Source organism: Plecotus auritus (genome assembly GCF_963455305.1).
Source record: "Plecotus auritus genome assembly, chromosome: 7".
Lineage (NCBI taxonomy): Eukaryota > Metazoa > Chordata > Mammalia > Chiroptera > Vespertilionidae > Plecotus > Plecotus auritus.
In genome coordinates this window covers 69,958,800-70,074,674 of record NC_137774.1, presented here as the reverse complement: position 1 = coordinate 70,074,674, position 115,875 = coordinate 69,958,800, and the positions used below count along the sequence as shown (strand labels likewise).

The following is a 115,875-nucleotide window of genomic DNA, read 5'->3' as shown; positions in this document are numbered from 1 at the left end:
TCCTGCCCCAGGCAGTGACGTGCAGTCCTGCTGCGTTAGGATTTGGGAGGAAGGCTGGTGCCCGGCTTGGGTGGGTGCCTGCACCTGCAGGTTGGGGCCAGGACCCAGGAGAGCCTGGGAGCCTGAGGCGGCCTGTATTGTGGGTGAGGGGGCTCCATTCCCTGCAGCGGCAGGCTGGTCCCCAGTCTGATTCTAAAATGTGGTGGCGGCCTTCGAGTCCCTGCCCAGTGCCCAGGACCCCTGCCCCTGAGGCCAGGGTGGAGAAGCCCTCCTTCTCCTGTGACCTGGTCCTTCGGGGAGGGCTGCACTCCAGTTAGGGAGAGTGGAAGCTCCAGGGCGGGCGGAGCAGGAGCTGCGTCCCCCATGTGCCCTGGACTGAAGTCTGGGTTTCCTGGCAGCCAGGAGCTCTCCAGGAAATCCTTTTCTGAGACTCAGCTGGAAGGCACCACCTTGCAGATGGCCCCCCTTGGGGATCTGCTCCGCCCAGGGAGGGAGGAGGGGCTGACACAGCACAGCCTGGCGCTGTGCCCTCGCCCTTGGGTTCCAGCACACGTGCTGCCTAAGTGACTGCCCTGTCCACGGGCCCTGTGGATGGGCTCTGCCAGGGGGTCCACAGCCATCCAGGTCCCCCTAGGCCGCCAGAGGGGTGTGGGCTGCCTGCCTTGCCATGGGTTCTGGGGGACTGTGACTCTCTGTAGGGCTTCCTCCATGGGTGAGGGTGTAGTCAGGCCTTTAGTGTTCCAGGGTTAAGAATGAGGGTTGAGTGACTCAGAGGCCAGCGCTCCCAGGGAGGGAGAGGACGTGGGACTTGGTGTTGGAGGGAAGGTTGGAGTGAGACACACCTGGGCCTGGGGCCGTGTCTGCAGGCATGGCCACGGGGTGGACCGGCAGGGCTCTCTCTCAGGAGGATGGGCTCAGGGCTGCTGCCCACCCCCCGCCCCACTCCCCCCACTTGACTGGAATCATGGCCCTAGAACAGCTTCCTGAACTGATCAGTAAGGCAAGGTGGATGGAGCCAGATGCCTGGGCTGGAGATGGACAGGGGGCTTGTGGCCTCTGGTCACTGAAATCTGTTCTAACTGAGCCCTGAGCAGGCAGAGGTGGGGGCACTGAGCCAGCAGGGCTTTGTCCCCCCAAAAGAGACCCCTGCAGGTGAGGTCAGTGCCCATGGGAACCCTGGGGAGGGCGTTGGCCTCTTCCCCTTGTCTGAGGTGACAGGAAACACCCTCAGTGCTTGGAACGGAGATGCCATGCAGGTCCATGCCCTTCCAGGTGGAAGTCACACCTTAGTCACTACCAGGCTCGCCCACCTGTGGTGTCCTGGGGTGGCAGTGAAAGCCCAGGACTGGGGGATGGTGTGTGTGTGTGTGTGTGTGTGTGTGTGTGTGTGTGTGTGCGCTTAAACAACACAAATTCATTCTCTTACCGGCTGGAGGCCAGAAGTCCCCAATCAAGTTGTTCTGGGGCCACACCTCCTCCCAGGCTCCTGCCTCCTCCACTTCTGGTGGTGCTGGGGCCCTTGGCTTGCAGAGGAACCACTGGACCTCCACCCCGTCCCCCCCACCCCTCTGTGTCTCTCCACATCCTCCCCTCTTCTCACAAGGACACCCATCCCTGGATTTAGGCCTCCCCTACTCCACTCTGACCTCATCTGACCTAGTTCCATCTGCATTTGTTTCTCAGTCAGGTCAGGTTCTGAGGGACCGCACTGGTCCACACTGACCTACCTCATTGGTGAGATTCCAGGCCACCAGGCTGTGTGGTCCTGAGACGGGGAGCGCCCCTGAGGAGGCCAGGGGCTGGCACATGAAAGCTTTAGGATCCCACGGCCCAGCACCCAGAGGCACCCCCATCAAAACCACAGGCCAGTGCAGGCCTCTGCACCTCTCAGGCGAAGCAGCAAGCTCCACACCTCACAGTGCCCTGCAGCCCAGGACGCTGGCGACACAAAAGCTGCTGGCTCTGAGCGCTCCCCAGTGCTACACAGGGCTCCGCTGCAGGTCCAGGCTGCACTGGCGTCACAGGACGCAGACACGATGGTGTTAAAGGTATTGGTGATGGGCCAGCCCCCCGGGGGCATGACAGCGCAGGCCATGCAGCCGGCACTGAGGAATGTTCCTGAGATGGAATTACAGCTGGTGTCTGGGTACATGGAGCTCCTTGTGTCTGGAGGCCAGGGAGCAAGACGTGCAGCCATCTTGGTGGGGACAATGACACTGACCACCAGCCAGAGGCAGGGCTGCTGTGTCACAATGGGGGGCAGGGGAGGGGAGGGCCCTGGGTGTCCCTTGGTGGCCCCTCGTCCATGTGATGGCAGGTGGACACGTGCAGTTACCCGGCCTGAGAAGTCCCTGTGCCCAGAGCTCAGCCCCTCAGGGATGGGGGTCTGGGTCCTGCTACCAGGTGAGCCCAAGAGTCCCAGTTGGGAGCAAAGGGTGGGGGTCTAGGTGGACAGTGAGGGGCCCTGTCGGCCTCAGTTGTACCCTGAGCCTCTCCTTCCCAGTTTCCTGGGCAGGGACTCCTCAGCGGTCCTGCAGCCGCCTCCTCAGCACACGAGGCAGAAGGCGGTGGACGCTGCCTACAGAGGCGGGCCCGGTCCCCCTCAGGGCGGGACTTGATGGCAGCGTCTGGGAGGCCTGGCAGCTCCTCTGGCTGCCTCGCCCCGTCAGGTCCCTCTTGGCTGTGCAGGAAGAGGCAGGGGCTGGCCTTGTGTCCCGGGGGGGCCGCGGACTGGGTCTCCCGTGGGTGGTCAAGGGGTCATCAGCCTGCATTGTGCTCCAGCCTCTCCCTCTGCCCAGCTGGGCTCCGTCCACCTGCCTCCCAGGTGCCTCCCCTGATTTGTACCCATGAAAGCCCGTCTTGGTGCAGCTCCCAGAGAGCCCCCTGCAGAGGGCAGTGTGCGTGGCCTCAGCTGGTGGCAGTGAGGGTGGCCACAGGCCACGTGCCAGGCAGATGGCATGCTCTCGTCAGCTGGTGGCGTGCTCCACGCTGCCTCACAGGGTTCAGCGGATTCCAGGGCTGCCCCGTGGCTCGAGGGCCCAGCAGCAGCTCTGGGTCTCTGCCTGCCTGGGCCCAGCGCTCCGGGGCTTCTGCCAGCAAACCTGCACCTCTTGGCATGCTCTCCTTGCTCATGCCGCGTCCTGGCTGGGTTTTGTGGCTGAGATCCCTGCAGCTAGAGGGGGCTGTTGCCCAGTGACAGCCAGGTGGCAGGTCCGGGGGAGGCAGCGCCAGGGCCCAGCAGCAGCTCCTCAATGCCTGCTGACTGACCCCCCGACCTGAGGTGGGCCTGAGAGGAGAAGCTCTCTCTGCCCATGGCCCAGCCAGGGGGTCCCCCGCCTGCCTCTTCCTGTGCCAGGGGATGAAGGGGTGCAGAGAGGGTCCCAAGGAGGGTCCCTCAAGGTAAGGATGCCCTTGCCCAGACCCCGGCTTCTCCATCCCCACACGGGGACCCAGCCCCTGGTGGTCTCACCCAGGCCCCTGCCATCCCCGCAGATGCTGTGGCTGCTGCTCCTGAGCCTCCCAGGCCTGGGGGACTCCATGCCCTTGTTCCCTGGTGAGTCCTGACTCCCTGTCCCCATCTTCTGCTCAGGCTGCCCAGGCCCCTCAGCATCAACTCAGGGTGGGACTCCTTGGGTCATCCTGGGAGAGACTGAGTGCGAGGGGCCCTGCTGGGGTCTATGATGGCGTCCCCTTTGTTCCCAGGTCCCGGCTCAGGGAGGCAGCAGGGTGGCACCGTGGGGGAGCACAATGCCCCCGCTGGGAGATGGCCTTGGCTGGTCAGCATCCGACGGTACAATAAGGAGCTGGAGCTGTGGCAGCACCTGTGTGGGGGCTCCCTCATCCACCACCAGTGGGTGCTGACCGCAGCCCACTGCATCCAGCGGTGAGCCACGCATCCCAGGCCCCTGGCAGGGGTGGGGTGGGAAACACACGGAGGGGTGATGGGAGGTGGGCTGTGGGCAGGGCCCTGGGTGTCAGGGAAAGCCACTGTTAGTGAGCCCCCCCCCTGCTGCTGTGCCCAGACTGGCCCTGCCCCAGAGGCTCCTCTGAGAGGCTCCTGGTCCCTCCCCCAGGGAGGACGTGGAGGCTTATGGCCTCAGGGTTCAAGTTGGGCGGCTGAGACTCTATGACCATGACACACTGACAAATGTGACTAAGATCGTCCGCCACCCCAAGTTCAACCAGAGCCTGTCTGCAGAGGGGGGCGCGGACGTCGCCCTGCTGAAACTGGAGGCCCCTGTGACACTCTCCGAGCACATCAGCCTGGTCCCCCTCCCACCTGCCTCGCTGAAGGTCCCTGAGAGGAAGATGTGCTGGGTGAGCGGCTGGGGTTACAGCAGCCTCGGAGGTAAGGCTCAGGGAGACCTGCTGGGTGTGGGAGACACAGGGCAGCCGCTGGAGGTGTGGTTGTGGCTTACGTGTGTTTGTCTTCTTTCACCTAGCATGACGCCTTCCAGGCCCAGCTATACTGTAACCTGTGTCAGACCTACATTTCTCTTTGTGGCAGAGTAACATCCGCTGGGTGGAGGGAGCGTTTTGTTGTCCGTTCTTGAATGAGAGACTGCTTCCTCCTTCCGGCTGTTGTCTATCATGCTGCTGTGAGCCTGTGTGTTCAAGAACTGCCAGAGCACCTGTTCTCCAGTCGTTTAAAACATTTTTCAATTGCAGTTTATATTCAATATTATTTTGTATTAGTTTCAGGTGTACAGCACAATGGTTAGACAATCATATACTTTACGAAGTGTCCCCCCTACCCCCGATATATCCATACCTACCTGGCACCATACATAGCTGTTACAATATTATTGACTCTATTCCCTAATCTGTAGTTCACATTCCCTGTGACTGTTTTGTAGCTACCCATTTGTATTTTTTTAACCCTCTCCCCTTTTTCACCCAGGGCCCCAACCCCCCACCCCTCTGACAACCACCAGTCTGTTCCCTGATCTATGAGCGTTTTTCTCTTTTGTTTGTTTATTTTATTCTTTAGATTCCACACGGAGGTGAAATCATATGGTATTTGTCTTTCTCTGACTTATTTCACTTAGCATAATGGCAAGATTTCTTATTTAATGGCTGAGTAATATTTCATTGTACATACAGGGTGGGGCAAAAGTAGGTTTATAGTTGTTCATATGGAAAATAATATAATAATTAATAAATAATAATACAAGAAGAAGTTGTGTATTTCGCCTACTCATAACAGTAAGCCTACTTTGCCCCACCCTCTGTGTACCACTGTGTTTTTATCACTTTTCTAATGATGGACATTTGGGCTGCTTCCATATGTTGGCTATTGTACATAAAGCTGCAATGAACATAGGGGTGCATATAGTCTTTCCAATTATGTTTTGGGTTTCTTCAGATGTATATCCAGAAGTGGAATTGTTCGGTCATAAGGCGGTTCCATTTTTAATTTTTTGAGGAACCTCCATGCTGTCTCCCACAGGGCTGCACCAGTCTGCATTCCCACCCACAGCACATGAGGGCTCCCCCTTCTCCACATCTTCACCAAAACTTGTTGCTTATTGATCTATTGATGACAGCCATTCTGACAGGTGGGAGGTGATATCTCATTGTGGTTTTAATTTGCATTTCTTTAATGATTAGTGACATTGGGTATCTTTTCATATGTCTGTTGGCCATCTGTATGTCCTCTTTTTGCTATTTATATCTTATTTTCTAAAATTTAATTTATTGTGCTGACATTGGTTAACAAGATTATAGAGGTTTTAAGTTCGCAGTTCTATGGTACATCATCTGTATTTTGCATTGTGTGCCCATCATCCAAAGTAACACCTTCTGTCACCGTATATTGACCCCTTTACCCTTTATCCCACCCCCTTTCCTCTGGTAACCACCACACTGTTATCTGTATCTATGAGTTTTTGTTTGTTTCTTTTTCTTGTTTGTTCATTTGTTGCTTTCAGTTTTATATTCCACACGTGAGTGAAACCATATGGTTTTTTACTTTTTCTGTCTGACTTATTTTATTTGCATGATATTCTGAAGCTCCATCCATGTTGTCCTAAATGGCTGTATTTCATGTTTTCTTACGGCTGAGTAGTATTCCATTGTACATATGTATCACATTTTTATCCAGTCATCTAGCAAAGAACACTGCCATTGTTTCCGTCTTGGCCACCGTAAACAATGCTGGAGTGAACATAAGCGTGTATATATATTTTTTAAAAATATATTTTTATTGATTTCAAGAGGAAGGGAGAGGGATAAAGAGATAGAAACATCAATGATGAGAGGGAATCATTGATGGGCTGCCTCCTGCATGCCCCGTACTGGGGATCGAGTCTGCAACTCAGGCATGTATCCTTGACAGGAATTGAACTCGGGATCCTTCAGTCCGCACGCGGACACTCTATCCACTGAGCCAACCCAGCTAGGACAAAGATAGCCTTGCTGGGTAAAGTAGTCTTGGTTGTAGATTCTTGCTCTTTATCACTTTAAATATTTCATGTCAATCTCTTCTGCCTGAAATGTTTCTGTTGAGAAATTGGTCTTATGGGACCTCACTTGTCAGTAACTGTCTTTCTCGTACTGATTTTAAGAGTCTCTCTTTGTCTTTAACCTTTGCCATTTTAATTATAATGTGTCTTGGTGTGGGCCTCTTTGGGTTCATCTTGTTTGGGACTCTGTACTTCCTGGGTTTGTATATCTTTTTCTTCACCAGGTTGGGGAAGTTTTAAATCATTAATTCTTCAAATAGGTTCTCAACTCCTTGCTCTTCTCTTCTCCTTCTGGTACCTCTATGATGCACATGTTATGCCTCATGTTGTCCCAGAGCAGCGGTTGCCAACCTTTCGGACCTCACAGACAACCACTGGCCCACGGACCACCGGTTGGCGACTGCTGTCCCAGAGGTCCCTTAAACTATCCTCATTTAAAAAATTCTTGTTTCTTTTCACTGCTCTGATTAGGTATTTTCTGCCAGCTTGTCCTTTAAATTGCTGATTTGCTTTTGTGCTTCATCTAATCTGCTATTGATTCCTTCTAGTGTAGTCATTTCAGATCTCATATTTTTCATTTCTGACTGTTTTCTCTTATGGTTTCTATGTCCTTTTTTTTTTTTTTAATATATTTTATTGATATTTCACAGAGAGGAAGGGAGAGGGATAGAGAGCTAGAAACATCGATGAGAGAGAAACATCGATCAGCTGCCTCCTGCACACCTCCCACTGGGGATGTGCCCGCAACCAAGGTACATGCCCTTGACCGGAATCGAACCCGGGACCCTCCAGTCCGCAGGCCGACGCTCTATCCACTGAGCCAAACCGGTTTCGGCTCTATGTCCTTTTTTATGCTTACTGTCTCTTTATTACAGTCCTCAGTGAGTTCATCAACCCTTCCCCTACGTTCCTTGAGCATTCTTAGAACCTTTGTTTTGAACTCTGTGTCTGGTACATTGCTTGTCTCTATTTAATTTAGTTCTTTTCCTGGGGATTTCTCCTGTTCTTTCATTTGGGGCATGTTTCTTTGTCTCCCCATTTTCTCTACATCTCTGTATGTGCTTCTCAGTGTTAGGTAGATCTGCTATGTCCCCCAGTCTTCGTAGGGTGGCTTTTTGGGGTACACGTCCTGTGGAGCTCAGTGGCCCAGTCTCTGATTCCCTAAGCTAGGTGCCCCAGGAATGTCCCTGGTGTGGGTTGTGTGAACCCTGCTGTTGTAGTTGAGTCTTGATTGTTGTTGGCCTGTTGTAGGTAGGGTTGACACACAAGCTGACTGACTGTATTGACCCTGATCACACTGTATGAGCTGCTGCGAGTAGGCTGACCCCATGAAGCAGAATGTGCCCCAGCAGGGTCTGGTGCCTGCGGAGATCTCCCTTTGAGTGTGCTGCTTGTGGAGCTAATTGGGTTGTACTCTGATGTGGGCTGGTTCTGGGGCCGCTAGGGAGGCACTCGGGTGCAGGTCAATGGCAGACCCTGCCTGCGACCGATCCTGGGATACCTGTTGGAAGCTACAAAGTGCTCCACAGTTGGTGGCTCCCTCTGCTAGGCCTGGGTGCACATGGGAGGGGCCAAGCTGCAAGCTGCATACTGAGGCTGATTCCCAGCAATACCAGACCTGCATCAGGACACAAAAGGCCCAAAGCACCCCAACATCTGCCTCTGCCTCCACTGAAAGAGCCTCCAGCTAAGCTAAGTGCCCCAGGAATGTCCCTTGTGTGGGTGAGGTGAGCCCTGCTGTTGTAGTTGAGTTGCATGAGGTAGTTTCTCAATGAGTCATTGGGTTGGAGTGAGTGGTGTACATTAGGTTGATACAGATTCAAACTTAGCGCCAGTGCTGGGTCTGACACCACTCAACAAAAGTCTCAGGGTTCACCAAGGCCAGCCACCACCACCACTCACCCCCCATCCCCCTCCCCCCACCACGCACCCCCCAATACCAAGCTGGGGTCTTCAAATCTTTGCAGTGGGGTTGGGTCTCAGGGAGTCAGCAGGATGAGGCCAGTAGAGTTCATCAGGCTCACACACATTACGATTTGGCAGTGAGGAGGGAGGGCTCTGCAAAGTGGAGCTAGTCGGGGGGGGGGGGGGGGAGGCCTGGGGAAAATGGCCCTCACCTCAGAGACACACAACTCAGTCTCTCCCTGTGTGTCTCCAACAGCCCTGGAGTCTGCTCAGACCTCCTCGAGAGCCTTCTGAGAAAGACTGTATGGGCCCAGGCCAGTTGCAGCCAGCAGAGTCCTCTGCAGGGCATGAGCTTGGTAGGGTGGGACCAGTGGAGCCTGGAGTGGGGGGGAGGGGAGTACATTTTCCCAGGCTGATGCCCTATGGAGGGGAGTGTTCAACTCAGGAAAGATGGCATCTGTGGGCATGTGGGAGAGGGACTCAGCACTGGATAATGGAGACTGCCTCTCCAGCCCTCTCCCCAAAGCCATAAAACCCAATCTCTCCCTCTGTGACTCCTGTCCATTCTGAGCCACTGTGGCTCTGCTGGAGCCCAGGTTGAGTACCTGCAAATGAGATATTTGTGCACTGGCCCTTTAAAAAGGCGTCTGGGTTCCTAGCAGTCTCCTGTCTCACTCTGGCAAGTGCAGTCCCCACTGATGTTCACAGCCAGATGTTGAGTAGCTCCTCTTCCAGGCACTGGTGTTCCAGGCTGGGCAGCTCAGGAGGGGGTGGAGACCCCTCCCTTCTCAGAGGGGTCCTTTGCAGCTGCGGTGTAACTCCTAACTCTCAATGCCAGCCCTTTCTGTGTCTCTACCCTCCCTACCCGTCTCCATGTGGCTTCTTCTATGTGTCCTTAATGAAAAGACTTCTTTTCAGCCAGTCTTCAGGTGGTTATTCAGGTTGGTTGTCTATAATGTAGCTGTGATTCTGATTTGATCCTGGGAGGAGGTGAGTGTACCTTCCACCTACTCTGTCACCATCTTGGATCCCTGTTTTCAATTCTTTGGGATATAGACTAGGAGTAGAATTTCTGGGCATGTGCTAATTCTACATTTGGTTATTAGAGGGGGGATTTCCTGTTGAGCCTTAATGTGTGCAGAGCTGGGGTTTCATGATCAGATTCATGGACACTGAGGACACAGGTGTTAATGTGCCAGGCCAACAGGCCCTCCCGTGGCTCTGCCGGATTCCTCCCCATGCTCCTTGTGGGTGTTTAGACCTTGATGGTCCTCCTGAAGATGAGTCAGTCTGGGAGCTGGAGGCAGGGCTTGTGGTGATGTCACAGTGCCCAGGTCCCTAAATCAGAAGAACACCCAACCCATCAGCACAGAAGTCTTTCCTTCCAATTGTGATGCATTTCGTTGGCATGAGCCCTTGATCCATTCCTTTTCAAGGAGAAAAATCCTGGGATAACACTCTCTCCTCAGTGCCTATCCTCAGGCATGTAGAGACCAGACTCTGGCTGATGAAGTGCTGCGTCCTAGAACTGAATGGGCTTGCAGGGGTGGGCAAACTTTTTGACTCGAGGGCCACAATGGGTTCTTAAACTGGACCGGAGGGCCGGAACAAAAGCATGGATGGAGGGTTTGTGTGAACTAATATAAATTCAAAGTAAAGGAGCGGAGGGGAGAGCAAGAGAACCGGATAGAACAGCTGGATCTGGCCCGCGGGCCGTAGTTTGCCCACGGCTGGCTTAGTGGCTGCTGGGAAGCTAAGTCCCTGGACCAGGTGTAGCTGCTTCTAGACCCGAGCGTCAGGGCCCACAGAGGGACTCCATGTGCTTTCCGCTAATGGCCAGGGTGGCCCAGAAGAAGTGAAAGGAGTACCTGGTTGTTGGGAAGGAGCAGAAGCCTGGACCAGCCCTGGTTCTCAGCCAGCCCCTCCCCACAGCTCCGCTGCCCTGGCCCTACCAGCTGCAGGAGGTGATGGTTCCCATTGTGGGGAACAGGGACTGTAACCAGCGCTACCAGAACTCTTCCAACAACACTGGCCAGATCATCAAGGAGGACATGCTGTGTGCTGGGAGTGAGGGCCAGGACTCCTGCCAGGTGAGACCCCACTTGTCCCTGTCTTCTGTCCTCCGTCCCCTCCTGGCCCTGTGGAATCGGGACTCAGAAGCTCCATGCAGAGGCCCGTGTGGAGATGTTCACTGAGTCTTGCCTCTCCCCACAGGGTGACTCTGGGGGCCCCCTGGTGTGCAGCTGGAAATGCACCTGGGTCCAGGTAGGGATTGTGAGCTGGGGATACATCTGTGGTCATCGCGACTTTCCTGGGGTGTATGCCCGGGTGATGAGCTACATTTCTTGGATCCGGAAGTATGTTCCTCCGCCCCCTGGATCCTAGATGAGGCCAGGCTGGGTTCCCATGACGAGGAGACACTCAGTCTTCCTTGTTGACCCCTCCGCTTCTTTTCCAATTCCACCCTCTTCCTTCCACCTCCTCACCCTTTGTCTCACCCTCCACAGTGTCAAGAGCCTCCTGCCCTCTTGGTCCCCACCTTTCCTGACTTTAGGGTGGCAGACACAGGAAGATGCTCCACAATGGCTTGTGCCTCTCACAGGAGGGTGGGCCAGGGTAAGGGGTCTGGGCCCATGGCCTCCCGCTCACCCTCTGATTCCTATTAAACTTGGAAAATCCAGCTCTAATCCGTGGCTTGAGATGGTGGCATGGACTCATCATGGCGTTGACTGAGGGCGCAGTGGGGGCCTCCCTGAGAGGTCCCCGGGTCCCAGGTCTCCGTGTTTGGGTGTGAGGAGGTTTTCCAGGGTACAGTCCCATGTGATGGCAATTCTGGGAGCTCATGCATTTCTGCTTGTCCCAGTGTTCCTCCCTCCATCCCTCCACTTTCCTCTTCCTTTCTTCCTTCCCTTCCTCCTTTCCCCTGCTTTTTATTTTCTCTTTCTGCTCTTCTATGTTCTTCTCTATCTTTTATTTCCTACTTGTCTCTTCCCTCCTTCCAGCCCTACCTCACTTAATTATCCTTTGTGAAGTCATGGCCTGGGTGGCTTCGGGGTCAAAGACTTGGAGAAAGGCTGAAATGCAAATTAACCACACAAGACAATAAATATAAATTTGGAAATTATGGGGGAAACCAGTTGTGATCTTGGTACAAGGGACCAATTTCCCATCTGCTTTTTTTTACTAGAACACACAATTGCCTTTTAGGAATGCAAACAGACATATCAAAGGTGATGTTTGGTAAACAGTTAGATTATCAGGTTGGGGGAGTTTGCTTTAGGCCATTGAGTCAGCAGTAGGTAATACCATGCAGATACTCATCCCTGTGAATATCAAAAAGCCCCATTCAGCCTTCTGACAGGACTTTTCCCATTTATATTAATTACTGTTGATCTTGGTTCCCAGCAATCCTTGATCAAATGTTCCCAGCAATCCTTGATCAAATGTTCCCAGCATGGACAAGGTCTCTGGGGAAAGGAGTTCACTGAGTGGGTTCCTGGGCTCCTGGAACCCACAGGGAGGTGAGGACAGACATAAACACAGCACTGCAGTGAGTGTGGGACATGGTGTGAAGGTGAAGGCTGAAGACCGAGCTGGAGTGATACAGGGCGTGATCCAGCCTGGACCTGCTGGGAGGGTTTGACAGGGCTGGGCTGCCAGGCCCAGCTCATGAAGCTTGAGCAAGGGTGGGCATTAGGGGGAAGGGGCTGAGGGCAGAGGGACAGAGGTGGTGGAGACAGAGGTGGTGGGGACAGAGGCATGAGCTTAGAAGGGATTTGAGGGGCCGGAGGGCCATTCTCTGAGTGTGCTTGAATGTCAGCTTGTTTGGTTTTCAACATCAGCATATCAGAAACAGAGGAATCTTTTTTTTAAAAAATAAATATGTTTTCATTGATTTCAGAGAGGAAGAGAGAGGGAGAGAGAGACAGAATCATCAATGATGAGAGAATCTTTGATCAACTGCCTCCTGCACGAAAAACACTGGGGATCAAGCCCACAACCTGGGCATGTGCCCTGACTGGGAATCGAACCTGGGACCCTTCAGTCTGCAGGCCAATACTCTATCCACTGAGCCAAAGTAGTCAGGGCAGAAACAGAGGAATCTTAAGAAACCCCATAATATATGAAAGAGCATCTTGGTAGATGGTTTGAGAGCCTCCAACTTCAGAAGCTTATTAGAGATTCAGAACCGCTTATTAGGAACTTAAAAAAACTGTCTGGAAAAACTAAAATGTGGTATTGGTACAAAAATATCTGAGAATTTTCTAGAATCAACGAAAAATGGTGAACCTTCAGTGGAAAGTACCCCGTGAAAATTCAGCAGAATAAATATAAATAAATTCTCACCTAAACCCATTTTAGTAAAACTGCACAATGTCAACATTAAAAGCCCGCAGAGACAAGTGAGAGTTTAACCTAAAGAGAAATGACTCTCAGTCTCAGGGGATTTCTGATCAGCAATAGGAGGTGGAAGGAGAACCCGGAGCAATTCCTTTGAAGTGGTGAGGAAAAATCACCATCAACATAAAATTTTATTCCCAGATAAACTGTCACACAATATTGAGGTAAAAATAGTGATATTACAAAACAGAAGACATGAAGAGTGTCTTATCACCTGCAGGCACTCATGAAAAGAACTATTTAAGGATTTATTCCAGGAAGAAGAAATACTAATTCAGAGGAATGGTGTGGGACAAAGAAAACAAAGCATTAATGGAAAGAAACACACTGCATGCCATTCTCAAAAGACACACCTGAGTGGCCATAAGCATTGACTGGCCTCCTTCATAATCAGAGGAATAACCAGGGAAATAAAAGGACATACAGTTTCACACTCATCATATTGGAGAAAATAAAAAAGTACAATAAAACCACATGTTTGCAAAGATGTTGAGAAATGAGCAACTCATATGTGGAATCTAAAACAAAACAAAACAAATAAACAAAGAAAAGAGAAACAGAACCATAGATATAGAGAACAAGTGGGTGGTGGCCCAAGGGGAGGGGGTTAAGGGGTGGGGACAAAATTAAAAAGGAAAATAACAAAGCTGTCCTATCTTTATATTTACATGGTGTATTTCTGCAAGTAATTTTAAAAAAATTTGGTTTGGCTCAGTGGTTGGAGTGTCAGACCACAGAGCGAAGAGGCCTGGGTTTGATTCCCAGTCAAGATCATGTGCTTGGTTGCAGGTTTGATCCCCAGCCCTGTGTCGGGGTGCCTGCAGGAGGCAACCAATTGATATGTCTCTCACATTGAAGCTTTTCTCTCTCCTCTCTCCCCCCACTTCCCTTCCACTCTCTCTAAAAATCAATGGAAAAAAATACCCTTGGGTGAGGATTAATAAAAAAAGATGAGAAGAGGGATGCTGAGATAAAGTGCACATGGGCATTCAGGCCAGCAGCTGTGTGTGTGTGTGGGGGGGGTCATCAGTGCCCTGCACTCCTGCTCTGCGCAGGAGTCCTTCTGGCCTCAGGCCGCCATTGGGGGTCCCAGGGTGCTGGGTCTGAGTGAGAGGAATGGATGCCCATCGTGAGGGTGGGGCAGCAGGGACAGGATCAAAGTCAGGCTGTGATGAGGATGTCCCAGCCCTGATAGGGGAAGGCTGAGGGCAGGTGGGCAAACGGCACAGCTTCTGTTACCTAACAGCCCCATTTTGCAACACTGCAGTGGAAGCTGGACCAGCGAGGGCGGGAGGGGTGCTGTGGTGGCAGCACTGTGCCAGCGTCCACGGGTCCTCACGTGTCACAATGGAGGTCTTGGGGCCCGGGGCAGGGAGGGCTCGTGGAGGCCCTCATTCATGTCACTGGCTGTCCCATTCAGGCCCCACCAAACCTCAGGACAACTGTGACCACACTGACAATGACACTGAATCTCACTTCCTCTGCCCTAGTGCTCAGAGGGACACAGGCCACAGCACAGCTTTGTGTCCACAGGACAGCTTTGCTCCTCACCGAGGGCAGCGCCTGTGACCGGCTTCCAGGCAGCACCCCACTCCGCAGTGCCTGCCTGGGCTCTGACCAAGGCCCCCGAGATTTGTGTGCTGCTCCCTAGCACCTCTCCTGGGGGCTGTCCTCCCACAGCCAGGCCTCTGTCCTGGACGTGGGGTGCCAGCCTGTGACACCCAGGCTGCCAGGGCTCCACCTCCACCGTCCCCTCCTTCCTCCTGCTGGGTCTCCACTCTCCACTCTCCCTCCTCCGGGAGGCCCAGGCACCCTGGTACCCACCGTGTGCTAATGGGTAGGAGTCTTGACTAGCATCACCTGGGCTCCCTAGGGTCTGCCTGCTGGGCTCCTACTACACAGGCCCCGCTGCTGGAGGTTCCCACAGCCTCTCTGTGGGACGTTCCCAGCGTCTTGGTTGGTAGTTGGATTGGGTTCCCCTGAGGTGATCAGTTTTGCCAGAAGAGGCGCCAGGTGCAGTGGCCTGGCTGCTTCCCCTGGCTCCAGGGCAGGCTGGGAGAGAAGGCTGGAAGTCCAGGGCCCCGCAGGCAGACTGTCACCCATGACTGAGATTTCCTCCCCAGGCTGGTTACCTGCACCCGGAGCCTCCTAGGGCCTCCCTCCACGTGTGCCCATGCATCATCTTCTGCATGTGTGTGGGCATATGTGCATGTATGTGTGTGTGTGTGTGTTCAGTTGCATAGATTGGGAAGGACCGATACTTGCAGTTATATGGTCACATATAACTTTGATAGACGTTGATCAGGAGCAGATCACAGCGGAACACCATGCGACAAGGCCACTTGCCAACAAGTTCACTGTCTGAATTTAGGAGGGGTGTCCTGTAACCCATCTTTTGTTACTGACGCTGGACATTTTATTTCACTGCCTTGTTTACATCCTCAGTAAATACTGAGCCTGAATTTCTGTTGTCAGTGGTCACTTCCAGTTGCCTTGTATTGGAAAACAACAGGCTACATTGTTATTTTAAGCTTTCTCACACTTATATTAAATATGGGCACAAGCCCTCCTACATTTGGAAATTTAAAACTATACTTCTAAAGAAATGTCAGAATGAAAATTAAAAAGTATATATGACTCACAATGGTGAAAATACCACCTCCTAATATTCACAGGGACATGGTGGCTTGTACCTGGAGGGAAATGACCAGTCCTTTCTGGATTTAGTCCTGTTTAAGTCAAGAAGTGAGAAAAATGATGTCAGAGCAAACCGAGAGAGAGCATAAGGAAGACAATAAAAGGCTAACTAAGGGAAGAAAGTCAGGGGTAATTAAAAACAAATAGAGGAAGCACCTGGACTAGATAATAAATTACAGGGTTGCAAAGCCAAAAGTGAGTTCCTTAAATCTAACGAAATAGGCAAACCTCTGGCTAGATCGGTCAGGCAGAAAAACTGATGCACAGATAATATTAGTAATAAAGAGGTGAACAGAAACATGGACAGGGCAGAGATTTTTAAAAATCGGAAGAGGTTAGTATGAACAACTACATTAAACAAATTTGCCATCAGGTGAAATGGACCATTTTTAGGCAAGTATAACTCCTGAGAACTGACTTTAGGAGAAAGGGAAGAGGGACCTGATTTATAATCATGAAAGGCCTGCTTCTGGGTGGTGAACATCTACCCAGAAGTAAAATAGAAAGTACAACACGGGAGAGTTACACCACAGCATGGCTTCCTGGGGAATTACACTGAGACGTCAAGGCCCGAGCGATCTTCCAGGGAACAGAAAAAGAGGCGAGCTCCCTGGCACACTTTCTGGAGAACAAAAGCTGCACAGAATAAAGGAAAATATCAGGCAATTCCATTATGAACATAGATTGAAAAAATCCAAAGTAAAACATTATCAAACCAGCTCCCAATGTGTAAAATAATTACCAAAAAACCCAGGAAGGTCTAAACCACCCTGGTTTAACACCAATTAGTGCAATATACCACATTAACGGAGCAGAAATAGATGATAAAAACCATGTGATAATCTCAGTAGATATGGAAAAATACTTTTTTTTAAAATTTGGTTGATAAATTCAACCACAGTTTGTGATAAAACTCTTAGCAAACTTGGGCCAAAGGTGACTTCCTAAATTTGATCAGGGTGGCTTTCCCAGAGCCCACAGCAAACATCCTGCTTACCGGGGATGCTGGCAGCCCTGCCCCTGAATGAGGGATGATGGACAGGGAGGCCCAGACAGTGCAGGTGACTCCAGGCAGCCCACAGCGATCAGAAATACACAAAAGGTGTGAGGGTCAGGAGGAGAAGCAAGATGGCGGCATAGGCAATCACATATACTTGCTGCCTCTCACAACCACATTAAAACCACAACTAAACGGGAGAACAACTACCACCCAGAACCGTGGGGAAGCTGGCTGAGTGGAAGTTCCACAACTAGAGAGGTGAAGAAGGCGCATTGAGACTGGTAGGAGGTAGGGAGGTGCGGAAAGTGCTGGCACCTGGATGTGCTGCTCTTTAACAGGGAGGGAGATACAAGCTCCGTCTTGCTCTGAGCTCCAGTTCCCGGCGAGACTCTGGGGGACCCAGGCTCCGTTTTCTCTGACTTCCCACGAGCTAGGGCAGCTCAGCCTAGGCTCTCCTGTTGCTTCTACGCTAAGCCCTTTCTGGTTTCACTGTCCCCAGCTTTAATAAGTGTCCCCCCATAGTCACCTAGACTCGTGTGGTGAAATGTTTCCTGCACGAAGTCAGGAACCTACATGCTACCAGCTGTCCTGGGCAGACTCGCCATCTGCCAAGGCTCCCTTCCCACTAACAAAAAAAAAAAGGATGAAGCATCTTATCACACAGAGCTGGATTTTTTTTTAAGTATTTTTTTATTGATTTCAGAGAGGAAGGGAGAGGGAGAGAGAGATAGAAACATCAATGATGAGAGAGAATCATTGATCGGCTGTCTCCTGCACGCTCCCTGCTGGGGACCAAGCCCGAAACCCTGGCATGTGCCCTTCACTGGAATTGAAACTGGGACCTTTCAGTCTGTAGGCCGACACTCTATCCACCGAGCCAAACCAGCTAGGGCCAGAGCTGGATTTTTACACTCAATCTGGCCAGGGAGGAAGTGTAAAAAGTGTAAAAATGCCTGGATCTGACTCAGTGGGCCAGGGCTGAGCGGAGGGTCCTTGTGGGACTGAATGAAGCACCCAATCCCACTGCCCTTCTCTCAAGAGCCCACACCACCAGACTCACTGTCCTCACAGCCTATCGTGTCCCCTCCTGCTTCTCGCACAGCTCCGTGTCCCTCCTGCACACCAATCCCTGGGCGCCCTCCCTCTGGCCCTGGCAGGTGTCACCCGGCACCCCTCCTTCCATGGAATGCACTGCACTGCAGGGTGTGGCCCTGCTGAAGTGGCACGCCCCGCGCCTTTCTCCTGCACCGACAGGCTGTCCCTCTGGCCTTGCTCAGCTCCTCCTCCCCTGAGGGCAGCCTCTGCTGGGTGACTGGCTACGGGGACATCAGGCCGAATGGTGGGTGAGACGCTGGGGTCTAAGGCTAGAGGAAGCTGCCCAAGGAGGAGCAAAGGCACTGCCAGGTGCACGAGGCACCCCAGCCTTTTCTCTGCCTCTGACTCATCCCCGCAGGCCCGGTCCCGGCCTCATCCTGACCACCCAGGCCTGCTTTGGACCAGCATCTGCCTCGTTGCCCACACATATGAACCGCCCTGCCCTGGGGACAGAACCCGTCAGGCACTGCCGCTCCTGGCTGTTTCCCAGAGAACAGGCACTGAATGAAGCACCCAAACCCACCGCACCTGCTGCCTAGCAGTCTCTGAGGACCCTAAGCCACCCTCCCTTCTCCCACCCTCACCGTCCATTCTGCCCCGCAGTGGCCCTGCCTGATCCACAGAGGCTGTCACAGGTTCTAGGCCCCGAAGCCCATCACTAAGGAGACGCTGTGTGCTGGCTACGTCCAGGGCCACAGGGCTTCTGCAAGGTTAGTCTCCTGTGGCCTGCGCTGCCCCTGCTGCCCTGGGGGAGCTGGGAGAGTCACTAGACTGGCTCCTCGGGACCTCAGTTCCCCATTCAGTACGTGGGGATGAGGAAGCAGAGCCCCCATTCACAGGGACTCTGTGATGTGCCTCCTCCGTGCTTAGCAAAAGGCTTCCCAAGTCACCCCTCTAATCCTAAGTGACCCCGTTAGGCAGGCTGGGTCCTGGGCTGGGAGCTGAGGGTAAGGGCAGCAGCTTATGATCCAGCCCCATGAGGATGGGGACTCTGTCTCATCCCAATAACACCATGTGCAACAGTGAGTGTCTCAGGGCTGGTGCTCAAGACTCTGGCTGTCCCAGGGATGTGAGCAGGTGCCACAGGGGCAGAGGGACAGGGTCCAGGCGCAAAAATGCGCTGTGGCTTATAAGGGAGGCAGCAGGCATCAGAGGAAGCACTCAGACTTGGAATAATAAAGTGATTGAATCTGAGCTCTGCGCAGTAAGAGGCTCCGCCCCTGGCCCCAAGTTGCGCAGCAGCAGAGACACTGCGCTGGGCCGTTGAGGGAGGGCGCTGTGCACAGTCGCCAACCCCGCCTTGGGCGCTGGGAGTCCCCAGGACCCCAGACGCAGACTGTTGATCCCACAGGCCAGGCTGCCAAAGGAGGGGGAGTTTGAACTCCATGCATCTGGGGGTATAGGCACACCTCTTCTGGGGATCCCGGCTGCAGTAGCCCAAGGGCCCAGCTGGGGCTCTCGTCATCTCCCCACTTCTTTCCTCTCCTCCCGCCAGGCGCAGACTAGGAGTCCGAGGTGCCCGGCTGGCCCTGCCCCGGAATGGTCTGGGGCCTTCAGACCTTAGACACAGGCTGGGAGGAATTCAAGAAAGAGTCCGAGTGAGAGGGAAAGCAGGTTTTATTCAGGAGGAGACAGGCTAGGACGCGGGTCCTGGAGATGACCAGGGTTGGACGGTGGCGCTTGTGCGGGGCTCTGCGGGGGCGGGGGGGGGGGGGGTGGAAAGAAGCGCAGGTGCACGCGCGAGTGCGCTCAGGCCCAGCTGGCGAGGCTGCGACCAGTCAGCGCCTGGGATTTTCCATGTTCCCAGTCTTTGAACTTTGTGGTGCCAGATTCTGCCTCTGCCTTTGGGTCGGGAGGGTGATCTTGTGATCTTGTGCCTAACGTGGTCCGTTCCGGAAGTGTCCTGGCCTTTGTCACCTCACCTTCTACTTAGTGGAGTCAGTTTCTCCTCCGCCCTGGATTGATCTGTTTTTATAGTCCTTGTTGTTGACTTTGAGATCACAGCAGGGGTTTCCTGCCATGTACTCTTTCCCTTTGGTCGTGCGTGTGTGTGTGTGTGTGTGTGTGTGTGTGTGTGTGTGGCGGGGGGAGGGGGGGAGATGGGGGGCGGTCTGGTGAGAGAACCTGGGGGCTTATTGGCCTGTGATGTCTGCTCCTACTTCCTCATTCCACTTGTAGGGAGTTTTCCCGAACTATCCTCATTCCCTCCATTCCTGAATTCTTTCAGGGGTGCTGAGGGAGGAGGGGCCTGCTTCTGGCTGACAAGGTCCCAGCCTGCGCAGTGTGGAAGAGAAGGGGCCACGTACTAACCCTACAAGCTCAGGGGAGGCCTGTGTGCAGCCTCACAAACTCAGAGACCTAAAGGAACCCCCTAGGACAGTGGCCGGCAAACTCATTAGTCAACAGAGCCGCAGTTTGCCGACCACTGCCCTAGGATGGTCTGAATGAAAACTTTTTTTCTTTTGGTTAATTCTCACCTGAGGATAGTTTTCCCATCATTTTTCTTAGAGACAGTGGAAGGGAAGGCGGGGGAGGGGGGAGAAACATGCATATGAGAGAGACACAGCCATAGGATGCCTCCCCCATGAGCCCCAGTCGGGGCAGGGATCCTGCAACCCAGGAATCAAACCCCATGACTCCTTGGTCCATGGGCCGATGTTCTAACCACTGAGCAACCGGCGAGGGCTGAAATTAAAACTTTTTAATTAAAAGCAGTTCGTGGTGGGTAGTCAATTTCTAACGTTATGGTCATAACTAGTTAATATTAGAATTGTATCCTAGAAGTGACAGATTTGACAAGAAGGTTAAAGAGGCATGGGCCCATGCCTGCTGCCTCCCTTATAAACCACATCGCATTTTTGCGCCTGAACCCTGTCCCTCTGCCCTGTGGCACCTGCTCACATCCCTGGGACAGCCAGAGTCTTGAGCACCAGCCCTGAGACACACACTGTTGTATAAGGGTGTTTCTTGGGATGAGACAGAGTCCCCAGCCTCATGGGGCTGGATCATAAGCTGCTGCCTTACCCTCAGCTCAGGACCCAGACTGCCTAATGGGGCCACTTAAGATTAGAGGGGTGACTTGGGAATCCTTTTGCTAATGAGAATTGTGGCAACTAAAGATCTGAGGTGAGGTAAGAACCAACTTACAGCGTCTCCGATTAAGCTGGCGGAGGATTTCCCTGGGCGAAGGGGTGTAGCCCTTTTGCCTGATCATAAATCTGTTTTATCCTCTTCAGCCTCTCCAGTGGTGTTAATGTAGGTGCAACAGGTTTTATCAGTGACAGCACAGACTCGCCCTCTGGTGGCCCCTGGCGTGTACTACTGCTACCTCCCTGCGGTGTTATGGCTGTCAGGAGTCCTAAAATCTCCCCATGGGGTTTAATGGAGGATTTTTAACTGTTAGGAGCTCTCTTGTTTCCCTAGATCTAAGGGGATCCTAAGATCTCCTTCCTGAAGCAGGTTTCTCTGGCTTTCTTAGGCGGGAAGGGGAAAGGGTCAAAGGTTCCCTCTGAGTCTTTTCTTTCCTAATAAACAGTCCCAAATCAATATCCCAAAAAAGCAGCTTCAGGGTGGCAGAATCTTGGTCCCTTCAGTCCCACCTTTGAAACTTTAAATAATAAAGTTTCACATTCTGGAAGCTAAATTAGTAGATCGCTACATGTTTCGTTTACTCAATCATTCCGTTCGAATAAGTCATTTCAATTACATTGATGAGTCTCCTTTAAGGAGGCAGTGATCAGCTGGGCTCCCCAAGTGAGGCCTGTGTTGTGTAAGCAAGCAATCAGGCATTTAATAAGGGGTGTGTCTATGAAAACAGAAGGAAGAAGGGTTAATGATGAGAGCAAATTATAAACCAGTTTCTGAGTCTGGAAGGCTGCCAGTCAAGAAGATTTCTAGATGTAAGGCTCCAAGTTTATTTTGCTGGAATGAAGGCAGGTAGTAACCATTGATAGATTCTCCTGGTTGCAGTTTGAATGTCTCTGGTGATGTCATTGAGTGCTCGGGAAAATTCTGCATGGCTTGTACAGCATCTGTCACTGGGACTGCTTAAGTGTGAGCTGTTGTGGTGATTTCTCAAGTTTATGTCATGTCCTTTAGCTTAGTCTGCAATTGCAAGGCTCAAGTTTTAGTTCTCAATAATTTCAAGTCACAGGATGGGAGAAAAAAATAAAACAATTCTTGTTTATCCTGATTATTTGCAAGTATTTTATGAATCCAGTTAAATTCCTTAGAGTTCTATAAATCTTCATCCAGTTCAAAGGTATGATATGAAAATTTATTCTCAGAAACCTATATTTTAGAATAAGCCTCTTAAAATTCAAATCCTTTCCATGGATCTTCTGAAGATGTAACATATTTGCAAAAGCATCAGAGTAAAACATGACAAAAAACAAACAAAACAACAACTTAAAATGTCATGGCTATAGATCTGATTATAATGCAACTGAAAAAGGAAATTGCTTCTCTGTGACATTTAAAAATAACTATTAGACTTACAAATGACGTTATATCAGAACTTTGTAGACCTTTGGAGATTTTTATATAATCTCTAGAACATCCACTTTAATAATAAAAACATATGTAGAAAGGCCTTGGACAAGTTGCTCAGTTGGCTAGATCAGCGGTCGCCAACTGGTGGTCTGTGAGTTCCGAAAGGTTGGAGACCACTGGGCTAGAGCATTGTCCCAATACACCAAGGTTGCGGGTTTGATCTCAGGTCAGAGCACATACAAAAAGCAATCAAAAGCGTAAATAAGTGGGACAACAAATTGATGTCTGTTTCTCTCTCTCGCTCTCTCTCTCTCTCTCTCAAAAGCAATAAATAAAAATTTAAAAATATATGTATACAAATAGAGCATAGTTTTTAGTTACGTATTTGACAAAGCTTCCCATGTACTTTAAGCATATCAAATAGACCTAATTAGTTTTAAATTTCTCTCTTAAAAGGAGAGAGAACAATTCCTTGAGGTATTCCAGGGGCCCATAGGAATCATCCAAAGCCATTCCTAGGTTAAGAAAAAGTCTCTTAACATTTAAACCCTGGAGAGTTTATCAAACATACTTGACCAAAAGATCATGTGTCATTGTGAAATACTATTAAATTATTCACCCAAAGTGACAATAAAAGATATCAAACATAAATGCAGGCTAGCAAAACTTTAGTTCTTGGGATTGAAAGGATAGATTTCTTAAGTAATCAATTACCTGATTAACACAATATAGCTCTTTTAATAAAATAGAATCTTTCTTTCTAGACAGATACAGGAAAAAAAATTTCCCCTTAAAAGACTGAAAAAGAACTAAACCACTTCTGTATTAGCTTACTTTTGATATTTAAATTCATTTACTTATTTAAGTTTATTCCAATATTATTTAGCTTAACCTTATATACAATTTCCTTTCAAGATTTCTCTTCACAAACCTTCTACAACTTTCCTAGTCCCTTTTAGTTTGCCTTTTCTTAACTCATTCAGAAATAACCAACTTTAGCACAAGCCATTTTCTTCCTGTTTTCTTAAAAAGTACCTCCTATTACCAAAACCATACATTTTCTTTCCAATTTAATGCGAATTCTTAACTCTTAGAAACCTTAATCTCTAGTGACAACTAAATAGTAAATATTCTTTAGATTGGCAACTTTATGAATACATTTCATAACTTATAGAAAAAAACAGGTTCTTTAATTGGCAAATACATTCACATTTTCAAGAGACATACTTCAAACAAATTATAATATATTCATTAACATTTAAATCTATTTTCTAGTTTCTGTGTAATAGGTAAACTTAGATCAATCAATGTTTTTAGTATTCCATGTTATCTCAAAATGTCCAGATATTCAGTAATTTTTTTCATTTAACTTAACTTACTAAAACTCTAAAATTTCAAGTTACCAAAGACTTTGGAAAACTGTGCTTAGTAATAATTACTGAAAAGCTTTATAAAAAACTCTTTAGTTATAACTATTTATTAGTTCTTAGCAATTCTATGACATTTCAAAGTCAATTATTATCCAAGCCATTTTCTTGACAAATTTTGTAACAGAGATAAATAGCATGAACTTAGTTTTGTAAACCCAGGAAAAGCAAACATATATTTTATGTTAATAACTCTAAAAGAATCAAATTTAAGCCAGCTTTAATATAAAATATTTTCCCAGATCATATGATCCTGAAAAACATTTGGGATAGTTTCTATTTCTTTTTTTTAAATATATTTTATTGATATTTCACAGAGAGGAAGAGAGAGGGAGGGAGAGGGATAGAGAGTTAGAAACATCGATGAGAGTGAAACATCGATCAGCTGCCTCCTGCACACCTCCCACTGGGGATGTGCCCGAAATCAAGGTACATGCCCTGGACCGGAATCAAACCCAGGACCCTGCAGTTCGCAGGCCAACGCTCTATCCACTGAGCCAAACTGGTTTCGGCTAGTTTCTATTTCTTAATTTATATAAGCATTTAATTCATTTAAGCCAATAAAATATTACAACCTAGTAATTGCAATCCAGAGGCAGACAACACATCAGATACAATATACAAACATAGCTATCACAAATTAAAACATAAAGAGAATCAATCCCTGCTGGGATTCTTGTCCCAGCATTAACAAAGGGTTCTGCAATCTGGAGAAAGGAGCTGATGTGTAGATGATTAAGAAGGAGCCCAAAGACGAAAGATAATTTTGAAAGGCATTGGGGGGTCAGAGGATCTTCAGCTAAAGGAGCTGAAAGACTACCTCCTTGTCTAGGACCCCGTGCTATTTATTAACACAATTTGTCCTAAGCCAAGGTGGAGACATACATTTCAAAGGGTACGGTTTCAAAGGGTAGATTTACAGAAGCATTGTCAGTTTGGGGAATAGCCTACAGCTGTTCAGGTGTTTGGCCAACAGGAGGCAATAAAATGCCCTGAGCTGTCTGGCAGCAGACAATCTTATTCAGGTTTGAGGGAGGTGCTGTTTAACCGTTTCAACAGGTAAACTACATTTGACTCAACCCTTGTTGAGCTCCCAAGCTTCACCAACCTTTTGATGAAACTCTTGTAATTATATGAAATATTGGAATTGGTTCCCGGCAAATCCCTTGACAACTTTTAGGGCGACTGAAGAAGAGGGAGGGAAGATATCAGGCAGGGACAACTTTAGCTGTTCGTGTTTTTTATTTTATTTTATTTAAACAATTGCCTTTTTCTTTTAAAAAAATATATTTCTATTTATTTTAGAGAGGAAGGAAGTGAGAGAGAGAAACATCAGTGAGTGAGAGAGAATCAATGATCAGCTGTTTCCTGCACTAGGGATTGAGCCCACAACCTGGGCATGTGCCCTGACTTGGAATAGAACAATGACATCCTGGTTCCTAGGTGGACACTCAACCACTGAGCCATGCCGGCTGGACTGCTCGTGGGTTTTTTTTTGTTTTTTTTTAAATATATTTTTATTGATTTCAGAGGAAGAGAAAAGGAGATATAGAAACATCAATGATGAGAATCATTGATTGGCTGCCTCCTGCACCCCGACTGGGGACTGAGCCTGCAACTCAGGCATGTGCCCTTGACCGGAATCGAACCCGGGACTTTTTGGTCCTCTGGCTGACTCTCTGTCCACTGAGCCAAACCGGCTAGGACTGTTTTCCTTTTGTTGGGTCCAAGTTCCTCAGCCAGGGACCTGACCTCTTTGGATGTGGGAATTGGAAGAAAATACGAGTGGCCGTAGGAAGGTGAGTCATGCTTTATTGCAAACAAAGCAGCCACAACCGGCTGGTCAGTGGCACCTTATATACTCACTGAAACAAAAGCGGCCTCGTGCCAGTTAGTGACACCTGTGCTCCATTAATGTAAGTAGGTTATGTAAGAGCGCACCTGCACAGTACCTATAGCGCTACTGCTGAGTCATTGCCCTTGCGCATGCGGATGGCAAAGGGGCCTCAACAGTAATAATGCTGTGTCATTGTCTTCATGCATGCACATGGCGGGTGGGCCCCACACCTTTGATCATGTGTGGAGGGGGTGTGAGGACCTGGAAGCTTATTGGCCTGTGATGTCTGCTCCTACTTCTTCATCCCACCTGTAGGGAGTTTCCCCTGAATTCTTTCTATTCTGCCTCATGACTTTCCTAAATCCTGGGGCGGGGGATGAGGGGAGGCAGGTGAGGTCACCAGTTCTTGGGTCCAGGCAAGGCTGAAAGGTCCTGAAGTGGGGAAAAGTGGACTTGAATCGCCTTTTGGAACGGGAGGCCTTATCTTCCCACCATGGCCCTGACCCCTCCACAGAGGGCAGGCACCAAACCAGCGGCCTGTTGTGGCATGGGAAGTTACTCGCCCCTCGCTAGAAGAATCCAGGATCTTTACTGAAGGCTCCCTGGGACCCCATTGTCCTCTGACCCCACACCTATAAGTTGTGGTGGAGAGGCAGGAGGCATGTGCCTGAACAGCAGGCCTGACCTTGGTGTCACAGAGGAAGGGCCCCAAGGAGGAGGGTCCTGCACATAATTCGCTGATTGTCTGTGAGAATGGGGGCTCTGAAAGGAGGGACTGTATAAATCCGGAGAACCCCCACCCCCAGCTTCCCCTGTCATCTGTGTGGCCTCAGGAAGGTACCTTCCCCCACTCCACCCCACCGCCCATCCCCCATCCTGTTGCCCATTAATGCCAGCATTACCAGACCACAGGGGCTCATCATGCTGTGTTCTCCTCAAGAAGGAGGCGTGGGTGCACTTAGGTAGTTTTATTTACTTGCAACAAGTAAAGGAGACAGGATTCACATTCAAAGGCCCGCTTCCCCGAAGGGAGGCTTAGCTGTTGTTTATATACAATATGTGGTTGACTATACCTTGATTTCAACTATGCAGTTGGCTACACTTACCTAGTTGGTTCCTGTCAAGCTGATCCTGTTTATAGCAGTTAGGTCCCCTCTCATGACTGGGGTGCCCGTTTAAGCACTGAATGGAGGCTTGGGGCACATGAGTTGTCTCCTGGGGTCTTAGCCACATCATCCTTGGGAGCAAATTGCTATTGTGAGCTGGGCAAGGGCTGGAAGGAAGGGGAGATGAGAAGGGCTGGTGGCGGTGGGCTGGGAGAGACCCAGGAACAATCCAGAGGGGACGATGGGGATGGCTTAGGCCCCCTGGAGGATTTCTCCTGGGTTTGGCCAAGGTTGCAGAAGGCCAGCCCAGGAGTAAAAGTCCAGAAATGAGGAAGGAGGAAGGGACACCCACTATCTGAAGGTGTCCCACCACTCAGACCCTATGTATGCAGACAGCCATCGGCCACACTCCCAAGGAGGAACTGGTGTATAGATGCAACCTGCTGTGCGGTTTAGGGAGATTTTGCTCCCAGGCCTGGGATCCCACAGTGGGAATAATAACCACAGGCTTCGTTATATTCATTAGCTAAAGATCTGTGTGCTCCAAAGGTTGGCCACAGTGAATTACTGTTTTTCTGGCAGAAAAATGGGTTGCTGCTCAGATCTTTCAAGACAAGTATCTTTAAGAAAAGACTTCTAGCCCTTGCCAGTGTGGCTCAGTTGGTTGGAGCATTGTCCTGTATACCGAAAGGTTGTGGGTTTAATTCCTGGTCTTTGCATGTACAGAAGGCAACCGATGATCTCTCTCACATCGATGTCTCTCTCTCCCTTCCCTTCTCTCTAAAATCAATAAGCATATCAACGGGTGAGGATGAAAAACAAAAAAGACTTCCATGATGAAAAATTTTAAATTAGCTTTATCTTGCATGCGCACATAATTAAATTTAGCTAATTTTAAGCCCACAGTTTGAGTTGGACCAATGCATACAGTCACATAAGCACCACCATAGTCCAATTATACAACATTCCACCATCCTTTTGCAATCAGACCCCACGTGACAGCTGGGAAGGGGGCAGGAAAGACCCAGGAGTGAGGGAGGATGGAGGAGGAGCTGAGGTCTGGCCCCAGCTGTTCCTTGTGTACACCCTGAAGGAGGGCTTATCACCTCCATTTGCCCCACATGAACCCTGTAGTCCAGGAGTGGCTGTCTCAGGGGCGCACAGTCAGACTGAAACCGGACACAATGGGTCCGAGGCTGCCTGTTACTACTTGAGCCAAATTCAGCAGAGACACGGTTGAATCGTTAGAGTGTTTATTCCAATAATGCTGGCAGTGTGGGGAGAGCAGTCAGTCACCCTGTGAATTCTGCTCTGACCCCCTCGCCAGTTGGCTGGTTATAGACACACTAGGGAGAAGCTAGCTATGTGCAGCTGCAAGTGTAACAGGGAAAGCGGGGGGAGGGTCTGCAGTCCATCTTTCAGGAGCTCAAAGTCCCATAACAAGGTGGCCAACCTTCTATGATGTACAAACAGCTCAGTCTGTTCCTGGGGCCGGAGAATGGTCAGTGTTCCTGAGGTAAACTCCCGGAGGGGTCAGGGTCTGGGCACAGCCACCAAATCAAAGCGTGCCCTGTCCTTGGTCTGTTCTCAAAATGTATTTCTTTTCTGAGTAACTGACCCACTGAGGCATCTGATCTTTTTACAGCCTTGTTTCCTCCTCCAGTTCCCCAGGGTTTGTAAGGAAACTTCTTATCTATAGTTAGGTGAATAATCATTAAACAATTGTGACTCTATTCTTCTTACCTACTATCAAGACCACAGCAGGCCTGGCCGGCGTGGCTCAGGGGTCAAGCATCGACCTATGAACAAAGAGGTCAAGGTTCAATTCCCTGTCAGGGCACATGCCTGGGTTGTTGCCTCGATCTCCAGTGGAGAGCATGCAGGAGGCAGCCAATCTATTATTCTTTCTCATCATTGATGTTTCTATCTCTCTCTCCCTTCCTCTTTGAAATCAATAAAAAAAAAAAAACCTTTTGGGGAAAAAAAGACCACAGCAGGACCAATCATCACCCCAGACATCCTGGCTGCAAACCTGCGCCTTTTCTCCTCACCTTGGCAAAGGTGATGTCAGTGCTGCCCCCTCCTGGAAGTTCTCCACAGTTCCCGTGGGCACATTGGCTCCTCTGTCCTCCTGGAGCCTGGTCTTGGGTGTTCCTCACAAGGGTCCCAGCTCAAGGCCCAGCTTGAACCCAGCAAAGACAGCTCAGGCCCTGTGACCAGACTCTCCCCGCTCTGCCCTCCCCCGTGTCCCTGACCCCATCCTCATCCTCAGGTCGTTTGGTGAAGTCTACCAAAGATCAGCCGGACACAGCACCAGCTGCCCAGCTAGGGGCATCCCTCCCAAACAGTCCTCTGTCTGGCAGGGCCTGATGACCAAGCTGATTAGGGGCCTCTGGGAAGGGCTATGACATTCTGGTCCCAACCCCCAACTCCCTGCCTAGCTCCAAATCACGGACCCGATGGGAGAGTCCTCTCTGAGATGTGTGGAAACTGAGGCACGGGGGCAGGCTGCCTGATGACCCACCAGGACCGAGCTGCTCTGGGAACAGACTGGACTCCTTCCTGCCAGCACCCGGCCCAGAGCCTCAGCTTAGAAGTGCGTGAGCCACATTTGCTCTGATGAACACGGATTCGAGTGCCACCTCCTTTGGGTGCAGGGCCTGTGTGAACAGGTGACAGCCACACACATAGGAGGTGACCTCGGGAAAGGGGAAACTGCCCTTCTGTCCAGCTAAGGGAGTGGGGCTGCAGCCCAGGCTGGCCCTCCCAGGCCCCGGGGGCTGGAAGCTGCCCAGCGTGGGGTGGGGCAGGTCAGGAGGGACCGAGTCCTCTGCCTCCTGGACCCCCAGGGTCTTCCCTGGTCCCCACACGATGGGCCTTCAGGGCCTTCACCTGTTTTAGCTCATTTGCCTCCAGCATTGAGACCCCTCTTATTCCACCAGCACCCCATACATGGTTTCCTGCAGGACCCCCGACACCCCCAGGATTGCAGGCCTGCTCTCAAACAAGAAACTGCAAACTTCATGGGTGTGGTCCCCTCGATGACTCTGATGGGACTCGTTTCTGTGCCCATTTTCCAGGAGAGCTCGGCGGGGGGGGGCGGGGGTGGCGTACCCCAGAGTGCCACCCTCGCCTGGACCTGAGGTGAGGGTCAACAGCAGCCAGTGAACGTGGGCCTGCATGGATCCCCCTCAGGAGGACCCATGTGGGCACAGAGGAAGGGCTGTCCCCCTCGCAACCCCCCAGGTCCAGCGGAAGGCCTGCTTGACCCTCCCTGATAAGCCAACACAAACTTTATCTGTCACTGCCACTGGCTGAGCTGGCTGAGTGCCTCGAGATCCCAGGGCCAGACAAGGGGAAGCGGGGTGCCCGGCCTCCTCCCTGCTCCCCCAGTGTGGGGGTCTCAGCCCCAGTCCCCGCCCATGTACCTTTCCTTCCTTGCACCCCCACCGGAGGAGCCCTTGTCCCTCAGTGTCCCCAGCACAGCCTGCACTGGGAAATGTGTAAATGTGCTTGTGCAAGGTGAGCAATCCAGGGAGCTCAGCCCACCAACCACAGTGGCAGCCCCAAGAGTGTGGGGCGGAGAGAGGGAGGGAGGAGGGTGGAGGCCGGCCCATCTCTGCTTTCACATCGAGGAAGGACAGTATTCTGGCTGCAATAAGATGATTAAGGATGAAAGGGAATGAGGAGGGTTAGCTCCCCCCACCATGGTGTCCACAGCAGGGAGGCTCGGGTGAGTGGGCAGAGGCCCTCCCACGCAGACCTGCCAAGTCTGCACCGCGGGCAGCGGAGCTCTGTCATGGGACGCTGTGCCCAGGAGACAACCTGCACGCACAGCAGCCGGATGCACAAAACCAGCGGCCCAGGGACCTGAGCGGTGACAGGAAGCTCACTTGGCAACCGCACATCCAAAAGGTGGACGCATTGGACGAGGGCTTGGGGCCCTCTCAGTGTTGCAGGTGGACACCTGTCCCCTCTCCTGCCAAGGGGGCCCCAATTGTGAAAGGCATTCCCACACCAAACCCCCAAAAATGCTAATTAAAACTCAATGAGATGCCACCCGTCTACCAGAATGGGGGGTTGGAGGGTGACAGGCATGGCCCCCATTGCTGTGGGGGGACATCTGGCTCCCAGGAAACTGAGGTGCTCGGACCTCAGGCCCAGCTCCCTCGCTGGCACAGGGCAGACATGTGGGGGTGCGCACAGGAACCTGTCCTGAGACCCTGACTGGGGACAGTTCTGTCCCCTGTAGCAGCCTGGACACAGGCTCCGTGTGGGAGCTGACACGCTGACGGTGAGAAACGGTGTCCCCCCTGCACGCAGCCGCGGGGGGACAGCACCACGTGGTGCTCGGTATGATGGGAGGCTCCAGCCTCCCGCCCCATCCATCTGCAGATGTGACACCTAGGCAGCCGCACGATGTCCACCTGTGCGTGCGCAGTGCTGCCTGAGGGCTGAGGACAGTGCGGGGGGGAGGGCGGGCACTGCGTGGTCGGAGGGTCCCAGGGTGTGGGGCCAAGGATCTATATTGTGACCCTGTTGCTGGGTACCTGGGTGCCCCTAGAATTACCTTTTTAAAAATGTTTTTATTGATTTCAGGGAGGAGAGAGAGAAACATCCATGATAAAGGAGAATCATTGATCACTGCCTCCCGCACACCTCCTTCTGGGAACTGAGCCCACAGCCTGGGGATGTGCCCTGACCAGGAATCAAACTGTGACCTCCTGGTTCATACGTCAATGCTCAACCCCTGAGCCACTCTGGCTGGGCTAGAGTCATCTTTTAAATGTTCTGTGTTCTGAATTCACATGACCGCTTTCCGAGGAGACACAACCCCAGGCACCAGGGGCTGGGGAGGGGGTGTCCCCACAGCCATGCCCAGTGCTCAGGGCCAGGTCCCCACAGTGACACACAGTGGCCGTGTGGCTGCCCCTGGAGCCCTCCCTCCCCCTCAGTGACACCCACAGCAGGACACACGGCCACAACCACATGTGCTCTTCACACACTTTAATGAGGGGCAGTGCACACCACCCACTCCCTGGGCTGAGGACAGGTTGGCTGGGGGAGCTCAGGGCAGGGAGCAGGGGAGGTGGAAAGGGCAGACACCTGGGCAGGAAGCAGTGGTCGGGGACAGGAGGGGGCTGGATTCTCCTTGGCCCCAGGTGGCAGCCGGCGGGATGGGCTCAAGATTCCTTGGGGACATACTGGTGGATCCAGTCCAGATAGTAGGTGACGCGGGTGTAGATGCCAGGCCTGTTTGGCTGGGCACAGCCTTCACCCCAGCTGACCACACCAGCCTGCATCCAGGTGCCGTTGACCTTGCAGACCAGGGGCCCTCCAGAGTCGCCCTGGGGAGGAGAGGGGTCAGTAAGTGGCTGGAGAGGCTGAGGGGTGGGGACTTGGGGGAGGACATGGGCCCACCTGGCAGGAGTCACTCTCCTCGTCCCCGGCACAGATCACGTTGTCCTTGACAATCCGGACGTTGTCCCCCGTGTACAGGCCAGTGTGGTATTCCGCGTCACACTCGCTGTTTTCCACAATGGGGACCTCCACCTCCTTCAGGGGGTACGGAGGTGGGAGGGACACTGTGGGGTGAGAGGAGGAGGACAAAGCAGGCTGGGCTGGCGCAGGGGCGGGGGATGGCAGCAGGGGGTTGCCACTGCCTCCTTGGTGCCAGGCCTGATCCCAGGCACACGCAGGGCTGACTGCTACAGACCCGCAACCTTCTCCCCCAAGGCGGGGCCTCGTCCTTGACCTCATTTATGCCCCTTTTGGGAAGGAAAGGGGTGGGAGCCAGGCCTGGGTTCCTCCCAGCTCTGCCTCCAGGCCAGCCCTCGTCCTAGGACTCAGATTTCGGGGCTGGATGGCTGGGTGTTGTGTCTCCATGGGTGGCTGGGCGATGACACAATCAGGTCCCTTGTGGGAGGCCCAGAGGACGTGCCTCATGCAGGGCACCTGCTTATGCTCAGCGTCCCTAAGGCTTTGCTCTGGATTGTGGGTCAAGGGAGACAAGACGATGTACTGGAGGGTCAGACTGAGCTCATCCAGCTGCCCCCTGGCGCCTGCTTCGGGCTCCTTGTTGGGGCACAGGGAGAAGATCAGGCCAACCTGCGGAAGCGGGCACTGTTCACTTTCCCTTATTAATAATGACACATTGTGTGTATTTTCTCTCCTTCCTATATCCCATCCATGAAATACCAGCTGTGACGATGCCCTTCCATGCCAGGGGAAACTGAGGCATGGAGGCGCTAAGTGACTTGGTTGCCCAGGCTCCCAGTCCCTCCTCTTGGTACACCCTGCCTCTGCCAGCCCTCTCCTGCCAGAGACCAAACTCCCACTCCCTGAGCTGGCCTATTGGCACCCCACGTTGGGTGCCATTAATGTTGGGGCCCCATGTTGGGTGCCATTAATATGGGAGGCCCTTGGTTGGCGTCCATTAATGTCAGGGTTCTTGTCCCAGTTATTACGAAGGGCTGAGCAATCTGGAGAAAAAAGCTGCACATAGATTCAGTAAGGAGTCGAAGAACCCCCTCCACCCCTCCCCTGCCCCGTGCCTAAGCCCTCCAATTATCCCTGACTCTCACCTCCATTGTCCACATCACCCCAGCCTGTCACCCAGCAGGGGGTCCCTGGGGGGAAGGTCTCCGAGGCAGGGGGCAGAGCGACCAGCTGGACATTGCAGGAGATATTCACAGGGTCCTCCAGCTCCATCAGGGCGATGTCAAACCCCTCCTGGACGACATAGTACTTGGGGTGCACGATGACCCGGTTGATGGGCAGCAGCTTGTCCCGGTAATAGAGGTGCTGCTCCCGCAGCTGCACCCTCAGGTCTGCGGGGTCTTTGATGTCCCTGGAGGGAGGGGCACCTACTCAGGGGACTGAGCAGCCTCCTGTCCACCCAGGAGGGAGTGCAGATGCAGTCCCAGGCCCAGCCCCCACCATCAGGCCCCATGGACACTCACGGTCCCAGGCAGTGCGCGGCGGTCAGCACCCACTGCGGGTGGATGAGGGAGCCCCCGCAGAAGTGTATCCAGTATTGGTGTTTGAGTCTCAGGCTCACCTGCCAGGGCCATTTGCTTCCAGGGGCCTCCTGCCCCCCCACGATGCCCACTCTCTGCAGGTCCTGGCTCAGGGCTGGGGCAGGAAACACCCTCAGGGCAGGACAGGACAGAGCCCGGCCCCTGTGCCCACACAAACCTGGGCTTCTGTGAGCCCACCACCCGTTGTGGAGCCTGTGGGGGGAGGGGCAGGGACAGGGCTGAGCAGGGTCAGGACTCACCAGGGGCCGCGTGGCTTAGGCTCAGCAGGAGGGGCAGTGCCAGCACCAGCAGACTCAGCATCTGGAAGAAGCCAGGAGGGGCTGCTTGACCCAGGGGGGCTGAGCCCGGCGGGGGTCTGCAGGGTGTGGGTGCAGATGGAGTTGAGGACCCCGGGATGGGGGGTCAGTTCAGACCCGGAGTCTGAGGTCCTGCTGCTCCAGATGTGAGGCTCAGCTACTCAGTGCACTAACCCCAGATGGTGGTGTCTGGTGGGGTTGCTTACCTTGACGTGTCGCTGCTGCTATTGCCCTAGCCCACTCTCCCCTCCTCATTTATCCTTCCAGATGGGGTGGGGGGTCAGAGGAGGGGTTGCTCGATCCTCCAATCCAAGGTGGAGGAAGTGGATGATTCAGACCCAGGGCCTGCTCCCTCACCCAGGATTCCTTGGGTATCTGACAATGTCCATGTCCGGGTGTTATCTGAGCAGTTCTGCTGATCACCATGGTACCTTGTTATCATGGGATCTTAGTATCATCAGTGAGGGACATGGAGATCGAGGTGACAGTTAGATAACAAGCAGCTAGTGCCAGTTCCCCTTGGACACTCCCCAGCCAGGCCCCACTACGCCTGGCCCCTGACCTCCACAACCAGGGCTAACCACTATCCCTGCCTGTTCATCCACCCAGCTCCTCAGTCCCCTGGGCTTGCTGGTTACCAGAGCCTCCAGCCCACCTCCCCCACCACCCAGCATTCTGATCCTTTTGTGTCACCCACTGCCATCCAGATGGCCCCTCCTGTGGCCTAGGGGAGCCTTGGCCTGCCTCCTACCCTGACCAGACACCAGCCTGGCTTTGGGTCCCACCTGTCCCTGGATGGCTCCTGCAGAATCTGTCCCAGGTGACCAAGTGCTTGGTCCCGTTCCTCTCCAGATGTTGGGTCAGCTCTTTGCCCTGTGACCTCAGTTCTTTGATAGGGTCCAGAAATGTATTGATTTGAAGTTTGTGAGTGATGTTCTTCCCAGCCGTCCACAACCTGAGCTGACCCAGGCCTTGGATATGATGTGAGGTTGGGCCCAGGCTCTTATTTTTCCAAGGAAGTGTAAGTCATTCCTGGAATGCAAAGTTGGTTTAACATGTGAAAATCAATCCATGTAATTCATCATATTGACAAACTATAAAAGAATAGCTATTGTCTTATGCTTAGAGGCAGAATTTTTTTTTACACAATTCAACACCCATTTCAATTCAACAGAAATAACTATAGCACACTGTCTTGATTAATTTGCTGAGAATTTCTGGTGAATTGAAATGGGTGTTGAATTGTGTAAAAAAAAATTCTGCCTGTAAACATAAGACAATAGCTGTTCTTTTATATTTGTCAATATGATGAATTACATGGATTGATTTTCACATGTTAAACCAACTTTGCATTCCTGGAATGAATTATACTTGACCATGATGTGTTAGCCTCTCCATATTTTGAGGAATTCAATTCACCAAAGTTGGATTAAGGATTTTGGTGGCTCTTTCTAGGAGGGTCACTGGTCTGTAGTTTTCTTTTATTATAATATCTTTGGCTTTCTTATGCAAACTTCTCTGGGTCATGATGTGTTATGTAGGTCCCATATTTATAGCTCTAGATTCAATTTGCTAATATCTTGTTGATGATTCTTGTGTCTATGCTGATGTGGGTATTGGTCTGTAGTTACCTTTCTATGTTATGCCTTTGACTAATTTTGGTATCAGGGTAATCCTGATCTTATAAAAAGGAGTTGGGCAGTGTTCTCTCCAACTGGGATAGATTATGTAGGTTTGGTATTATTTCTTTCTTAAATGTTGGATAAATTTTCCAGGGAAATCTGGGTTTGGAATTACCACAAACTCGGTGCTGTAATGACACATTTATTTTCTCATGATTCTTAGGTCACAGGTATGTCTTGGGTCTCACGGGGCTAAAGTCCAGGTGTGGGCAGGGCTGCATTCCTCCTGGAGGCTCCAGGGGAGAATCAGTTCCTGGCTTTTTTCAGCTTCTAGAGGCCCCCCCAAGTTCTTCAGCTCCTGGTCTGTCCTCCATCTTCAAAGGCTGCCAGGAGCATCTCTCCGACACCCTCACATCTCCTGCCCACAGCTGGGAAGATTCTGTGATTTTAAGGACTCACCTGAGGAGACTGGGTGCATTCGGATGGCGTAGGAAACTCTCCTATCTTGAGGCCATCACCTTAGTCATGTACACAAAAGCCTCTGTCCCATGAGCCCACAGTCACAGGTACAGGGGCTAGGATGAGGACATCTTGGAAGGGCCATCCTTCTGCCTCCCAAGCATAATGGGCCAGTGGGGAGAGAGGGTCCCAACGCTGGAAGCTAATTGAAGTGCGATAGGTGAGGGCCCCATCTCCCTTCCTGTGGGGGCCTAGATAGCACTGGTTGGTCCAGGAGGCAGATGACCTGTGTTCCTGCAGACCCACCCTCACCCCCTAAACTGGGTCACATCAGGCCCCTGGAGGCCCAGATTGGTGGTGCCATGCCACCCTTATTCATCATCAGGGTCAATGTGGAACACCCACTTTTGAGCTGAAGCTCTTGGCAGGTGTTGGTGGGAAGGAGACAGGTCTGTACCCCGAGAAGACTGGTCCTGGATCATCAAGCAAACCCCTCCTCATGTCTCAGTTCTCCCAGATCTAAGAGGAGTTCACTGACCTAGAGGGACCTCCCACTCAGCCTGTGATTGGGAGCTAGAAGAGCAGAAAAGTCTTGGCCCCTCCCAGGGTCCCCTAATCAGCTCAGTGATCAGGTTCTGGCAGGACAGGGGACGGTTAGGAAGGGCTTCCCCAGGCTGGGCAGCTGGTAATGTATCTGTCTGATCTGTGGTGTAGACCATGGGACCTGGGGGCGGGTGAGGCAATACTCTGCACAGGGCTTGAGCTGTCTCTGCCAGGCTCATTTGGGCCTGGAACTCTAGGTCTGTATTTCTTTTTTAGAAATACACTTTTAAATTTTAGAACAGGTTTAGATTTATACACTGCACCCAATTTCCTCTATTATTAACATCTTATAATAATATGATTTATTTGTTACAATTAACCAGAGGCCTGGTGCATGAAATTCGTGCATGGTGGGGTTTCCTCAGCCCAATCTTCACCCTCTCACAATCCAGGACTGCTGGCCCCTAACCACTCACCTGCCTGCCTGCCTTATCGCCCCTAACCACTCTGCCTGCCTGCCTGATCACCCCTAACCACTTGCCTGCCTGATTGCCCCTAACCACTCTGCCTGCCTGCCTGCCTGATCGCCCCTAACCGCCTCTGCCTCAGCCCCAGCTGCTGCAGCTTTGTCTGGGGGACGTCAGGAATGACATCCAAAACGTGGTTCGGCTGTCCAGTCTAATTAGCATATTATGCTTTTATTTTTATAGATGACCCAATATGATACACTATACTAACTATAATCCCTCTTTTATTCGGATGCCCTTACTTTTCCCCCAATGGCCTGTTTCTGTCCCAGGATTCCATCCAGGCCCCACCTGACTTCTAATCATCTTGTCTCCTTAGGGTCCTCTGGGCTGTGACAGCTTCTCAGACACCTGGCTCATCATGAACATTTGTTGCCTCAGTCCTAGAATCAGCCATTTCTCCAAGGACCCTGGCTCCTTGTTTTGGAGATGCTGTTAGAAACCCGAGTCTGGGCCCTGGTGTGCTGGTTGCTCTGGGGTGTCCTTGCGTCTAGGCCCTCAGCTGAGAGAACAAGGAAATGTGTGTGCACTGACATATGAATAAATATCTTCTTATGTATCTTTATTAAGCTAATCGACTTCAAACTTGTATCTCCAGTTCTAGCCCATCACCAAGGGATCACACTCGCCTCCTCCATGCTTGCCCCAACCTCCCACCCCAATAGGGAGGACCCAGCTCCCAACACCCTCTGTCCAGTCACTTCACTGCTCACTGCCAGCGTAGCAGTACCGGATTGTCACCCTGCACCCCTGTGGGAATTAACTTTGTCAACCAGAGCACCGTGCTGCGTGTAGTCCCTGTGCTTGTAGTCTTACAGTCGCCACTCGTTCCCAAGTGGCTCAGGTCAGCCACACGCCCTCCAGTGGGCTTGTTTCATGCATTTGTAATACAGGTGGATGCTCTGTCACCTTCTGCATCTGTGTTTCTTGTTATTGCCAGGTGGTATCCCATCGCCGGAACATACCGCAGTGTGTTTCTCCTTTCAACTGTTGATGAACTTCTGCTTGCTTCCTGTCTGGGCTGCTGCAGATAAAGGTGCGGGCACATGACTGTTGACGTGTTTCTGTGGAGTCTCTCTCCGTCTCTCCTTGAGTATGTCCTTGCACAAGCTTATTCCTGGCCCCTCTACTTTGCCACTCCAGTCACCTCTACGGTGGCCAAGCTCCTATCAGGGGCAAATGGTACTCAGATCCAAGAGGCTGCTGATTGCTCTGGGACCGAGCCAGAGAATGTGTGTATGTGCACACATGTACTCACCCATGTGCATGCTCATGCACACACTCACACACGTGCACATGCATTTGGCAGACACGATCACACATACATGTGCACACATGTACATGCCCTCACACTTTTATAGTTCTATATCTATATTGAAATGTGAGCCTTCCTCAATGCCAAACCAGTTTATTCCAGTTGTTTCCTCTTCATATTGGCCTGCCTTCTCCGGCATGTGAGACCTGGTTTCTGTCCTTAATGCATTGTCTTTTTTGGTCAATTCCCCCCAGTGGACTCTGACCCCACTTGGGCCAGCTCAGTCCCCAGCACCAACCCAACCAGACACCTACCTGCCCTGCCCTATGCCAGGCTTTGGACTGCTCCATTCAGAAGGAAAGAGAGTGCCGGGGTTCTTGTCCCAGCATTAGGAAGGGTTTCAGCAATCTGGAGAAAGGCTGTGCGTAGATTAAGTAGGAGTCCAAAGACAAAAGATAGTTTTGAAAGGCATTGGGGGTCAGAGGAGCTTCAGCTAAAGGAGCTATAGGTTTCTCCTTGACTCAGGACCCTTCCTTTTTATTAACACAATTTGTCCTAAGGCCAGGTGGAGATAATACACTTCAAAGGGTAGGGTACAGAAGCATTATCAGATTGGGGAATAGCCTACAGCTGTTCAGGTGTTTGGCCAACAGGAGGCAATAACATGTAGATTAAGATGCCCTGAGCTGTCTGACAGCAAACAATCATCCTATTCAGGTTTGGGGGAGATGCCCTTTAGCCACTCCAACAGGTAATTACTTATGTGACTCAGCCCTTGTTGAGCCCCCAAGTTTCATCAACCTTTTGATAAAACTCTTGTAATTATGACATGCTGGAATTGGCTCCCAGCAGGGAGGGAGAGGAAGAAGAGTGGGGATAGACTAAAACATTCTAGCCATTGTGGGGAGTGTGTAGCAGTGACCATCTAGTCTGCAGTTTCCTGATGAGTTAGCAGGATGAACCTCTTGTCATGTGCCTCTGGGTCATTTGAACAGCCTCTTTGATAAACGATCAGCACAAGCCTGTGCCCCCTTTTTAATGGGGTTGGGTGTCTTAGTGAGCTGTAAGAGTTCATTTTCTTTTCTTCTCTCCCTCTATCCTTCCATTTCTTCCTTCAGAAATTTGGATACAAGTCATTTGCCAGATACATGTATTACAAATCTTTTTCTCCTGGTAGTGGATTGTATTTTTATTATCTTAGCAGTGTTACTCAGAGGGAAGTTTTAAATTTTGATGAAGTCCCATTTATCAATTTTTTCTTTTTTTGAGTCCCCTCTGCCTTCCTCCAGGTTGTGATGATTTTCTGCTATGGCTTCTCCTAGATGTTTTATAGTTTAAACTAGAGGCCTGGTGTATGAAATTCGTGAACAGGGGGTGGGGGTGTCCCTCAGCCCGGACTGCACCCTCTCCAATCTGGAATCCCTTGGGGGGTGTCCGACTGCCAGTATAGGCCCGATCCCACAGGCCTAAACCGCAGTTAGACATCCCTCTTGCAATCCAGGACCACTGGCTCCTAACCACTCACCTGCCTGCCTAATGCCCCCAACTGCCTTCCCCTGCTGGCCTGGTCACCCCCAACTGCCCTCCCCTGCCAGCCTGGTTGCCCCCAACTGCCCTCCCCTGCCTGCCAGATTGCCCCTAACCCCCTGCCAGCCTCATCTCACCCCTAACCCCATGCCAGCCTCATCTCAGCCCTAACCTCCTGCCAGCCTGATCTAGCCCCTAACTCCCTATCAGCCTGATCTCACCCCGAACTGCCTCTGCCTCAGCCCCCACAACCATGGCTTTGTATGGAAAGAAGTCAGACATCTGGAAGATGGTCGGTTGACCTGCTCTAATTAGCATATTACCCTATTATTAGTATAGATGTCTACAATTAAATCTATGATCCATGTTGAATTAAATTATGTATGTTAGGAGTTTTAGAAATAAGGCGAGCCCCCCAAGTCAGGGGTCCTTGTAGAACACAAAACACACTCGGGAGCAGGCAGCAAGGCAAACATCTTTACTTCTATGTAGAAGGGTGCTCACACATGGTCTGGAAGCATGCGCACACCTAGCGGGTGGGCTGCTCAGGTTTATAATCCTTGACACACATGACCTGTCATTTGCTCTTGATTGGAGCTCAGGAGCACAGTCTTTCGTGATTGGCTAATTCAAAGGGAGGGGCTGGCCTTTGCCATTTCAAGATGGCGGCCCCCAGGGGAGCTGCAAGCCATGAGGCCAACATGGCGGCTGTCAAGTTACTCAGTCCAAAATGGCGGCTGTCTAAACTGTTCTTTGACTGAAAAGATGATTTGTTTATTCTCACAGGAGGCAAGTGCCAAGGCTCATGCCCCCTCCCCATCATCCACCCCCCACAGATTACACAATCATTCCAGAAATATTTGTAAAGGAAGCCATCCCTTCCCTGGCTTGAAAATAATTGATCATTTATGTGTGGGTCTCTATCGAGACTATTGCTTCATTGATCTAAACATCACCCTATTCTGTTACTGCTCTCTCTGACTGCTGCCGCTTTCTATCACGTCACCAGGTCTCAGCGTGTGACCTACAAGTGTCGATGCCAGGCACATCATGTGCAGGTTTGTTTCTGGAGCCTTCCACAGAGCAGTGCTGGTGCCCCCCCTTCTCTTGTGGCTTGTCCCCCCAGAGTATCTGCAATCCCTGTAGTTGGCAGGAGGTCAACGTCCCAGTTGTGGACACAGAGACCTGCAGTCAGGACTATCCTGGCCCAGGGGCCGTGAGAATGCCTGCCATGTGAGCCCAGGGTGGGGTGGGGGGCAAGGCAGACAATGGGGGCTCCCCAACTTCCTGGCTACTTGTCCCACTCTGCTCCCAGGATGACTCCAGAGGGCCTCAGGCCTGGCAGGTGGACAGTATTTTGCTGCAGCCTAGTCCCTGCCTCTGCACAGACCCTGGGTGTCTCTCTCCCCAAACCTCTGACCCTTGACCTTTGACCCCTCACTCCTCCTGGAAGAGCACCTGGGGAAAGAGGGCACGGGCTACAAGCCGGGACTGGAGGAACAATAATTGCAGCCGCCCTGGCTTAGGTCCAGTCCAGTGTCTTCTTCTGATGGGAAATTGAGGCTGAGGGTGCAATCACCTGCCAAGGTCACACACAGGAGTCTGCTGACTCTGCGTTCCCCATCCACTCCACACTCCCCAAGCACTCTCACACACCCAATCCTGATTGCCTCTCAGAGAGTCACAGCCTTGGGCCTGCCCCCAACCCCACCCCGGCTTTGTGTTGGTGGGCAGGTAGGATGGGTGGGGCAGCCAGTCTCCTCCGCATCCCTCCCAGCAGGTGCTAAAGGGAGCGTCCGGGCTCCCCCTGGTGGAGACATGGGGAACTGCGGGACTCAGGAGGGAGCAGGCTTGTGGCAGAAATAAGCCCGCTTTATTTGTGGGTGACGTGATTAGTACACAGAAAGCCAAAGTATTCTACAAACACAAGAATCAGTGAATTTAGCAAGGGTGTGAGATAGAAAATCAATATGCAAAAATATTGTACTTCTAAATATCTACCAGTGATCAGAAAATAAACATGATACTATTTGCCATAGAATACAAACATCCAAACACTAGGGGTAACTGCAGTGAAAGGTGTGCAAGGTTTCTACACCAAAAACTAGCACATTTATGAAAAAAATTAAAAAGCTCTAAATATGTAGAGTCGTGTCGTGTGTCTGGATTAAGTTATCAGGTCTCCCTATATTGATTTATAGAAATCATGCAATTCACACTGACATCCCAGCAGCCTTAGTTTTTTCGGAAATTGACACTCTGATTCTAAAGTTAATAGAAAAAGGTAAAGAACCTGGAATAGCCAAGACCATCTGGAGGAAAAAGAACAATTATGAAGAACTCATCCTTTCCCATTTTAATAATTAAGACAATGCAGTAGTGGGGCAGGATATACACAGAGATAAAAGGGATGAATCAGAGCCTAGATATGAATCCAGAAATTACAGGATCATTTGTATTATGACAATAATGCCACCGACATTGAACGGGTAACTGGTGGCCTTTCCAATAAATGGCGCCTGGTGGATAAACGTATGGGGAAAAGTGAAACTTGGGCCTTACTCACATCATATACACAAATTAACTCGAGATGGATGTATGTGAAATGTGGGTGCTAGCACTATTAAGTTTCTAGAACAAAACAGGAGAACATCTTCATTATGGCGGGATGCTTCTCGGCAGTAAAAAGGGAATGAAGTACAAACCAGAGAACAACCTGGATGAATCTCAAAATTGTTACAGCAAGCCAAAGAACTAAGGTGCAGCATATATGACCCCTTTCGTGTGAAGTTCTGGAACCACAAAACTAACCGATGGTGATAAAAATCGCAGCAGTGGCTGCCTTTGGGAAGGAGGGTAAAATCTTGACTTGAAGAAGACATGAGGGAACTATTTCAGATAATGAAAACGTTATATATCTTGTTTGGGGTGGTGGTTATACAGATTTTACAATATTCAAAACTAGTCAAATTGGACTCTAAAGTCCTGTGAAATCCGTGTATGTTAATTTTATCTCAATTAAAAAACATGTAGCCCTAGCCAATTTGGCTCAGTGGACAGAGCGTCGGCCTATGGACTAAAGGGTCCTGGGTTTGATTCTGGTCAAGGGCACGTAGCTTGGTTGCAGGTTCCCTGGCCCTGGTCGGGGTGCATGCAGGAAGCAACCAATTGATGTGTCTCACATCGATGTTTCTCTCTGTCACTCTGCCCCCCTCCCCTAAAAATCAATGGAAAAATATCCTTGGGTGAGGATTAACAAAAACAAAACAAACAAACAAAAAACATGTAATTACACACAGGGGTGCACAAAAGTAGATTTACAGTTGTAAATACACAAAACACAGTTTATTCTTATATTCTTATTTATTTTTTATTGTATTATTTATTTGTATTATGTAAACCAACATTTGCCCACCTCTCTCTCTGCTCCCCCCCCACTCTTTCTGCTCTGACATGTAGAGCTTGTAAGTTGTTACTCCTACCCTCACAACAAGAAAAATGCAGCCCTGCCGGTGTGGCTCATTGGTTGAGGGCCGACCTATGAACCAGGAGGTCAGGGCACATGTCCAGGTTTTGGGCTCAATTCCCAGTAGGGGGCGTGCAGGAGGCAGCTGATCCATGATACTCTCTCATCATTGATGTTTCCATCTCTCTCTCCCTCTCCCTCTCCCTTCCTCTCTAAAATCAATTAAAAAAAAGTATATTTAAAAAAATGCAGAACAAACTGAAAGTCAAGTGAAGACCCATCAGAGAATCTAGGTCAAAGGGCAAGCCAGTTCCCCAGACTGGAGAGACGGGACAGAGAACCACTGCTCATGCACAGAAGCTGCAGCAGAGCCTGATCAGAACACATACAGGCTAATTGGCTAACTGCTGGGCACTGATCATGGGGAGCTTGAGAGTTAAAAATTCTGGGGTCCCAGGCTTGGTGGGGGAGACCCATACTACCATGACTTTTTCCTCCAGGGGCCACTCTAGGGGCCACACCAGGCTCTCAGATGTGAGAAAAACTTCTCCCTTCAGGCAAGGGGGGAGGAAAAGAACCAATGTGAAATGCACCCAGATCCTTCTATTCTCTGGAACAAAGCCTAGCCTCAAGGAAAACCACTCTGTCAGACTGCAGGGGAAGAACAAGTAAGCCACTCCCCCCCGCCAAAGCCTTCATGTCAGCCAGGGACTGAAGCCACCAAAAGTGGAGGTTTGCTCATAGGATTTCAGAATACAGTACCTCCCACCAGATCACAGGGCTTCAGCATCATCCCTGGGTTACACTGAGAGAGCAGACATCTATTGGAGAAGGAGCTTCTAGGAAAACCAAAGACAGCAGGAGAGACAAAACCAGTCGCCAGAGGAAATTGAAGTCTCACAAACAGGAAACACAGCCCAACTCCAGCCAGATGAACATAAATCCTAGTTATCTCAATCCTATTACCCAATACATTATATCAGTTTCCACACACATGCACACACAAAAGCACAAGGCATGCTAAGAGGCAAGGAAAACACAGTCCGAGGAGACAACGCAAGCAACAGAATCAGACTCAGATATGGCAGAGATTTGGGGACTATCAGACAGAGAATTTATACTGACTATGATAACATGCTAAGGGCTCTAATGGGAACATGAACATCATGCAAAACAGAGGGGTAATGTGGTCAGAGAGATGAAAACTCTAAGGAGGAATAAAAAGGGTATGCTTGAGATAAAAAAACATTATAATAGAAATAATGTTATAATGTAAATTATAACAGAAAAACTCCCATTCAACATCTTGCTGGAGTGCTGGATAATGCAATTAGACCAAAAAAACAAAAAATTTACTGACTGGGAAGGAAGACATAAAATTGTCTCTGTTTTGAAGATGCCATAATTATCCACTTAGAAAAATCCCAAAGAACAAACACCAAACAAATTTCTGGAACTAGTAAGGAGCTATATAGCAAGGTTGCAGGATATAAAGTTAATATTAATTCAACTTGAGAACCGGTGCACGAAATTCGTGTGGGGGGGGTCCCCCTCAGCCCAGCCTTCACCCTCTCCAATCCAGGACCTCTCGGGGGTGTCCGACTACCGGTTTAGGCCTGATCCTGCCTGCCTGCCTGATCACCCCTAACTGCCCCCCTTGCCGGCCTGGTCGCCCCCAACTACCCCCTCTGCTGGCCTGGTCACCCCAAACTGCCCCCCTGCTGGGCTGGTCACCCCCAACTGCACCCCCCACCGGCCTAGTCTCCCCAACTGCCATCCCCTGCAGGCCTGGTTTCCCCTAACTGCTCCCCCACCTGCCTGGTCTCCCCCAACTTGCCCCCTGCTGGCTTGGTCACCCCCGACTGCCCCCCCTGTCAGCCTGGTTGCCCCACGCAGCCTGCTATTCAGTTGTTTGGTCGCGCCTCACTGCCCCTCTGCCGGCCTGGTCACCCCACGCAGCCTGCTGTTCAGTCGTTTGGTCGTCCCTCACTGACCCACCTGCCAGCCTGGTCACCCTGGTCGCCCCATGCAGCCTGCTGTTCAGTTGTTTGGTCGTCCCTCACTGACCCCCCCTGCCGGCCTGATTGCCCCATGCAGCCTGCTGTTCGGTTGTTACTGTGAGGGTGTCCTGACCAATGTATATTTTTTTTAGCTTGTTCATCATCCTCTTTTTTTTTAAAAATTTCTTTATTGATTAAGGTATTACATATGTGTCCTTATTCCCCCATTACTCCCCACCCCCCACCTCTTATTCATGCCCCCACTCCCCTGTTGTCTGTGTCCATTGATTAGGCTTATATGCATGCATATAAGTCCTTTGGTTGATCTCTCCCCCTGACCAATTTGCATATTACTCTTTTATTAGTATAGGTTGTTATACACTGCTATATACCTATAATGGAGAATTGAAATTTGAAATTAAAAGCAATACCCTTCACTTTAGCATCCCCAAAATGAAGTACTTAAGAATAATTTAACAAAATATGTACAAGATATACCTACATAACTCTGATGAAAGAAATCAAAGAGCTAAATGAATGGAGAAATATCCATATTCATAGATACAAAGACAATATTATTAAGATATCATATATATCAGGATATAAAATTAATATTAATTCAACTGATCAGAGATTCAATACAACCCCAATCAAAACCCTGGCAAGTTATTTTGTAGATGTCAACAAGCTGATTCTAAAGTTTATGTAGAAGGGCAAAGGACACAGAAAAGGCAACATGATATATAATTTTTAATCCTCATTTGAGATATGTTTTTGTTGATTTTATTTTTTAGAGAGAGGAAGAAGGGAGAGAGAGAAACATTGATGTGAGAGAGAAACATCGATCAGTTATCCCCCATACGGGCCCTGACTGGGGATCAAACCCAAAACATAGGTATGTGCCCTGATCCGAATCAAACCTGCCACCTTTTTGTGTATGGGACAATGCTCCAACCAATTGAACCACCTGCTTGGGCAAAGCCAACTTGATATTGAAGAAAAAGAACAAAATTGGAGGACTAACTTCAAGACTTACTATAGAGCTATAATAATATTGACGAAAGAAGAGACACATAAATCAATAGACTAGAATGGAGAGCCCAGAAATAGACCCATACAAATAGTCAACTGACCTTTGACAAAGAAGCAAAGGCAATTCAATGGGAAAAAGATAGTCTTTTCAACAAAGAGTAACCAACAACTAAATATCCACCTGCCAAAGTGAATCTTGACACAGACCTTTCACAAAGATTAATACAAAATGGACCATAAACCTGAGTGTAAAATGCAAAACTGTAACACTTCTAGAATATAACAAAAGAACACCTAGATGTCCTTGGGTTTGGTGATGAGTGTTAGTATATGTGCTGCCAAAGCCAGTACGTGACGATAAATTTTAGATACACCACCCAAGGCATAATCCATGAAAGAAAAAATCATTAAGTTGCACTTCATAAAAATAAGAAAACTTCTGCTTTGTAAGAGATACTGTTAATAGAATGAAAAGACAAGCCAGAGTGGGAGAAATTCTTTGCAAAACACATATCCGATAAAGGACTGTTATCCAAATACAAAAAGAACTCTTACACCTCCACAATAAGAAAGCAGGCAACTCAAATAAACATTGGCTGGGAGAAACACGAAGTAGCCCATGCCCTGTGTGAGCTCTGGGAACCCCTCTGCCTGCTTCAGTTGATGGTTCTTGTTACTATCTCTTCCCTGATGATGACCTGGATGGAGTGGGGAATGCAGGCGGTTCAGGAATGCCATGAGCGGGGAGGCTGGCTGGGGCCCCGTGACCAGTAGGCCGAGGGGAGAGTGAGGAGGTGGGATGGATGAACCGGGGACCAGGAGTAGTGGGGCCTGGTTGGGGGAGTGGCCAAGGGGAACTGGCATAAGAGCTTGTTATCTCACTGTCACTTCCCTCTGCCTGTCCCAGGATAATGGCACTCAGATCCCAAATAACAAGCTCCATTGTGATCAGCAGAACTGCTCAGATGACATCCGGACATGGATGTTGGAATCGAATCTGCCATCCTGGGGCCTGGGGGGCAGCAGGGTGAGGACATGGGCTGTTCCCTCCCAAAGCTCGCAAGGAGTCTGCCAGACCCTCCCTGGAAGTGAGGTGGGAGGGCTGAGCCCTGTGAATACAGAGATGTGGAGAGGAGTGACCATGGTAAGTGCCACTGTCCCATGGGCACCTCCCTGCTTCTTTGAGGGTGGCCCTCAGACACAATTCCTCTTGGGAAACAGGCGGGGTGGGAGCGGCTGGTTGCAGAGCCCAGACAGCAGCATCATCCGTGGGTGCAGCTGTGTCTGGAGGCCTCTTGGGGGCCTTCTCACTGCACCTGGCCGAGAAGAGGAGTCTAACCCCAGCAGCTAGAAGGGGAGCTATTTCCGTGCCAGGGCTCAGCCGGCTGACAGAGAGGTACGCTCAAATGTCCAGCTCCAAGTCCATGGCAGGATCAGGGAGCCCCAATACACAGAGGGGCTGGCGGACACAGCATGGATGCTGGAGCTCCCCCCGCCGACCCCCCACCACCCTAATCCAACTGGACTAGGCATCTCAGCTGCCAGAGTTCAAGAAGGCAGGACCCACTTCAGGGTGGAATGATGGTGACTTGGCCTCTACTTGGATGCATGCCCTATCCATGTGACCCGTCGGTACCCAGATGGGTGCCTGGTGGTGGGGGTATAGGTCACATGGAAGCTTTCGCCTGAATCATCCACTTCCTCCACCCTGGATTGGAGGATCGAGCAACCCCTCCTCTGACCCCCCACCCCATCTGGAAGGATAAATGAGGAGGGGAGAGTGGGCTGGGGCAATAGCAGCAGCGACACGTCAAGGTAAGCAACCCCACCAGACCCCACCATCTGGGGTTAGTGCACTGAGTAGCTGAGCCTCACATCTGGAGCAGCAGGACCTCAGACTCTGGGTCTGAACTGACCCCCCATCCCGGGGTCCTCGACTCCATCTGCACCCACACCCTGCAGACCCCCGCCAGGCTCAGCTCCCCTGGGTCAAGCAGCCCCTCCTGGCTCCTTCCAGATGCTGATTCTGCTGGTGCTGGCACTGCCCCTCCTGCTGAGCTTGGGCCATGCGGCCCCTGGTGAGTCCTGACCCTGCTCAGCCCTGTCCCTGCCCCTCCCCCCACAGGCTCCACAATGGGTGGTGGGCTCACAGAAGCCCAGGTTTGTGTGGGCACAGGGGCCGGGCTGTGTCCTGTCCTGCCCTGAGGGTGTTTCCTGCCCCAGCCCTGAGCCAGGACCTGCAGAGAGTGGGCATCGTTGGGGGGCAGGAGGCCCCTGGAAGCAAGTGGCCCTGGCAGGTGAGCCTGAGACTCAAACACCAATACTGGATACACTTCTGCGGGGGCTCCCTCATCCACCCGCAGTGGGTGCTGACTGCCGCGCACTGCCTGGGACCGTGAGTGTCCATGGGGCCTGATGGTGGGGGCTGGGCCTGGGACTGCATCCGCACTCCCTCCTGGGTGGACAGGAGGCTGCTCAGTCCCCTGAGTAGGTGCTCCTCTCTCCAGGGACATCAAAGACCCCGCAGACCTGAGGGTGCAGCTGCGGGAGCAGCACCTCTATTACCGGGACAAGCTGCTGCCCATCAACCGGGTCATCGTGCACCCCAACTACTTTGCATACGAGAACGGGGCAGACATCGCTCTGCTGGAGCTGGAGGACTCCGTGAGCACTAGGCACATCGCCCAGCTGGCGGCTCTGCCCCCTGCCTCAGAGACCTTCCCCCCGGGGACCCCCTGCTGGGTGACAGGCTGGGGTGATGTGCGGGAAGGAGGTGTCAGGCACAGTTGGAGGGATTGGGGGAGTGGGGACCAGTCACATCCACGACCCAGCTCTGGGGTTCCGTTGGGGGAGGGATCCCGACAGCAGGCTCGGGGCAGTGATGGCCTCCTCACTGGTGTTGATGCTCTCCTCTCACCTCCAGTGTCCCTCCCACCACCGTACCCCCTGAAGCAGGTGAAGGTCCCTATCGTGGAAAACAGCTTTGTGACACGGAATACCACACTGGCCTGTACACGGGGGACAACGTGCAGATCGTCCGTAACGACATGATCTGTGCCGGGGACGAGGAGAGTGACTCCTGCCAGGTGGGCCCATGTCCTCCCCCAAGTCCCCACCCCTCAGCCTCTCCAGCCACTTACTGACCCCTCTCCTCCCCAGGGCGACTCTGGAGGGCCCCTGGTCTGCAAGGTCAATGGCACCTGGATGCAGGCGGGTGTGGTCAGCTGGGGTGACGGCTGTGCCCAGCCAAACAGGCCCGGCATCTATACCCGCGTCACCTACTATCTGGACTGGATCCACCAGTATGTCCCTGAGGAGCCCTGAGCCCGTCCCTTGGGCTGCCACCTGGGGCCGAGGAGAATCCAGCCCCCTCCTGTCCCCGACCACTGCTTCCTGCCCAGGTGTCTGCCCTTTCCACCTCCCCTGCCCCCTGCCCTGAGCTCCCCCAGCCAACCTGTCCTCAGCCCAGGGAGTGGGTGGTGTGCACTGCCCCTCATTAAAGTGTGTGAAGAGCACATGTGGTTGTGGCCGTGTGTCCCGCTATGGATGTCACTGAGGGGGAGGGAGGGCTCCAGGGGCAGCCACACGGCCACTGTGGGGACCTGGCCCTGAGCACTGGGCATGGCTGTGGGGACACCCCCTCCCCAGCCCCTGGTGCCTGGGGTTGTGTCTCCTCAGGGAGTGGTCATGTGAATTCAGGACACATAAAGCAACACAGAACATTTAAAAGATGACTCTAGCCCAGCCAGAGTGGCTGAATGGTTGAGCATTGACCTATGAACCAGGATAATTCTAGGGGCACCCAGGTACCCAGCAAAGGGGTCACAATATAGATCCTTGGCCCCACACCCTGGGGCCCTCCGACCACGCAGTGCCCGCCCTCCCCCCGCACTGTCCTCAGCCCTCAGGCAGCACTGCGCACGCACAGGTGGACGTCCAGCGAATGCCTAGGTGTCACATCTGCAGATGGATGGAGGGGAGGCTGAAGCCTCCCGTCACACCGAGCACCACGTGGTGCTGTCCCCCCGCGGCTGCGTGCAGGGGGGACACCGTTTCTCACCGTCAGCGTGTCAGCTCCCACGCGGAGCCTGTGTCCAGGCTGCTACAGGGGACAGAGCTGTCCCCAGTCGGGGTCTCAGGACCAGGGGGCGCCTGTTCCCGTGCACACACCCCACGTCTGCCCTGTGCCAATCAGGGAGCTGGGTCTGAGGTCTGACCACCTCTATTTTCTGGGAGCCAGATGTCCCCCCACAGCAATGGGGTCTATGCCTGTCACCCTCCAACCTCCCATTCTGGTAGGGGGGGTGGCATATCATTGAGTTTTAATTAGCATTTTATGGGTTTTGGTGTGGGAACCCCTTTCACAATTGGGGCCCCCTCGGCAGGAGAGGGGACAGGTGTCCACCTGCAACACTGAGAGGGCCCTAAGCCCTCGTCCAATGCGTCCACCTTTTGGATGTGCGGTTGCCAAGTGAGCTTCCTGTCACCGCCCTGGGCCGCTGGTGTTGTGCATCCGGCAGCTGTGCGTGCAGGTTGTCTCCTGGGCACAGCGTCCCATGACAGAGCTCCGCTGCCCGCGGTGCAGACTTGGCAGGTCTGCGTTGGAGGGCCTCTGCCCACTCACCCGAGCCTCCCTGCTGTGGACACCATGGTGGGGGGAGCTAACCCTCCTCATTCCCTTTCATCCTTAATCATCTTATTGCAGCCAGAATACTGTCCTTCCTCGATGTGAAAGCAGAGATGGGCCGGCCTCCACCCTCCTCCCTCCCTCCCTCTCTCCGCCCCACACTCTTGGGGCTGCCACTGTGGTTGGTGGGCTGAGCTCCCTGGATTGCTCACCTTGCACAAGCGCATTTACACGTTTCCCAGTGCAGGCTGTGCTGGGGACACTGAGGGACAAGGGCTCCTCCGGTGGGGGTGCAAGGAAGGAAAGGTACATGGGCGGGGACTGGGGCTGAGACCCCCACACTGGGGGAGCAGGGAGGATGCTGGGCACCCCACTTCACCTTGTCTGGCCCTGGGATCTTTAGAAGCTCAGCCAGCAGCAGTGACAGATAAAGTTTGTGTTGGCTTATCAGGGAGGGTCAAGTGGGCCTTCCACTGTGCCAAGGGGGCTGCGAGGGGGACAGCACTTCCTCTGTGCCCACATGGGTCCTCCTCTGGGGGCTCCGTGCAGGCCCACGTTCACTGACTGCTGGTGACCCACACCCCAGGTCCAGGCAAGGGTGGCACTCTGGGGTACGCCATCCCTCCTGGAAAATGGGCACAGAAATGAGTCCCGTCAGTCAAGGGGACCACACCCATGGAGTTTGGAGTTTTTTGCTGGAGAGCAGGCCTGGAATCCTGGGGGTGTGCAGGAAACCATGTATGGGGTGCTGGTGGAATGAGAGGGTTCTCAATGCTGGAGGCAAATGAGCTAAAATAGATGAATGCCCTGAAGGCCCATCATGTGGGGACCAGGGAAGTCACTGGGGGTCCAGGAAGCACAGAGAACCTGGGATCTTCTAGGCCTAGCTCCCAACCCACACACTGGGTGACATCAGGCCTTCAGAGCCTGGGAGTGCTGGCCAGGGCTGCACGGCCCTCCCTGAGTTGGACAGAAGGGCAGTTCCCCCTTCCTCAAAGTGCACCCTTCCAGGTATGTTCCTGTGACGGGTTCAACGCAGTCCTCAGAGATGGTGCCACTGCCATCCCTGTCCATTGTCAAGGCAATGTGGCACAGGCACCTTCGAGCCACATCTCCAGGCCAGGTGCTGTAAGGAGACAAGTCTGTGGCCTGAGAAGCCACGTCCTCACTCTCACCCTCCATGTACCTTGGTTTCCCCCACACCTACAAGGGGATCAGCGACACAGAGGCACCTACAACCCAGGCCTATGACTTGGAGCTGGGCAGGGGGCTGGGAGTGGGAAAGTGCAGTCCCTCCCAGAGGCCCCTCATCAGCCCAGTCATCAGGCCCTGGCCAGACAAGATGGTCAGATAGGGGTGCCCCAAGCTGGGCAGCTATGCTGTGTCCGTTAGATCAGTGGTGACCATGGGACTGCAAGACTGATGTGGGACAGGGACAGTGGGGAGGGTGGGTTGGTGACTCCGGTCATGGGGTTTCAGATGTTTCTGCCACACTGGGCCTTGAGCTGGGACATCCTGAGAGATCCCCAAGATCAGGCTTTGAGAACAAGGGGCCATGGGGCTGCAGACAAGCCCTGGTCCCTGAGAAGCAAGCAGGACATGGGGCAAGGTCAAGGGTCAAAGCTAGGGGTCAAGGACTCCAGGCCAGGGAGATAGCAAGAATGGGATGCCTTCTGGAGCCCTAAGCTGACTGCCCCACTGGAAAGTTCTCCCCGTGGGGACCCCCACCCCCCCAGCACCCTTCCCCGTCAGCAGCTCTGGCAACTACTTCTCCCTACGTTGTCAGGTGCAGCTTCTCCACTGTGAATGCTGTGTGCTCAGTTGCTATGATGAACTCAGTTTCCGGAACTTCCCGACTGTGGATCTGCCCGAGTGGGGGGAGCATAGGACATCGGCAGGCAGGTGCTCAGGAGAGGACTCTGCCACTCTGCTGGGGACCCATCCAACTGTCCGCCCTCTCAGGCGAGACTGAGATTCTGAGGGCCACCCACTTGTTCCTTAAATAAGTTAATGTTTATTCTGTTTGCTCTGCCCCCCATTCCTTCAACTTCAGAAGCTGAATTTTCTGCATCAGATTATTGCAACTTTAACCTGAATTGGTAAGAAACAAAATGAAACAAAGGGGACCCGTGGGAATGGCTCTGCTCGGACCCCAGGATGGCCGTTGGAGGGGCTGGACTCGGGGTCTTGTCTCCCATCCCCTGGTGATTCGGCATTTCACAGAGACCAGAGTCCACGGGCGTTTTCTGGACAGAATGGCGGGGAGGGGTCCAAGTAGAGGAGATGGAGAGACAGCAATGGCAGAGGTCAGGACAAATGGATGGGAGCTCAGACTGTGAGGGATGGTGAGGCACGGCTGCGGGGGCCTTGGTGACTGAGCGGCCACCCGTGAGGGCACAAGTGGCCCCAAGCGTGAGTTCCCTATGGAAATAAGTGGATGTGAGGACGGGACTCTGCCGGCAGCCTCTACCTTCTCCTTTTGGTTGCTTTCTGGTCCTTGTCCCTGGTCCTCTCTCGTGAAGGGACTGCTTGCTGACCAGGCTGCCAGCAGTCTGACCACAGCGGCCAAACTCGTAAAAACCAAACCTGAACCGGCAGGCTCCCAGTCTGAGGAGCCAGCCTTATTCCTTTCACCCAGAACAGCGTCTGCCTCCCTCTCCCTGGGCAGACGTCCTCCTGGCTCCTCTGCCCAACGTAGGGCCTGAGCTGGGGTCCATGCATGGCCCTGCCTGGGGCCACCACCCCACTGGATACACCCCAACCCCAGTGCCAAGCCTGCGAGGCATCGTGTCTCCAGCTACACAGGCTCATCTGCACTGCCACCAGGTGTGGGACTGGCTGGGGGGGACCCTGCTTTCTTTGGAGGGCTCTCGGGGACTTTGAGGTACAGCCCCCAACCCTTCTCTGGGGGGTCGCTGGAGGGCATGGGAGACTCTGTTTTGTGGGGTTCGGCAGGTGCTGTGACCCCTGAGGAAGCTCTGGGTTCTGGGGCCACCCTGTGACCACTGTCCAAGAACAGGTCCCCGCTGGGGCCCCCCACGTCCAACGGCTCGAAGGCAAAGCTGGGGATGGTCAGGTGCTCTGCACGGCAGGGAACCTGGCCCCAGCGCTCCCCCTTGCTGGTAGGGTCCACCCCCAAGCCCTCCATGGGCTCACAGGACGGGGTTCTCCGCCGCAGAGTGGTACTGCCACCCTCTGCTGCAGGGGGCCAGGCTGCGCCCTCGTCCTCCACGGGGGGGTCTATGGAGATGCACGGGGGGCTCATCTTCTTCTTCCTGCGTGACCCCAGTGCTGGCTCAGCCTCCAGGGCCTGGGCCTTAACCTCTCCGGTCTCTGAGCGGCTGTCCCCTCCACCCTGCTCCACTGAGGGCCGCCGGTGCTGGTCTGCCCGGCCGGGCTGGTCCAGAAGGCCCTGAGCGTCCACACCATAGAGCCTGCACAGGTCCGGCTTGCCAGCCACCACCCTGTGGGCTTCGGGCGAGGGGCTTCGGGCTGAGCTGGTGATGTGGCTGACCTCCTCGTCGGCTGGGTCTGGGGCCTCCGCCACTTCCCCGCCTGGGGCCTGCAGCTGGCTGGAGATGCAGGTCTGTCCGAAAGTGTGCTTTCGGGCTCGGACACTGGCGGGCCTCGGGGAGCAGGGAGGGGACCGCAGGGAGTCCCCCAGGGACGCCTGTCTTGTGGGGGTCTTCCCATCAGGCTCCCCCAAGTCCAGGCCGCAGTCCGCAGGGCCATCAGCCTGTGCTTCCAGGGAGTTGGTGTGCAGGGCCTCCTGCAAGGGCATGGGGTCAGGTGAGGCCAGGCAGAGCCCAGCCAGTAGCCGGGGCCCAGACTCCTCCCCACCTGGGCCAGAGGGGGCTCGGACACCCCCGAGGTGGGGATCCAGGGTGAGATGGGGCCGAGAGCTCCTGGTGTGGGTGTCACTGTCCTCCAGCCTCACCCATGCCACCCTGGAGACCACTCTATATGCGGGTGCCAAGCACTCGTGCCTGTCACGATGGGAGGGGCCGTGAGGAGCAGAGGGCTGCAGCCTGAGTAGGGAGAGCCTGTCATGGGCCCCTGAAACCCTGCTGGGCACAGAGCTAGGCCGAGGCAACCTTGTGCACCACCAGCCCAGCGTGGTACCCTGAGGCTGGGAAGGGTGGTCTGTGGGTTCCTGAGGCCCACAGGAACCACTGCGGGGTATGGTGGGGCACTGAGGCTGCTGCCCAAGTGGGGGGTGTGGTCTTGGTGGCTGGGACCTCTGTCATCACGAGCTCTAGGGATGAAGCACCCCCTTCCCCAATGCCCCCGTCACTCATCCTTTAATGGGGAGAGGGACCCCCCTCAGGCTGTGTAGGAGTTGGGGGGGGGCTCCTCCTACCTGTCTACAGAGTAGGCGGCTAATGCTGGGGGAGCGGGCCATGCCCCGAGGGGGCAGGGTGAGGAGGGTGCTGTTGCCCCTGGCTGGGGAGGACGAAGTTGATAAGGCCTGGAGGGAGGCGCAGGACTCCACAGGTGGCACGTGCTCCACGGTGGTCAAGCCTGGGGCAGGAAGGTGTCTAAAGCAGGCAGCTGTCACCAGCCCCGAGCCCCCCGACACGCCCGAGTCCAGCTGCCTATGTCCTCCCACCTGCCCAGTTTCTCCAGCTGTCCCTGGGCGTCATACCAGAGGAGGTGGTGCCCACGTAGGTCTCCATTTCCACCTCCTGCAGCGGGTGGGGGTGAGGGGCTGAGGCGGGTGCTACGGGCCGGAACATGTAGCTGTCATTGGGCAGAGAGAGCATCCTGGACACAGACACCTTTCGAGCAACCGGGAGGTTGGGGACCTCGGGGCTGGAGCCCGGGCTCTGTGGGGCTGCGGGCCTGGGCCCCGCAGGCGGCCCCTGCGCCATCTCCAGCTCGAGCTCTGCGTCCATCTCGGCGTCCTCACGGGCTTCCTTGTTGCTCTCCTCCAGGTGCTTCATGAGCACAGCCACCACCACGTTGACCAGCACGAACTGGGCCACCAGCACGAAGGTCACGAAGTAGATGGGCGAGATGGCCGGCAGGTAGGTGAGGCAGTGCTTGTCTTCCCGGACGCACTCCCGCAGCGTGTCCTGTGGGCGAAGGGCAGCTGCAGGAAGGCGCAGGCCGACCCCACCTCTCCGCCGGCCTGGCTCAGGCTGGTACCTTCATGATCCCGTTCCAGTTGTCCCCCGTGGACACACGGAACAGCGTGAGGAAGGCCATGCCGAAGTTGGAGAAGGTGGCGTGCCGGCTCAGGCCCTCACAGGGGTTGTCCTCACTGCACTCTGCAGGGTGAGATCCGCCAGGTCACACACGCTGGGGTCAGCCACATACTGGCGTCAGGCACACACTCTGGAGTCAGGCACACACTCTGGGGTCAGGCACACACGCTGGGGTCAGGCACACACTCTGGGGTCAGGCACACACTCTGGGGTCAGGCACACACTCTGGGGTCAGGCACACACGCTGGGGTCAGGCACACATGCCGGGGTCAGGCACACACTCTGGGGTCAGGCACACACTCTGGGGTCAGGCACACACTCTGGGGTCAGGCACACACGCTCGGGTCAGGCACACATGCCGGGGTCAGGCATACGCTGGGGTCAGCCACACGCTGGCGTCAGGCACACATGCTGGTGTCAGCCACACACTCTGGGGCCAGGCACACACTGGCTGGGCGCCTGAGACCCGCCAGGAAGAAGGTCATGCTCCTCTGAGGCACAGAGTGATTGCCTAGCTTGGGGGTCCCTGGCAGGTGGGCACCCAAAGGAGGCACCTGGGGGGCATGTCTCTTCAAAACAGGGCGGGGTGTCTCCTCGGCCTGGGAGCTGCCCGAAGCCCTGCTTGTTCTAGATCGAGGGCTTTCTGGGTGGACAAGCCACGGCCTGGGGGCCAGCACGCTCTGGCTCAGCCCGAGCACTGCTTGCTTCCCAGGCCCCTACTTGGGTCAGGACACTCCCAGGCCTCAGTGGAGTACTGGGGCCACCCTGGAGCCTGAGGCGGGGCCAGGGGCCCGGAATGAGGCCTGGGGCCTGGGGCACTAGCTGCCAGGTCCCAGGAGCTCTGTCTGGGCAGAACCCAAACTGACAGCCACCTCACGCAGGCCCCCTGGTGGCTCCTGTAAGCCACTGCGTGTTCCGTCACTGACTATTCAGAAGACCCTGGCAGGAAGGGGAGAGGACCCTATCGGAAGTGGGCTGCCAGAGAGGGTCCCCACCTGCCCCCTGCCCAGACGGGGTTTAAGAAAATCCTTGGTGACAATTACGGACATGCTGCAGCGTTTGTTCCCGGGGGACCAGTGCAGATTAGGGCGACATGTGCGCGTGTTTGCATGTGGATGCTTGCTCGGGTTCATGTGTGGCTCTGCCTTCCTTGCTGGGCTATAAATACACTGGGTGTGTATGTGTACGTGTGTGTCATGGGTCTGCGTGTGCGTAGATGCTCCTGCGTGTGTCGCTGTCATGCTCGCCTTGTGCAGTGAAGGGCTGGGGGAGCAGGGGGCCCTGCCTTGGTCTGGTCAGTGGCCCGAGCTATCTGCCAGACATATGTGTGTGGGTGAGGCTGCGCCTGCCTAGACCGCAACTCACCAAGCCTCCCGAACAGCTCCACTCCCAGGGCAGCATAGATAAAAAACAGGAGCATGAAAAGTAGGCCGAGGTTCCCTACCTACACAGGAGAGAAGCAGAACCAGGTCAGGCCTCAAACCACCTGCTGTGCAATCAGTGCCTGGCTCCCACCAGCCACCCTCACCCTCTGTTCTTGCCAGGCAGGAGGTCAAGTTCCCAGGTTGGTGTGAAGCCTCACTCTTAACCCACCCCCCTTGGCCCTGGCTCCCATGCCCCCTAGGGGCTCCCTGTCCTGCCTGGTGCTCAAGGCCCCTCCTTGACCTTCCATGCCCACCCTGCACCCAGGACCACCCTGCCTCGAATACCTCTGCTCCCCAGGACCTAGGAGGTCTCCCAAGGCTCTGGCAGATTCTGTGTAGGGTCTGCCTCCAATCTTGGGGGCCCCATGGGGAGGCCAAGGCCGAGGTTCTACCATGAATCTCACCAACACACCCTCCCAGCACTTACGCTGCCCTCCAGGCAGGGTGCCCTGCCTTCACATACCTCCAGTGCCCCTGATGCTGGGGCATGGCCAGGCCCAGGCTTCCCTCCCCTCCCGTCACTCCCACAGGCACAAAGGACCTTGGGGACTGTCACTCAGACAGTGCTGAGGAATGCTGCTAAGGGGATGAGTGGGGGCTGGCTGAGGGAGGGAGCACATGTAGGGCTGGTGGGCGCATGTTTGGATGGGTGTGGACAGACAGGCATGTGGGTGAGTAGGTGATTGAGAGAGAAGGTGCTAGATGGATACGCAGCTGGGGGGTGAGTGGCTGGCTGGGTACAGACAGAGGGACACATGGGTGGTTAGGTGGACGGATGGCTGGCCGAAAGAGAACCATGGACAGATGGACACATGGCTGAACAGGCTGGGCTGGCGGAAGGACTGGATACTGCACAGATGGGGCAAAGGGTTTCTTTCTGTTCAAGAGATCACAAGGGATCAGCGTGGGGACTATGGACACAGGAAGTGAGGACACGGGGCCTGAGTTAGCTCCAAAAGAGGAGAGAGGCCTTCAGCCAACACCCGATCTTTGGGTTTCTTGGAACTCAGAAGACCACCTTGGCCATGTCCTCTGCCCTCATCCCACTGTGCCCAGTGCTGGACTGGGGAAGGCAGGCACTGGCTGTCCATCTTCCCCAGAGGGACTGAGGCCCAGAAGGCAGACAGCCATCTCCCTCCCAGCATAGCTACCAGTTCCTGCACACATAGGGGTGATAAATGTGATTATCACAAGTGCAGATGACTGACTGAATGAATGACATGAGCAGGGCTTGTCTTCTTGGGGGTGTCTGGAGTGCCCACCCCTGAGGCAGCTATGCACCTACCTGGGGCAGGGCTTGAACCACCGTGTCCAGCAGGGCCCGCATGCCTGTGGCCATCTTGAGCAGCTTCAGCACTAGGGCCAAGAGCCGAGTGTCAGGGACTGGTTGGGGCCGGGCCAGTCTGATCCTCCCCAGCTGGCCAGGCCCCAGGACCACCCAGCCCTGACATTCCTGTTGCCAACATCAGCCCCCTGCTGAGGCCTTGGAGCATGGTGAGGAGGGAGGTTGGGGCAGCCCTGGGCCCCCAGAGTGCCTACCGCGGGCGATGCGGAGCACACGCATGATGCGGATGAGGGTGGGGTTGATGGGCAGTGCCGCGCTCATCTCGATCTCCTCCAGTGTGATGCCCATGATGGACAGCAGCACGATGGCCAGGTCCAGCTGGTTCCACCTGGGCGCCAACTGGGCTCAGTGTCATGCTGCTTCCCCCCCCCCCCGCCCCCGCAGCCCTTTAGAGCAGGAGTTCCCTCCCTATCACCTTGGAAGCGTCCTGCTGTCACCCATGGGGTGTGTCCTGCTGTCACTCTGGGGCTTACCCTGGTATCACTCTGGAGACATCCTATTGTCACCCACAGGCATGCCTTGGTGTCACCCCTGGGGTGCATCGCACACCTCTGCTCAGCCCCGTCACCTTTGCAGACAGAAGGCTGGGACCACCGGAAGGGAGGGCTGTGGCTCTCACCTGCTCCCTCCCCCAAGAGCACCATGGGTCCTTCAGGGTACCAGGTGGCCCCACCCCACATACCTGTCCTTGAAGAATCTCCGGAACCCAAATGCCACCAGTTTCAGCACAGCCTCAATGACAAAGACAATGGTGAACACGTAGTTGCAGTACTTGAGGGCCTCGTCCAGCGACTGTGGACAGAGTGTCAGGCTGTGGAGGTCACCCTGCCTGGGCTGCCCCTCCTCCTCCTCCTCCACCACCCCACCGTGGCACTAGGCACCCAGTGCCTGGGTCCTGGTCACCCTACCCCATCTCTCTCCTGTACCCATCTGGGTGCCCCCAGGCAGAGGACAGGTCTGAGGCCCAGCTACTGAGCGCTTACTATATGCAGCCTGTGCCAGGTCTGGAAGGCATCACCTGGACTGACCCTTGCAGCATTTTGAGGTCAACTCTCAGGTGGGGGGAACCTGCCCCTCTGAGCCCAGACTCCTGGCCCCGCCCTGCCCAGGCCCCACCCACAGACTGGGGCAAGGGCCAGCCCTTGCCAGCCCGAGCTCAGCTTCCTGAAGAGCTGAGTAGGTTCCGACTCAAAGGCTGTGATACCCTGAGACTCCTCCCTTCCCATGGAGGGGGGCGGGAGAGGGGGTGTCCTTTCTTTAATGAAATGATGGTGATGCAGATGTAATTGGAGTGAAATAACAAGCTGACCACTTATGCCCGCCTGTCTCCTGCCAGCTCTGTCTGGCTTTTTCCTGGACTGTGAAATCTACAGCCTGGGAAGCTGGACTTGGACATTTCAACAGCCAGAGTTTCGAGATGGAACCACTCGTGGCGGGGGGGGGGGGGGGCTCTCTAGGGCAGGTGGCCCTGGGAGTTTCAATTGATGTTAAAAGGAGGACCTTCTGTTCAAACCACAATTCATAAACCTAAGTGAGGGCTGGCTCACCCAGGGCTGCAGACCTAAGACCTCCCACCTCCTGACCAGGTCACCCACTGGGTGCCGGACCCCCCTGTCCCCGTGGCACCCTGGGGCTCATCTCCCACACTGGTCCTGGGCAGGGTGGGCAGGGTCTTGCACCCTGAGCCCCACCTTGGGCTGGTCGTAGTGCTCCATGGACATGGTGATGACGTTGACCCCGATGATGAAGGTGATGAAAAGGTCGAGGTAGTGGCTGGTGCACAGCGAGTGGATGGAGCGGCGGGTGGGCGAGTAGTCAGCGTAGTAGGGCCGGCGCTGGGCCTCTGCAGGGAGAGGGCGCCTGTGACCAGGGCTAGATGGTGGGAGTGGGGGCGTTTCTCTCAAGAAAGGGGGCCCATTTAGATAAGAGGTAGCTCCCTGTGAATCTGGATCCTGTTGTCTGATGGACAACCCAGGGTGGGAGGCCTGGGCATGAGTGGGCCTCAGGGCAGCCCCAGGAGTGGCCCTGGAAGCTGAGACTCGACCTGGCCCTGCCTTGGGGCCCTGCCCAGGGCTCCCAAGTTGGGGCCTTCATGGTATGCTCCTGGGCTGGCATTGGGGTTCTGAGACACTTAGCAGATGGGAGCTTTCTTAGGGGGCAGGTCCCCTCACCCCCTGTCTGGGCATGAGCTGTCTTCTGGCCACCAGGCCCAGAGTCCCTCCCCTGCTAGTCTTCCAAGTGGCCAGTGGCCACTGCCTCCTGTCTGGGGTCTGCCCGGCTGCTGGTCCATCTGATGGCCATCACCTGGGGAGTCATGCATTCACCAGCTGGCCTGTCTGCACTAAACGCTCTCCCTGCAGTAACCCCTTCAGAGCATAGCAGTGCCCACTGAGCTCCTACTGGGCGAGGAGATAGCTGCCACCACTACACGTGAGGACCTGCCTCAGCCACAGAACCATGCAAGTATGGGGGCCAGGGGGGACCAACTGTCCCGGAGCCTGGGAGAGCAGGGCCAGTGGACTGAGCCCGACCTGAGACCCTCATTCTCCTAGGTCTGGCATGCGGTTACTGAAGAGGTCGGCTCAGCTCGAGCAGCCAAAGGGGCCGGCAGCCAGCAGGGCCAGGCCAGCGCTGAAAACATGGAGCAGCCACGAGCTGGCAGGATCCCAGAGCACGGCAGGGAAGCAGCCAGGCATGCAGGCCGGGCAGAGGGGCACACGCAAGCTTTCAGGCAGCGGCCGGGACACCAGGCAGGGAGTGGACGCCCCTTCCCCCCACTGACGCCTGGCGCCCAACCCTGGCCGTCCCATGCCCACCCTGCAGCAGACCCCAGCAGGCCTGGCACCCGCCTGCGATGTCTGCCCTTCCACATGGCAGTGGCTGAAGGACGGAGGCCAGGCCTGCAGCCCCGTGCAGGGGCTGGCAGAAGCAAGGGGCTTAGGCATGCGGGGTGGGGGGCAGATACCTGGGTTGGGCAAAGTGCCTGGAAAGACAAGGAGATGGTCTGAGCTGGCTGCGGTGGGCGGGACACTCAGCGGCCCCCTCCTGCAGGAAGCCCTCCTTGCTCCCAAGCTGGGTAGGGCCTCCCTAAGACCCTCTCTCTCTGTCTTGGACAACTTTGCTAGTTTCCCCACCCCCGTGGCATGACTCATGGGTGTGAACCCTTTTCAGTAGTGATGGTGGGTGAGAATTGGGGTCTCATTCATCTCCTGTGCCACTTGAGTGGGGACCCCTGCCTCCTGCTGCAGCTGCCCTCCTCTGCCTGGCTCCCCTTGAGGGCCCAGCCACCATGCAGGCCCAGGCAAGGCGGGCAGCGTGCAGAGCCATTTGGCGAGGCTGGGGCTGGGAGGGCGAGGGGAGCAGGGCCAGGCAGGGCGCTCCAGGTACCCAGCCTCAAAGCCTGTCCCTCGGCTCGTCCCTGCTGCCCCTGCTGCCCCTGCTGGCCACCACCTTCCCACAGGTGCACAGGTACCGACCCACCACCGCCACTGGGAGTGCCTTACTCCTGCGCTTCCTCTCCAGGCGCCGTTGCCGCTTCTCCTCGCGCCGCCGTGCCTCCTCGGCCTCCTGGTGCTGCCGACACTTGTGGAAGTTCTCCACCACGACACCCACAAACATGTTGAGCACAAAGAAGCTGACAATGAGCAGGAAGGAGATGAAGTAGAGCAGCATCCAGGGGTTGTGGTTGGGCACCGGCTGTAACACATGAGGATGCGTAGGCGCCCGCTGCCCGAGGGTCCTGCCCAGGAACAGCCACGCCCAGGGCCCCGCAGTGCTGCAGCCTGCAGGGCCAGAGAAGGGGCCCCAGGACACGAAACTCTCCAGAAGTTTTCAGAGGTGGTTTCCCGAGAGGACCCAGAGGATACCCAAAGGGTCCACTTGAAGGGCCAGGGCTGCCCACTGCCTGCCCGCACCTGCTGGTCTATGCCCACCGCGTCCAGCCCGTCATACATGATGTTCACCCAGCCGTCCTTGGAGGAGAGCACGAACAGGGACATCAGTGCCTGTGGGACCACAGCAGGGTGGTCACTGCTTCCTGTTGGCCCTGCATCCTACCCTGGAGATCCCACAGGCCTCCCACACAGCAGACCCGCCCACAGCTCTAGAGTCCTGTGGTCCTGCCATTTCTTCTTCCAGAAGACCAGGGTGAGGCCATCCAGGATCACCTGGGTGTGGACCTCAGGGGACTCCAGGTCTGGCCCTGCCCCCAACCAGCCCCTTCGCCCCTCCCCTCCCGGCCCCACCCTCCCGCTGCCCACCTGGCCCAGGTTGTCGAAGTTGTATTTGCGCCGCACCCAGCGGTAGTGGGCAGCCCGGCACTCTGCCCTGGTGGATATGTTCCTGGTATCAGTGCCCTCGCAGTAGTAGAACTTGCCCTTGAAGAGCTGACAGGGCAGGTGGTCACCCAGAGGGCCAACCCAGTGCCCCCTGGGCCACCAGCCCCGACAAAGGACCTCCTGGGACAGCAGAGTGAGGGGCAAGGCTGAGCCTTCCTGGGGCTGCCCAATGGCTACTGACCACCAGACCACCATCTCTCAGACGGGACACCCACGGACAAGCGGGGCCGCCCACCTGCACCCCTAGAATGCCGAAGATGATGAAGAAGGCGCAGCAGATGAGGACGATGTTGCCGATGGGCCTGAGGGACGATATCAGGGTCTCCACCACCAGCTTGAGGCCAGGAGCACGACTGATGACCCTGCACAGGGCAGAAGGGGCCGGCTGCTGGGCATACCGAGGGAGTGGCCACCGTGCAGAAGGCGCAGGTCATGCAAAGACCCCCTCCCCTTCCAGCCCCACCCCCACCCCGTCTGTCCTTGTCCCCTCACCTGGCCAGCCCCACCCCCACCCCGTCTGTCCTTGTCCCCTCACCTGGCCAGCCCCACCCCCACCCCATCTGTCCTTGTCCCCTCACCTGGCCAGCCCCACCCCCACCCCGTCTGTCCTTGTCCCCTCACCTGGCCAGCCCCACCCCCACCCACCCGCCCACCTCAGAGGCCGGAGTGTCCGCAGCAGGCGCAGCACACGCAGGATGCCCAGGATTTTGGCACCACCAGCGGAGGCCAAGGCCACGATGATGTCGACCAGGGACACCAGGACCAGCAGCCCGTCCAGCACATTCCAGCTGCTCTGCAGGTAGGCGTGCTCACCCGACACCAGGCCAAGGGCCACCACCTGTCCAGGCACAGAGGAGGAGGGTTCAGGCCTGAGATGCGGCAGCAGATGGGGTGGGGGCAGGGGTGCAGCAGCGGGGAGCTGCTGGGCAGGAGTGGGTATGAGGCCAGAGGACAGACCCCAGAGCTCTCCTGAGGGGCAGGTACCTTCATCGTCATCTCAGCCACGAAGATTGCCGTGAAGATGTAGTTGGAGACGCTGAGGAAGACGCGCTCCTGCAGGAACAGGGCGGTGAGAGGGGCTGGCTGCACCCAAGAGACCCACCCCTCCCCAGGAGAAGGGGGCCTCACAGTGCTTCCTGGGTCGATGTCCGGCCTCTCCAGGGCAATGGTGATACAGTTGAGGAAGATGAAAACCAAGACGACGTGATCAAACATCTTATGAGCAATGATTTTCTGGCAGGAGGCACGGAACCTGGGGGGACGGGGGCACTGGGTGAGGGGTCCGGGGAGAGCCCTGCGACCCTGAGGCCCAGGGAGCTAACTGCCGGGAAACTTGGGGTCCCAAAAGGGCGCTGTCTCTCCCACCCAGGGCCCCTTTACCTGTTCTGTGGGGAGAAAAGGTACAGCGACCAGGGCTCACGGCTCCGACACCACTCGGGCTTATAGGGCTCCAGCACCTTGCGCAGGCGTGAGCAGCAGCTCTGGGAGAGGGTGCAGGTCCTGAGGAGGGTCCCAGCCTCTCCCAGCCAGCCCTCCACCCTGGGGTCCCAGCTCATCCTCCCACACAGGCAGGCGCAGGGTGAGTGACCCATGCTGGGAGCCCATGGGGCCAGGTAAACAGATGTTCTCAGACCTGCCCGCCCCCCCTGCCCCCCGCAGCTACCCCCTGCCTGTGGAACTGGCCTGGGCAATGGAGTGAATGCCTCACTGAAAAGGTGGCCCTGTTCTCTCCCCTCCACCCTGGAAGGCCCACCAGCGGCTGCTAACTCAGGGCTCAAAATGGCCCTCAGCTGGAGATGGGGTTGACCCTGGGGCCAGTCCCGCCCCAGAGCTCTTGAGGATCAACTGAGGCCCATTAGCTGGGGCAAGCCCAGCTCAGCTTGCCCACGTTCTCACCTTTCCTCTGAGGACCCTCCCCCACCTCCGCCACAAATGATGTTCAGGCTCTGCTCTGGGAACCAGCCCATGACAGGAGGGAGGCATGTGCCCCGACGCCCACTCACATCCTCCATGTCATCGTCAAACTCGGCTGGGTCCTCCTTGTGACTGTCTATGCGCAGGAAGAACTCGCTGGGCAGGGCCAGCATCTGCCCGTTGCAGTCATGGAGCTTGGTGGGCAGCAGGGAGGCTGGCCGCAGAGGCTGCATGTCTAGCGTGCCGCGGGGGTCCAGGGACTCAGTACGCCGCAGCGGGGTGGCACGTGTGCAGGGCGAGGCTCCCACCCTGGGCCTGCCATCCTCAGCCTCCTCGTCTGTGCTGCCCTTGCCCTCGCCAGACAGCAGGGACTCCCGCTCCCCACACTGGCTCCGGCGCTTGAGGCTGGGCGCGCGACCCAGGCTGTTCCAGCTTGAGCGCCGGCTGCTCCAGGCGCTGTTGGGGCCCCAGGGGGCACAGGGCGAGCTGCGGAGGCTGGACTGCAGGGGAGGGGAAAGAAGGGAGGAGGGCCAGTCATCAAGTACCCCTAAACATCCCAGGCTCCAGGGCCCCCAGCCAAAGGAGCCTTTCCCCACCCAGTCGCTCCATGGGTGGGATTTGTGCGTGCATCACCATCATCACTATTAACACCTGTGAGTGGGATTATATGCGTAGACCGTCCTGTTAGGGAGAGGCTAGCAATGCCACTATTCCAGGGGCTGCCTGAGCACAGAGCCGTTAACAAAGAGCTGGAGATGCAGCCAGCAAGTGTTAGGGCTGAGCAGGCCTCCTGCTGGGCTGGGCTGGCCGCTGTGCCTGCTGGAGGACGGACGGGCAGGCGCAGGTCATCAATGGGCCTGGGACCAGCCCTTGACCATCCTCAGACAGCCTCGCAGCTGACCTCGATCTCAGGGGTGGGGCCCCAAATCAGTTACTAACCGGCAGACTCTGGCCTTGTAAAAAGAAGTTCGGCTGATGTCTTATGAGATAAACAAACCTCGATTCAGGGACTTACTTGCTGCGCCCATCCTCCATCCTCTCTGCTACACTCATGTCACCTCCTGGGTCTAGCATGGCTGAGATTTAATTCCTGCCCACCTCCCTCAGGGCTGCAATGCTCTTGTAGCTGAATCACCTGGCCCACCTGGGTTCCCTTCCTGCCACCCACAGGAAGGTGTCCTCTGGTCCATACACCACGCCCCTTCTGCTGTTAGCTTGTCCTGCTCTGCCCACCCCACCCGGGCCTTCCGAAAAGCCATTCTGGCTGAGTCCTTGGGGACAGCATTTCCTGGTTTGTCTGAAAAGCCCTCATGGGACACTCGATTCTGACACAGAGAACCCTCCCCCTGGCCACATCATGGTTTGTGTGCTGTTTTTATACGTTTTTGCAGCCTCTTTCCTGTTTTTCCTTCTGAACTACGCTCTGCCAGCTTTCCTTTTATTGCGATTTGGAAGATAAACTTCCTGCCTGACATTTTACCAGAGAAAAAGGATCAAATATGCATTTCCACGTCTGGCCTCTCTGCTCCTCCCGTAAGCACAGCAACTCCTGCTCCGTTTACAGAAATCAAAGCACTCGGGGCCAGAGGCTCAGGAGGCAATAACGGGGGAGTGGAGGTGGAGGTGGGGTGGGGGCAGGTATGTGGGACCCACACTCATTTTTGGGGTAGACCATGAGGAGCTGGGTGCACGGAGCCTGAAGGCGCCCTGAGGCCGGGGCAGGGGACGGTCCCTACCAGAGACTTCTGGTCCGCCAGCTGAGGGTCCATGGAGCTGCTGCTGCCACGCCGAGAGTCCAGGAGGCCATGGGCCGTGTCCAAGTTTGGGGAGCTCTTGGGGGTGGGCATGGGTGTGGCAGCTGTGCGCATGATGACTGGAGGGGGCAGGCTGCCCCGGCCCTCCAGGTGCCCGTTGGGGGTCATGGCCAGGGAGTACATCTTCATCTCTGGAAGGGGAGGGGACTCGGGAAGGGGACTCTGCCCACTGGGACTCACCCCTGGGAGCTCCATCTCTGCCAGGTCAGGACAGGCACTGACTGCCCCGCCCCCTCCATCCCTGCCCCCATCACCCCTCCACATACCTGTGGCCCTGAGGTCTCTGAACTTGTCGAAATCCTCTTCCAAGTGAGTGGACGTCTTGTCTTCGTCTGTGTCAGACCTGTTGGCATCGCCCTGTGCCCCCCAGAGCAGAGGCGTGTGTGAGGTACCCCTTGGGTGGGAGCCATCTGTGCCACGCACCCCTGTGGAGCTCCCCACAGGGAGGGAGGGCTGGGGTGGCAGTGGGTGTGAGGAAAGGCCCATGAGACGAGGGGAGAGAACGGAGGCCTCTCCGTGTCAGTCTGTGCTGGGCTCCCACCTCCTGGAAGCCCCCTCACCTCCGCCTGGAAGCCCTCCACCAGGATGGCCACCAGCAGGTTGAAGAGCACGTAGTTGCCGAAGGTCATCAGGGCCACGAAGTAGAGGGCGGCCCAGGAGGAGGTGGAGGCCATGCCGTTGTAGAGGACGACGTTCCAGTCCTCCTGGGTGAGGATCTGGGGGAGAAGGGCAGGGAGGCAGAGGGGGGAGCAGACCAGAAGAGGGGCCGACGCGGTCGGGAGAGGGGACACTGGGGGTTAACCCCCTTTGGACATGTTGGCAACTCCTCAGAACCAGGAGCTCTGCACCAGCGAGAACACATGCCACCACCCCAGGGGACGGCATCGCTGCCCCTACTGTTCACAGCTCAGCTGCTCTAGCCTCGCACAGGCCGTGCATGCACTGGGCTGCTGTGAGCAGGGCTGAGGCTCTCCTGGGGCCACGATGACATCAGGGGACAGCCCCACCCAGGCCGTACCTGGAACACTGTGACGATGGCCCAAAGCAGGGAGTCAAAGTTCTTTCTGTCAGGGACCGTGTCTCCAGTGTCTGTCTTCAGGCTAAACTTACAGCCAAAGAGGTGCATACCCAGGATGCTGAGGGTGGGAGGCAGGAGTGAGGTGGGTGGGGAGAGAAGGGGCGTAGGGGGTGAGGCCACTCTGCCTGCTCACCTTCAAACCCAGCAGCTGCTCCTCTAGGCCTCCCTCCCTCCACTGGGCCCCCTGCTTTCTGGTTCATGGTGGGAAGACCAAGGCCAGGGGAAGGAAGGACAACCAGAGACCACTCTGGCTCCAGGCAGGGGCTGGGACCTGGGTTGCCTGCCTCGCTCGGCCTGCCTGGGCTGCCCTCCGCCCCAGCCTTTCCCTGAGTCCCGGCCGGGCTGGCACGGCAGGTGCTCACAAATGATGACCTCCAGCCTGGCTGCCCTCTCCCCTTCTCCGGTCCCCTTGTTCTCTGCTCAGTCCCCAATCTGTCCATCCAGAGGTCCATCCTGTCCCCACATTCAGCTGTGAGCCCACGAGAACAGAGCCCAGCCGGGTCTCATGTGACTCACACCTGCACATGGAAGGCATCCAGCAACTGAGCTTCTGCAGAACCTTTGAGGCTTCTGCTGCCCCAAAGCCAGGAGCACAAGGCCAGTGCAGCAGGGAGGGCTCCTCCTCGGGGGGGGGGGGGGGGGGAACCCACCTGAAGATGAAGATGAAGAGCATGAGCAGCATGCAGAAGGTGGCCACGTTGTCCATGGTCTTCATGAGCACCACCAGCTGGCGCCGCAGCGCCGGCATGAAGCGCACCAGCTTCAGCACCCGCAGCAGCCGGAAGGTCCGCAGCACCGACAGGCCACCGTCCGCCTGCCCGATGATCTCCCAGACGCTGTGGGCCAGGCCAAGGGTCAGGAGGTGCCATTCTCTGACTGCAGATCCCTGCACCCACCCTGACTCGCAACTTCCTCTTCCCGGAAGCAGGAATGCCGGGGAGCCACCATGGCCTGCACTCAACCCCACGTTGAATAGCAGGTCTGGCTGCATCAAGGTGCCCAGAGGGGCTGAGGGACCGTGGCAACATCTCTGAAGACAATGAACTAGCTGCCATCCCTGGCTCTGGCCCTGACAGAAGCTGCTCAACCGAGGGCTTTCCCATCCTGCACCTTCCACAGCCATGCCTGGCTCGTCTGTTCTTGCTCAACCCCCGCCCCCCCCTCCTAAAGTGGGGACCCCTTGACTCCCGAGGGCCTCATTTCCTCCTGGGGAGAAACTTTCCCCAGAGTCTCCCGCTCCTTTCTGTGTGGACTTTGCTGCAGCAGACAATGCAGAGGAGGCTGGCTTTCTCGCAGGCTGAGCCCTAACAGAGGCCAGGCAGGAGGCCGAAGAACCCTGAGCACTCACTCTATCCCTGAAAGGAATAGCGCCAATAGATTCTAGAAACACAAGTCTGACATGCAGCTGACCTAAGTGTGTGTACCCCACAGTACCTGCAGGAAGGGACTCTACTGAGCGTCCCCGTGGCCCACCAGAGCGTCCCTGTGGCCCGTCAGTGTCCCTGTGGCCTGCCAGAGCATCCCCGTAGCCCGCCAGAAAACACTGCCAGCAGTGCCTCTCCCTTTGACTGGGGCTCTGCTCTGACACTGGAGCCTCCAGAAACCCTGTGGCCTCAGTGGGAAATGGGGACCCACCTGATGACCACGATGATGCCGTCGAAGATGTTGTAGGGGTTCTGGATATAGCCCAGCGGGCCACAGGCCAGCAGCTTCAGCAGCATCTCCAGGGCGAACATGCTGGTGAACACGATGTTGCTGATCTCCAGGGCGTTGGTCAGCTCATCCGGCTGTGGGCAGCAGCAGGACCATCAGGGAAGGGTCACTGCCCCCAAGACGGGGAGCAGTTAAGGCTACATCAAGGGGCCACAGGCCCAGACGCTACAGCAGGCATCTTAGGAACCTATCGGCTGCTGTCTGAAGGAGGCAGCTGGGCCCCAGGGATAGCCTCTCCAGCTGGACCCTGGCCCATCCGGCCTTCCCTCTGTCACTGTCTCTGGCTTGGCCCCCTGGCCCTTCCTGACCTTCCCACCAGATTGTCTGTGCATTAGGGCTCTGAAGACTCCCAGGGAACAGGGCCTGGAGTGCCTGTGCCAGGGTTCAGGGTGGGTGTGGGGGTGTTTGGGGCATAGACAGTAAAAGTAAGGGTGCTTGTGAAAGCTGGCCCGGTCTCTGGAGCCCTTACAAACCCTTACTTGTTGGCAGAGGCCCCAGAGGCCCACTGTACTGGGGACATTCTATCCTGTGTGTGTACACCAGCATGTGTGTACACCTGTGCTAGTGTAAATGCTTACATGTGTGTGCATGTATCTGTACATGTGCCTGTGCATGTACCAGTGACCTGCTTGTGTCTGAATGCCTGAAAATGTGCTACATGTGTGGTAGATGTGCACATGGTTACACGTCTGTATACATGTTCACATCTGTATGCGTAAGCCTTGCATATGTGTATCTGTGGACCTGTAGGATTATGTACCTGTGTGTGTATTGTGTGCACATGTGGCGGAGGCTCCTCCATGCAGGGGTCCCTCAAAGCCCACTGCTACCCCTGGCCTGGATCTCACCCTCACAAAAAGTGCCTCCCGCCTGGGCCTGCTTACAGCTGACACCTCTAGGATTTCCCCTAAATTGCTCCAGGATGAAAGAATATGGCTTACGTGACTTGAAGGGACCAATGGGTAGGAGATGAGGAAGTCGATTTGGTCATTAAAAGTAAACGGACCTTGGTCCTGAGAGGACACCATCTCCTGCCAAACCTGCTTCCGCCCCCCGCCCGTCCGGTGTGGCCCTGTCCTGGGCCAGTGTGCAGGGTCAACTGGGGGGCTGGGCACCCCACAATTCCTCCTCCTGGGGCCATTCCACATCCCCACCTATTCTGGTCACCAAGAGGCACCCCATTGGGTGCTGCCGGTGGGTCTGGCTCAGGTAAGGGGGGCCTCTCTGCAAGAACTGGGCCAGGGGTACCTTCCTGAGAAGAGCCACCAGATGACCTGGTAAGCACCCTCAGCTCCCTCTGCCTCTGGGTCTGGCTGGTCTCCACCCCCACCCCAGATGAGAGTGACTCCAGGCAGGAGCCACGGTGTCTGTGTGCACCACTCAGCAGAGACCCAGCCCAAGGAGGAGAGGTGGGCATTTGTTGAGTAACTGATAAACATCATCTGTCCCCCAACCTCCACAGCCCTAATGTGGGTCCCCAAGAGGCTAAGATCTCGAGACACACAAGGAACGTGCTCCCCAGGGGTCATGACAACAGTCGCGACTCACCGAGGGCAGGTATCCCTGCACCCACCCACCTGCTCGTGGTACTCAATGCCCATGCTCAGGGTGTTGGTGAGGATGGCCATCATGATGCCGCGGTTGAAGTACTTGCTGTCCACAATCCTGCGCAGTTTGCCACTGACGGTAGCCCACACGTGGCCAAGCCCACCAGGCTTGTCAGAGGCCACCCGCTGCTGTGTTCGCCTCCGCACACCGCCCTGGGCTGGTGTGTCTGCCCCTGGGGCCGGCTGCATGGGGTCGCGGTGGTCCCCATGCCGCACATCCTGTGTGAACTCATAGACCACGTTGCCATCTGAGTCTCCACTCTCGGAGTCGCTGAACTCAAACTCTGGGTCTCCCAGGGCACTAGCGCAGTACGGACAGTCCTTCAGCTCGCAGGTCAGCGTGCCCGCCTGGGGGCTGGGCAGGGGGCAGGGCACACTCAGGCCTGACAGGCGGCTGGGGGCCTGGCCCAGTCCTGAGGGGTGAAGGGCATAGGCAGGGTCAGGTCACTCAGTGGTGACACCTGGGGTGGGCTCACACCCACACCGAGGCTGTTGTAGGGTGAACGTGCACACCTGGGCAGACTCATACTCAGGAACACACACTTCCCTGGAACACTCAGGTGCACACCTGGGAACACACACATACACCTGGGCACATTCATGCACACCCTGGACAGGTGTGCTCTGCTCTCACACAGGGGCAGGGACACAGAGGGGCAGAGAAGCTCAGCTGTCCTACAGCCACATCATCCAGAAATGTAACGTGAGCTTTTTAGCAGCCATGTTAAAGGTGAAATTAACTTCAACGTTGCATGTCATCTAACACATCGGCCATCATCGCTCCCACACAAGCCAGACGTGAGAATGACGGGAGAGCACTGAGCACCGTTTCCTCATGCTCAGCTCCCAGGACCCAGGTACACTCCGCACCCAAAGCTGTGGCCTGGACTCATTACTACTCGGGCCCACGAGGCCGGGGCCACCTGATGGGTAGTGCAGGGCTAGAAGCATGGGCGCTGCGACATGCTGGCTCTCACAGCCCGGGCACCGCGCACGAGGGCACACACAATGATCCCACCCTCACCCCTCCCTGCTCCAGGTGCACTGTGGTCTACACACTTGCATGCACCACATGGGAGGTCCTTATCATCTGCATGGGACCCCGCGTCTCTCCTTCGACCACCCATCCGAGGTGGGGAGGTGGGTGAAGCAGAGGTGCCAGGTGGGCATCTGCCCCCCCAACTCTTAGGGGCACTGTAACCTGCACTCCTCCTCACCCCCCTGCCTGTCTCCCTACCCGGAAGTGGGGCTGACCACTCCTCAGGAGAAGCTGCCAAGCTGTGAACATGGGTAGACGGTCCCTCTTGGGGCGAGGTGGAGGCAATACTCTGCCACCTTCAGAATTCTCATCCCTATGGTAAATGCTCATGGTCCACTGAGCCACTGGCTGCTTGGGGATACCACGGGTGGACAAAGGGGGTGCCCTCTCTCCCCTCCTCGCTATGTCAGGATGTGAGGTGCCAAAGCCCCTCCCCTCTTTCAGGGCGTGCACACACACAAAGCAGGGCTCATGAGGATGCCCAGGGCCTCCCTGGAGGGCACAGAGGTGGGGACCACATCCCTGGGCCCCATTCACTCTCATCAGGGCGAGGGTGAGGTCCTTACCATGTTCCCCAACCAAATGCTGGATCTTCTCATAGGGGTCGTGGCTGCTCAGGCTGAGGGAGCTGTGCCCTCCGGCTCCTGGTGGCCTGCTGGCCCGCTTCCCTTTGGCCCTGGGGCTGGTGCCTCCTTTGCCACTACCAGGTGCTGAGGGCAGGATGGTGGGGTAATTCATGGTGCCCAGCCCCATGGCCAGCTTGAGGCTGGTGGCGGTGGCCGCAGCTTGTACCACCTGGGCCCTCTCCTGCGGCCCTTCCACGTGGCAGTCTGCATGGTACACGCTGTGCACTGACTCGGCATCTAGTGGCCCGGGGCTGGGCGAGGGTGGTGAGGGCAGCGCTCTAGCCCGTACCAGACTGGTGTCTCTGGTGCCCTGCTCAGGGCTGGGCCGGCGTGGGCTGCTGTGGCTGAAGTGGTAGTGGTGGTGGTGGTGGTGGTGGTGGTGGTAGACCAGATGGTGAATGGAGGCTGCACGCCTGCTTGCCCGCCGCGGCTGGTGCCCGAGGCCCTGGCCGTGTAGGGCGCTGCTGGGGTCCACCTTCTTGCACCAGCGGCTCTGCCAGCGCGCACAGAGGCGCAGGCTGCGCCGCTTGACCTTGCGGCAGATGTGGCCCACGTACTTGAGCAGCTCCTCGTAGCAGCTGCCTGGCTCCGAGAAGCTGGCCAGCGTGCTGTCGTCCGACAGGTAGCGGGCGCGCTGCTCCCGCATCAGCTGGTTCTCCCGCTGCTTCGTCTCTGAGAACTGCGTAGCGATCACCACCAGGCACAAGTTGATCATGAAGAAGGAGCCCACCTGTGGCGGGCGGGCGGTGTTGAGCCTTCCGACAGCCCGTCCAGAGCCTCGCTCACCAGGCTGTGTGCCCCAGGGAACTGGGGAAGAGGGGACACGGACACCCATCTGCCCCGGAGGCCAGGCAGTGGCTGTGGTTTCTATATAACAGTGAGTCGCCGATGAGAGACATGCTGAGGCCTACTGTGTGTCACCCATTCCAGGGGCCAGGAGTGTGGCCAGTGGGGCGCCCCACGATGGGTGGGGTCCCTCTGACTCGATGCTGCGCCAGCATCTGGAACAGGCGGTTCACAGTAGGTGCTTCTCATCTCTTTGTGGACAGATGGAGGACACATGGGAGACCCTCCTCCTCAGGTCTGTCCCACCCTGCCCTTTCCAGCGGGCCGTCCTCTGTGACATGGTCACCGTGTGAAACTCTCCCCTGCTCATGACAATTATCGGAGACATCTGCCTATTGTGTTCACCACTGGGTCCTCGCAGACCCCGCCCGGATCACGTGAGGGACACACCTGGGGCCACGCGCACTGCGGAAGGCCCTGCCTGGGAGCTCGTGTACACGGGGCAGAGGCCCGATTCTTCTGCAACCTTCAGACAGAACCTGACCGTGGAGAGCCTGGGGCACTACCTGAGGGCTCCTGGAGGTGGGCTCTCCCTCCCACCCACACTGGCTTCTGTCCTCCCGCACCTCCACTTCCTCCCACTGGGGACTGCGCAGAAGCCCTGGGTCTCTGCTGCCCCACCTTATACCTCCGCCAATGCCGGGCCCCACGAGGGACAGCAAAGGCTGGATGGTGTATGCTGGCGGCATACGGAGGCTCACGAATGGACCCTGGGGCCAGGACGACACCCACTAAGGAGCTCTGGATATGAGATTAGCTGTCACCACCCAGAGGCACCTCTACCCTCTGACACCCACAGCTGTGAAAGTCCTGCCCAGCCAACCAGGACACGCCCCACGCCCTGTACTCACGATGATGAGCAGAATGAAGTAGATGAAGTTGTAGAAGGAGTGGGCATCCATGACGTAGTACATGATGTCCACCCAGCCCTCCAGCGTGATCACCTGTGGGGGGGCAGGTGGCTGGACACTCAGATGGCCCTGGGAGGGCGGCAGGCCTGTGTTCCCTTAGGGTCCGGCTGTGGGGCTGGGAGGGCAAGAAAGCCCTGCCTAGGCACCCCCTCCCCATGGCATGCTCAGCACCCAACATGGTGGGGAAACCAAGGCCACCAGCCACGCAGTCTTGAGCCAGTGCCCACCTGGAAGATGGCGATCCAGGCGTAGCCAATGTTGTCGAAGTTGATGGCGCCGTTGTGGGGGTTGGAGTCGCCGGAGCGGCAGATGTTGTAGTACTGGTTCCAGTTGATGCAGGCATTGTGGCTGGTGCTGCCCGTGCCCTCGGCCTGCAGCTGCCCGTAGGCCTCCCAGCCCAGTGTGCACTCCACGCGCAGCTCACGGCGGCTGGGGATGTGCGAGCACTTCTGCATGCCGTTGTCTCGGCGCGAGGAGCAGATGAAGGGGTTCTCGTCACCCTCCTCCGTCTGGTAGTATGGCCGCAGGAAGGTGAGGTTGTTGTTCCTGGGGGCAGGCGGCCCGGTGAGGGGCATGGGGACAGAGAGAGGGACAGGGAGAGGGAGGGGGAGGGGTAGACAATGGGAGATACAAAGAAACAATGAGAGAAGGGGGGTGAGCAAATAGATACAAAGAAAGACAAACAGGAAATGAGAGACAGTAACAGACATAAAAACAAAGGTAAGAGATACAGAGACCCGGAACCAAAACCCCAGGTCCAAGCTGGAGGTCCTCCAGGAAGGGTGTGCCCCTGGGGGCAGTGCCAAGGCACCTGCTGGGGGTGGGGCTGGGGAGGTGCCTCTGTGGGCAAGTGGCTTGGAAGAGCCTTTTGGGGCACAACTTGCTGGGGGTGGGGCTCGCACCTGACGAAGGCGCTGTCCAGGAAGCAGCGGTTGCGCAGTAGGCCGGCCCAGAGCTGAACGCCCACGATGCCGAAGATGAAGAAGACGAAGAAGCAGAGCAGGAGCACGTTCCCCAACATGGGCAGCGTGTCCAGCAGCAGTGTGACCAGGATGCGCATGCCTGTGGGGGGCAAGCAGGCATCAGCACAGGGACCTATGGAGGGACCCGACCCCCAGCCCTTCTGAGGCCTCCCACTGTTCACCATGGTAGTAGGCTCTGCCGGGACGGCACCTGCCCCCACACGTCCAGCAGGCCCCGAGGGACAATGACGCCTCTGGGTCAGGCCCACATCAAGGGGAGCAAGGCTGCTGGCCAGGACCGTGCCCCATGCAGGCCCCAGGACCGGCCATCAGTCCAGGGGCCCCAGCTCTGTCACGGGAACAGCAGCCTTGGAGACCCCCAGCAACTTGGGCTTGGTCTGCCTACGCGCTTGGGAGCCTAGGGGTCTGGCCGCTGGCACAGGGTTGGAGAGCAGTCTTTCCATCCCTCTGGGAATCACGATGGTCAGAGCCCCGCACTGGGAAGAGGCCAGTGGTGGGGTTCCCACAGCACAACCCTGACCCACCTGCCCTTGGGTGGAGTGGCCACCCCAGGGGTGGTAGTAACGCCCTGTGGGTATGTGGCTTCCTAGGGAGGGCTGCAGGACAAGTCCTAATGACCAGGGCTGGGGTGCCAAGGCCACCAGGTAGCCAGCGAGGCTGTGTACACAGCTACATGGTACACACAGACCTCCCTCCCCCCAACATATACACACACAACCTGACAGTCACATGGGCACTGCCCCCTGAATTCAGCCACAGCACTGAACACTGTGAAGACAGAAAAACCCCAAACCATCCCCATTGGGGCAGATGACCAGGGAGGACAGGCCATCTTCCCAGCACACAGCTGCGGAACTTCCCAGCAGCTTCTTCACACGTCCCTGAAGGACCACGGGCCTCTGGCAGAGCTCGACCGTGAGAACCACAGAAATGGGCCAGAAAACGAAGCCACCAGGCCTGCAGCACGCCTCCCCCAGCATCATCCTCAATGCTGTGCAGATGGGAAGTCAGGACCCCCATGGCCGGCCACCACCCCCCGATGTGGCCCAGGGCTGCCCTGCCCTTCCCAGAACCACCGTGGCAAATGCTCAGGGCCCAGAGGCCTTCCTCCCCCAATGCTGGGGCCAGAACGTCCAGAACCCAAACTGGCACTGTGGCATCTGGTTCTGTGTTCCCGTAGGCCCCGCAGAGCTCTCAGCAGAGCGGGCAAGACATAAAGGCCTGCCCCAGGTTGGGGAGGGGTGGTCACTTACTGGGCACGCGGTTGATGGCGCGGAGGGGCCGCAGCACCCGTACCGTTCGGATGGCTGAGAGGCTCACGTTGTGTCCGTCCAGGGAGTACTCCAACATGCTGGGGGAGGGCAGAGGGAGGGAGGTTCAGGTGGTGAGCAGGTGACCACACGCTGGAGAGCTGGTCCCCAAGCCATGCACCCAACCAGGCTGGACCCTGAGGCAGGAGGAGCACGACTCTGAATCACCACTGGGCACTCCTTGCCCTCCTGGGCACCCCTGGCGCAGGGATCCCCAGGACAGGTGCCATCTCTGGCAGAGGCCCCACTGGCTTCGCACCTCCAACCAGGCTGCACCCGGACCCCTCCAGAGAGCACCTGCTTCATCCCTCTTCCTGGAGGACCCGAGGACCCGTAGGGCCTGAGGGGTGGGGTTCCCGGCCAGGCATGGTCAGGCCAGGGGCCACTTCAGGCCCTGGCTTAGCAGAGCTGAGTGTGGGCAGAGGGAGCTATACCCCGCCATGACGATGAAGAAGTCCAGCCTGTTCCACGTGTCGCCCAGGTAGCACTTCTGCCCGAACAGCCCCAGGGCTACCATCTTGATGACCATCTCCACCGCGAAGAAGGCGAAGATGAAGTCGTCGAAGGCCTGGTGGGAGGGGGGTCTGAGAGCGGGACCTGCACTCTCCACACCCAGGGATGGGGTGTCCCTAAGGGTCATTCATGGCAAGTGGGTCAGCCCAGCCCCCGCCTGCCCAGGGCCCCCACCTCCAGGATGATGCAGCGCTCCGAGCGGCACTTGACGTCCTCGCAAGGCCGGAACATGCCCAGGGTGACGCAGTTGAGCATGATGACCAGCATGCTGACGTGCTCGAACCACGTGGGGGCAGGCAACTGGGTTAAGGGTCAATGAAGGAGGCTGGTAGATAGCCACGAGGAAGCAGCGGGGAGCTGGACCCCAGGACCTGCCCCCCACCACTGCCAGGGTGCCAAGCCCTCCACACCCCTGCACCCGCCCCATCATCTGTGTGTTAAGGGACAGAGCCCTGACACCAGTCTCAAATACCACTGTTAACCCCTGTGCACAGAGGAGAAACTGAGGCACAGACTAGGACTCTAGATGGAAGCTGGAGACCACCTGCTGCCCCTCCACCAGGTTTCTCCCAACTAAACAGGTCACACACACAGGTGAGCATCTCACAGGCGCTGCCCAACCTAGACTCCAGCAAGTGCTGTGATGCCCTCAGAGTGAGCGGGGCCTCAGAGCCCCCTCTCCATGGCCCTGCACCGCCATGTGACTCCAGCAGGTGGAGAAGGAGGATGTGAGTTTTGGGGCAGTGCAGTGACTGGGCCTGGAGGATCTGCAGCCCTACTGTGTGTTTGGATAAAGGGTGATGGGAAGTGGATGAAGACCAAAGGAGGGAGAACATCCCCTATATCCTCCTGAGAGCAAAAGCTACCTTGGAGGGCCACGTCCAGGAGCACCTTCTTGCTGACAGGAGGGCATCCAGCCCAGGGCAGGGCCTGAGGGTGCTAAGCCAGCAGCAGGTGCTGCATCCCAGGTACTGTGTATACCCAGCACAGGTGCCTCAGCCACCCTGTGGGGTGGCAGGCCCTTGGGTACAAGAGCAAGAGGCCACCCCGGACCTGTGAGAACTCTGCTCATTCAGGGAGTGGCCACCAGGTGGCACCATGGCTTCATGCAGGCCTTGGTGTGGGGCGGTCCACTCAGTGGCTGCCTAGGGCAGGATTGCACCCCACACCTGCACCAGTTCGTTCAGCAGGAATTGGGGAGCCCTGTGGCAGGCCAGCCATGTCAGGTATGAGGGAAGGGCCACCAGGGTGGGGGGGCCAGGGCTATGTGTGGGGTCCCTAGCTGGATGGGGTCGCTAGGGGAATTCTGTGGACACAGGCAGTTACCCTTTATGGCTGGGCGGGCCCAGGGCTTCGGGGGAACTCCTGTATCCCCCAGGCCATCCACAGGTCAGGATCCCCTCCCACCGGGAGCCACACCCACTCTAAGGTGGGCTTGCCAGCCTTCCCTGCTCAGGCTAGAGAGCAAGAGCCCAGTCTACGGAGAAGCTGGGGCAGGGTGCACAGGAGCTTGGAAAACACCACTTGTCAGCAGATAGCTCTGGGAAATCCGAGGCTGAGGCCCTGCAGCCCCCACCCTGCCTGGCCTATGGGGGCTGCACTGGGGTGACAGCTGCAGCACGACCTTCAAATCGGTGCCTTTCTGTTCCCCTCCCCACGTTCCCTTGGTGGTATGTCTCATGGATCAAGGAGGTGACCAAGGCAGCAGGACCCCTGCCTGGCACATAGCTGTGCTCCATAAGGTAGCCCTGAGCACCCACCCTGTGCCTAGCTATGTGGTGGCACTAGGGCCGGGGCTCCATGCAGCCCCACCTTTGAGGGGCTCCAATCCCATGGTGACAAACTGGCAAGGGCTGTGCTGTGATGGAATCATGGAGGGGACAGGGTCTGTGGAGGCTCTGGGCCCCTATATTTACAGGTGGATGGGCTCAGTGACGAGAAGCAGAAGGTCACACCCTGTGTACCCCTCCTTTGTGGGACTCTGGAAGCCAGTCTCGACCCTTCTCCCCCCAGCCTCTGGGACAGGGTGGGGGTAGGGCAACAGTTGATGTTGGCAGGCCCTGGCCCACAGCATGATGTGCAGCGTGGCACAGAGCCACCAATGTAATTACACGTTCCCACCGAGAGCGCCATAATTACACTTAATGGGTTCAGCAGTAACAAGTGCCTTTGCTGTGATTTGGCTGTGGAAAAACAGAAATTGGTGTCCTGCTAGGGCAGCACGGAGGGCCCCGTGGGAACTGGCTGAGAGGTCTAGCAGGGGGACTGCACAGTCAGGGCCGGCAGACTAGCCCGGGAGGCCAGCCTGCTGTGTGTGTGTCTGTGGGTGGGGTTGGGGAAGAGGAGAGCGCTGCCATGTCAGGTATGAGGGAAGGGCCACCAAATACCCATGTCACACCTGTGCGCCAGAATGGCTCTATCTTGAATCTTGAGGAACCCATGAGGCCGACACTGTGCAGTTCCACAGCACAGACTGGGGGCTTGGGTGACTCACCTGAGGGGCCCAAGGGCCCCAGGCTGTGTCATGGGATGCTGAGCCCACACATGGGAGCTGGTCCTTGAGGACCGGACAAGGATGGAAGGGGCAGATACAAGAAGTGACTGATCCGGGGGATTCTTGCAGGGACCAGTTCTGGACCCTGGAGCTGGTGTTGGGTAGAGCTGAGGAGTCCCCAATAGTGTGTCCGGAGCTGGTCTGGGCCAGGGCCCATGAGGGGCTACTCAGGTCAGGGGGTAGGAAGCCCCACTCCCCAGCAGGAACTACAACCCAGGACCCTGGCAACTTGCAAAGACAGCCAGCTTGGAGTCCCCGGGTCTACATCTTCTCAGACCTCTGACAAGCAAAGCTCCCACTGTGCCTCCCTGCCCGAGGCACACCCTGAGAGCTCGGGACAACCAACCATGGTGACAGTGACCCAGGACCCCGCAGGGAGGCCATGAACACAGGCTCATCTGAGAAGCGGAGACACCACCACAGTGGCTGGGAGAACCAACCCAGTCAGCACACCGCAGGCACCCAGAACATTCTCCATCCATCCCTGCAAGCACTCACCCTTTTGGGGCTTATCCTTAAGATACACCCCTACCCCTCTCCCCCCATCACCCCAAACACATGTCTGGGAGGGATAAGACCCCAGGGTCCTGCGCTTGGGCCCTGAGACCCTACCTTGGTCTGTGTGAAGGTGCACACGCCTGTACTTGACTCTTGAGAGAAACGCCATGGAGCCACCCTGCCCTTCCTGCTTTGGGGACAGCCAGCCCAGGGAGGGCTCCATCAGTCTCCTGTGTGCACACGAGGCCAACCTCCACACGTCACAGCCGCCCCCTCGGCACGCCTTGGTGGGTGGCTGAGGACATGCAGTGCCAACTGGACACTCATCACATGAAGCCCAGTGACTTACAGAAGCTTAATTACACAGATGGATTTTCTGGGTTTTAATTTTAAAAAATCCTTTAGGTTTTGAACCAAGTGTTGCAAATTAGAATCAATTTCTACTGTGCGTCCAAAAAAGCCAGGCTGACGCATGGTCAGGAGGCAGAGGCTGTGCTGGCCTGGGGAGGGGGTCCTCCAGCTGCCTGGGTCCTGGCTGCAAGAGGGGCCGTGGGCCTGGGTCCACAGCTGAGTGGGCCTGGGTCCACAGCTGAGTGGGCCTGGGTCCACAGCTGAGTCTCTCCCAGGGACTGTGCAGCCAGGGAGGCTCTGCCCTAGCCTGGAAGCCTCAAGAATGGCAGTGAGGCCCTGACCCAAGTTCCCTGTCTACCCTGGGCCCAGCTCCTTAGACCTGGGACCTCGCTGATAATCCCTTTTGCAAACAGAGGTGAGGGAGACTACAGGGACCTCCCCCAGCCAAACAGGCCCCTGGTTTACAGCTTGGCAGGGAGGGGCCTGGAGTAACTCTCCCCAGGGGAAGTGCTACCTCTCAAACCATGGCTCCAAAGTACCCCAAATAACCCACCCCACACACAATGACAGGCCGCCTCAGCCAGGAGGATGTTGCTCAGGGGGCAGGTCAGGCAGTGGTCGCTGTCCATGGTGCTGAAGTGGCCCTGTGCTGGGCATGCTCTGGTCTGGGAAGGGGCACCGCTCACCCAGGCTTTAATGGAAACCATCCCATCAATAGCCCTTTCTCATTCCTGGACTCCCAGCTGGCTAAGAAAAGCACATCAAAGGCCTTTCTGAAGATGGCGCTGGCTCACGAATGCCTTCTTGAGCATGTGCACGAGGAGGTCCTAGGGCTTGCCTTGTTGCGTGCAAAGCCCACACTGGTCATTACCTGGTGGAAATGTCCAGGAAGTGGGGGCAAAGCTTGGGGCTGCTGGGAGCATGCGTGGAAGCCAGAAGAAGGGGCTTGTGGCCGCTCAGGGCATGTTAGGTGCTGTCAGCCCCTCACCAGCAACAGCAGGGGAACCTGACATGGGCTCTCACCAATGACAGTGGCCTCCAGGGTCCTGGAACAGGGCAGGGGTGCCCAGGGAGGCCTGCATGGTGCAGGACAGTGTGGACCAAAGGGTGGTCCTCACCCCTGAATCAAATCCTCACTGTTAACAGGCAGCATCCCCCATGCCTGCCCAGAACCAGCGGTTTCTCACACTACCCGGCTCTGAGTTGGGGAAGAGAGATACTAAGAAACACATCCAAATTCTCTTCTGTAAAGTGTCCAGTAGGCTCCAAGCCCCCCTTCTTGTCCCTTATCTTGACAAATACCACCCTGCCCTTCCATGATGGCCCCAAACACATGGAAGGAGGAGACATGGCATTTTTCCCACACTGAGGATATTGGGTGGCAGGCTGGCTGTTTGCAGGACAAAGGTCAGGACAAGGGAGATCCTTTCATCTGCAGGACACAGACAGGTAAGCGGGCATCCCGCACTAAGATACGGTTCCAACCTCAGGGCCACAGACAAAACAGGGAACATAGTGGTGCAAGGGCTGTGATCCCCAGGCATGGCTGCTGCCTGGCCCCCATGGTAAGAGCGGGCTGTGTAGGTGCAAGGCCCACAGACCAGCTCTCTGCCAGGCTGTCATGAGATCACGCAGCCACTCTGGGTCAGGTAGGAGGAGAAGGTATCAGCTGCCCAACCCTGCCTACACTGCCTGCCGCTACCCCCAGAGCAATCTGCTCAGCCAGCTAAGCTCCATTAGGCAGAATCTACAACAGCCTGATGTGAACTCCCTGAGCCCCTTTGGGCACCAGGGCATGCAATAGGAAGAAGGGGGAGTGCAGGGAGGGGCAGCCCAGAGCCTGTCACTCAGGACTCCCCAACCAGGCCACATTGGCTCCTGCCAGGATCGCTGTAGTCTTTCCAACTCCCTGTACCTACAGCAGCCCCTACCCTTCCTCACTCCACTGCCAGAGCCTCCTGGCTGGGCACCCCCCTCCCCGCCCTTCTCCCCCCCCAACCCCCGCACCGCCAAGAGAGGTGGCTCTAGGCCAGTGGTTTCCATCGTGGGGAACATGCTCCACAGGGGGGCAATTTGAGAATGAGTTATTAACAGTGAATATACAGTCTATAAATATATATTGTGACATATTTATGCATTTCAGTTCTTTATTATGTTTTGAGACTATTTGCTATTTTTTCATATCACTTCATATTATTATGTTTTTAATAATTTCTTAGTGATTTCCTCCTCAGTACTTCAACTATCCTTTCATTCTTTTATTTTTCTCTGTCATGGATGTCATGTTCTTTGGAAGCTTGTTTAGACCAAGTTAATGGCCTTTTAGGCTTCCTCCATGTGAATAGGTATTCACTTTTGGAATAATAAGAATTATATGTCCGGGGGGGGGGGCATCAGGATTCTAGAGATGCTTAGGTGGGGCGTGGCCAAGAAAAGATTGGGAACCACTGTTCTAGGCCAGTGGTCAGCAAACTCATTAGTCAACAGAGCCAAATATCAACAGTACAACAATTGAAATTTCTTTTGAGAGCCAAATTTTTTAAACTTAAACTTCTTCTAACACCACTTCTTCAAAATAGACTCGCCCAGGCCGTGGTATTTTGTGGAAGAGCCACACTCAAGGGGCCAAAGAGCCGCATGTGGCTCGTGAGCCGCAGTTTGCCGACCACGGCTCTAGGCCATCTCTACCAGGCAGACAGAGGGCCTCGGGCTGGTGAGCGCAGGGACACTGACAACGTGTGGGGCTACAATCACAGAGACTAGCCTCCAACCATGATCAGACTCAGGATCTTAGGTCTTCCCATATGGTGTGGACAAGTGGCCCGACCGGCAGAGAGGTATGAGGACAAGCGGCAAAGGATGGATGTCCAGTAGGTCCAGGGTATCCATACTCATGCACGCCTGCTCCCAGCCACACCGTGGGGGCCTGAGGCCTCAGCACCTGGGCCAAATGCTCCCTGCTTAGCGTGAACTCAGGTGGGCAAAACCCTCCTTGCCTCACTGCTCTGTATGGGGGGCCTGCCACCCCCCTGCCTGCATGCCCATATGCCTGCCATCATTTCCCCCACCCCTTTCATTCTCAGGGGCATTCAATCTTGCTTTTTCAATTTGCTTGAGAGGAAAAACATGTTTACTCATGGGAGAAAGCCCATCCTGCAGAAATAAATGACCCTGGGCCACTGGAGAGGGAACATGAACTGAGCCCACACAGGTGAGAGGGTCAACAGGGCTAGAGCGAGAAGGACAGCTTCCGGGGCCCAAAAATGTACCCCACCAGAGACCAAGGTGGTTGCAGACTCAGGGGCTCAGTGGGCAGCACTCAGTGGAGGGACTCCGAGAACTAGCCCCTTCTCAGAAAGCAGAACAGCTTCCTGAACCCCCACTCTGCTGGCCCCAGTCTACACACATGTCCACTGAGAACCAGGGCAATTCCAGGGAATCGATGAGGCTCCAGGACCAGCCACCTAAGTCCCCCTGGCCAGGGCGCAGGCCCAGTGAGCCAGGCAGCACCGTTCGTTACCTTGTAAGGTTAAAAAATGTCAGAATGTGTCTATTGCCAGGTGTGTGAGGCCACAGAGCACAAGGCAGCTAGAAAGGAGGCGGCAGCGCTGCCTGTATCAGCACAGAAACGCATCCTGGAGGATGAAGTGGAAGGGCCAGTGGTGGGAGAACAGGGGACCCCACTGGTGAAAAGCCTCATTCGGAACAACGCCTCTCTAGAACATGTTAACATAGGTGAGCACAAGGTATAGGGAAGTTCTGGAAGACGCCCCTCAAATAGGAAGAACCATGGCTCGTTGTGGGGAGGGGGTGAGATAGGGGCTCAGGGAGGGAGTGGATTCAGATTGCTCCCCCCACCTCTGCTGTCTGGGTGTCCCCACAGTGTAGCTGTGCGTTGCTTGTGCAGTTACAAAAGTGAGGGGTCAGAAAGCCCAGCTGTGTGGTCTGCGTAACTCGTGAAATAAGTGGGGTGGGGGAAGGGTCCCCTGCCTAATGGGCTCCCCTAGCACGTGGGGGCTCCCTACCCACCCAGAGCAGGCATACTTAGCTCCTTGCTGTGGAGCAGCAGGCCCAGCGCCTCAGCTGGTGACCCAGCGCTTCCAAGTTGCCACGGCAACAGACTCATACCAGCCTCTTCCCTTGGCCAGGCATCTGAACAGGGAGCTGAGACATACACCGCTGACGAGGGGGTTCTCCCGGACCAGCCTCACCCCTGCAGGGATCCTGAAGGAGGCCTGGCGGTGCACACCCAGACCCGGAACTGGGGCTCTGTGACGGTTCCCACCTTCTTGCAGGCTTTTCTGAGCACCTCCAGGGAGCCAGCCTCAAGAAGGCAGACAGGATGGGTGACATCTGAGCTGGGCAGCAGGGCCAACTTGGGTGCATGCCACCTTCTAGGCGATGTGCTCCCCAGCACACCCTGGGAGCCTCCAGCATCCCAGAGCCCTCCTGGTGGCCTCTTGACAACCAGCCTTGGGTGATGCTGTTTGAAATCTGCCTCCTACGGGTGGGTCCAGATGCCCGGGACGGGTGGGGTCCAGCAGCAGAGAGTCCAGTGCCGCCCCCCAGACCTCAATGGCCACCAGCCAGGGTGAGGGGCTCAGGAGTGTGACAAGCAGCTGTGCTGCAGCTAATTCTTAGCAGGCAGGGCTGAGTCTAACCAACGGGGAGCCAGGCTCTCTGCGCCTTCAAAGGTGAAGCCATAGCTGCAGGCAGGGTGCCGAGGTCATGCCACTTGGCATCCACCCTCTGACCCCAGAGTCAGGTGTGGTCCCCCAGCAGGTCCCAGGCTCCAGCCCTGCACTCCAGGGCCTCGCAGGCCTCACCTCTCCTGCAAATGATGCCCAAAGACTTCGGGACTCAGCCCTGGCCGGAACCTCAGGTAGGGTTCTTTTTGCTCCTGGTCTCAGGGACCCAGCCTGTGTGGCAACCTGGGGCGGTGGGGGCGGGGGTGTGGTTCCCCATCCTTGAGACACTGAAAACCCATTTTGGGCAGAGGGTGTGGACCCTGCCTACTCCCTGTGGGGTGGGTTATCACCCATTCCCCACTGCCTGCCTCCATCTTGTCACCAGGGAGTCCAGGAAGAGCCCTCTGAGGCCTTAACACTTCTGCCTCAGTCTGAGGGAGCTGGCCCCCCTTGAAGCACTAGCACAGCCCCCAGATTAGATGGGCCTTCCCCAATGGCTGGGGACAATTATTCCATAGAGCTCTTGGTTAATTAATTAGTGAGTTAATTAATTAATTATGCTCCAATTGCATTGATGGGGTCCAGCCCAGGGCAGGATGTTCAGATGCAGATCTTGGGGCTGCTGGGCAGTGGCCTAAAACATCCTCACCCACCTTCTAGGCTCCAGCATTCCCGTTAGGTGGAAATGACCCACAGCCTCGGTTGCCCCCTCACAGGCCCACAGGCGGTTGGTGATGATGCCTATGTAGCCGGGACCAGGGGGTTGAAACAAGGGGGTCCTGTATGGCGGAGGAAACCCCAATGTAACTGTGCCAGGCCCACGGGACCCCCTGGAGCTGGAAGGAGCCACGCAAGGGGGCACAGTCATTTCTGTAGCTACCCCCTCGGCTGCAGTCCAGCTGTCTCATTTGGGGGTATGGAGATAGGCCACTGCCTGCAGGAACATGGGAGAGGGCCTCTGCCTCCAGATGGCCACACCAACCCCCCTCTAACACAGGGGGCCCCAATCCAGGGCCCTGGGGGAAAGCAGGCATCTGTCTCCCAAGGCCTCAGGACAAAGCCAGCCACCTGGACCCTCAGCCTACTGTGCCACCCAAGATCTGCCATGGCCCCAGGGAGCCCCCGCCTCATGAGTGACAGAAATCTCATCCAACAGCTTGTGCGAGTGGACAGTGCACTCAGAGCTCCCACAGCAGGCCCTGAGTGCATCCTCAATCCCGATGCCCAGACGGGCACTCAGTCAGGTCTCCCAAGCAAGCCTCTGAGGGCAGGGGTAGGAGGCCACTATTGAAGGAAGTTTCTCTTCTTCCCTGAAGCTGTTGCCATGACGACAAGATGCTGACTACTGAGGAGGACCTGGCGTAGCCCGCAGCCTGGGAGGACAGAAGAGGGGCTCTGGAAGGGGGATCCCCTAGCCCAGTGGTCGGCAAACTGCGGCTCGCGAGCCACATGTGGCTCGTGAGCCGTGGTTTGCCGCTCTGTTGACTAATGAGTTTGCTGACCACTGCCCTAGCCCACCCTCCTCACTCCTCACTGAGAGCTCATAGGCGGAGAATCCCTGAGGCTCAGGCCCCTGCCAACCTGCCCTTCGGGAAGCCATCACCACAGGGCTTTAACTGAGGGAGAGGGCGGGGCCCAGAGGATTACCTTAGTGTTTGAGAAAGAAGGGAACCAGAGGGGGACGGGTGTGTGTGTGTGTGTGTGTGTGTGTGTGTGTGCAGAGATTAGAGAAGGGCGGGTGTCAGCTGGTCGGGCTGCAAGTAGGTTACTTTGAAGTTAGAAATTAAATGGCCCTGTTGGGGGTCACTAGGAGCCCCACCAACACACACATACAGACTCTGCACAGGGAAATCCCTGATCTCTGAGGGCAGCTCCATGCTGCCTCTTCATCCGTACGTGTGGGGACAGATGACTGCCAGGCCCCAGCAGGCTGCTCATGCCCCTCTGATCCACATGCCTGCCACCTGTTTTAGGATGCCCTGACACTGTGGGGTACAGCAGGGCCGTGGCCTACCCATGGTCATGACGGATGGGGGCAGCCGAGAGGGGTCCCCACCTGCACCAGTGTACACCCCACTGGCCTTTACCAGACTGTTCCCTCTGCTGTGAACCCCAACTCCCTCCCAGCTTTCCCTCTGGCCGAACTCCTGCGGTGGGGAGCCCTTCTCCCCATTCAGCCCGACCCACCATGGCCTGGGCCTGCATGACTCACATTCGCTCTCACACTCGCTCAGCTGGCCAGGGTGGGGAGCCAGCCGGCCAAACATGGAGCTGTTTGTTCTCCCCGGTGGCTCAGGGTCACGTGGGAGGAGTTGGGGGGGGGGGCTGGGCTGCCCCTGGGAGAGCACCTCCCCTGGGAGCAGAGGGGCCACATACCACAGGAGACACCCAGCTCATCGCCCTACCAGTGGATGACTCCACTGCCAGAACAGCCTTTCTCCTGGACCAAAGTGCATGTTCTGAGAGCTTCTCCCTGTGCCTGACCCCGGCCTACACTGGACCCCCTCCCCAGACCCCACTTGGGAGTCCAGGCCCTCAGAACAGAGGGGCACTGCACACCTCTGGGTGGGCAGGACCTGGGTCTCTGGCTTCCCACAGCTCGGGGCTAGGCCCGGGGGCTGAGGCCTGCCTCTGGCCCAGCAGAGCCTGACACCTGGACACTGCCCCTGCCCCACTCCGCCTATGCAATTACTGAGGCCTGGCGGTGGTGTCTGTGCCCATCTGCCACAGGAGGGAGGGGATGAGGCAGGCAGCCCTCTTGCCTCAAGCAGGTAGGGCCCAGTAGTGGCAGGCGCATAGCACACGGAATCCAGAGCAAGCCTGTGTCCATGGCAAGCACGTGCACTGGGCACTAGAGAGCGGCATCTGGGTGTGTGTGCACTGCCTGTTCTGGCATGCCTTGCACACTCCACACACATGCCACTGAGCAGGACTGTCTGTGCGTGTGCACACACTCACCCATATACAACAGACACAATCTCACGACGCACTATCACACATGCACATACACGTGCTCACACACACACTAAGGTGCGCACCTTCAAAGCGTTGACCTTAAGAGGGGCTGGAGGTCGGCTTTACTCAGGAAGGAGATCCCCACCCCCAGGACTAAACGAAATACTCAGACACCATGGAGCCGAGCATATGCCCACAGCTCCCCCTAACTGCACAGCTTTAAAGACCACGCTAATTAGGAAGAGTGCTAATGTCTCTGCTTAGCTCTTAATAAAGATCTTGATTTGAGGTTTTTTTCAAGGCACAACTGAGTGGAAAAGTGCCCTGTCTCTACCTCCAGTCACCATGCCTACACAGTCTGGCTCTGCAGCCCACAGAGCCTCATGGAGCCCTTGCCAGCCACTTGGTGGTGGCATGCACAAGTGCTTTGGCCTGAAAGTGGGGCCGGCCCCCAGCGCTGTGTCTCTCCCACATTTCCAGGCTCCCCTTATGTAGCTCCATGTCATGGCTCTGGCTTGGTTCCTGCTGGGAGCGGAGGGCTGAGGGCTCAGACCGCTCCTAGGGCAGGGTCTGGGAGAAGAAAGCTCAGAAGGAACTGGCCTTACCAGGTGAGGCCTCCTTCCCAGCCACACCCCTGGCCATCTTGGATCCCCTTGGGGGGGGGGAGGGGGGCTCTGCACACCCCCACCAGACCCTAGAAGGGAAAGGCGTGGGCAGAGGGCACAGAGCCAGGAGGGGCCCCTGGGAAAGATGACCGCCTGCCCATGGGGACAGGCCTGCAGGGCCTGCTCCAGGCAGGAATTCTTCAGGCCAGAAATAACTGCCTCAGAGCCACTGCACAGCTGCCCGGAGCCTGAATTAGCGACCCCAGGGGACTGGACGCTTCTTCCATGGGAACGAGGCTTGTAGCGCCCCACTGTTGGCCCAACCCCAGAAAAGGGGGCCCAGGGCCTGCAAGCATCTGGCTGAAGGAGGCTCCTACCTGCACGAGAACAGGGTGAGCCACCTGGCTGGGAGCTGGGAAGTGGAGGCAGGGCATCTGCAGGCCTAGGGTACAGCACCTGGGACATGTCCTCCTTGTTCCAGGCTTGGCCTCCCTTGCTCAAGAGGGAAACCAAGGCAGCCGAGTCCCTCCCTCCTGCCTCTGCTGGTGACCCTCACGGTCTCATCCTTTGTGTTAAGAGCCAGCTCACAGCTGGTATGCACAGCGACTGTGGTGGAGACATGCACTCCATGTGGACCTATACCTCTGCACACACAGGAGCACGGCTTACCCTGGCATGCAGGTACACATGGCCCTCACCCCATACCGGCCACTCCCTGCAAATCCTGGCTTCCCCACAAGCCCTGCCTGTCAACCAGGTGTTTATTAAAAAGAAAGGACAGGCCCCCTCTTGGCCGGCCAGCTCTCCCATGGCACAAGGACACCGCCTTCAGCCCCCACCCCAAGGGCCGGTTCAGCCAGGGCCTCCTTCTGTGGTGGGAGGACAGGGGAATGGCCCCAGAGCCTCAAGGCCAAGGTCAGAGACCCCAGAATTCAGCCCCCACCCACAGATAAAACCAGACACCCTCCCCACTGGCTCCCAGGCACCTTCCCCCGACATTCGACATTCAGTGCTCAAGAATTCCTAGGGTATTGGATAAAAACACAGCCCCCTCCCACTGTGGCGGGGACAGCCAGCGGTGGGCACAGGGCATGGTGTTTTATATCCCAAGCAGGTTTAGGGAGCAGTGTGTCAGAAGAGGGTTGAACCTCTCTCCAGCCTTGGAGGCGGGGGCGGGGGGGGGGTGCCAAGGGTCCTCCACAGCTGGGCCCACTTGGTCATCCGCTTGCCACCACTAATCAGGAATCACTGTCACACCAGGCCCCACACATAGCAGTGTCCTCACTGGACAGGGATGAGCCCCTCTGCAGGATGCTCCAGCAGGGCCCTAGGCTGGGCAGAGGCCACACCCATGTGGACAGCACCCAAACCTTCCAGACGAGTCCTATCACTGGGAGTTAAGGGGGTCCCTGACCTACAGACCAGCCCCAGTGGGCTGCTGAAGTACCAATGCCTGGACAGACACGGAACACAGGTGCTGCCTAACAAGATCCCCACCAGGGGAGTGACACCGCCCCCCCCCGGCCCCCCCCCCCCCGCGCCTGGTTTATAAAAAACTTCCCCGTGGGACTTGGCCTGAGTGGAGCCATGGAGCCAGGCAGGGCTGACTGGAGAACCCAGCATCCTGGGATGACATGATGGGGGTGATGCATGGGGGCTGGTGGGGAACCAGGCAGGGCACCAGGAAGTCGCAGTCAGAAGATAACTTCAGTGCAAAATCACCCCCAACAGAACCTGGGGGTTGAGGGAGGCTGTGGTAGGAGAGGCCATGGGAGGAATTACCGGGCTTTCAGCTGAGACTTGGGAGTACCCAGCCATGGCCTGGGGCGGAGGAGGGGTGGGGGTTGACAGCAGGAGCCAGGGAAGGCCCAGTGGTCAGCAAACTCATTAGTCAACAGAGCCAAATATCAACAGTACAATGATTGAAATTTCTTTTGAGAGCCAAATTTTTTAAACTTAAACTTCTTCTAACGCCACTTCTTCAAAATAGACTCGCCCAGGCCGTGGTATTTTGTGGAAGAGCCACACTCAAGGGGCCAAAGAGCTGCATGTTGCTCACGAGCCGCTGTTTGCTGACCACTGGCCTAGGCTGTGGGTGGGGGTTGGAGGCCAGATTCTGGCATCCTCTTTTATAGATGGACACACAGAAGCCCAGGGAGAAGAAAGCTCCTGGTCACACGCAGTAAGTTCAAGGCTCAGTGGAGTCTGCTATTGCACTGAGCATACCCCACACCCATGCTGCTTCCTCTGGGAAGGCCTGGGCAGCCTGCTCATTCCTCACCTGGAGCTGCTCCCCCAGCCCCATCACCACCCCCATTTGAGTCCTAAAGGCCCCTGGCCTTGGAGGCTGGGACACCAGGCATCTGCCCTAGGCCCTTCCTCCGCCAGCCGTGTTATTAATAGCAGTGACATTTAAAAAAGGCGGCCAGACCCTCAGAATGTCAACTTCAAAGTGAAAGGAGCCAGATTTGGGTTCAGTGTCCCACCCAGCACTGCTGCCCCCCACACCTGCAGCAACCCCCCCCTCCAGGGCCTGGTCCCCACACCCCAGCCCAGCCCCCAGACTTGACATTTACACAATGCCACTGCTGGTGTCCTCAGAGATCCTACCCAAAAGTAAGGGCGGACAGCCCTCTGCACAGAGGACGAAGATTCCCACAGCTCAGGGTCACATTCCGGCCTGGGCCACAGCGGGGAGCACACGCCCGACTTGAGGAATCCTGGAGCCAAGATGCAAAGGGCCCTGGAACCAGGCCCAGGGGACACTGGCTCCCTGCACCCTTCTGCCCATGCCACGGTCACCTGTCCTGCTTGGCCACCCCTGACGGGCCCTTCCCTCCCTCTCTCTCGGTCCCTCCTAGCCCTGTCTCCCATCCCTCTTGTTATGGGCTAAGTTGTGTCCCTTCCACATTCATACCTTAGAGTCCTAACCCCCAAGACCTCAGAATGTGACTGTATTTGGGGAAAGGGCCTTTAAAGAGATGATTAAGGTAAAGTGGGGCCACATGAATGGGCCCTAATTCAACGTGACTGCCGTCCTTATAAGAGGAGGAGATTAGGACAGATACAACTACCAACCACATGAGGACACGGGGGTGGGGGGTGGCATTTACACTAAAGGAGAGGCCTCAGGAGGAACCAGCCTTGCCCAAGCTGATACCGGCTGGGAGAAATAAACGTGCGCTGAACTTCCTGGCCTGTGGCACTTTGTTTGGGCAGCCCTGAGCCGACAAACACACTCCCCAAGGGTCACACCTCCCTGAGAGACCTTCCTGTCTGCTGGTCGGTTCTGGCTCACCCTCTGGCTGGAGATCCCTGACGGGAGTGGGGTGGATGGCCACCATGTCCCATCCCCACAGACTTCCAGAAGTTGGGGTGAAGAGACTTGGGGAGTGGCCAGGGGTGTCTGGCTGCCCAGAAAGGGAAACAACTGGACAATGGCAACTCTCCAATCAGGGTGGGTGTCTCCCTGGTCTCCTTCCAGCTCTTCTGTTCTCCTGGTGGATAAACTGAGGCTAAGGACTTGCCACCTGCCAGGTCACAGAGAACTCGAGCCTGGCCAGCCCGAGGACCTCAGTGGACATTCAACTTGGTACCCTTGTGCCCTGAACGCTCTGGGAATCCTCCTGGATAGGCAGACTCAGCCCCCACCGGCCCCAAAGGGGCCCTGCCCGGCCACAAAGGACACTCTTGGCCTCCCCAGCAGCAGCTGGGGTCCACTCTCTACTGTGTTGCAAAGTCCCACTGCCCTCCCTGGGGCCAAGGCTGTCTTTGCCACTTCCCAGATAAAGACCCAGCAGCTGGGGTCACACACAGAGGCAGGCTCCCTGTGCTGCCTGACGCTGGCCACCAATTCTGCAGGTAAAGGCCCCTGGACCCAAGCCCCTGACCCAGGTGGCCGTGCACAGCTGGGCTTCCAGAAGCCGCCAGTGCAGGCGGGCGGGGGCAGGTGCCATGTTTCCCCACAGGCCAGGTTCCTGGTGTTTCATCAGCAGGCAGGTTCAGCCCCAGAACCCCATGCCCCGGGACAAAAGAGGGAGTCCTTCAGACGGGTGACACCGGCTCCCCTCGGCGTTAATTAGAGCTCCGTGCAGCAGCATGCTCAACACCAACAGTCAGGGCGGCCCTGGCACAAACATTTCAAAAGACATAGTGTTTACGTTTAAGGGGCTGAAATTCTTTAAGCTGAGAACCCAGCGGAGCCATTATGCCAGCCAACTTGCAGAGAAGTCGAAAGCACTGCATGCAGAGACCACTGAACGAAGCACACCCACGTGACTGGAAATGGGGCAGTGGCCACAGGAACTCCAACCCCTGGGTGGCCACCAGGATGTCCCTGAATATTGCAGCCCCAGGCCAGGTGTAGACAGAGGATCTGGGAGCAGAGCCCAGGCGGTGATAATGGCTGAAAACCCAGACTCTGCCTGATAAAATCACTGGGGCACACTGGGCTGACGTGACCTCCCAAGTCCAGTCCCCCGATAAGCCTACCACCTGCAACACCCATTTACCTGCCTGCCTTGGGGACACCCCTATTCATCCCTCAAAACCCATACCAAGGACTCTTCCTCCAATAAGTTTCCTGAGCTAGCCCAGGAGTTCCTCTGCTCACTCATAGTCATTTACTGAGCAACTACTATGTATCAGGGACCACTCCAGGTCCCTTGGACACATATGAGTTGGCCTTCACAGAGCCGGGCAGAGGACAGTAACAAACAGGTGATGGGGTCCTGGCCTGAGCAGTGGTTAGTGTGTTGGCCTTCACACCAAAGGGTGTAGGTTCGATTCCCGGTCAAGGGCATGTACCTGGGTTGCAGATTCAATCCCTGGCCCTGGTCCGGGCATGTGTGTGGGGCAACCAATTGATGTGTGTCTCTCACATTGATGTTCCTCTCTCTCTCTCTCCCTCCCTCTCTCTCTAAAAATCTTTGGGAAAAATACACTCAGGTGAGGCTTAACAAAAACAAGCAAACAAAAGGGAATGGGTCCAGCAGTTACAAGTGCTAGCAAGGACATCAGTGCAGTGAGAGGTTATCTCGGGCCTGAACACCCCTCACACATTTCAGGCCTGAAAGGAAAGGGACCAGCCTCTTGGCTGCTGGGGCATCCAGCCTATGCCCAGGCCCTGCAATGAAAGCAGGGTGGGGGAATGACAGAGCAGCAGGGACGGGGGTCCTGTGACATGGCAGTCTTCCCAGTTACTGAGGCAACTCCCAGTCCCGGCTCCTCACCCCCTCACAGAATTGGACAATGAAGAGCAAGGGTCCTGTGGAGCCCCTTCCCAGCATAGCTGGGGCTTCGTGGTGCAACACAGAATGGCTCACGAGAGGCAGTCACAGACCTAATGGAGGATGAGGTGCCCTCCTGGGGCTCCTCAGAGCACTCCCTATTCACCCCTACACAGAAGGATGGACCCTCCAGGGAACTCTGCACACAGCCAGCTTTGCTTGGTAGGTACACAGTAGGACCTCTCTCTCAAATGGATCATGAAGACAGCAGGGTTGCACATTATGTGGGGCTGTGCACTTGGGTTGCTGCACACAGTAGGGCCTTAATGAAATCACTCAGCAGGACCTCAAAATATGTAGGGCTTGGGTTCAGTCCTGTGCACACAATAGGACCTCACATCCATCAGATGGGGGCTGTGGATGAAGGACTCTGCACAGTGGGCCCTCACCTTCTGAGTCATGAACCATGCTGAGCCTCATATGAAACAGATGTACACACACAGGCTATACACACAGTAGGCTCTTGGTCCCCACCTCCCACCACATAGCTGGTGGCCCAGCCTGGCTGATGAGGGTGGGTACCTCCCACCTGCTGCCTGGCCCCAGGCAGTCTCGCAGCCATGCCACACGGATTGGCCCATCCTGGCTCCCTTCCAGCCACCTGCACCTGAATCGATCCCCTAATAACTCAATCCATTAATGTTTGAGTAGAATTCTTGGAAACCAGCAGGAAAAGAATGGCTTCTGTGAATCGTCTGAGTCATTTTTTTAAACAATGGGGAGCCTCTCCCCTCCCCAGCACAGCGGCTGTCCACGCTCATTGCATCCAGGAAGGCACCAGGTGCACCTGCTGGGGTTGGGGGTGGGGAGGCCACAGCATACTGAACCCCACAGCCTGGCAGGGCACTACCTTCCCTCCAAGTGTCATGGAGCAACATCCCTCCTACCTGCAACCTGGCTACATAATGGCCTTTGCCCCTCAAGTCCAGTCTGGTTGGGGGCTCGGGCTCCCCACCTCAGGGGGGAATCTGCGTGTTGGCGTGCATCCTCCAGGAGGGACATATGCCTTCGGAGGGTCCAGCCCCAACCAAGGGTGAGCTCTGGGAGGGAATTGAGGCCAAAAGGAGTAAGAGGGGCCTGATGGGTGAGCCAGCAGGGCTCAGGGTGAGCCAGCCAGCCGTGGGCAAACTACGGCCCGCGGGCCGGATCCGGCCCGTTCGGCTGTTCTATCCGGCCCACGGAGCCGAAAGAGCGGAGGATTCTCTTGCTCTCCCCTCTGCTCCTTTACTTTGAATTTATATTAGTTCACACAAACACTCCATCCATGCTTTTGTTCCAGCCCTCCGGTCCAGTTTAAGAACCCATTGTGGCCCTCGAGTCAAAAAGTTTGCCCACCCCTGATAGACTGTTGTGCCCAACTATCCATTGCAGTGGTGAGCAAACTGAGGCTACCAACTGCCTGGGGCCAGGGTAGGTGATCAGGACCCCAGGAGTCCTGCACTTCTCTCAAGGGCTGAAGACCTCACCTCATCTGGAAAATGGGGTCCCTGGACCTCACATTCACCCCAGGAGAAGACGTTTCGGAAGGAGCCTGTAGAATTCTCAGTGTGGGCTGAGGACTCAAGCCCTCCCGGGTTCCTGAGGGGACTGCCTTCCTCACTTGCACCTGCTAGGCACTCTGTTTCCCCAGAGGCCTCCTGACCTGACTGGAAGCATGGCAGGAGGCGCATGTCACCGCCTCTGGGCTCCCATCAGGCCAGGCAGCCAGACCTGCAAAACTGCAAAGCGCCCCTCTTCTTGCTACATTTTTTGTTTTGGAAAATACATTCCTTCATAAGAGAAAAATGTTAATACGTAAGAGGTTTATTGTTGCTTTAAGTGGATTACTGAACAGCAATCTCTAAATTTCCCAATTTTAAATTCCAATAAGGTACATACTGAGACAGTTCTGTGAGAGCTCCTGGGGCCTCAATTAACCGTGAATGAGGGGGTCCCTAGAGCCTAGAGCTTGGGAACCCCTGTTTTATCGGGCTGGAGAACAGGGCGGCCAGTTGTCAACAGCAAACACACCTTGCTCCCACACTCTAAAGGAGGTCTCCTGCCCCCCAGAGGCTCAGACCCATCCCGAAGCCTGCTGGCCCCCAAAGCCCTTCCCACACCAGCAGAGCTCCACAGCCCCCACGCTCCACAGATGCCCTTCTGGGCCCCACGGTCCTGCTGACGCCCAGGTCCTGCACCTGCCCATCTCAGGGACCCCAATGGTGCCCAGCCCACCCAAAGACAGACCCTGGGTTGCAACTGACCCCAATAACAACCAGACCTCAACACACTCCTTGACATCCACGGGGCATGAAAGTGCTTCCAGGCCCTTCAGCCACAAAGATGCCATTCCTGCATGAACAGTGCCCCTTGCCCCCCACCCAATTGCAGGTCAGTGCACCTCCCATGCTCCCCCCCCCCCGAATCCCCTCCCTGCATCTGCCAGAGACCTGAGTACAACACCATAGAGCTGGCCCCTGCCCCTCAAGGGCCTCACTGCCCAGGAGGCTGCTTGCTGGACTGAGGGCTGTCTCCACGGTTGTAGGCAAGCAGCTCTGGGGAAGCTGGGCGCTTTAATAATAAATCCTTTAATTAGGGAATCCCGCTCCAAGGACAGGCACGTGGGTTACCTACTGTTCCCACGTCTTGGGGTTCCTGTTGCAGGCCTGTGCGGCATGCTGCCGGGGGCGGAAGGGGGGGGGGCGAGCCTGGGGCACAGAGCTCTGGAGGAAGCTGGCGGAGAGCAGGGTGCGCCTGTGCCTGCCTGAGAGCGTGTCCTTCACACATGAGCAGGGAAGGCACATTTTAAAGCTTGTGGCCCCCTCCCTGCCCCACGCACATTTCTGGAAGCTTCTGTGAGGCCAAGGTTCAGGGATATGAGGGTTTGCAATTTGGTTTCTGGCCCCAGATGGGATGGGAGCAACAGAGAGGCTGGACCTCAGGTCGGGGGTCATCAGGTGGACAAGGGGTGCTCACCATCCAGAAGGGGCAGCTGCAGGGCCTGGAAAGCTTCCAGCAGGCTAGAGATGAGCTGCCACAGCCCAGGAAGCTTCTCCCAGGAGAGTGTGTCACCACCCCCAGTTTTGGCCTCACCCTCATACCCCCACGATGACTTACTGCACAGCAGCTGCCCAAGCAGCCCAGGTCCCCTGCAGGCCTCCAAACTCTCAGGGGCTCCAGCCCAAAGGAGTGGGGATGCCTGGGATGCATCCATAAGGAGGCTGCTAGGTAACCAGGGTTCCCCCAGACTGCACCCCAGGAGGATGGGGCACACACTGTTCAGCATGGACAGAGGCCTTGTGTGGGACCAAAATGGGGCTGGGTCGGCCAGAGTCAAGGGTGTGTAAAAGAAGAGGGGAGACATCATGGGGTGGAGGTGGTGACAGAGCCAGGGGAGGATTTGGACCAAGAGTGAGGGGCAGAGCTGGATGTGGGGACCTGGCCAGCACAGCCCCCTGGAGCACATGCACCGGTGGCACCAAGGTCCCAAGGCGACTCCCCGTGGCCAGTGCTGGGCAGCTGCTCAATGACGTACTCGACAATCCAGTCCCAAGAGCTGCGGACCCTCAGCGAGTCCCTCCACCCTCTGAAATGCAGGTTCCCACCAGGTGTAACAGTGAGCACCCTCCTGATGGTGAGTTACCTCGAATGGCAAGCATGTCACAGGTGCCCCAAAGACAAGGGGATGTATAGAATGAAGATAAAATCATACAGCACACAGGAGACGAGAGCCAGTGTCCACCTCAGGCCCCCACCAGAGGAGGGGTCCCAGCCCCTCCCTGCCACATACCTGCCGAACCCCCCTGCAGAGGATGTGCCAGGAGGTACAATCAGAAGGGGCACAAACCTGGTTGGCATGGCAACCAGGAAGCCAGCCCGCACCTCAACCAGATCATTGTGCTGGAGAAAGATACTTATCTGATTAAAATCAGAGAGACAACATCGATCCTCAGTAGTCATTAGGGATGTCAGGAATGTGTGTGTGGCGGGGGGCAGGGCTCTGCCCAGGCCGGCGAGCGGGTCAGACTCTTTTCACTGGCCTAGTTGCCCCTCCCATGTCCCTGTTTCTCTTGTTCTCTTTTACGGCAAAACTCTGTCTAGAGGCCACAGCTGAATCTGCAGGCCTTGCCTCAGATTCCTCAGAATTCCCAAGGCCCGCAGCCCCGCCCCACCCTACCCTGCTGGTGGACTTGCTGGTCCATAGAAAGGACCAGAATGCTGGGGAGGGGGCTGCCCCTCTTGGAGGTTGGGTGTTGCCCAGCTGACTGCACAGATGTCCCCCGGGACTGACTGGGCTGGGGTCCAGAGGCAAGACCCCACCTCTGTGCCCACCAGGCGCTAAAGTGTCAGAGGCGGGAGGCACCCTGGGAAGGGTGGGAGGGTGTATGTGGGGGGGAACATTGTCTCTTTCTGCCCGGCCTCCAGAGCTCTGCAGATAAACAGTCTAAATTAGGAATTAAAACATCCCTTGCTCCCACCAGCCAGCAGGCTGTATTTCAAACGTGCAGGAAACACCCCAGCCACCGTAGCCCCAGAACCTCCTAACATGATTCTAAGGGGTCTGGCTGCACCGAGGGGAGAGTCTTGCTGGGCACAGCCCACCTACCCTGGGGCCGGCCTCCCTGAGCCAGTGGGCCCAGGGCTGGAATCTGGGACTCCGTGCTGCCCTGCCCAGCCCCCCACCAGCCCCCGAGAAGGGCGAGGGTAGAGGGGCACATAGCCCCATGGCTGTGACTAGGGGGGGCAAACACCCTCCTGACTGCCCTGGCCTCCCGCCCAGGGAGAGCCCTCTATGGTGTTGGGCGAGAATGTCCACCCTTAGGCACTACCTGCGGTCTCGGAGGGCAGGGCCACAGGGACCCCCTCCCTGAGCTCCAGGGTTCACCCAACCAGGCTTCCTGCCCACCCACACTCAGTGGGATGGGGGGCGCGGGGGAGGTGCTGCCTGGAACAGGGTGCATCTGGGACAGAGGGAGCTCTGTGCTGGAATTTCAGGCATCAAACATCAACAGAACTCGGGCTCCCTTTGAATTCCAGACACCCGGCACAGTGCCGGGCTGGTCCAGAGGATCCCACCTTCATTGGGGGGGTGGCGGGGAGGGGGTCTGGGTAGAAGACTTAGGGTCAAGGTCAAGCTGGGAGAAGGCAGCGTGTCAAGAGCTGAGAGTTGGGAGGGCCATATCGGCACAGGGAGAAGGCACCGGAGTGAGGGACCCCTGAGAGCATAGTACCCCCAACATGAACACCCTGGGACTGCCCCCTGGCCAAAGAGGAGATACTTCCTGGGGTGTCAGCTGCCACAGGGAGCCCTGTTCCAATGCATTCACCGGCATCCCCATTTGGGCACCTGTCTGGTGACTGGTCCTGCAGACTCCAGACCTGCTCACTCCGGCTATGCACAGCGGACCATGGCCAGGCATGGGGCACCACGGGTCCATCCATCTTGGCTCTCCCACCCTCCCCCCATACACACAGCCACGAATCCCAGCCCACACCCAGCCACAAAGAACCAGCAGTCAAAGCTCCCTCTCCAGAGGCACATGCTGGTCACGGGGACTGCAAGAGGGACAGAGAGGGCTGGGGCTGGCCCCAAGCACCACCCAGCCTGCCTCAGCTTGTCCCGCCTCCGACTGTGAGGGCCTGCAGAGCCCTGGGAGACACCCCTACACAAGGTCACTCGCCAAATGTCTCTGCATGGACACTGCTGGCCACAGGAAAGTCAGCACTGCCCAACCAAATGCTTCCACTAGCAAGTTCAAAATGACACTCCTTCAGGAAGGAGACCTGACTGTCCTAGAGCAGCTGGACTAAAATCACAGCGGCCACCAAGAGAAATGAGTCATACAGACGCCCGTGGGGACCCCACATGCCCTGGGCACTGCCAAGTAGCAGATGCTGATGACCCAAGGCTCCTGGCTCAATGGAGGGCCCTAGAAATTCCTATGTTGAAGTCCCAACCCCCAGGACTTCAGAATGTGACTGCATGTGGAGAAATGGTCCTTAAAGTGGTGATTAAGGTAAAAGGGAGCCACGTTGGTAGGCCCGAACCCAATGTGACAAGCGTCCTTATCAGGAGAGGAGACTGGCACACAGACACCCACAGAGAAATGACCAGATGAGCACACAGGGCAGAGGCAGCCATCTCTGCACCCGGCAGCGAGGCCGCAGAAGGAACCGGCCTGCTGAGATGATCTCAGAACTGCAGCCTCCAAGCCTGGGAGGAAATCGAGGTCTGTGGTGTAAGTCCGCTGTCTGCGGTGCTTTGTTACAGCGGCCAAGGAGACTAACTGACGCGGCAAGGTCTGGGGTGTCCTGATCACCCCAGGATAAGGAACTCCCAGAGCGAAGAGGTCCAGGGGGTGCTGTGCCGCCAGCAGATCCCCGAGCTGGGTTCAGGGATCATCCTGAGTGAGGGGCTTTCAGGGTCCGTAAGACAAAATGGGCTTCGCCCTCACAGAGACCCCCTTTCCTGCCAGGTTCTTATCAGATTTATGCTGAAACCACTTCCTCCAGGAAGCCCTTCCCATCTGCAGCACTGCATCGTCCCAGCTATGGGGGCCACCTGCCTCCCACCCAGAAGCTACTCAGGCAACTGGAGGGTGTCCCAGAGTGGCCAGAGTGTGAGCCAAAATCCCAAGTCCAGTAGCCTCCCAGCCAGTTCGGCAGCCCCGTAATACCTCCCAGCATGCCTGGCCCTGTCCTACAGCTGGGCCCTGGGGCAGATTGCTGGACCTTTGAGAGTGGGAGGCACCTGCTTCAGATCCCCACACTGGGGCCTGCCACATAGGAAGGCCTCAAATACTTTAGCCAAAGGAACCAAAGGGGAGGAGCCGTCAATGCCTGTTGCAGATGCCCACCAAGTGCGGACCAGTGTCAGGCAGGCATCAGAACAGACTGGACCATGTGGGTTCTTGGGAGTGAGTCAAGAGCATGGACAGTCATCATGGGCAAATGATGCAGCCCCCCTCCCATCACAGGATGGGTGAGGGCCACTGAATCCACCCTTGCCTCCCTCCCGCAAAACCAATGATTCTGGTCCATCTCTTGATTCTGGTCCATCTCTCAGGGTCAGGTGACCTCACTCCTTCTAGAAAGTTCTCAAAATGCTGGGCGTGGGGCAGAGGCATGGTTGCCAGCCCTGGGCATAAGCAGCCACCCAGGAACACGCCAGCTCCCACAGACCTGAGGGCTCCCCCTGCTCATCCACTAAGTGTCCAATGAGCACTCACTACATGCCAGCACCCTAATGCCACCAGCTCTTAGTGCCTCTGTTTTCTGTGTCTGAGGAACCCACATGTGGCCCTGGGAGGCAGCATCTCTGAACTCAATAAAGTGCTTTATGTAACTTGGGCCAGGCCGGTAAACCAGGAGCCTGGCTGGGGATTAGTGGCAGGCGTTGCCACAGCAACCTGATTAGTGGGAAACTTGCGTCTCAGCTCAAGCCTTGGCGTCTCAGCTCAAGCCTTGGCGCAGCTAGGCAAAGTAAGAGGAAGCCCAAGAGATTCATTAGCAACAGGTTCCCATGGCAACTGCGCCAAGCTCATTAATAATTTTTTTTATGCCAAGTGTGGGTGTTGAAATTCTCCAGAGGGCTGACAGAGGGATGGATGCCGAGCAAACACACACGCCAGCTACTCCCACCTGCAGCCTGGCACTACCCCACCAGGGCTCCCTGCGACACATGCCCCGCCCACCCATGTGCCCACTGTATGCCAGGACGTGGCACCCAGCAGGCCACGTGGTTCCCACGACCATGCCCTGCAGGATGGGCTTTGGAAAGGAGATCGAGATCAGAAGGGCAGCTCACACCAACCCAGGAAGCTTCCAAGACAAGACCCTCTTCTAAAGTAGCAGGGCTGCCCACCTCCCAGGGTTACCCGAAGTGCCTGCTGAGGGGCGATGGGGAGTGCCCAGCTCACACAGGTTGGTTCAGCCGTGGGCTCGGGCCGAGTGTGTTGTCTCATGCCCACTGGCTACCTCCTTTGGGACCACCGCCAAGGCTGTTGCAGTGGCTCAGAAAAACAAGCCAATGGGCGTGGGGTTAAAAAGTGGGCACTGCTCCTGGCGGGTGTGGCTCAGTTGCTTGGAGCATCATCCCGTACACCGGAAGATGGCAGGTTCGATGGCTGGTCAGGGCACACACCCAGGTTTCGATCCCCGGTTGGGGCGTGTGTGAGAGGCAACTATTTGATATTTCTCTGTCTTTTCCTTCCTCTTTAAAATCAATAAAAGAAATTTTCAAAAAAAAGTAGGAGCTGCACCTCAAATGACTCAATACAGTTCCCCTAAAATCCAGTGACTCTGCTCCTGGGAGAATTAAGACGGGAGTTCAAACAAAACTTGTACACAACTGTCATGGCAGCATTATTCACAGCAGCCAGAAAGTGGGACAACTCAGTGCCTACCAGCAGATGAATGAATGAACATGATGTATCCATCCATCCAACAGAATATTATTGGGCCATGAAAGGAGCGAGGCACTGCCATATGGCACAACAAATATGGATGAACCTTGAGAACATGGTGCTCAGTGAGAGAAGCCGGACACAGAGGCCACACAGTGCGATTCCACTCACACGTAATGTCCAGAATAGGCAAATTCAGAGACAGTGAATTAGTGGGTGCCGGGGGCTGAGGGAGGGGGACAGAGAGTGATCCACCAATAATGGGGATGGGGTCTCCTTTTGAGGTCATAAGAAAGTTCCAAAGTGGACTGCAGTGACACCTGCACAACTCTTGTGACTAGAGCAAAAACCACTGAGGTGTGTTTTCTTGTTGTTACTTGTATAACCCGAGGATATTTTTCCATTGATTCTTAGAGAGAGTGGAAGGGAAGGGAAGAGACAGACAGAAACATCGATCAGGGAGAGACACATCAATTGGTTGCCTCCTGCATGCACCCTGACCAGACCTGGGGGTCAAGCCTGCAACGGAGGTATGTGCCCTTGACCAGAATCAAACCCAAGACCCTTCAGTCCACGGGCTGACACTCTATCCACTGAGCCAAACCGGCCAGCGCTGGATTGTGCATTTTCTGTGCATTGTGCAGTGTGTGCAGGTCACTGAGAGAACAAGTGAGTGCCCGAGCCGGCCTGCCTGGGCCCCAAGTCCTGGGGGCCGCACAGGGACTCACTCTGAGCCTCAGTTTCCTCATTAGTAGACAGACTTGGGTGCAGAGGTGTCCCTCCAGGGCTGAGACAGAAGGAGGGGCTCCCCCTGGCAAATCGGATGAGGCTTGTCCTCATGGTTACCTTGCTCCAGGGTCAATGGTGACCGGTGCCCAAACCATAGGGTATCCCCATCTGCTGTGGGCAAGAACGTGACCCAGAGCCCAGCATGACCTTCTAGAGTGAGGGACACCTCCTTCCTTGGAAGAACCTGGCCACCACCAACCCCATCTGGTCACTTGGGGTGGCCTGTCCCAGTAGGAAAATACACAAAGGCAAGGATCCCCACCACCAAGTTGCGGTCGCTCAGTTTGAATGTGCGGACAGTACAGTGGCATCTGTGAGGAGGCCAAGGAGTGGTCACAGCAAAGGAGTGTGGGATTGGTAATTAGAGGACACACAGGTCTGTTCTGAGTCCAAGTACCGCCATTCACGCCCATGTGGGTGACAGCCAATTACCCACTTAGGAGCCACCAACCAGGGCTGCCCTTTCACGCTGAGTGGAAGGGAACGGTCCAACCCCTAAACTTCAGGAAGGAAGGAAATGTTGGCAGGGCAAGGCAGGGCGGGAGCGTGTGGAATGCTGGACACCACGCAGACCTCGGAGCGAGGTGTGAGATGGTGGCTCTACTGCATGCTCTCAGGGGCAGCCAGGGCTCCCCAAACCCCCAAGGCCCAGACACACCTTTTTTCCTCTGCCCTGGCGCCCCTCCCCAGCAACAACACCCAGAAATTCCACTGGGCAGGGACGAGACCAGACCCCCTTCCTGGAGCCCACCCATCTGGCTGAAGGCTCCCGGAGGCAGTGCCGCCTGCCCCTCCTTATTTAGTTGATCCAGATTTCTAATGTAGAATGGGGGAGGGAGGGAAGGAAGCCCAGCTTCTAAGACATAAAACCATGGTCTGGGATTTGCCGTTTGTGAATCTTTGTGTCCCAGGCCCACACGACAGTCATTTCTCTGACACTGCTGCTGGCTTTTGGAACATTCCTCGGATGATGACATAGGCCTCTTGCCCCATCCTTCCCAGCTATCGCAGCACCCAGGTCAGCTAAGGAGGGACTAGGTGGGCCCCCATCCTGTGTCCTAATACTTAGCCAACCCCCTTCCTGCCTCAGTCTCACCCCAGATGCTGCACCTGCAGGGACGTTCTGATCTCCCAGCACCACTGGGAGATGCCTCCTCCCGATGGGGGGCTCCATAACCTATGCTCCCATGTGGGACACCTTTCATGTCCTTGCGTGCCCACGAACCAATAACCAACCCTAAGAGCAGCCAATAAAGGTGCTCCTGCCATAGGGCACTTCAGGAGTGCCCAGCCGGCCACGCCCGAGGTGCATCACACACTCACAAACACGTGGTCCCATCCCGCGATCATGAAAGCAGCAGGGCTGTTCTGTGGCCAGGAGGCTGCCCTGCCAGCAGCCCACAACCCGAGATGTGTCCTTATCCATTCCGATGAGGTGCTAATGCAGGCTGACTCATCAGACTGCGGCCATGGCTGGCCACGGATTGCAAAGACAAAGGGACGCGGTCGGACGATGGGTATGGCCTCTACCTAGCCCTGGAGAGGCTGGCACCGCCCTCCGCAACTTCCTGGCAGGTGACAGACAGCCAGCTGTGCTCTGGGTTCCTGTCCCTGTGGCAGGCTGAGCTGCATGGGGCTGGGGCTTGGGAGAGCGGTGAGCACAGGCCAGCTGCTCAGGAGATCCTCCCAGGTCACACCATGCCCGGCACCTCCCCCCCTTTAAGGAAAAGGCCTAAGATGTTTCCAGGACCTGAGGCTCCCAGCCCACTGTCAGATGCCCCCATGCCAGGTCCCTAACCCACACCACCCTTGAGACCCAGGGGCTTACCCAACACCTGCCCACCCACCTGGCCAGGCCATCCCCAGCAGCCTGAAAATATCCTACGCTCTGCTCACAGCCACACCCTGGCCCTGGCAGATCCTCCTCCCACCCCACCCTGAACACTGTCCACAGGGAGCAGCAGCTGGCCTTGACCGTCTCAGGGTCTCATCCTCTTATCCGCTTTGTTCCCTGCCCCCAGCACACAGCCAAGCACTACCCCACATTCTGTACAGGATTCCAATAAGCCCAGAGTCACCAGGTGGGAGCCTTGTGGCCTTGAGACACCCCAGACCCTCCCCAGTTGGGCTGGGGCCACAGGGGCTCCATAAAGCCTGGGCCTGAGTCATCCTTATCACCCCAAAAAGCCCAGGCCAGGCTCTGGGATGGGAGGGCCTTAAGGGGAGCCCAGCTCTGGACTCAAACCTGTCTCCTCTCTGGCTACCTGTGGGCAGTGCCTCTCCACGCTGCTCAGAGGAGGACATGGCAGCAGCTGGAGCCCAGACGCCTCCCAGAGCCTTTGCTGCCAGAGGGCTCCCCAGTTGGGAATCAAGCCTGCTCAGCCCCACTGGCTGCCCACACAGGACCCTGAAGGAAGTCCTCAACCTGGCCGAGGACCTCAGGAAAGAGCCTGGTGGGGCTCAGAATGAGCTCCCTCTCTGCCCTTGCACCCAAATGGTACCCTCCGGGCAGCAGGAAGGCCCCTGGCAGCCCAAGGAGCACTTGCTGAGTGAGGGTCCAGACTCCCGGGGGTCTCTCTCCTGAGCTTCTGTCCCGGGGAAGACGCCAGTACAGAGGGAAGATGTCGAAGGCCCAATATCATGGACAGAACCAGTGGACACCACCTGAGGGAAGTCCCCCTCCCCTCTCGGGTGGCGCAGAGACAGCACTGGGCGAGCCCTAAGGCACCCAGAAGACTTGGACAGAGAGACATACCGCTTGGGGTCTGACGAGACCTCCCCTCTATGATGCTCAGAAGAACCGATTCTCAGTTGGCTTCCCCTCCCCGGTGGCTCCGCTCCTTGTCAGAGCCTGGCCTGGCGGCTGAGAGAGCCTGGCCTGGCGGTGATTTAGCCCAGAAGGGATTGCCTCCCATTAACGGCATCGCCTGCATTTCCCTCTGGGCACTGCAAGGGCATGCGGGCTGGGAAGGGGCTGCCTGAATAAAGCACCACGGTGGGGGCTTAAACCACAGGAGCCCTCTCACCGGACAGAGGCTGCAGGGCCGTGATCAAGGTATCACAGGCTGGTCCCTTCTGGGGGCCGTGAGCTCTGGTGGCTGCAGGAAACCTTTGGTGTCCCTGGGTTAGTGGACATGTCACTCCAATGTCTGCCCCATCTTCATGAGGCTTCTATGTGTCTGTGTCTCCTCCTCTTACGAGGACACAAGTCATTGGGTTCAGGGCCCTATTTCCCTATAAATTCACATTCAGAGGTTCCAGGTGGACATGAATTTGGGGGACATTCTTCAAGCCAGTACGCTGGTCTACACATGCCACTTTGTGTGCACAATGTTCACACCCCCACAGCCACACCCCTGAACACAGCGTTCCACCCCCAGGTGAGGTGCTCCTGCCACTCTGTCCACCTGCCCATCCCGACAGCTCCTGGTGCACCTGCCCAGCCTGGCTGCTCTACCAGGGCCCTGCAGCGATGCCCCCAGCAGAAGGCGGGGATTCCGCCACGCCCCAACACTGCCACCCCTTATGTTTCTGTTGTTCTCTGTCTCTTTTGTCAGTCCCTGGGGTCAAAGGATAGGCAGCCAGGACACAGCTGGCCCCACACCTCCTGGGGTACCTTGGAGGCAGAGGGGGGTCAAAAGTCACCCCCAGGGCAACAGATGGGTGGCCCAGGACTTGGCTTCAGGCCTGGCACAAGGAATGCCCCATCCCATGCACACACCTGAGAACACAAAGGGTACTTGCTTCTACCGACACTCCATTCTCCAAATGCCGCTGGGGAAGCTTTTCGGCAGCGGGAGGAAGCTGAGCAAGTCGCGCCCCCGCCCCAGGCGGCCTTCCAGCGGGTGTGGGCATTTAGCCCTCGGTCCAGCAGATGGTCCCAGCCTCCAACCTCCCCTTGGGCGAGACCCTGTGCCACTGTTCCAACCAGGGGAGCAAGTGGGTATGGGGCACCTGGCTGGCACCCCAGCTGTCCTCAGACAACCACAGCGAGAGGTTTCGAGGGGCGGAAGTCTGTTCGGTTTAGAAAACAAAGAGCCAGGACACGACCTAGGCCACCAAGGCCCTGAAGCTTTGGGGTGCTGACCTTGGCAGTAGGGCCCCAGCCTCTGACACCCAGTCAGGGCCCAGAGCAGAAGGGGAACCCCAGGCTCAGAGCCCACCCTGCCTTGCCACCTTGGACCTCAGGGACACACATTCTGTCCAAAGAATCTGCTGCCTCTGGAAAACTCTCCCCCAGCCCCCCAGCCTCTCCTTCCCTTGATTAATGCGTCGGATGCCCCACACCCTCCATGCAAGCCAGGGCTGGAGGACCTCAAAGTCTCCAATGTGTGGCCCTCTCACCGGCTGGCCATGGACTAGACTGGGCCCTTTACCAGCCAAATCAGCGTAAGTGCCACACTGTCCGTGATGAAGAAGGGCAGTCAGAGGTGATGTGAGGGAGAAACACTAGGTCACAGGAGGTGGCCAACAGCTCCTCCCCCAGTGTCCAGGGAGATCCCAGGAATCCCCGGAGGCCCCAGCCCTGGCCTCCTTGGGGGGCTGCCACTGACTTCTGGGGCCACTGACTTCAGGCCACATCCCCTGGAGAGACATAATGGTGTCCCTACCGCAGTCCTCTGAGCAGTGAGGGGCAAGAGACAACCACCTCCTGCCAGGGACGCTGCCAGCCAGGTGCAGACAGGTAGGGAGAAGGGAGAGAAAGGAATATAACAAGGTTGAGAAAGGAATAGAACAAGGTTGAGGGAGAGGGGGAAAGAGGTTGGGGCTCCCAGCTGAAGGCCACTGCAACACAGAAGAAGGGTACTGAGCCCCTCCCTCACCTTCCCAGGCCACGGTCCCACCACGCCAGCACTCTGACCTCACCTGGGGGCCGGCCTGGGGTAGGGGTGCACTGGCAGAGCACAGAACAGAAAGGACATCATGACCAAGCAGGCTCGCTGCTGCTTGCCAAACACATCTGCACGGGTGCCAGGGCCAGGCTTTGCCCAGCTCCAGGTGGGGGCAGGGGTTGTGCCCACCCAGGAGGACCGCCTATTGTGTGCCCCACCCCTTGAAGGTTAGGGGGCTCCCATGGGCTCCCAGCTGCTCGCAGCACTGCAAGCCAGCTCTGCACGCCTCCATCGCCTTCTGGGACTTTTGTCCCTGTCAGCTCCCTGTCTTACATCAGGCAGGGCTGGGGGCAGCTTTCACCCTGGGCCCTCCCTAACTTTCGGGAGCCTGGGGGAGGGCGGTTCCAGGTTCCCCTGTCAGCACTGCCTCCAACTTTGCAGAGAAAGAAACTCTGGTTGAGGTCAGGGTGGGGGACTGCTCTGGGACACGACCTTGACCTTGTCTGTATCACATGTAAGAAGGGGGTGCTCCTGGTGCCCCTGAAATCCTCCCACATCCAAGAAAGGTGCTGGGGCCCAGAGAGGCAGCTCCTCACAGCACAAGGCTCCCTGCTCCCCACTGATCTTGGGGAGCTAGAGGCGGCAGCAAACCCACCCGGAGCCCTAATTTAGCACACTCATCAACTGTCCCCGCGAGTCAGAACTCCAGGCTGACAGCACGCCAACACCCCACTCCTCGCTGCAGCAGAGGGACAAGTGCCTGGGAGGTGAGGACTCCGGTGTCCACTGGCCCACCTGCCGTCAGGGCCACGTGGGATGGCACACCCCGGCCTCCCTTGGGAGGCGTGTCTACAATGCAGGGCCCCTTCTGAGAAAACGATGAGCTGCTACTTGCTTTGTGAAGGCAGCGAAGCTCTTCGGCAGGCGAGCAAAGTGCTCTGCCTCTGGGGATGGGGCTGAACCCGCTGCCAACTCGCAAGGGATGGACTGCTTTCTTCGCCATCTCTGACCCGGGCTCCATTCCCTCGTCAGACTGTGAGCCGACAGCCTCACTTCCCTCCTCCTATCTACCCAGGACGGGCGCCCACATTTAACTGTCCGCCTGGAAATTCAATTGAGGCCCACGTGACTTACAGTTGTTCCCAGTTGTGTCAAAATTAACCGCCGAGGGGAGGAGACAGTAATTGGTCTTTTGTGCCACTGAGTTAAATACCCACTTGCAACAAGGAGAAAGAAAAAGAATATTCCTAACGCAGCTTCAAGAGCTGCCACCCCCACTCCCTGGGGGGTTTCTGAGGGGCAGGGCAGAGCGAACACATTGTGACACCAGTAAATAAAGGTGACACATCTCCTGCCTGACCTTGACTGCGCAGAGCTGCTCCGCAGACTCATCCCTAGGACGCTGGACTGGCTGGCCCATGCCCCGCATTCCTTCACATCCTGACCCAGGGACAGGGACCTGGCCAGCAGCTTAGGGAGGTGGGCTGCCTTCCCCGCCTCACCTCGTGGAGCACCCTGGACCCCCTCTGAGCACTCCACTGTACAAGGGAGGATCCCCACAGCCCTCCTTGGTTAGGGTGCATTTGGGTGGTCCGAATATGATGCCCCCCAAGTCCAAAGGCTCCCTTTGAAGGAAACAGCCTTGTCCTCACCTGGGGCTTCAAAGGTGTGGGGATGAGGGCCGCACCAGCACCTTCCCCCCTTTGCTCCTTCAGTGCCCTCCACCTGCCCTTCCACCCCTACCTCTCCCCAATTTCTCCCTGAGCCTGGTCCCAATACTGCTTCCCCCTTGAGGAACCAGCTCCAAACCCAGCTGGAGGCAGACCCACTTCCTGAGCCCCATGGCCAGCCCACTACCCACCCATCATGCTCACAGGCCTTTCCTGGCCTCTCTCCCCACGGCCCACCTTGCCCCTCCTCACCTTCACCTCACAGCACACAGCCCAGCCGCAACTGCATGAGCACATGCCACCTGCCTCAGGATCCCTGCATGTGCCATTCCTCTGTCTGGGACACTCCTGCTCCATGTCCAACCTCATGTCACCCCGACTACAGGTCCTCGTGCCCATCTAGCTGATGCAGTCTCCCGGCTCCCAGCTGCCCAAAGCCTCCATCTAGTCCATCCTATCCGCCTAAGTGCCCTCACCGAGATCAGGCCAGCCTCACTTTGATCACCGAGATCAAAACAGCCAACAGCTGGGCACACAGCGGGAACTCACAGAGTCCTGGGGTGTGCCACTCAGGGAGACCCACGTTGGGCCCTACGTGGGGGCCAGCATGGAGCTCAGGCCAGGATAGGTTTGCTGAATGAAGCTGCCTTGCAGTAAGAGAGTGCTCACAGAAGCTTCTGCACCACTTGTCCGAGTGCCCCCCAAAACACACACATACACACGCTCGCACATGCAGAGCCTCTCCAGGGTCCTGCTGGGCAGCAGATGAGGGGGCAGGTGCCTCACTTGGCCTCATGGCGGCGCCACACACCCAGGGCACTTATTCAGTGCTTCCAGGTCCAGGGGCCCCTCCAAGAGCGGCCACGCAGGAAAGTGGTTCCAACCCCAACTCCTGCAGGTGCTCAGAGATCCGCTTCCCAACTGTCACCCTCCCCAGCTCTCAGGGGAAATGACCCCTTCCCATGACACTCCTGTCTTCGCTGAGGGTCTTTACTCCCCCCAGCCCAAGCCGCAGAGGCTGAAAACACATTTGTCCCTGCCAGACACACAGCCGGTGCTCAGTGTAAACAACCTAAGCCCTCAGAGCACAAGGTGACAGTGGGGGCCCCAGAAGCACAGGGACACATGTAACTCCTTCCTTCTTCAGTCACAGGAAGTCTGGGCAGTGCCATGAGCATCAGCCACAGAGCCCAGGCCCTCCAAATCCCCAACGGCCCCTCCGATGGCCTTCCCATCTGTCTAGTCCCAGGCCTCCCAGTGAGCACCCCAGAGCCTCCAAATCCAGGGAAACAGACACACCTCAGTGCCAGGAACCAGGTGCTGGGGTGAGGAGGGACCTTGGAACACAGAGAAAAGCCCTGTCCTACCGGAAAAAAAGGGGGGGGGGGCTTAAGGGTCAGGGCCATGAGGTCAGGAAGGTGAGGACCTGAGACTGTCCTGCTCACATCAAGTCTGTGGGAACAGAGGGAGCTCAGGGGGGCCTTCTCTTTTCCAGATCACCACCCCACATGTCCTTGCTGGGATGCCCAAGCCTGCTGTGAGCCTCAGGTGACTGGCAGCCGCCACAGAGAGGTGTGATAGCTCAGAGCATCAGTTTTAAGGACAGACTCGTCCAGCCTCACCTGCCTGGCAGGCAGGGCCCTGCCAAGCACGTGGACTTGAGAGTCAGGCTGGGCTCACCCAGCTCTGCCCGCTGCGGTCGCATGACCATGGCCTGTCCTTTGCCTTCTCCAAGCCCTAAGCCAAGGGTGCCTGGCCCTGGGAGACACCTCCTGGAGGTGCCCACCACCCCTGAACCCCCAATCATCCCCTCAATCACCTCCTAGTCGCTAAACACCCTGGCTGGGCTGCAGCTGGCCTCCCTCACTCACAGGGGCACCTCACAAGGCCTCCCTCCCAGCTGCCAGCATCCCTCGAGGGCCCCGCTCAGCCTGGGTGCTGGGGTACAGCAGCTGTGACACAGGCAAGCACCTAGTCAGGAACCCCGGGGAGCCCGGGCAAAACATAACCCAGCCACACAGGCTACCACACAGATCCCACCCACCTTCCGCTATAAATAAACCTGTGTAGGAGAAACAGCACTTGCCCCAAAACTTCCAGTACAATTATATTTTCAAACAGCAAAGTAAATCAATAAAGATAGGGGCCGTCCTTGGAGACTCCTTCACCTTGGACTGGAGTTTCCCTAAAGGCAAAAACAGAACATGCGTGTTTACGTGTGCAGGAGGGGGCCATCCACTCGGACGTTCCAGAAAGGTGCAGGACTTACGGCCCTTCTTGCGTTCCAACTGCCAATGGCATCTCTGCTGGGGAACATCAGCTAGGACTCTACCAGGCTCTTGGGAGCAAGTTGTTTTACGCAGTGTAAGTCCCCAGAGCAAACACCACTATCCTTCCGCCCGCCGCCACCCCCCCACCCCCCCCACCCCCAGTTTACCCTCTGCAGCAGGGGAGACTCCAGGGAATGACAGTGAGTGCCCTGACAAAACAGCTACCAGCAGGGAGGGCGACAGACCTGGAAGCACCCTGCGGCTACAGGACACTCCACAGTCCCTGGAAATCCTTGCCACATGGACAGCCCCCATGCCGCCTGCCTCGCACCAGGCACCACCGCCACCACTCCCAGGAATGTGAAGCCTGTGCGGAAGCCCCACGGGTTTTCCTGGAGCGGATTCGATCCCCACCTGTCTGGGCACACCAGCTTATTTTAGGTCCTGTGGCCAACACACCCCAAGCCAGGACCTGGCATTTGCTGGGTCAGCAGCCATCCCCACATGGGGTAGGGGCCCTGATGAGCCCACCCCAAGACAGATAAGGGGTTTCTACAGGACCTGGAGTAAAACTATCTAGGACGCGGGCTCCCCGACTGCCTGCCAGTAAGAGGGGACAGCTCTCATCCCTGGGTGACAGCCCTCAGCACCTTCTTGCTCCTGGGGCCACAGGGCATCCTACTCCTCAGGTCACAAAAGAGCCCAGGTCAAGGACATAGCATGTGGTCCTGCCAGCCCACCCCCACCCCCTCTGGGCCTCACCTCACCTGGGGTAAGGCACCCCGCCACCTCCCTCCCACTGAGTAACACAAACAACCCTGTTAGACATCCTCATGGACACAGCCGGGCCTGGAACATCCAGAACACCAGGGCCAGGCGTGAAGACTCCCACAGCTGCGAGGGGACAGAGCAGCCAGACCCAGGGGCTGTCAGGGGAGAGAAAGTGCAGGCCCTGCAGTGCTCTTTCCCTCTCTGGTCTCTGTGCTTGGAAATGACTGACATGCAAGGAAGACCAACCTCCTGTCCCATCTGTCCCAGGCCTTCAGGAACCCCCAACATGGCCCAACACCACACCAAGCCACGCCATCTTCCTGCCAACTCCAGGCTGGGTTCTGGAGAGAAGGCACACCTACAATGACCCTGCAAGGTTAGGTTGGCTGCTGCTCAGAGGCCCAAGCCTCAACAGCCTCGGATGCCCATCGCGGCTGCACGGACAAAATCAGGCACTGCTGCCTGCTGCCATGCTCGGGGAGGGCCCTCTGGCCACCACCAAGGCCCACCATCCTGGACTGCGATGACCTCCTTCACAACCAGAAGGTGATTCTAACTCAGCCGATGTTTGGACTTGAGAAAAGAGAAACACAGGTTTTATTCCTTTTTTTGGTACAAATTCCTCTTTGTATTTAATATTTATACAGTTAAACACACAAGGTAGGAAAAATATATACACGCATTGCTCATTTTGCCTTTGTCTGTCTCCTCAACTCTGACAGGGAAAGTTTATGTCCAGGGTCCCACTTCTGACAACCTCCTCTCCTCAACTGCCCCTCCTACACAGCAGCCCGTCCAGGACGTCCAGTCCTTCCAGGTCCAGGGGTAGGAAGGCTCAGCACCCAAAGCCTGCCCACCTGGCAACCAGCTCCGAGGGGGAACTAGTGGCAAGAAGCAGCCAGGAGGCAGGGTGAACCAAAACTGACAGTCCCCAAAGGCCACCTACTGGGGGGGGAGGAGGGGGCAGCAGACCTACTGCCTGCATCCCAGAAATGCTTCCTGGCAGGATTCAGCTCTGCTCTAGAACCTTTTCCCAAGTCTGCCACTCTAGCCAAGAACTGAAAGGGTGGTCCCTTTCTCTCCAGCCAGAGAAAGCACCAGGAGAAGGGACTCCAGGGTGCAGTGCCAGCTGCCTCCCTGCCCCCACCCCAGCTGCGCATGACTTAGATCGGCCCCAGTACTGAGTTCAGCCTGGAAAGGCGAGTTCACAACCAACGTCACCACCTCTCTCCGTGGAAAAGGACCAGAGAACGCGCATTACTTCCCGGCCCCCACGGGTCTTCTGTAGCGCTCGAAAGCACAAGGCACAGGTTGAAAACTTTGCTACCCTACTCTAGTTCCTTTTGGCTTCCCCCTCCCCAGCGAGGGTCCTGCCTCTTCTGATCACAACCCACTGGTGTTCAGGGAGCTCCGCCCTCCCTTTCCTGGCGACCCCTCTCCCCTCCAAGCCTTCAGTAGCCTGGCCGCTACTCTCACTCTCTGCGGTCCCAAGTGGCTCTAGACCGGGCACACCCCATTCGAGTTAGGAGAGATGCCCCGCTGTCCCCCAAAGCCCGCCCCTGCCCAGCGCCCCCCGCATGCCCGGCCCGAGCCGGGTCCAACGAATGCGGGCGCGTGTGGTCGCACTCGGGGAGAGTCCCGCGCGCCGGATCCCCGCAACCCGGCGGCCAGGGAAGGATATGGGTTACAGACCAGCCGGAGACACCAGCTGCGCGGCCGCGTGGTCTGCCCAAGGCAGAAGAAGACAGTGGCCGCCAGTGCCGGGTACGGGACCGGCTGCTCCTCATCCGCGCCCAGCTCCGCGCTGTGCTCAGCCGCCGGACTCTCGGGGGGCGACGCACTGGGCCCGGACTCCCGATCCACCTCTCGCCCCAGCGCCCCAGGGCTTGCCGGGGACGCCCCCGCTGTCGCCGCAGGGCCGGGAGCCGGCGCGCCCAGGGTCACTCGGACCTCATCAGCCGCCAGCGCGCCCTCGGTCATGGTGGCAGCGGGCAGCACCTGCGGGGGACAAGCGGTGACCGGGCCCCAGGAACGACAGCCTCGCCCGCCTCCGGCGGAGCGGAGCTGTGAGAACAGCCGCGGCCGCCGGGATGTCTTTGTCTTTTCTTATTAGAGACAAATGCGCCCCCCGCCCGCACCCTCCCTCCAGCGAGGGCTGGGCGGCCCCTCCCCCACCAATGGGGCCCAGGCGGGTACTCGAGGGGCTCCTCGCCCGCTGCGCCCAAGTTGAAGGGGTCCCGGCGCGCAGTAGGGCGCGCGTCCTCACTGCGTCTCACCTCGCTCCGGCGGCCGGCGGTGTCCCCACCGGCATTGCCCGGGCGGCGCGATCACTGCGGACCCGGCACGGCGTTCGGCCCCGACTGGAGCACCGCCGCCCCCGGCCCGCGCCCCCAGCCCACCAGCTCCGGGATGCGGCCCCGGCGCCTGCTCCCGCTACGGCTCCGGTTGGCCAGGCGACGGCAGCTGCCCGGGCGCAGAGGGAACCGCTGGGCCGATGGGCGCGGGCCGGGGGCGCGGGGGGTGGGGGGGGCGGTGCAGGCTGGAGGTAGCGGCAGCGAGCGAGCCCCGAGCGTGTCCGCGCGCGGCGCTGGAAACTTCGGAGTGAGCCGCTGGAGGGGCGGGGGCGGGAGGGGCGGGACCAGCGCGGGGGGCGGGGCCGGGAGGGAGGGAGAGAGCGCGGGCTTGGGGGTTTCTCTCCACTCCCCCTGGGGAGGTCGGGGGGCGCGGAGAAGGGCC

At 56.4% G+C, this 115,875-nt stretch overlaps 4 protein-coding genes across 7 annotated transcripts; 2 read left to right on the top strand and 2 right to left on the bottom strand.

The window, feature by feature from the left end:
- Positions 1-2,036: 2,036 nt before the first annotated feature.
- LOC308252673 (mastin-like) lies at positions 2,037-10,754 on the top strand (the record flags this gene model as incomplete). The annotated part of the gene is made up of 6 exons (XM_080677428.1): positions 2,037-2,201; positions 3,493-3,553; positions 3,703-3,883; positions 4,074-4,348; positions 10,302-10,459; positions 10,584-10,754. 6 exons carry the CDS (start codon positions 2,037-2,039, stop codon positions 10,752-10,754), a joined length of 1,011 nt encoding a protein of 336 aa, XP_080533554.1.
- A 20,660-nt stretch (positions 10,755-31,414) lies between these two features.
- LOC308253620 (tryptase beta-2-like) lies at positions 31,415-34,118 on the bottom strand. Its single transcript, XM_080679236.1, has 6 exons — positions 33,966-34,118; positions 33,703-33,763; positions 33,386-33,557; positions 33,008-33,273; positions 31,845-32,008; positions 31,415-31,771 (listed from the first exon to the last, which is right to left on the bottom strand). The coding sequence occupies exons 2-6, from the start codon at positions 33,761-33,763 to the stop codon at positions 31,607-31,609; spliced, it is 828 nt and encodes a 275-aa protein (XP_080535362.1). The 5' UTR covers positions 33,966-34,118; the 3' UTR covers positions 31,415-31,606.
- A 14,089-nt stretch (positions 34,119-48,207) lies between these two features.
- On the top strand, positions 48,208-49,514 carry LOC308254194 (tryptase beta-2-like; the record flags this gene model as incomplete). The annotated part of the gene is given in 6 exon segments (XM_080680131.1): positions 48,208-48,268; positions 48,414-48,585; positions 48,698-48,963; positions 49,114-49,167; positions 49,170-49,276; positions 49,350-49,514. Coding segments are annotated over 6 exon segments (825 nt in total).
- Positions 49,515-52,808: 3,294 nt separating this feature from the next.
- Positions 52,809-115,538, bottom strand: CACNA1H (calcium voltage-gated channel subunit alpha1 H). Of its 4 annotated transcripts, XM_080681016.1 has the most exons (35): positions 115,416-115,538; positions 114,822-115,137; positions 77,659-77,771; positions 77,406-77,539; positions 76,915-77,012; positions 75,581-75,740; positions 74,906-75,224; positions 74,619-74,711; positions 72,862-73,651; positions 71,227-71,669; positions 69,572-69,723; positions 68,587-68,772; positions 67,877-67,994; positions 67,419-67,574; positions 67,125-67,215; positions 66,781-66,989; positions 65,134-65,544; positions 64,511-64,611; positions 64,259-64,382; positions 64,115-64,183; positions 63,784-63,968; positions 63,366-63,492; positions 63,053-63,178; positions 62,708-62,797; positions 62,297-62,489; positions 61,759-61,776; positions 60,485-60,636; positions 59,476-59,585; positions 58,988-59,121; positions 58,734-58,804; positions 57,390-57,468; positions 55,966-56,087; positions 55,463-55,892; positions 55,178-55,338; positions 52,809-54,586 (listed from the first exon to the last, which is right to left on the bottom strand). In XM_080681016.1, the coding sequence occupies exons 2-35, from the start codon at positions 115,117-115,119 to the stop codon at positions 53,615-53,617; spliced, it is 7,035 nt and encodes a 2,344-aa protein (XP_080537142.1). In that variant the 5' UTR covers positions 115,120-115,137; positions 115,416-115,538; the 3' UTR covers positions 52,809-53,614. The 4 variants fall into 4 exon arrangements, with proteins under 4 accessions (XP_080537142.1, XP_080537143.1, XP_080537145.1 ...); XM_080681017.1 differs by lacking the exon at positions 61,759-61,776; XM_080681018.1 differs by lacking the exon at positions 52,809-54,586 and having other exon boundaries at positions 55,197-55,355; positions 55,427-55,892.
- Positions 115,539-115,875: the final 337 nt, after the last annotated feature.

What these genes read in the sequence shown, in the direction of transcription:
- CACNA1H (XM_080681016.1), bottom strand. Translation starts at nt 115,119, where the DNA reads ATGACCGAGGGCGCGCTGGCGGCTGATGAGGTCCGAGTGACCCTGGGC. An exon ending in GCATTTGGTTGGGGAACATG is followed by an intron (nt 71,670 to 72,861) that starts GTAAGGACCTCA and finishes TTCACCCCTCAG; the next exon opens with GACTGGGCCAGGCCCCCAGC. An exon ending in CGGTGGGCATAGACCAGCAG is followed by an intron (nt 62,490 to 62,707) that starts GTGCGGGCAGGC and finishes CATGTGTTACAG; the next exon opens with CCGGTGCCCAACCACAACCC.
- LOC308253620 (XM_080679236.1), bottom strand. Translation starts at nt 33,763, where the DNA reads ATGCTGAGTCTGCTGGTGCTGGCACTGCCCCTCCTGCTGAGCCTAAGC. An exon ending in GGGTGATGTGGACAATGGAG is followed by an intron (nt 32,009 to 33,007) that starts GTGAGAGTCAGG and finishes CTCACCCCACAG; the next exon opens with TGTCCCTCCCACCTCCGTAC. An exon ending in AGGAGAGTGACTCCTGCCAG is followed by an intron (nt 31,772 to 31,844) that starts GTGGGCCCATGT and finishes TCTCCTCCCCAG; the next exon opens with GGCGACTCTGGAGGGCCCCT.